We start from the raw sequence: 129,659 nt of genomic DNA, 5'->3' as shown, positions 1-129,659 counted from the left end.
AGCAGAACACACTCACCTCTGCCACATTAACATAGCAGAACACACTCACCTCTGTTACATTAGCATAGCAGAACACACTCACCTCTGCCACATTAACATAGCAGAACACACTCACCTCCGCTACATTAACATAGCAGAACACACTCACCTCTGCCACATTAACATAGCAGAACACACTCACCTCTGTTACATTAACATAGCAGAACACACTCACCTCTGCTACATTAACATAGCAGAACACACTCACCTCTGTTACATTAACATAGCAGAACACACTCACCTCTGTTACATTAACATAGCAGAACACACTCACCTCTGATACATTAACATAGCAGAACACACTCACCTCTGCTACATTAACGTAGCAGAACACACTCACCTCTGCTACATTAACATAGCAGAACACACTCACCTCTGCTACTTTAACATAGCAGAACACACTCACCTCCGCTACATTAACATAGCAGAACACAATCACCTCTGTTACATTAACGTAGCAGAACACACTCACCTCTGCTACATTAACATAGCAGAACACACTCACCTCTGTTACATTAACATAGCAGAACACACTCACCTCTACTACATTGACATAGCAGAACACACTCACCTCTGCTACATTGACATAGCAGAACACACTCACCTCTGCCACATTAACATAGCAGAACACACTCACCTCTGCTACATTAACATAGCAGAACACACTCACCTCTGCTACATTGACATAGCAGAACACACTCACCTCTGCTACATTAACATAGCAGAACACACTCACCTCTGTTACATTAACATAGCAGAACACACTCACCTCTGCTACTTTAACATAGCAGAACACACTCACCTCCGCTACATTAACATAGCAGAACACAATCACCTCTGTTACATTAACGTAGCAGAACACACTCACCTCTGCTACATTAACATAGCAGAACACACTCACCTCTGTTACATTAACATAGCAGAACACACTCACCTCTACTACATTGACATAGCAGAACACACTCACCTCTGCTACATTGACATAGCAGAACACACTCAAATCTGCTACATTGACATAGCAGAACACACTCACCTCTGCTACATTGACATAGCAGAACACACTCAAATCTGCTACATTGACATAGCAGAACACACTCACCTCTGCTACATTGACATAGCAGAACACACTCACCTCCGCTACATTAACATAGCAGAACATAACATAGTGAGGGGGTTGTGTGCCACCCAGCCAATCAGGTAGTGAGGGTTGTGTGCCACCCAGCCAATCAGGTAATGGGGGTTGTGTGCCGCCCAGCCAATCAGGTAGTGAGGGTTGTGTGCCACCCAGCCAATCAGGTAATGGGGGTTGCGTGCCGCCCAGCCAATCAGGTAGTGGGGGTTGCGTGCCGCCCAGCCAATCAGGTAGTGGGGGTTGTGTGCCACCCAGCCAATCAGGTAGTGGGGGGAGTGGCTGTGCTGAATGTAAAGAAACTGCGTGAAACCCTAGTGTGAATGAGCCCTGATCTGGAATCATCCTTAGCTTTCTGGTTTATGTTGAAGTAGTTATCCAGTGTCTGTTTCTTCCAAAAACAGCGCCACTCTGGTCCTTAGTTTGTATGCGGTATTGCAGCTCGGTTCCATTAAAGTTACTGGAGCTGAGTTGTAATACCACACACAACCTGAGGACAGGGGTGGCGCTGTTTCTAGAGGAAATTCATATATAATAGACCCTTTAAATCCCAAACGGCTGGACATTTGTGAGGTTCATCCTGCCCATTGTTCCTGTTCCGTTGTCACCTGTTAAAAAAGTGTTTCCCAACCAGGGTGCCTCCAGCTGTTGCAAAGCTACAACTCCCAGCATGCCCGGACAGCCGAAGGCTGTCCGGGCATGCTGGGAGTTGTAGTTTTGCCACAGCTGGAGGTACCCTGGATGGGAAACACTGATATGCAGTATTGGCTGCTATTTCGGGTAAACGATAACATCGTCCCTAATGAGATCGCTCGCTCGGTGCGCACATCCAGGCTGCAGTCATGTTCGTGTGTTGTGCCTGGTTTTCTAATGAGCGGCCGCTTGCATCACTGTTTCCATGGCGACACATCTTTGATGTTTTTTTTTTTCCCCTTTCCTCAAGCGAGCAATCCGTTTTTCATTTCCTGCGCAATGCATGTTCCTTTGGAAATCGATGTATCATCCGCCTCATCCCGTGAACGTAAAGGAGATGGGTCACCAGAAAGTGACCTATTGTTCCCATCTAGTTTTTACGCAAAAAAACATATTTTGAAAGAACGCAATTGCGGATCCGCAACTTCTCATACGGTTTCACCACCTTTTAGGTTTATCTTTCTTTAATCTATGTTGTAAAGTTCATTTAAAGGGGCACTCCGCCCCTAGACATCGTTCCCAGTGGCAACCCCTCCCCCGTGCGCGATCAGACGTCTTATCCCCATACAATGTCTAGGGGCGGAGTACCCCTAAATTTAATTGATGTAGTGTTGGTAAGTGACCTCCGTCTGTCCTCTCAGCCGAACGGGCGCGGTGGTCCCAAATGGCCCCGTGAGCTAACCGGCATTCATTTTTGCCACATTTAGATGCCGCGATCAACATTGATCGCGGCATCTAAAGGTTCAATGCCGGACATCGGGCCGATCGGCCGATGTAGGTCAGGGGTCAAGTCCTGGGAAAAAAAATCTTTGGGAACTCAAGGGCTGGTCCTGCTAATAAGAACGATGGGGGGGGGGGGGGGGGGGGGGAGATTTATCAAAACCTGTGCAGAGAAAAAGGCCGTCCGGTTGCCCGTAGCAACCAATCAGATCGCTTCTTTTATTTTTAACCAGACCTCTGCAAAATGAAAGAAGCCATCTGATTGGTTGCTATGGGCAACTGGGCAAATTTTCCTCTGCACAAGTTTTGATAAATCTTCCCCCCGATGTTCCTGCTATGGAAAAAGTGCAGGAACCCAGTTCCTATGCGCTCCTGCAGGACTTGAGCCCTGCTGTAGGTCCTGGCTTCAGATAGCGAGCTTCATACAGCCGGTACCTTTTTTTAAGGGGTTAAAGTGAGGTGAAGATCCTGATGGCCGCACACACATACCCTGGACCTTCAGGAGGGACATCCTAAAAGGGCACTACGGGCGCTCAATACCTGGTAGCAAAGTGCATGATGGGAAGTCCCAGGACTATAACTGACCATGGATCTTCTAGTCATAGGATTAACCCTTTAATTTCTTAGACTCCATGTATATCCCTACATTCAGTGAAGGACTGAACTCAGCCATCTTCACCATAGATCAGTGTTTCCCAACCAGGGTGCCTCCAGCTGTTTAAAGGGGTACTCCCATGGAAAAGTTTTTTTGTTTTTTTTTAAATCAACTGGTGCCAGAAAGTTAAACAGATTTGTAAATCACTTCTATTAAAAAATCTTAATCCTTCCAGTACTTTTTAGGGGCTGTATACTAAAGAGAAATCCAAAAAAGAAATGCATTTCCTCTGATGTCATGACCACAGTGCTCTCTGCTGACCTCTGCTGTCCATTTTAGGAACTGTCCAGAGCAGCATATGTTTGCTATGGGGATTTTCTCCTACTCTGGACAGTTCTTAAAATGGACAGCAGAGGTCAGCAGAGAGCACTGTGGTCATGACATCAGAGGAAATGCATTTCTTTTTTGGATTTCTCTTTAGTATACAGCCCCTAAAAAGTACTGGAAGGATTAAGTTTTTTTTTTTTATAGAAGTGATTTACAAATCTGTTTAACTTTCTGGCATCAGTTTATAAAAAAAAAAAAAAAAAGTTTTCCACGGGAGTACCCCTTTAAGAACTACAACTCCCAGCATGCCCGGACAGCCTCCGGCTGTCCGGGCATGCTGGGAGTTGTAGTTTTCCAACGTCTGAAGGCACCCTGGTTGGGAAACACTGCCATAGATTGTCATTAAACCCCTTTACCATACAACACAGGGACACAGTAGTTTCACGTGTTTATTGTTGACCATGCAGAAGTTCTTCACAATGACACACAAGGAGAGAAAAACGAAACAGATAAGACATAACCCACATGCACGCGTCTCCGCTCCTCCTTACCTCCCCTCTTATGGCTTTACATTCCGGAGAACCATAAAGACAAAAATCCCAACACGACATCAACGTTTTTCTTTAGTTTAATGTCCATATTGAAGTGCTGTAAAGTGTGATTTACTGTAAAAAAAAAATTGACCACTCACAAAGCTTAAAGGGGTACTCCACTGGATAACTTATTTCTTGTTTTTTTTATTTATTTTTTATAAATCAACTGGTGCCAGAAAGTTAAACAGATTTGTAAATGACTTCTATTAAAAAATCTTAATCATTCCATTACTTATCAGCTGCTATATGTTCCACAGGAAGTTGTTTCCTTTTTGAATTTCCTTTCTGTCTGCCCACAGTGCTCTCTGCTGACACCTCTGTCCATGTCAGGAACTGTCCAGAGTAGGAGCAAATCCCCATAGAAAACCTATCCTGCTCGGGACAGTTCCTGACATGGACAGAGGTGTCAGCAGAGAGCACTGTGGTAAGACAGAAAGGAAATTCAAAAAGAAAAGAACTTCCTGTGGAGCATACAGCAGCTGTTAAGTACTGGAAGGATTAAGATTTTTAAATAGAAGTAATTTACAAATCGTTTTAACTTTCTGGCATCAGTTGAAAGTTAAAAATAAATAAATAAATAAAGTTATCCAGTGGAGTACCACTTTAAAGGGCATCTCCGCCTTTTGGAACCCTGATTTCTCTAAGAGCCAACTTTATGGGCCGAGCAATATTCCTATGTATCTTTAAAGTGGCTGGAGTTAAAGGGGTTATCCAGGGACAAACTTTTTTTTTATATATAAACTGGCTCCAGAAAGTTAAACAGATTTGTAAATTACTTCTATTAAAAAATCTTAATCCTTTCAGTACTTATGAGCTGCTGAAGTTGAGTTATTCTTTTCTGTCTAAGTGCTCTCTGATGACACGTGTCTCGGGAACCGCCCAGTTTAGAAGCAAATCCCCATAGCAAACCTCTTCTACTCTGTGCAGTTCGCGAGACAAGCAGAGGTGTCAGCAGAGAGCACTGTTGCCAGACAGAAAAGAACAACTCAACTTCAGCAGCTGATAATCATTGAAAGGATTAAGATTTTTTAATAGAAGTCATTTACAAATCTGTTTAACTTTCTGGAGCCAGTTGATATTACAAAAAAAAGTTTTTTCCTGGAACAACCCTTTAAATTTTCCTGTTACAGAGCTCCGAGTCCTCTGCATTAATATTTATGAAATTATTAATGACTTCAGCCACCACTAGGTGGAGCTTACTGTATGCTCAGTTATTATGTACGCGTTAGGGGCCTAAGCTCTGCCAAGATGATAGGAAGTGATTACATGCTAGATGACACCTCCTACAATGGCGAGGATCAGAAATAACTTAGATCCTAGCCATTTGACCTATTAGATGCCACAGTCAATAGTGATAAGCTATAAGACAGAAGGGTTTACTGAGTTACATTACAACTGGAGCCTACTGGAGACCTGTCTGGAGGCTCTTATTGCACTCTATCAGAGAGGTAAAAAAAAAAGTGTGGAAAAGTGCAAAAAGTGCAAATTATTAAAATTTTACATTAAAAAAATAATAATAATTTTATATACACTGCTCAAAAAAATATGGGAACACTAAGATAACACATCCTTGATCTGAATGAATGAACTAATCGTATGAAATACTTTCGTCTTTACATAGTTGAATGCGCTGACAACAAAATCCCACAAAAATTATCAAATGTATCAACCCATGGAGGTCGGGATATGGAGTCACACTCAAAATCAAAGTGGAAAACCCCACTACAGGCTGATCCAACTTTATGTAATGTCCTTAATACAAGTCACAATGAGGCTCAGTAGTGTATGTGGCCTCCACGTGCCCGTATGACCTCCCTACAACGCCTGGGCATGCTCCTGATGAGGTGGAGGATGGTCTCCTGAGGGATGTCCTCCCAGACCTGGACTAAAGCATCCGCCAACTCCTGGACAGTCTGTGTTGGATGGAGCGAGATGTCCCAGATGTGCTCAATCGGTTTCAGGTCTGGGGAACGGGCGGTCAGTCCATAGCCTTCCTTCCTCTTGCAGGAACTGCTGACACACTCCAGCCAAATGAGGTCTAGCATTGTCTTGCATTAGTAACCCAGGGCCAACCGCACCAGCATATGGTCTCACAAGGGGTCTGAGGATCTCATCTCGGTACCTAATGGTAACCATTACTGACCCAAACCGGTCATGCTGGAGGATGTTGCAGGCAGCAGATCGTTCTCCACGGCGTCTCCAGACTCAGTCACGTCTGTCACATGTGCTCAGTGTGTTTTTTGATTTTCCATTCTATTCTCCTTAAAATGTTTCTAAAATTTTTCAGTACATTACATAATAGGACAATGAGACATACAATTTGTCCTGCAAAAAAAGCCTGCATCTAGCTATGTCGATGAAAAAAAAAAAAAAGGATTAAAAGCATATAAGCTTCCCACCCCCCAAAAAAGGCAGTCAGAAATTGCTAAATTTTTTAAGAGAAGTGTCTTCAAAATGCAGTTAGTGTAGGTAGAATAGGAGGTGAAAAATGCCCATTGTGCAGAATGCAAGACAAGTTGGGGGGTGGATTTGTAGGTTAGACAAGTTGGGGGGGGGGGGGTGGAATTGTAGGTTAGACAAGTTGGGGGGTGGAGTTGTAGGTTAGACAAGTTGGGGGGTGGAGTTGTAGGTTAGACAAGTTGGGGGGTGGAGTTGTAGGTTAGACAAGTTGGGGGTGGAGTTGTAGGTTAGACAAGTTGGGGGGGAGTTGTAGGTTAGACAAGTTGGGGGGTGGAGTTGTAGGTTAGACAAGTTATGGGGTAGAGTTGTAGGTTAGACAAGTTGGGGGGTGGAGTTTTAGGTTAGACAAGTTGGGGGGTGGAGTTGTAGGTTAGACAAGTTGGGGGTGGAGTTGTAGGTTAGACAAGTTGGGGGTGGAGTTGTAGGTTAGACAAGTTATGGGGTGTAGTTGTAGATTAGACAAGTTATGGGGTGTAGTTGTAGATTAGACAAGTTATGGGGTGTAGTTGTAGGTTAGACAAGTTATGGGGTGGAGTTGGGAGGGTGGAGTTTTAGGTTAGACAAGTTGGGGGTGGAGTTGTAGGTTAGACAAGTTTGGGGTGGAGCTGTAGGTTAGACAAGTTGGGGGGTGGAGCTGTAAACTGCTAGGTGAGTTTATGGATTATTGTCCTGTCAGTCATCAGCTCTCTTCTAATCAAATCGCTGGTAGAACTGCTCAGCAATCCTGATTGAGGAAAAGTTGCTGATTCAGTTCAGAAGCCCCTCCCATGAGGAGCCTGCCTTTCTGCTCTGCAAAGGTTGGACTACTTTAGGTATCTTATTGAAGCCCAAATGCTACTGTATCATGACTGAGGTGTGTTCCAGTATTTTCGATCAGATGAATGGACATTTTGGGAAAAAAATTTGTTTGACTGTATTTAACAATATTTTGTTGGTTTTTGACTTTCGACCCCATGTCTGAAGGAAAGTGGAGACTATGGTGCTGGTGGAACAAGATTGTGCTCAACGTCTCAGCTTATAATAACTGTAACATATTCTGCATCTCATTCTTAGGTTTAAAGTCGTCTTTTATGCAACAACTCATGGGGCAAAAATATAAACTCTTATTTTATTTTTATACCTAATTTCTTCAATTGACCATTTGGTGAAAAAATAAAGTCTTCTTGAATTTACATGCAATTTTGTCAACATAATAATAATTTAAAAAAAATTAAAAATCTAAACATTTTAAAATAATCTCTTGAAGTTCAGGGATAACATTTTGTGATTTGTTTTTGTTTATTTATTTACGTATTTTAAGATGATGTTGATACAATTTTTAAATATTGGAAATGTATCCAAATGTAAATGGTTCTGGTTGGAGGATATAAATTCAGAACCCCCATCATGTATTCACCTGGTATAGAGAGTGCCCACAATAAGACCAAGAATAGACCTGTAATGTAATCCTATGGCTCCTCCCACAAGGAGCAGTTATAATGTTTAGCTATGGGGTCAGCATAAAAATTAGGACTAGTGTCCGCACTCATTAGGCATAATAAACATGCTCTACCCTTGTTAAAGGGGTATTCCAGGAAAAAAACTTTTTTTTTCTTTATATCAACTGGCTCCAGAAAGTTAAACAGATTTGTAAATTACTTCTATTAAAAAATCTTAATCCTTTCAATAATTATCAGCTGCTGAAGTTGAGTTGTTGTTTTCTGTCTGGCAACAGTGCTCTCTGCTGACATCTCTGCTTGTCTCGGGAACTGCACAGAGTAGAAGAGGTTTGCTATGGGGATTTGCTTCTAAACTGGGCGTTTCCCGAGACTGGTGTCATCAGAGAGCACTTAGACAGAAAAGAACAACTCAACTTCAGCAGCTCATAAGTACTGAAAGGATTAAGATTTTTTAATAGAAGTAATTTACAAATCTGTTTAACTTTCTGGAGCCAGTTGATATATATAAAAAAAGTTTTCCCCTGGATAACCCCTTTAAGTCACAACAGGAGGCTTACTATGGGTCTGTTGCCCACTGACCTTAGGCAGGGCCGGCGCTTCCATAAGGCAGCTTAAGCAGCTGCTTTAGGGCGCCAAGCTGGTAGGGGGTGGAAAAATCAGAATTCTCAACCACTCACTGGTAGGAGAATTGGACACTTTACTTTGGACGGGCATTGGGACTCTATTGCCGTCGTGCTTAGGGGAGAGGCAAGTGATTGTGGTGGGGTCTGTTGGGGGCACCGAATTGCTTCTTTGCCTGTGTAGTCAATATTCCTTTCACCAACCCTGACCTCAGGAGCCGAGGCTGCTAAAAATGATACATTATTATATTTTAAACAACAGAAACCGCTCTGATGACTCTGTTCTTCGCTTTTGGCATCATATACTACAAGTCCATGAATTTCTCCATATACATAAACAGTGATGGGACTTAAAGGGGTACTCCCCTGGAAAGCTTTTTTTATTTATTTATTTTTTTTTTTTTTAAATCAACTGGTGCCAGAATGTTAAACAGATTTGTAAATTACTTCTAATAAAAAATCTTAATCCTTCTAGTACTTATCAGCTTCTATTTGCTCCACAGGAAGTTATTTATTTTTTTTTTTGAATTTCCTTTTCTGTCTGACCACAGGGCTCTCTGCTGACACCTCTGTCCATTTTAGGAACTGTCTGGAGACAGGAGAAGTTTGCTATGGGGATTTGCTCCTACTCTGGACAGTTCCTAAAATGAACAGAAATGTAGGCAGAGAGCGCTGTGGTCAGACAGAAAGGAAATTGAAAAGGAAAAGAACTTCCTGTGGATCATACAGCTGCTGATTAGTACTGGAAGGATTAAGATTTTTAAATAGAAGTAATTTACAAATCTGTTTAACTCTCTGGCACCAGTTGATTGAATTTTTTTTTTTTTTCCAGGGGAGTACTCCTTTAAAGGGGTAATCCGGCACAAAGACATCTTATCCCCTATCCAAAGGATAGGGGATAAGATGCCTGATTGCGGGGGTCTCGCCGCTGGAGACCCCCGTGATCTTCCACGCTGCACCCCATTAGAATCAGCCCCCGGAGCGTGCTCGCTCCGGGTCCGATTACTGGCGATCACGGGGACGGAGCATTGTGACGTCACGGCTCCGCCCCCGCAATGCAAGCCTATGGGAGGGGGGCGTGATTCTAATGGGGTGCGGCGTGGAAGATAACGGGGGTCCCCAGCGGCGGGACCCCCACGATCAGGCATCTTATCCCCTATCCTTTGGATAGGGGATAAGATGTCTTAGCGCCGGAGTACCCCTTTAAAGGGGTACTGCACTGCCCCAGTGTTCGGAACATTTCGTGGGTGGTCTTGACATAATGGCCCTGCCACACCCCCTCAATGCAAGTCTATGTGAGGGGGCGTGACGTCAGTCACGCCCCCTCCCATAGGCTTGCGTTGAGGGGGTGCGACATGACATCACAAGGGGCATGGCCGTGACTTGACGACCCCTGCAGCCTGCACTCAGAGTTCGGAACTAAGGGGAGTACCCCTTTAAGAAAGTGCTTTGAGGGTCCAGGAATGACCAGATGAGATGACACCATGACAGGACCTGGTCCACTTATGATCTGGTGTTGGTTGAGGATGGTTCTCACGGGAGCAAACGGTGCCACATTGCTATTTGTCTCCTGGGATTACTTATCATTTCTTGCCAGTGATTCTTTCCTGCGCCAGTCCGATCTGACCCCAGATAACAGGAGCCCAGGGTACCACTAGGTCCTCCGGAAGGTTCTTGACTGAGCATCTCCATCTCTACTCTGACCTCTCCCAGGATTTCGGGAGGAACCTCAAACATGATCATCTCATTCCAGACAGGGTTGATTTTGTGTTTCGCCCTTTTGCTTTGCTTCCTCTTGAGCTTCTGCATCTGGTGCAGCAGAGTGACCTTCACGTACAGATCTAACAAAGAGACACAGGTAAGTATGGGGACTTAAAGGGGTTATCCAGGAAAAAAAATGTTTTTATATATATCAACTGGCTCCAGAAAGTGAAACCGATTTGTAAATTACTTCTATTAAAAAATCTTAATCCTTTCAGTACTTATCAGCTGCTGAAGTTGAGTTGTTCTCTGTCTAAGTGCTCTCTGATGACACCTGTCTCGGGAACCGCCCAGTTTAGAAGCAAATGCCCAATAGCAAACCTCTTCTACTCTGTGCAGTTCCCGAGACAGACAGAGGTGTCAGCAGAGAGCACTGTTGCCAGACAGAAAAGATCAACTCAACTTCAGCAGCTGATAATTATTGAAAGGATTAAGATTTTTTAATAGAAGTAATTGTGTAGTTCTTTCCAGTCTGACCACAGTGCTCTCTGCTGACACTTCCGTCGATGTCAGGAATAGTGATGAGCGGCAGGGGCCATATTTTTTTTTTTTTATTTTTGCGATATTTGAAATATTTGCGATATTTCGTGAATATATTGACGATTCTTCGTCCCATGTTCGCGAAATTCGCATATTTGCTATGTTCGTTCACTTTTTTTTTTTGCATAAAATTACCATTAAAATTTGCATGTGAAAAAAACACAAAAAAACTAATATTCGTCATTACGGATATATAGCACTATATTCTAAATATTCGCGAAATTGCGTATAAAATAAAAATTCGCATTATGAATATTCGTGCTCAAAACTGGTCAGGAACTGTCCAGAGCAGGAGAGCTTGGCTATGGGAATTTGATCCTGCTCTGGACAGTTCCTGACACAGACAGAGGTGTCAGCAGAGAGCACTGTGGTCAGGCTGGAAAGAACTACACAATTTACTCTGGAGTATACAGCAGCTGATAAGTACTGGAAGGATTAAGATTTTTCAATAGAAGTAATTTACAAATCTGTTTAACTTTCTGGAGCCAGTTGGTATGAAAACATTTTTTTCCACTGGGGTACCCCTTTGAAGGGGTACTCTGGAGAAAAAGAAACAATTTTTCGAATCAATTGGTCACAGAAAGTTATACAGATTTGTCAATTAAAAAATGTTAATCCTTCCAGTACTTATCACCTGCTGTACACTACAGAGGAAGTCATGTAGTCTTTTCAGTCAGACACAATGAACTCTGCTGCCACCTCTGTCCATGTCAGGAAATGTCCAGAGCAGGAGAAAATCCCCATAGCCAAGCTCTCCTGCTCTGGACAGTTCCTAAGACGGACAGAGGTGGCAGCAGAGAGCACTGTGTCTGACTGAAAAGACTACATGACTTCCTCTAAGGCATACAGCAGCTGATAAGTATTGGAAGGATGGCACCAGTTGATTTGAAATGTTTTCCCCCTCTGGAGTAACCCTTTAATATCCCATATGTATAACATTATCTGCAAAGTCCCTGAATCTATTTGTCCTTATATCTGGAGACTACTTTTACAGATGTGCCCCAAAAGCTTAGCTCTATCTATGCAGCCTTCACCTGAGCTCCCACAATGCACTGCACCAAAATACAGTGTATTCAAAGCTGGGAATTGATGAGCTAGGGTAGTGTTTCCCAAGCACGGTGCCTCCAGCTGTTACAAAACTACAACTCCCAGCATGCCCGGACAGCCAAAGGCTGTCCGGGCATGCTGGGAGTTGTGGTTTTGCAACAGCTGGAGGCACCTTGGTCGGGAAACACTGATTTAAGGTATGTCCAGGCATACTGTGTATTTTATGCCATGTTCAGCTTGCACTATATTAACTTCGATAGCAGAAAATCTGCAGCATGTAGAGTAGGTGTGAACATACCCTTATAAGTAGGAACCCCTGTTATTGACTCCAATACTACACTAAAAACTCTATTACTAACACTGGCACTTATTTGGCACTGCTATATGCTTGCAGTAGAATTTGGGTATATTTAGCTCCACCTAGTGGTGACTGCATGCAGCAAGAATTATATATATATGTTTTTTTTTTTCAATTATTAAAGGGGTTGTCCAGTGAAAAATATCTTATCCCCTCTCTAAAGGATAACTGATCGCAGGGGGGGGGGGGGGGGGGGGGGGGGTGTAGTTTGTCCTACCACTTGGACCCCTATGATCTCCAGAAGGGGGCCCCGGCTCTCGGAGAGAGCGCATGCTGTATGGGAGCGCCGAAGACACTTGAGCGCTGTAGTCAGGTAGCTTCAGCACTCCCATAGAAGTAAATGGAACACAGCACGTACTATCTCTGAGTGATGGGGTCCCAATTTAGAGATCCTAGGGGGGGGGGGGGGGGGGGAGGGTTCGGGTCCCAGACACCCCCCTCCCCAGACACTTATCCCTTATCTTGTGGTAAGACCATGAATTTTCTATTTACGCTGGACAACCCCTTTACGTAGAACAGGACCTATTTTTTTTTTTTGGGGTGAAACAGCGCCACTGTTGTTCACAGGCTTTGTCTGGTATTGCAGCCACTTCCTAAACATAGTTCCCCCCCCCCCCCCCTTTTGAACATCCCCAACTTAAAAGTATCATAGTATGGCCCGATATTGTGTACAGCTCACATACCTTTGCCCATGAGGTCGTTGTTTGGATCCGAATGTATATTTCGGGCTTTTATCAGCACCACAATGAGGCGATTGGCAGCCGGGAGATAACTCATAGACAGGAGGACTTCACCGTACGAGTCTGCATCCTGAGGACGACAACATACGCTATAACCACTTTACTGTATTGATGACATAGCTACAAATATTCTAAATAAATAAATAAATAAAATAATAAATAAATAAAATAATAATAAATAATAATAATAAAAAATAAATAAAATAATAATAATAAAAACAATAATAATTATTATTAATAATAATAATAAAAACAATAATAATTATTATTATTAATAATAATAAATAAATAAATAAATAAAATTATAATAATAATAAAAAATATATATAATAATAATAAAATAATAATAATTATAATAATAAATAAAATAATAATAATAATTAATAATAATAATAATAAATAAATAAAATAATAATAATAAAAATAATAATAATTAATAATAATAATAATAATTAAATAAATAAATAAATAAAATCTGTCCCTCACATCTAGGTCTGCATTCGAAATTCGGCCATAAAAAGCTGATAAAACGCATAGAAAGGTTAGGGGTCAAAAATGACGCCATCTCTACTCTATATCTTAGGCCCCTTTCCCACTACATAATTACTCCGTTTTCGAAGTTCCGTCAGAAAATCGGCAGTAAAACGGCAGTTACAAAATCCTATACGGCCGTTAGAAAATCCCATTATAGTCTATGGGATTTTTCTAATAACCGGTTTAACCCATTATAGCCCATTATTAATAACGGCCGTTATTTCGTGAGGGAAGATAGTAACGGGAGAAATGGTTCATGAACTATACAGGATTTTGTAGCTGCCATTTTACTGCCGATTTTCTGAAGGAACTTCGAAAACGGAGTAATTGTGTAGTGTGAAAGGGGCCTTATGTACCAAGGTGCGCCTCCAGCTGTTGCAAAACTACAACTCCCAGCATGCCGGGACAGCCGTTGGCTGTCCCGGCATGCTGGGAGTTGTAGTTTTGCAACAGCTGAAGGCACCCTGGTTGGGAAACACTGGTATATAGCAGTGAACTCGCAATTTTCTACATGTCCTACTGAAGAGGGCGCTATAGAACCATATGACCCCAAATATGACTCCAAAACTCCAATAAACTGTATAAAGGCTCTATATGGATTGTATTATTTGTATAATGCTTGGTTGCCTTACTTGGGCACTATATGATTGTATTATATTGGCTCTGTATGATTGTATTATTGGTACACTGGATGGCGGCATTATTTGAGTACTGTGTGACTGCATTTTTTTTTTTTTTTTTAGCACTATAAGACTAAATTGGCAGTGTATGGTTGTATTATTATGGCAGGGTATAGTTGTATTATCTTGCCACTGCTTGAATTGTTTGTACACTGTATGACGGTACTATATTTGTATTATTTATTTACTGTAATTGTTTTTTTTAGCAATATATGATTGTATTATTTATTTACAATATATGATTGTATTATTTATTTACTGTAATTGTTATTTTAGCAATATATGATTGTATTATTTATTTACAATATATGATTGTATGACTGTATTATTTATTTACAATATATGATTGTATTATTTATTTGCAATATATGATTGTATTATTTATTTACAATATATGATTGTACTATTTATTTGCAATATATGATTGTATTATTTATTTGCAATATATGATTGTATTATTTATTTACAATATATGATTGTATTATTTATTTACAATATATGATTTTATTATTTATTTGCAATATATGATTGTATTATTTATTTACAATATATGATTGTACTATTTATTTGCAATATATGATTGTATTATTTATTTGCAATATATGATTATATTATTTATTTAAAATATATGATTGTATTATTTATTTGCAATATATGATTGTATTATTTATTTACAATATATGATTGAACTATTTATTTGCAATATATGATTGTATTATTTATTTGCAATATATGATTGTATTATTTATTTACAACATATGATTGTATTATTTATTTACAATATATGATTGTATTATTTATTAAATATATAACTGTTAAGTGAGCATTGTATGGTTGTATTATTTGGGCACTGTATGTTGGCATTATCTTAGTTCTTCATGCTTGTATTATTTATACACTTTGTGGCTCTGTTGTTTAAAGGGGTACTCCGATGAAAAACTTTTTTTTTTTTTTTAATCAACTGGTGCCAGAACGTTAAACAGATTTGTAAATTACTTCTATTAAAAAAAATCTTAATACTTCCAGTGCTTATTAGCTGCTGAATACTACAGAGGAAATGGTTTTCTTTTTGGAACACAGTGCTCTCTGCTGACACCTCTATCCATTTTAGGAACTGTCCAGAGCAGCATATGTTTGCTATCGGGATTTTCTTCTACTCTGGACAGTTCTTAAAATGGACAGAGGTGTCAGCAGAGAGCTCTGTGTTCCAAAAAGAAAACAATTTCTTCTGTAGTATTCAGCAGCTAATAAGCACTGGAAGGATTACGATTTTTTAATAGAAGTAATTTACAAATCTGTTTAACTTTCTGGCACCAGTTGATTTAAAAAAAAAGTTTTCCACGGGAGTACCCCTTTAAATGAACTGGTGCCAGAAAGTTAAACAGATTTGTAAATGACTTCCAAAAAAAAAAAAAAATCTCTATCCTTCCAGTACTTATTAGCAGCTGTATGCTACAGAGGAAATTCTTTGCTTTTTTAATTTCTTTTTTGTCTTGTGCACAGTGCTCTCTGCTGACACCTCGTGTCAGGAACTGTCCAGAGCAGCGTAGGTTTTTTTTTATGAGGATTTTCTCCTGCTCTGGACAGTTCCGGATACGGGCATCAGGTGTCAGCAGAGAGCACTGTGGACAAGACAAAAAAGAAATTTGAAAAGCAAATATTTTCCTCTGTAACATACAGCTGCTAAAAAGTGCTGGAAGGATAAAGATTTTTAAATAGAAGTCATATACATATCTGTTTAACTTTCTGGCACCAGTTGATTAAAAAAAAAATAATGTTTTCCACCGGAGTACCCCTTTAAGCACTGTGTGATTGTATTATTTGGATATTTATGATTGCATTATCTTGGCAAAGCATGTTGGTATTATTTGGGCACCACATGATTGCATTATTTGGACACTATACAATCGTGTTATCTTGGCACTGTTTCTTTGTATTATTTGGACATTGCACTTCACCACCGTATGACTGTATTATTTGGGCACTATATGGTTGCATTGTTTGGGCACTGTTTGATTGTATTATTTACTCACTGTATGATTTGGACCCTGTATGGTATTATTACCTGAGCACTGTTTGATTGTATTATTTATTTACTGTATAATCGTATTGTTTGGGCACTGTTTGATTGTATTATTTATTCACCGTATGACAATTACTACTATTTGAGCACTGTATGATTACATTATTTGGACATTGTAATACTTGGGCACTGTACATTGTATTATCTTGGCACTGTATAATTGTATTATTTAGGCACTGTATGGTTGTATTATGGGTCCTGTTTCATTGTAATATTTGGCATTGTATGACTGTTATTTGGACACGGTACAATCGCGTTATCTTGACCTATTTGATAATATTATTTGGACATTGCATGACTATATTATTTCGCCACTGTATGAACATTTTATTTTGGCACTGCATTGTTGAGTTATGGGCACTGTATGACCGTATTATTTAGGCATTGCATGGTTGAGTTATGGGCACTGTATGACCGTATTATTTGTGCACTGTCTGGTTCAGTTATGGGCAGTGTATGACCGTATTATTTGCGCACTATATGGTTGTGCTATGGGCTCTGTATGACCATATTATTTGGGCACTGTATGACCATATTATTTGGGCACTGTACTGTTCAGTTATGGGCACTGTATGAACATATTATTTAGGCACTGTATGGTTGAGTTATGGGCACTGTATGACCATATTATTTGGGCACTGTATGACCGTATTATTTGTGCACTGTATGGTTCAGTTATGGGCACTGTATGACCATATTATTTGGGCACTATACGGTTCAGTTATGGGCACTGTATGAACATATTATTTTGGCACTGTATGGTTGAGTTATGGGCACTTTATGACCATATTATTTGGGCACTGTATGGTTGTGCTATGGGCACTGTATGACCGTATTATTTGTACACTGTATGGTTCAGTTATGGGCAATGTATAAACATATTATTTGGGCACTGTATGGTTATGCTATGGGCATTGTATGACTGTATTATTTGGGCACTGTATGACTGTATTATTTGTACACTGTATGGTTCAGTTATGGGCACTGTATAAACATATTATTTGGGCACTGTATGGTTATACTATGGGCACTGTATGACTATTATTTGGGCACTGTATGGTTGTGCTATGGGCACTGTATGACTGTATTATTTGGGCACTGTATGACCGTATTATTTGTACACTGTATGGTTCAGTTATGGGCACTGTATAAACATATTATTTGGGCACTGTATGGTTGTGCAATGGGCACTGTATGACCGTATTATTTGTGCACTGTATGGTTATACTATTTATTCACTGTATGGTTTTAGCAGTGTATGGTAGTATTACCTGGGCACTGTTAGATTGCATTATTTATTCACTTATTTGACATTGTACGACTGTTATTTGAGCACTGTATGACTGTATTATATGTGCACTGTATGGTTATACTATTTATTCACTGTATGGTTTTAGCAGTGTATGGTAGTATTACCTGGGCACTGTTAGATTGCATTATTTATTCACTTATTTGACATTGTACGACTGTTATTTGAGCACTGTATGACTGTATTATATGTGCACTGTATGATTAAATTATGTGGACATTGTTATATTTGGGCACTGTACGTTTTTATTATCTTGGCATTGTATAATTGTATTTCCGTATTTGGGCAGTGTTTGACTATATCATTTATTCACTGTATAACTGTATTATTCGGGCACCGTATGGTTGTATTATGGGCACAATCATAATGACTATAATTTGGGCGCTGTATAACTATCAATTGAACACTGTAGGACTATTATTTGGGCACTGTATGACTATTGTTTATACACTGTGGGGGAGATTTATGAAAACCCGTCCAGAGGAAAAGTTGCTGAGTTGCCCATAGCGACCAATCAGATCACTTCTTTCATTTTTCACAGGCCTAAAGTTGCCCATAGCAACCAATCAGATCGATTCTTTCATTTTTCAGAGGCCTAAAGGCCTCTGAAAAATGAAAGAAGCGATCTGATTGGTTGCTATGGGCAACTCAGCAACTTTTCCTCTGGACAGGTTTCGATAAATCTCCCCCTGTATGACTATTATATATACTGTACATTGTATAACTATTGTTTGTACATTGTATGACTATTATTTGTATGCTATATCATATGACTATTATTTTGGCACCGTGGGGGAGATGTATCAAAACCTGTCAAGAGGAAAAGTTGCCCAGTTGCTGAGTTGCCCATAGCAACCAATCAGATTGCTTCTTTCATTTTTAACAAGGCCTCTGCAAAATGAAAGTAGCGATCTGATTGGTTGCTATGGGCAAATGGGCAACTTTTCCTTTGCACAGGTTTTCATAAATCTCCCCCATATGACTATAATTTTTACCCTATACCCTATGGGGGGAGATTTATCAAAACCCGTCCAGAGAAAAAGTTGCTGAGTTGCCCATAGCAACCAATCAGACAGCTACTTTCATTTTGCAGAGGCCTTTTGAAAACTGAAAGAAGCGATCTGATTGGTTGCTATGGGCAACTCGGCAACTTTTCCTCTGGACGGGTTTTGATAAGGGTATGTTCACACTACGGAGTGTGAAGGGAATCTCCGCTCGCAGAATTCAGCGAGCGGAGATTCAGCCTGGCAGCCGGCGGCGGTGGTAGGACCGCGCGGCACTACGCCGTCACCATTAACGGACTTCCGCGCCACGAATGAACATGTTCTTTCTTTGCGCGAAACAATTTCAGCAGTGTGAACGGGTCTCGCGGAAGACCCATTCACAGAGATGCTACCGTTCACTGTGCGGACTTTTACTCGCGGGATTCCGCGGGGATTCCGCAGTGTGAACATACCCTAAATCTCCCCCTCGTATGACTATTATATGGGCACTCTATGATTGTATTGTATTATTTTACGGACTGCATCAATCCATATTGCAAACAACCCGACACAACCTAAGGCTGACCTTGAGTGTCCTCTAGTAAAAATCAAAAATTAGGAACTCAATTATTTTAACGTAAGTATCACTACAACCCCTCCCCCCCAAAAAAAAGACCCCCAAAATGTCCATATAGATGGAAATAAGCGTATATAAGTATCTCCTCTCATCTCGGTGCACAAAACCCATCTGGAAATTTCTCTCCAGTCTCGGTGAATTCCCTGACACCAGGAGGATATTAAGGTGGTGGGGAACATATGAGCAATGCTAAATATAGAAAGTCTTCATCCCCCCTCCTCCCTGCACTAGTGATTCAGTAATGATCTGCGCTGAAGGACTTCTCCAGGAGATCTCACGTGACGCCGGCGGCTGTAAACTAGGACATGCACTCAGGAGCCGCCGCAGATCGCATGCAGGATGATGTGACTCATAATTTGCTTATTATTTATTTTTAAAGGGGTATTCCAGAAACGAAAAAACTTTATATATATATATATATATATATATATATATATATATATATATATATATATCTCAACTGGCTCCAGAATGTTAAACAGATTTGTAAATTACTTCTATAAAAAAAAAAAAATAATCTTAATCCTTTCAGTACTTATCAGCTGCAGAAGTTGAGTTGTTCTTTTCTGTCTACGTGCTCTCTGATGACACCTGCCTCGGGAGCTGTCCAGAGTAGGAAGTCAATCCCCATAGCACACCTCTTCTATTCTGTGCAGTTCCCGAGACAAGCAGAGGTGTCAGCAGAGAGCACTGTTGGCAGACAGAAAAGAACAACTCAACTTCAGCAGCTGATAACTATTGGAAGGATTAAGATATTTTTTTTAATAGAAGTAATTTACAAATTTGTATAACTTTCCGGAGCCAGTTGATCTTAAAAATAAATAGTTTTTTTTCTTGAAATACCCCCTTTTTTTTTAATGTCTTTTATTTCGTTTTTTCGCTTTATTGCCTGGGAGATGATCTGTTGGAGTCATGCAAACTATTTTTCTGATATGTGTTATTGTTATTATTAATTATCATTAGTATTATTGTTGTTATTAATTTTAATATACACAGATGTAGCAGAGCTGGGTTTTGCGATCTGGCAGATCTCGTAGCTAGGAGGACAGATTTCCAGAATAAAACACTGCTATGAGGCTATAATGCAGCGTATCCCAACCAGTGTACCTCCAGCTGTTGCAAAACTACAACTCCCAGCATGCCGAAGGCTGTCCGGGCATGCTGGGAGTTGTAGTTTTGCAACAGCTGGAGGCACCCTGGTTAGTAAACGCTGCTATAGTGGGCCAGTTTAGTGGAACTTTCCATCCTATCTTTACAGCAGTACATTACAGTCAAGTCAATCGAATTTGATGGTAAAAGCGAACAGTGATGTTGTCATTATCCCTCCAGCCCACGCTATGACATCACCATACAGGACCTCCTCAAATAACCCCAGTACTCCTCAGGTAAACTCAACCTTAATTCTGTCACATGACCAGTCTTTTATCAGATAACCATGGCCTCCCTCTGTGACATCATACTTAGATAGCCCCACCCTCTCATTTGGTGACCTCAACAGTCCCACTCTGTGACATCACTAGTCCTTAGGTAAACCAAGTCCTGAGATCACCAGCCTTTCTTAAATATTTTTTTACCCATCATTCTGACATTACCTCTCCTGCTAAGATAAACCTCCCCTAACTCTAAAATCCCACCCCTTATTCTATGACATAACACACCTTTCTCAGATAACCACGCCCTCACTGTGACATCACTAGCCCCCCTTACTCTGTGGGGTCACCAGTCCTCAGATAACCCCACCCCTCATTTTATGACATAATAAGTCTTTATCAGATAACCACGCCCTCACTGTGACATCACCAGCCCCCCTTACTCTGTTGTGTCACCAGTCCTCAGATAACCCCACCCCTCATTTTATGACATAACAAGTCTTTATCAGATAACCACGCCGTCACTGTGACATCACCAGCCCCCCTTACTCTGTGGGGTCACCAGTCCTCAGATAACCCCACCCCTCATTTTATGACATAACAAGTCTTTATCAGATAACCACGCCCTCACTGTGACATCACCATCACAAGTCTTTCTCAGATAACCACGCCCTCACTGTGACATCACCAGTCCTTCTTAGATAACATCACCCTCACACTTTGTGGTATTACCAGTTCCACGTATGTAGTGTCACCAGTCCGCAGATAATCCCACCCCTCATTTTATGACATAACAAGTCTTTATGAGATAACCCCGCCCTTACTGTGACATCATCAGTCCTCCTTACTTTGTGGTATCACCAGTCCTCAGATAACCCCACCCTCATTCTATGACATAACAAGTCTTTATCAGATAACCACGCCCTCATTGTGACATCACTAGTCCTCCTTATACATCCCCCTCTCTCTGTCACATCAGTAGTCATCCTTAGATAACCCAACCTTCTGTGACATCACTAGTCCTCCTTATATAACCTCCTCTCTCTGTGACATCACTAGTCCTCCTTATATAACCTCCTCTCTCTGTCACATCACTAGTCCTCCTTATATAACCCAACCTTCTGTGACATAACTAGTCCTCCTTATATAACCCAACCTTCTGTGACATCACTAGTCCTCCTCATATAACCTCCTCTCCCTGTGACATCACTAGTCCTTCTCATATAACCTCCTCTCCCTGTGACATCACTAGTCCTCCTTATATAACCTTCTCTCTCTGTGACCTCACTAGTCCTCCTTATATAACCTTCTCTCTCTGTGACATCACTAGTCCTCCTTATATAACCTCCTCTCTCTGTGACATCACTAGTTCTCCTTATATAACCCCCCTCTCTGTGACATCACTAGTCCTCCTTAGATAACCCAACCTTCTGTGACATCACTAGTCCTCCTTATATAACCTCCTCTCTCTGTGACATCACTAGTCCTCCTTATATAACCTCCTCTCTCTGTGACATCACTAGTCCTCCTTATCTAACCTTCTCTCTCTGTGACATCACTAGTTCTCCTTATATAACCTCCTCTCCCTGTGACATCACTAGTTCTCCTTATATAACCTCCTCTCTCTGTGACATCACTAGTTCTCCTTATATAAACTCCTCTCTCTGTGACATCACTAGTCCTCCTTATATAACCTCCTCTCCCTGTGACATCACTAGTCCTCCTTATATAACCTCCTCTCTCTGTGACATCACTAGTTCTCCTTATATAACCCCCTCTCTGTGACATCACTAGTCCTCCTTAGATAACCCAACCTTCTGTGACATCACTAGTCCTCCTTATATAACCTCCTCTCTCTGTGACATCACTAGTCCTCCTTATATAACCTCCTCTCTCTGTGACATCACTAGTCCTCCTTATCTAACCTTCTCTCTCTGTGACATCACTAGTTCTCCTTATATAACCTCCTCTCCCTGTGACATCACTAGTTCTCCTTATATAACCTCCTCTCTCTGTGACATCACTAGTTCTCCTTATATAAACTCCTCTCTCTGTGACATCACTAGTCCTCCTTATATAACCTCCTCTCTCTGTGACATCACTAGTTCTCCTCATAAAACCTCCTCTCTCTGTGACATCACTAGTTCTCCTTATCTAACCTCCTCTCTCTGTGACATCACTAGTTCTCCTTGTATAACCTCCTCTCTCTGTGACATCACTAGTTCTCCTTATATAACCCAACCTTCTGTGACATCACTAGTCCTCCTTATATAACCTCCTCTTTCTGTGACATCACTAGTCCTTCTTATATAACCTCCTCTCTCTGTGACATCACTAGTTCTCCTTATATAACCTCCTCTCTCTGTGACATCACTAGTTCTCCTTATATAACCCTCTCTCCCTGTGACATCACTAGTTCTCCTTATATAACCTCCTCTTTCTCTGTGACATCACTGGTCCTCCTTATATAACCTCCTCTCTCTGTGACATCACTAGTTCTCCTTCTATAACTTCCTCTCTCTGTGACATCACTAGTTCTCCTTATGTAACCTCCTCTCTCTGTGACATCACTAGTTCTCCTTATATAACCGCCTCTCTCTGTGACATCACTAGTTCTCCTTATATAACCTCCTCTCTCTGTGACATCACTAGTTCTCCTTATATAACCTTCTCTCTCTGTGACATCACTAGTTCTCCTTATATAACCTCCTCTCTCTGTGACATCACTAGTTCTCCTTATGTAACCTCCTCTTTCTGTGACATCACTAGTTCTCCTTATCTAACCTCCTCTCTGTGACATCACTAGTTCTCCTTATTTAACCCCTTCTCTCTCTGTGACATCACTAGTCTTCCTTATATAACCTCCTCTCTCTGTGACATCACTAGTCCTCCTTATATAACCTCCTCTCTCTATGTCATCACTAGTCCTCCTTATATAACCCCCTCTCTGTGACATCACTAGTCCTCCTTATATAAACTCCTCTCCCTGTGACATCACTAATTCTCCTTATATAACCTCCTCTCTCTGTGACATCACTAGTTCTCCTTATATAACCTCCTCTCTCTGTGACATCACTAGTTCCACTTATATAACCTCCTCTCTCTGTGACATCACTAGTCCTCCTTATATAACCTCCTCTCTCTGTGACATCACTAGTTCTCCTTATATAAACTCCTCTCCCTGTGACATCACTAGTTCTTCTTATATAACCTCCTCTCTCTGTGACATCACTAGTTCTCCTTATATAACCTCCTCTCTCTGTGACATCACTAGTCCTCCTTATATAACCTCCTCTCTCTGTGACATCACTTTTTCTCCTTATATAACCTCCTCTATCTGTGACATCACTAGTTCTCCTTATATAACATCCTCTCTCTGTGACATCACTAGTTCTCCTTATATAACCTCCTCTCTCTGTGACATCACTAGTTCTCCTTATATAACCTTCTCTCTCTGTGACATCACTAGTTCTCCTTATATAACCTCCTCTCTCTGTGACATCACTAGTCCTCCTTATATAACCCCCTCTCTCTGTGACATCACTAGTCCTCCTTATATAACCTCCTCTCTCTGTGACATCACTAGTTCTCCTTTTATAACCTCTTCTCTCTATGACATCACTAGTTCTCCTTATATAACCTCCTCTCTCTGTGACATCACTAGTTCTCCTTATATAACCTCCTCTCTCTGTGACATCACTAGTTCTCCTTATATAACCCCCTCTCTCTGTGACATCACTAGTTCTCCTTATATAACCTCCTCTCTGTGACATCACTAGTTCTCCTTATATAATCTCTTATATAGTCCTCCTTATATAACCTCCTCTCTCTGTGACATCACTAGTTCTCCTTATATAACCTTCTCTCTCTGTGACATCACTAGTTCTCCTTATATAACCTCCTCTCTCTGTGACATCTCTAGTCCTCCTTATATAACCTCCTCTCTCTGTGACATCACTAGTTCTCCTTATATAACCTCCTCTCTCTGTGACATCACTAGTTCTCCTTATATAACCTCCTCTCTCTGTGACATCACTAGTTCTCCTTATATAACCTCCTCTCTCTCTGTGACATCACTAGTCCTCCTTATATAACCTCCTCTCTCTGTGACATCACTAGTTCTCCTTATATAACCTTCTCTCTCTGTGACATCACTTGTTCTCCTTATATATCCCAACCTTCTGTGACATCACTAGTTCTCCTTATATAACCTCCTCTCTCTCTGTGACATCACTAGTCCTCCTTATATAACCCCCTCTCTGTGACATCACTAGTCCTCCTTATATAACCTCTTCTCTGTGACATCACTAGTTCTCCTTATATAACCTCTTCTCTCTGTGACATCACTAGTCCTACTTATATAACCCCCTCTCTCTGTGACATCACTAGTTCTCCTTATATAACCTCCTCTCTCTGTGACATCACTAGTTCTCCTTATATAACCTCCTCTCTCTGTGACATCACTAGTTCTCCTTATATAACCCCTTCTCTCTGTGACATCACTAGTTCTCCTTATATAACCCCTTCTCTCTGTGATATCACTAGTCCTCCTTATTTAACCCCTTCTCTCTGTGACATCACTAGTTCTCCTTATATTAGCCTCTCTCTCTGTGACATCACTAGTCCTCCTTATATAACCTCCTCTCTCTGTGACATCACTAGTCCTCCTTATATAACCCCCTCTCTCTGTGACATAACTAGTCCTCCTTATATAACCTCCTCTCTCTGTGACATCACTAGTCCTCCTTATATAACCTCCTCTCTCTGTGACATCACTAGTCCTCCTTATATAACCTCCTCTCTCTGTGACATCACTAGTCCTCCTTATATAACCCAACCTTCTGTGACATCACTAGTTCTCCTTATATTAGCCTCTCTCTCTGTGACATCACTAGTCCTCCTTATATAACCTCCTCTCTCTGTGACATCACTAGTTCTCCTTATATAACCTCCTCTCTCTGTGACATCACTAGTTCTCCTTATATAACCTCCTCTCTCTGTGACATCACTAGTTCTCCTTATATAACCCAACCTTCTGTGACATCACTAGTTCTCCTTATATAACCTCCTCTCTCTGTGACATCACTAGTTCTCCTTAAATAACCCCCTCTCTCTGTGACATCACTAGTTCTCCTTATATAACCTCCTCTCTCTGTGACATCACTAGTTCTCCTTATATAACCTCCTCTCTCTGTGACATCACTAGTTCTCCTTATATAACCTCCTCTCTCTGTGACATCACTAGTTCTCCTTATGTAACCTCCTCTCTCTGTGACATCACTAGTTCTCCTTATATAACCTCCTCTTCCTGTGACATCACTAGTTCTCCTTATATAACCTCCTCTCTCTATGACATCACTAGTTCTCCTTATATAACCTCCTCTCCCTGTGACATCACTAGTTCTCCTTATATAACCTCCTCTCCCTGTGACATCACTAGTTCTCCTTATATAACCTCCTCTCCCTGTGACATCACTAGTTCTCCTTATATAACCTCCTCTCCCTGTGACATCACTAGTTCTCCTTATATAACCCCCTCTCTCTGTGACATCACTAGTTCTCCTTATATAACCTCCTCTCCCTGTGACATCACTAGTTCTCCTTATATAACCTCCTCTCCCTGTGACATCACTAGTTCTCCTTATATAACCTCCTCTCCCTGTGACATCACTAGTTCTCCTTATATAACCTCCTCTCCCTGTGATATCACTAGTTCTCCTTATATAACCTCCTCTCCCTGTGACATCACTAGTTCTTCTTATATAACCTCCTCTCCCTGTGACATCACTAGTTCTCCTTATATAACCTCCTCTCCCTGTGACATCACTAGTTCTCCTTATATAACCTCCTCTCCCTGTGATATCACTAGTTCTCCTTATATAACCTCCTCTCCCTGTGACATCACTAGTTCTCCTTATATAACCTCCTCTCCCTGTGACATCACTAGTTCTCCTTATATAACCTCCTCTCTCTGTGACATCACTAGTTCTCCTTATATAACCTCCTCTCTCTGTGACATCACTAGTTCTCCTTATATAACCTCCTCTCTCTGTGACATCACTAGTTCTCCTTATATAACCCAACCTTCTGTGACATCACTATTGTCAGCCATCGTGATTATCGCGATATTTCACAGAAACAAACATCTGAAGCTTTCTCCACCTTTTCGGGGGCCCTGAGGTCCACCCATCGTGCTGTGCCAAATGGAATGCCAATGTTAGCCAGGCTCAGGGTGATTTCTCCAGCCAATAGATGGCGCGAGAAGCGATCGCAGTTTCTCAGGGTGAGTGTGAGTGTGGCCTCGGCTCTGTCCTCCTCCTTCAAAGGAAACAGTAAGGCCTCTTCCCACACCGTGTGAGCTTTTCTTTTCACCAGTGCTGTCTGCGCCTCCGTCTGGCCATGATGAGTATTTAGAGAACCCAGGACATAGCAGTGACTTCCGCCATCCTCCTCTCCTGACACGCCCACAGCTACAATATATATATATAAGAAAATGTTACAATATTAAAAAAAAAAAAATGTAAAGTAAGGAAGTGATCAGCAAAACATTTGATATGATTGGCTTGTGAGTGTGAGAAGCTTCTGGTGATTGGCTTGTGAGTATGAGTAGTGTCTGGTGATTGGCTCGTGAGTATGAGTAGTGTCTGGTGATTGGCTTATGAGTATGAGTAGTGTCTGGTGATTGGCTTATGAGTGTGAGAAGCTTCTGGTGATTGGCTTGTGAGTGTGAGTAGTGTCTTTTGATTGGCTTGTGAGTGTGAGTAGTGTCTTTTGATTGGCTTGTGAGTATGAGTAGTGTCTGGTGATTGGCTTGTGAGTATGAGTAGTGTCTGGTGATTGGCTTGTGAGTATGAGTAGTGTCTGGTGATTGGCTTGTGAGTGTGAGTAGTGTCTCGTGATTGGCTTGTGAGTATGAGTAGTGTCTGGTGAATGACTTATGAGTGTGAGAAGCTTCTGGTGATTGGCTTGTGAGTATGAGTAGTGTCTGGTGATTGGCTTGTGAGTGTGAGTAGTGTCTGGTGATTGGCTTGTGAGTATGAGTAGTGTCTGGTGATTGGCTTATGAGTGTGAGAAGCTTCTGGTGATTGGCTTGTGAGTATGAGTAGTGTCTGGTGATTGGCTTGTGAGTATGAGTAGTGTCTGGTGATTGGCTTGTGAGTGTGAGTAGTGTCTTTTGATTGGCTTGTGAGTGTGAGTAGTGTCTTTTGATTGGCTTGTGAGTGTGAGTAGTGTCTTTTGATTGGCTTGTGAGTGTGAGTAGTGTCTTTTGATTGGCTTGTGAGTATGAGTAGTGTCTGGTGATTGGCTTGTGAGTATGAGTAGTGTCTGGTGATTGGCTTGTGAGTATGAGTAGTGTCTGGTGATTGGCTTGTGAGTGTGAGTAGTGTCTTTTGATTGGCTTGTGAGTGTGAGTAGTGTCTGGTGATTGGCTCGTGAGTGTGAGTAGTGTCTGGTGATTGGCTTGTGAGTGTGAGTAGTGTCTGGTGATTGGCTTGTGAGTGTGAGTAGTGTCTGGTGATTGGCTCGTGAGTGTGAGTAGTGTCTGGTGATTGGTTTGTGAATATGAGTAGTGTCTGGTGATTGGCTCGTGATTGTAAGATGTTTCTTGTGATTGGCTTGTGAGTGTGAGTAGTGTCTGGTGATTGGCTTGTGAGTGTGAGTAGTGTCTGGTGATTGGCTTGTGAGTATGAGTAGTGTCTGGTGATTGGCTTATGAGTGTGAGAAGCTTCTGGTGATTGGCTTGTGAGTATGAGTAGTGTCTGGTGATTGGCTTGTGAGTGTGAGTAGCGTCTGGTGATTGGCTTGTGAGTATGAGTAGTGTCTGGTGATTGGCTTATGAGTGTGAGAAGCTTCTGGTGATTGGCTTGTGAGTATGAGTAGTGTCTGGTGATTGGCTTGTGAGTATGAGTAGTGTCTGGTGATTGGCTTGTGAGTGTGAGTAGTGTCTTTTGATTGGCTTGTGAGTGTGAGTAGTGTCTGGTGATTGGCTCGTGAGTGTGAGTAGTGTCTGGTGATTGGCTTGTGAGTGTGAGTAGTGTCTGGTGATTGGCTTGTGAGTGTGAGTAGTGTCTGGTGATTGGCTCGTGAGTGTGAGTAGTGTCTGGTGATTGGTTTGTGAATATGAGTAGTGTCTGTTGATTGGCTCGTGATTGTGAGATGTTTCTTGTGATTGGCTTGTGAGTGTGAGTAGTGTCTGCTGATTGGCTTGTGAGTATGAGTAGTGTCTGGTGATTGGCTTGTGAGTGTGAGTAGTGTCTGGTAATTGGCTTATGAGTGTGAGAAGCTTCTGGTGATTGGCTTGTGAGTATGAGTAGTGTCTGGTGATGGGCTTGTGAGTGTGAGTAGTGTCTGGTGATTGGCTTGTGAGTATGAGTAGTGTCTGGTGATTGGCTTATGAGTGTGAGAAGCTTCTGGTGATTGACTTGTGAGTATGAGTAGTGTCTGGTGATTGGCTTGTGAGTATGAGTAGTGTCTGGTGATTGGCTTGTGAGTGTGAGTAGTGTCTTTTGATTGGCTTGTGAGTGGGAGTAGTGTCTGGTGATTGGCTCGTGAGTGTGAGTAGTGTCTGGTGATTGGCTTGTGAGTATGAGTAGTGTCTGGTGATTGGCTTGTGAGTGGGAGTAGTGTCTGGTGATTGGCTTGTGAGTGTGAGTAGTGTCTGGTGATTGGCTCGTGAGTGTGAGTAGTGTCTGGTGATTGGCTCGTGAGTGTGAGTAGTGTCTGGTGATTGGCTCGTGAGTGTGAGTAGTGTCTGGTGATTGGCTTGTGAGTATGAGTAGTGTCTGGTGATTGGCTTGTGAGTGGGAGTAGTGTCTGGTGATTGGCTTGTGAGTGTGAGTAGTGTCTGGTGATTGGCTCGTGAGTGTGAGTAGTGTCTGGTGATTGGTTTGTGAATATGAGTAGTGTCTGGTGATTGGCTCGTGATTGTGAGATGTCTCTTGTGATTGGCTTGTGAGTGTGAGTAGTGTCTGGTGATTGGCTTGTGAGTATGAGTAGTGTCTGGTGATTGGCTTGTGAGTTTGAGTAGTGTCTTGTGATTGGCTTGTGAGTGTGAGACGCCTCTTGTGATTGGCTCGTGAGTATGAGTAGTGTCTGGTGATTGGCTTGTGAGTGTGAGTAGTGTCTGGTGATTGGCTTGTGAGTGTGAGACGCCTCTTGTGATTGGCTTGTGAGTTTGAGTAGTGTCTGGTGATTGGCTTGTGAGTTTGAGTAGTGTCTGGTGATTGGCTTGTGAGTGTGAATAGTGTCTGGTGATTGGCTCGTGAGTGTGAGTAGTGTCTGGTGATTGGCTCGTGAGTGTGAGACGCCTCTTGTGATTGGCTTGTGAGTGTGAGTAGTGTCTGGTGATTGGCTTGTGAGTGTGAGTAGTGTCTGGTGATTGGCTTGTGAGTGTGAGTAGTGTCTGGTCATTGGCTCGTGAGTGTGAGTAGTGTCTGGTGATTGGCTTGTGAGTATGAGTAGTGTCTGGTGATTGGCTTGTGAGTGTGAGTAGTGTCTGGTGATTGGCTTGTGAGTGTGAGTAGTGTCTGGTGATTGGCTCGTGAGTGTGAAACGCCTCTTGTGATTGGCTCGTGAGTGTGAGACGCCTCTTGTGATTGGCTTGTGAGTGTGAGTAGTGTCTGGTGATTGGCTTGTGAGTATGAGTAGTGTCTGGTGATTGGCTCGTGAGTGTGAGAAGCTTCTGGTGATTGGCTTGTGAGTATGAGTAGTGTCTGGTGATTAGCTTGTGAGTGTGAGTAGTGTCTGGTGATTGGCTTGTGAGTGTGAGTAGTGTCTGGTGATTGGCTTGTGAGTGTGAGTAGTGTCTGGTGATTGGCTTGTGAGTGTGAGACGCCTCTTGTGATTGGCTTGTGAGTGTGAGACGCCTCTTGTGATTGGCTTGTGAGTGTGAGACGCCTCTTGTGATTGGCTTGTGAGTGTGAGACGCCTCTTGTGATTGGCTTGTGAGTGTGAGACGCCTCTTGTGATTGGCTTGTGAGTGTGAGACACCTCTTGTGATTGGCTTGTGAGTGTGAGACGCCTCTTGTGATTGGCTTGTGAGTGTGAGACGCCTCTTGTGATTGGCTTGTGAGTGTGAGACGCCTCTTGTGATTGGCTTGTGAGTGTGCGACGCCTCTTGTGATTGGCTTGTGAGTGTGAGACGCCTCTTGTGATTGGCTTGTGAGTGTGAGATGCCTCTTGTGAGTGTGAGTAGTGTCTTTTGATTGGCTTGTGAGTATGAGTAGTGTCTGGTGATTGGCTTGTGAGTATGAGTAGTGTCTGGTGATTGGCTTGTGAGTATGAGTAGTGTCTGGTGATTGGCTTGTGAGTGTGAGTAGTGTCTCGTGATTGGCTTGTGAGTATGAGTAGTGTCTGGTGATTGGCTTATGAGTGTGAGAAGCTTCTGGTGATTGGCTTGTGAGTATGAGTAGTGTCTGGTGATTGGCTTGTGAGTGTGAGTAGTGTCTGGTGATTGGCTTGTGAGTATGAGTAGTGTCTGGTGATTGGCTTATAAGTGTGAGTAGTGTCTGGTGATTGGCTTGTGAGTGTGAGTAGTGTCTGGTGATTGGCTCGTGAGTGTGAGACGCCTCTTGTGATTGGCTCGTGAGTGTGAGACGCCTCTTGTGATTGGCTTGTGAGTGTGAGTAGTGTCTGGTGATTGGCTTGTGAGTATGAGTAGTGTCTGGTGATTGGCTCGTGAGTGTGAGAAGCTTCTGGTGATTGGCTTGTGAGTATGAGTAGTGTCTGGTGATTGGCGTGTGAGTAGTGTCTGGTGATTGGCTTGTGAGTGTGAGTAGTGTCTGGTGATTGGCTTGTGAGTGTGAGTAGTGTCTGGTGATTGGCTTGTGAGTGTGAGTAGTGTCTGGTGATTGGCTTGTGAGTGTGAGACGCCTCTTGTGATTGGCTTGTGAGTGTGAGACGCCTCTTGTGATTGGCTTGTGAGTGTGAGACGCCTCTTGTGATTGGCTTGTGAGTGTGAGACGCCTCTTGTGATTGGCTTGTGAGTGTGAGACACCTCTTGTGATTGGCTTGTGAGTGTGAGACACCTCTTGTGATTGGCTTGTGAGTGTGAGACGCCTCTTGTGATTGGCTTGTGAGTGTGAGACGCCTCTTGTGATTGGCTTGTGAGTGTGAGACGCCTCTTGTGATTGGCTTGTGAGTGTGCGACGCCTCTTGTGATTGGCTTGTGAGTGTGAGACGCCTCTTGTGATTGGCTTGTGAGTGTGAGATGCCTCTTGTGATTGGCTTGTGAGTGTGAGACGCCTCTTGTGATTGGCTTGTGAGTGTGAGTAGTGTCTGGTGATTGGCTTGTGAGTGTGAGACGCCTCTTGTGATTGGCTTGTGAGTGTGAGACGCCTCTTGTGATTGGCTTGTGAGTGTGAGACGCCTCTTGTGATTGGCTTGTGAGTGTGAGACGCCTCTTGTGATTGGCTTGTGAGTGTGAGACGCCTCTTGTGATTGGCTTGTGAGTGTGAGACGCCTCTTGTGATTGGCTTGTGAGTGTGAGACGCCTCTTGTGATTGGCTTGAGAGTGTGAGACGCCTCTTGTGATTGGCTTGAGAGTGTGAGACGCCTCTTGTGATTGGCTTGAGAGTGTGAGATGCCTCTTGTGATTGGCTGGCAGTTTTGTTGATGTGAGAATCAGTCTAACATGAAATAATCTAGGTGATGGACAGGATGTAAAAAAACTAAAAACTAAAAACAAGACATATTTTTCTAATCCTTTACAAACCTTTAAACCCCCTGTTTGTGCCACATCTGCTGTAAACCTGCAGCTCCCTGTATTATAGACGCATCTCTGTATATACCGCATATCTGTATATACCACATTTCTGTATATACCTCATCTCTGTATATACCACATCTCTGTATATACCACATCTCTGTATATACCGCATCTCTGTATATACCTCATCTCTGTATATACCGCATTTCTGTATATACCTCATCTCTGTATATACCACATCTCTGTATATACCGCATCTCTGTATATACCGCATCTCTGTATATACCTCATCTCTGTATATACCGCATCTCTGTATATACTGTACCACATCTCTGTATATACCGCATATCTGTATATACCTCATCTCTGTATATACCGCATCTCTGTATATACCGCATCTCTGTATATACCGCATTTCTGTATATACCTCATCTCTGTATATACCACATCTCTGTATATACCGCATCTCTGTATATACCGCATCTCTGTATATACCGCATTTCTGTATATACCTCATCTCTGTATATACCGCATCTCTGTATATACTGTACCACATCTCTGTATATACCGCATATCTGTATATACCTCATCTCTGTATATACCGCATCTCTGTATATACCACATCTCTGTATATACCTCATCTCTGTATATACCGCATATCTGTATATACCTCATATCAGTATATACACCACATCTCTGTATCTCTGTATATACCGAATCTCTGTATATACCTCATCTCTGTATATACCTCATCTCTGTATACACCACATCTCTGTATCTCTGTATATACTGCATATATGCATATACCTTATCTCAGTATATACACCACATCTCTATATCTCTGTATATACCTCATCTCTGTATATACCTCATCTCTGTATATACCTCATCTCTGTATATACCACATCTCTGTATATACCTCATCTCAGTATATACACCACATCTCTGTATCTCTGTATATACCGTATCTCTGTATATACCTCATCTCTGTATATACCTCATCTCTGTATCTCTGTATATACCTCATCTCTGTATATACCTCATCTCTGCATATACCGCATCTCTGTATATACCTCATCTCTGTATATACCTCATCTCTGTATCTCTGTATATACCTCATCTCTGTATATACCTCATCTCTGTATCTCTGTATATACCATATCTCTGTATAAACCTCATCTCTGTATAAACCTCATCTCTGTATATACCACATCTCTGTATATACCTCATCTCTGTATCTCTGTATATACCTCATCTCTGTATATACCTCATCTCTGTATAAACCTCATCTCTGTATATACCTCATCTCTGTATATACCTCATCTCTGTATCTCTGTATATACCTCATCTCTGTATATACCTCATCTCTGTATATACCTCATCTCTGTATAAACCTCATCTCTGTATATACCTCATCTCTGTATAAACCTCATCTCTGTATATACCTCATCTCTGTATATACCTCATCTCTGTATCTCTGTATATACCTCATCTCTGTATATACCTCATCTCTGTATAAACCTCATCTCTGTATATACCTCATCTCTGTATAAACCTCATCTCTGTATATACCTCATCTCTGTATATACCTCATCTCTGTATAAACCTCATCTCTGTATATACCTCATCTCTGTATAAACCTCATCTCTGTATATACCTCATCTCTGTATATACCTCATCTCTGTATCTCTGTATATACCTCATCTCTGTATATACCTCATCTCTGTATAAACCTCATCTCTGTATATACCTCATCTCTGTATAAACCTCATCTCTGTATATACCTCATCTCTGTATATACCTCATCTCTGTATCTCTGTATATACCTCATCTCTGTATAAACCTCATCTCTGTATATACCTCATCTCTGTATATACCTCATCTCTGTATATACCTCATCTCTGTATATACCTCATCTCTGTATCTCTGTATATACCTCATCTCTGTATATACCTCATCTCTGTATATACCTCATCTCTGTATAAACCTCATCTCTGTATATACCTCATCTCTGTATAAACCTCATCTCTGTATATACCTCATCTCTGTATATACCTCATCTCTGTATCTCTGTATATACTGCTGTGAAGATAAATAACTACTAGACCTGTATTGATTATGTGACGTCTGCTCTTTATGTCAGGTATCCTCATGTACATATCACCAATAACCATATAGCTAGAATTTATCATAAACCATGAATAGAAATATTTACCCTCCAGAAAAGACACACACAACTCTGATGTCTGGCGGTCGTACCCCAGAGAATAGCGCAGTTTTGGCGTATGATGTACGGGGCTCAGCTTCTCAACACCCTCCTGATCCGGAGACGTATTAGGAATCTGGTCTGGGGAAAAAAGGTATATAAGTGTAAAGAATAGATATAAGATAGATAGATAGATATGAGATAGATAGATATGAGATAGATATGAGATAGATAGATAAGAGATAGATAGATAGAGAGATAGATATGAGATAGATAGATATGAGATAGATAGATAGATAGATAGATAGATATGAGATAGATAGATAGATATGAGATAGATAGATATGAGATAGATAGATAGATATGAGATAGATAGATAGATAGATATGAGATAGACAGATAGATAGAGAGAGAGAGATAGATATGAGATAGATGGATATGAGATAGATAGATAGATATGAGATAGATAGATATGAGATAGATATGAGATAGATAGATATGAGATAGATAGAGAGATAGAGAGATAGATAGATAGATAGATAGATAGATATGAAATAGATAGATATGAGATAGATAGATATGAGATAGATAGATAAGAGATAGATAGATAGATATGAGATAGATAGATGGATATGAGATAGATGGATATGAGATAGATGGATATGAGATAGATAGATAGATATGAGATAGATAGATAGATATGAGATAGATAGATAGATATGAGATAGATAGATAGATAGATAGATAGATAGATAGATAGATATTAGATAGATAGATATGAGATAGATAGATAGATAGATAGATATGAGATAGATAGATATGAGATAGATAGATATTAGATAGATAGATATGAGATAGATAGATATTAGATAGATAGATAGATATGAGATAGATATGAGATAGATAGAGAGATAGATAGATAGATAGATATGAGATAGATAGATAGATAGATATGAGATAGATAGATATTAGATAGATAGATATGAGATAGATAGATAGATATGAGATATATAGATAGATAGATATTAGATAGATAGATATTAGATAGATAGATAGATAGATATGAGATAGATAGATAGATAGATATGAGATAGATAGATAGATATGAGATAGATAGATAGATAGATAGATATTAGATAGATAGATATGAGATAGATAGATAGATATGAGATAGATAGATATGAGATAGATAGATATTAGATAGATAGATATGAGATAGATAGATAGATATTAGATAGATAGATAGATATGAGATAGATATGAGATAGATATGAGAGATAGATATTAGATAGATAGATAGATATGAGATAGATAGATAGATATGAGATAGATAGATATTAGATAGATAGATGTGAGATAGATAGATAGATATGAGATAAATAGATAGATAGATATTAGATAGATAGATATGAGATAGATAGATAGATATGAGATAGATAGATAGATAGATATGAGATAGATAGAGAGATAGATATGAGATAGATAGATAGATAGATATGAGATAGATATTAGAGAGATATGAGAGAGATATGAGATATGAGATAGATAGATAGATAGATAGATATGAGATAGATATGAGATAGATAGATAGATGGATGGATAGATAGATATGAGATAGATAAATGGATAGATAGATATGAGATAGATAGATAGATGGATAGATATGAGATGCTGGGAGTTGTAGTTTTGCAATATCTAGAGGAATCCTGTTAGGAAAATATAATTCTAGATATAATGTCTTCCTTCCTTCCTTTTCTCTATGCTCTGGCTCCATATCTCGGTTGTGATGAGATCTCGCCATGATTTGCATACAGATAACCTCTGTTCTCCACAGAGCCACTTGTCATCCTGTATTAGGTGAGAGCGCCCCCTCTGTCTCACACGTCACATTGTATATAGGATGAGTCACTAATGCTCAGGAGGCCACAACACTCGGATCCACGGTCTTCACATTACCCCAACCTAATAAGACAAGATACTCCCCGGGAATATCCATCATAGAGACCTGACAGACAGCGGGGACAAGACATGGCCGCCGAGTGAGGAGAAGAATAACAGAGAATGAAGAAACCTCTAGAAGAAGAGATAAATCTATGTGTGGACAGGAAATCCCATTTTACATAGGAGCCGGTCTGATCACTAGTCCACAACTCTAGGTCAGTAGATGCCTTCTCATGAACTCGAAGCCTCCTCCAACACCAACCTTCTAAAGCCAGAATAGGGACATATAAGCTCCACCCCTGAGGAACTCAGGAGTGCCCAAAATGCCCACTTTGAGCAGGGTTTCGCCCCTTTCCTTGCCCAGTTGGCGTGATTGTCCCAACAAACTCTCAACTTTTGACACTCATAATCCAACCAAACACCAGGTGGTCCTTGGGGGTCTTCTGCATTTTGCTCCACTCTAACTTTTGGCACAGAGATCACCATGAGGCACCTCCATGGGGACAAAATTATCAGCAGCACTTGGGCCTTTGGACTTGGAGGCCCCTCTATAACATAATGAACACCAGTACTATAACCAGCACGTGGATGGTTGGTGGCCCTTTTACAGGTCTCTCATTGGGGGCCAGAAGCTTCATGTTACGTCAAGTCCCATTTAACTCCATAGTTTTCTCTTCAACGTTACTTCAGATATCTCAATATCCAGATAGGAAAAGTAAGAGGCTTCTGTTCCCCAATGCACCCCCTTTTCCTGGCCCTGTTGATGGTCCTACCTCATGGACCCTCAAAATTTATATCTATGGTACATCAGGTCACTCCAATGCTAAACCCAGAGGTGGACTCACACAGCTGTCTTAAAGGGGTACTCTGCTGGAAACATTTTTTTTTTTTATCATCTGGTGCCAGAAAGTTAAACAGATTTGTAAATGACTTCTATTTACAAATCTTAATCCTTCCAGTACATATCAGCTGCTGTATGCTCCATAGGAAGTTCTTTTCTTTTTGAATTTCCTTTCTGCCTGACCACAGTGCTCTCTGCTGACACCTCTGTCCATTTTAGGAACTGTCCAGAGTAAGAAAAAAATCTCCATAGCAAACCTATCCTGCTCGGACAGTTCCTAAAATGGACAGAGGTGTCAGCAGAGAGCACTGTGGTCAGACAGAAAGGAAATTCAAAAAAGAAAACAACTTCCTGTGGAGCATACAGCAGCTGATAAGTACTGGAAGGATTAAGATTTTTAAATAGAAGTAATTTACGAATCTGCTTAACTTTCCGGTACCAGGTGATTTAAAAAAAATAAAAAAATTATAATATTGTTTTCCAGGGGAGTACCCCTTTAATATAGAGATTGTAATATAGGAAAACATAGAGGCTTCTGTTTACCAATGCACCCCCATTTCCTGGCCCTGATGGCACCCCGAAATTTTTTATCTATGGTTCATCAGGTCACACCAATGGTAGACTCACACAGCTGTCTTAATAAAGACATTGTAATCGCTCTCTGTCCGAAAAATGTTATCCCTTTTCTTGGTACATTAAATGGCCCACGCACGATTTCCCTAGAAAAGCCCCTATTTGCATAAGCCCCACCCCTGAGGTTCATTGTGCAGGACAATTTGAGCTATGAGCTCAGTGCTGCCCTCTGCTTTCTCAGTAAGACATATCAGAGTTTTCGGTGGGGTCCATGAGCCTCAACTAATTACCCCCCCCCCCTTTTTTTTTATTTTTTATTATTAATCCCTCTTTTTTTTTTTTTTTTGTACTTTTCCAATTTTCGGAGATCCCTTTTTATTAGACAGTTTATACAATCAAGTGGAGTTGCCCTTTAAGGACGTGCTATTGTAATAGAGAGGCTCTGAAACAGTCTTTCCCAACCAGGGTGCATCCAGCTGTTGCAAAACTACAACTCCCAGCATGCCCGGACAGCCAAAGGCTGTCCAGGCATGTTGGGAGTTGTAGTTCTGCAACAGCTAAAGACCTCCTGGTTGGGAAACCGTGCTCTGGAAGCTAAATTATCACCACTTACATAGTAGCAACAAGGGCTATTGATCTCATGAGGGCTCTAGAGTTCAAGCGCGCAACAATACTGTCATATAGACTCACGTGAAAACCATATATATGCCCCACAAGCCGGCACGTAGAACATATCCTTTGGCGCTTGACTGGAATCCGGAATATCTAACTCCAGGTTTTGCCTTTTTCCACCCAACACCCTCTATGGGCAGTATTTTTGTTTTGGCTGATTTTGCACTTTTTAGAAAGAAAGAAAAACACATATAGTGTTGCCCGGTCTTCCTACCTAAACCTTGTTTCAGAGTAAACAATGACCCTTTTGTTCTTATACCCCGTCCTCATATTCCGTGTGATATCTTGTTCTCATATCCCGACCTCATATATGACCTTAAATCCCCGCCACATATCCTGTCCTTATATCCCGACCTCATATATGACCTTAAATCCCCGCCACATATCCTGTCCTTATATCCCGACCTCATATCTTATCCTCATATCCTGACCTCATATCCCATCCTCATATCCCGTCCTCATATCCTATCCTCATATCCCGTCCTTATATCCTGACCTCATATCCCATCCTCATATCCCGTCCTCATATCCCATTCTCATATCATGACCTCATATCCCATCCACATATCATGACCTCATATCCCATCCTCATATCCCGTCCTCATATCCCGACCTCATATCATGACCTCATATCATGACCTCATATCCCGTCCTCATATCCCAACCTCATATCATGACCTCATATCCCATCCTCATATCCCGTCCTCATATCCCGACCTCATATCATGACCTCATATCCCGTTCTCATATCAGAACCTCATATCCCGACCTCATATCATGACCTCATATCCCGTCCTCATATCCCAACCTCATATCATGACCTCATATCCCATCCTCATATCCCGTCCTCATATCCCGACCTCATATCATGACCTCATATCCCGTCCTCATATCAGAACCTCATATCCCATCCTCATATCCCGTCCTCATATCCCGACCTCATATCCCAAACTCATATCCCAAACTCATATCATGACCTCATATCCCATCCTCATATCCCGTCCTTATATCCCGACCTCACATCCCATCCTCATATCGCATCCTCATATCCTGTCCTCATATCCTGTCCTTATATACCGACCTCATATCCCGACCTCATATCCCGACCTCACATCCCATCCTCATATCCCATCCTCATATCCCGTCCTCATATCCCGACCTCATATCCCAAACTCATATCATGACCTCATATCCCATCCTCATATCCCGTCATCATAACCCGACCTTATATCCCATCCTCATATCATGATATCATATCCCATCCTCATATCACATCCTCATATCCCGACCTCATATCCTGTCCTCATATCCTGTCCTCATATCCTGTCCTTATATCCCTACCTCATATCCCGACCTTATATCCCATCCCAAAATATAAGACCTACGGTTTAGCTCCTTCCTGACATTTGCTGTGTGTACATTAAACCATTGGACAGTGAGTATAAGTCTGTATTACGGCTGACCCCCATCCGCAATGGTTGGGTTTGGAGATCCTCCTAGATGCCACGGGCAATAGCATCTATAGTATCTAGATGGTTAGACCAGGATGCACTGGGGGAGCTGTCACAGAAGTATTACAGTGTAAAAATGTAAGCAATTGCTTCTTCCAATCCCCTAGGGTGTACAAAAAAACATGAAAAACAAAAGGGGCTGTATGTGCATGAAAATTACATAACTTGTTTTACAACAGATTTTCCCCAGCACAGAACGTGTTAATCCTGTTCTGTTTCATCGGGAATATGTTTTTACAGTTTATTCTGAAGACGTCTCACATCTCCTAGGGGCACAGTCTGGTGACAAGTCTCAATATTTGGAATAGGTGACACAATGATATTTATCTTACTGATGTGACTGCTACTTTCTAGGGTCTCGGGTGCTGCTGTTACCTTCCTGGGGTCTCGGGTGTGACTGCTGCCTTCCTGGGGTCTCGGGTGTGACTGCTCCCTTCCTGGGGTCTCAGGTGTGACTGCTGCCTTCCTGGGGTCTCGGGTGCTGCTGTTCCCTTCCTGGGGTCTCGGGTGTGACTGCTGCCTTCCTGGGGTCTCGGGTGTGACTGCTGCCTTCCTGGGGTCTCGGGTGTGACTGCTCCTTTCCTGGGGTCTCGGGTGTGACTGCTCCCTTCCTGGGGTCTCGGGTGTGACTGCTCCCTTCTTGGGGTCTCGGGTGTGACTGCTCCCTTCCTGGGGTCTTGGGTGTGACTGCTCCCTTCCTGGGGTCTCAGGTGTGATTGCTGCCTTCCCTGGGTCTTGGATGTGACTGCTCCCTTCCCGGGGTCTCAGGTGTGACTGCTCCCTTCCTGGGGTCTCGGGTGTGACTGCTCCCTTCCCGGGGTCTCAGGTGTGACTGCTGCCTTTCTGGGGTCTCGGATGTGACTGTTCCCTTCCTGGGGTCTCAGGTGTGACTGCTCCTTTCCTGGGGTCTCGGATGTGACTGTTCCCTTCTTGGGGTCTCGGATGTGACTGCTCCCTTCCTTGGGTCTAAGGTGTGACTGCTCCTTTCCTGGGGTCTCGGATGTGGCTGCTCCCTTCCCGGGGTCTCAGGTGTGACTGTTCCTTCCTGGGGTCTCGGATGTGACTGCTGCCTTCCTGGGGTCTCGGGTGTGACTGCTCCCTTCCTGGGGTCTCGGGTGTGACTTCTCCCTTCCTGGGGTCTCAGGTGTGACTGCTCCCTTCCCAGGGTCTCAGGTGTGACTGCTCCTTTCCTGGGGTCTCGGGTGTGACTGCTCCTTTCCTGGGGTCTCGGATATGAATGCTCCCTTCCCGGGGTCTCAGGTGTGACTGCTGCATTCCTGGGGTCTCAGGTGTGACTGCTGCCTTCCTGGGGTCTCGGGTGTGACTTCTCCCTTCCCGGGGTCTCAGGTGTGACTGCTGCATTCCTGGGGTCTCAGGTGTGACTGCTGCCTTCCTGGGGTCTCAGGTGTGACTGCTGCATTCCTGGGGTCTCAGGTGTGACTGCTGCATTCCTGGGGTCTCAGGTGTGACTGCTGCCTTCCTGGGGTCTCAGGTGTGACTGCTGCATTCTTGGGGTCTCAGGTGTGACTGCTGCCTTCCTGGGGTCTCAGGTGGGACTGCTGCCTTCCTGGGGTCTCAGGTGTGACTGCTGCATTCCTGGGGTCTCAGGTGTGACTGCTGCCTTCCTGGGGTCTCAGGTGTGACTGCTGCATTCCTGGGGTCTCAGGTGTGACTGCTGCCTTCCTGGGGTCTCAGGTGTGACTGCTGCATTCCTGGGGTCTCAGGTGTGACTGCTGCATTCCTGGGGTCTCAGGTGTGACTGCTCCCTTCCTGGGGTCTCAGGTGTGACTGCTCCTTTCCTAGGGTCTCGGGTGTGACTGCTCCCTTCCTGGGGTCTCGGGTGCTGCTGTTACCTTCCTGGGGTCTCGGGTGCTGCTGTTACCTTCCTGGGGTCTGAAAGGCTGTCCGGGCATGCTGGAAGTTGGGGTTTTGCAACAGCTGAAGGCACCCTGGTTGGAAAACACTGGGCAAAACCTTTTCCTCCAATTCAGTTTTTTAATCTTCCCCCCACATTTAAAGGCTTTGGCTTCTACGTTTTTGCCTAGCTTTATTATATACTGCAGATATGAACATATTATACTCTCATACTTAACCCCTTAAGGACACAGACCATTTTTAATGTTTGTGTTTCCGTTCTTTTTCTCCTCACCTTTTGAAATACATATTTTTTTCCACCCACAGACCCATATGAGGGTTTCCCATCCCAGCTCTATCTGTATACTGCTGCTATCTCTTTGGGATCAGGATATATAGTTGTTATACGCCTCCCCTCCAGCTTTATCTGTATACTGCTGCTATCTCTATTGATTAAGATATGTCATAGAGATACTCCTTTCCTCCAGCTCTATCTGTATACTGCTGCTATCTCTTTGGGGTCAGGATATATAGTAGTTATACGCCTCCCCTCCAGCTCTATCTGTATACTGCTGCTATCTCTATTGATTAGGATATGTCATAGAGATACTCCTCTCCTCCAGCTCTATCTGTATACTGCTGCTATCTTTATGGAATCAGGATATAAAGTAGTTATAAACCTCCCCTCCAGCTCTATCTGTATACTGCTGATGGTATCTCATTGGGGTCAGGATATATAGTAGTTATACTCCTCCCCTCCAGCTCTATCTGTATACTGCTGCTGCTATCTCATTGGGGTCAGGAAATACAGTAGTTATACCCCTCCCCTCCAGCTCTATCTGTATACTGCTGCTGCTATCTCTAGGGGATCAGGATATATAGTAGTTATAAACCTCCCCTCCAGCTCTATCTGTATACTGCTGATGCTATCTCATTGGGGTCAGGATATATGGTAGTTATACCCCTCCCCTCCAGCTCTATCTGTATACTGCTGCTATCTCTAGGGGATCAGGATATATAGTATCTAATCACTTCATCTGAAGCTGTGTCCACATATTTAAGTTTTTTTCTACTCTTGTTCTGTTTTCCCTTCTGTTTCCCCCCCCCCCAAATCATACCAAAAACACAGTAAAAACATCTCAATTTAACATAGTATACAAAAAAATAAAAATAAAATAAAAAAGGTTGCAGCAGCAGTTTTGGTCAAAAAATGTAGGCTCTTAGCGCACTTTTTAATCAAAACGTGTCCCCATCCACCACGCGGAGGGGGCCTCACTTCGAATGGGACCCTAATACTCATTTCACTCACCTCTGCTGGGCATAGAGCGTCTGACATTCTGGATCCACTATGAATTAAAAAAAAAACACCTGTGTAACAGATAGGGGTGCACAGCTAGAGAGGGTGTCACTCCCCCTAAATTGCACAGCAAAAACAAAAACAAAAATAGCCAACACAACTACCTAATACACGGGTGCACGCTGCAGTGGCAAATACACAGTATACAAAAAAGAAGGTTGCAGCAGCACACATTGGTCAAAATGCGGTGACCCAGTACGGGATGGTGTTTCCCCGTACCTTCCCTGTCCTGTCAGGCAGTTTCCCTCAGTGTCCCCAGGGCCCCCTGAAGTTGTATACCCCATGTAAATAGGTTATGTATTATATTGTGTTTTGTACCTTTAATAACTGTACCATGTGATTGTTACCCAGGAGGTACTAGTGACCAGCTGACCTCAAAGGTGACCAATGGGCTCCCACATAAGTCCTGGGAGGAGCTAGCTTCTCTCTCTTTGCCAAGTCTTTGATGATGTCAGTCGTTCCTATAGTGCAGTTTAAAAACTACAACTCCCAGCATGCTCGGACAGCCGTTGGCTGTCCGGGCATGCTGAGAGTTGTAGTTTTGCAACATCTGGAGGTCCACAGGTTGAAGACCACTGCTATAGTGTGTGTCCAGAGCAGTGTAGGCCTCAAGTCAAGTCCTGCAGCCACCAGTCAAGTGCAAGTGATCTGAAGTCACTGTCCTGTCAGTCAAGTCTTGTGTCTACTCAGCGTGGCCTGCACTAAATTCTCCTGTCTACTACAAGTCCCAGCAAACCTGCAAGGTCTCTGAGTCACTGGTCACCTCCGTGGGCCCTGGCTGAACTGTATAGACTTTACCATCTGTCTACCCTCAGTAAAGCTGCCGTTGTCCGTAACTTGGTGTTGGTGTCTTCATTGTCCCCATTTCTGGCCCAGGATCCAGCGGTATACCTTCGGGTGGTTAAGGCTAAACCACGCCCTGGCGTCATGAACACAAGGGGTTAATACCATCTGCCCCTAGGGTAACAACATTGCCCTGCACCTCACACCCCACTGCCATACCACAACTTTTGGCGTCACGAACAGGATACGGGTGTGTGCCTTATGCCACAAGTCCTCCCCCTAGTCTGAACTGTGTCCAGTATTGTCTGCAAGAATCGCATGCCGATGCCAATAAAGTTTGCGCCAGAAAGTGTACGGGACTTTGTCAGTGGAAAAGTGTTTTACCCGAAGCGCTCGTGAAATAGAGGGGGAGGTGAAGAAAGACTGTTGTTTGCTACTGTGGTGTATAAAGAGTCGGTACCTGAAAGGGTTCATTTGGTCTGATGCTTCCCGTGTGCGCGAGCGGTCGCAGCTCCGCCCCATCAGTCCCCAGAAGTGACACCTCTTCAGCACAGCGAGGAGGAACCAAAGAACCGCCCTGTGTTGCACAGGGAAAGACTTTGCCGACCGGACCAAAACAGGAAGTTCCCTGGGCGCAGCCATATTGGAGGTTCCGGCGGCTGCACCCGGCTCCGCTGTCTTCGGTCAAGTACCCGCTGTAGTGCAGACTCTGCCAACACCAACAATTATCAGCAGCAAGTCTCCGGTGCCGGTAGCTTTCAGCAATAACCCACTAGTGTCCATAAGTCTAGCCGCAAGATGAATTACTACCGGGTGCCTGTAAAATAGAGGGGGGCATCATTACAGTACCCCCGCTAGCCAAGTCAGAGCCGCTGCAGCACTTCAGCAATTCTCTTCAAAGGGACAGCACCTTATTCTTTTTAAAGCGACAGCGCACTCAAAATCCAACCAGATGTCATAACGCATCTCTCCAGATCAACAAGGGTGACAGTGCCCCTCTATCTCCAGCAGTGGGATCATCACCTGCCCCAGCAGCCGGAATGTTGCCAGTCCTGCCTGCAGTCCACATCAACAGTCCTGGTGTTCTAGCGTATATGCACCGGTATTCATAGGGAACCCTGTCCTCCCTACCTACAATGGAGACCCCCTTCACCCTGAGGGATTTCAAAGACTGGATCCAGAGTTGGTTTGTCTTTTACTCTTTCCCTCCTAATCAACAGGTGCAACTGCTAACAGGACAACTCCAGGGACCAGCGTTAGAGGAAGTCCGCACCTGGCCAGCATCTGAGAAGGTGACTGTAGAGCAGATCTTTGAAGGGCTGTTCCAGGTATTTGAGTCACATTCTCCATTATTATGAATTAGGTAGTTGTGCTGGCTATTTTCCTTTTTTGTGTTTTTGCTATGCAAGTTAGGGGGAGTGGCACCCGCTGTAGCCGTGCACCCCCCCCCCCCTTGCTTCACAGGAGGTTTTTTAAATTGATAGTGGATCCAGCATGTCACCCAGTCAGAGGTCATATGCGTGAGTGAAACGTGAGTGAAATGAGTGTTAGGGTCCCATCCGAAATGAAACCACCTCAACGTGGTGAATGGGGGACATGTTTTGATTAAAAAGTGCGCTAACAGCCTCCATTTTTATACCGAGTGCTGCTGCAACCTTCTTAATTTAACATAATTTTGGAAAATTGTACAAAACACACAACCACAAGGCTGCAAAAATGTGTGAAATATTCAGTTCAAAATTCAACAGGTGAACACTGCCTAAAAACCTCAGATGTCATTATAGCTCAAATCACTTGCACCTCTCTACATAAGAGAAATTATTTCGTTACAGAAGAAAGTGCATCAAAACTGCACATAATGTGAACTGACCTCAACCCACTTTTGAGTCTAATCAGGTCACCTGAGTGACCTCCAGCACCAGCAGCCTAATTAGATGACCAGGTGCAGTGATCAGACACCACATCCTCTTGCTGCAAAGACAAAACATTCATGGAAAATGTAGACAGCGTTAGGAACTCATTTCAGTGATGGAATTGCAATCAATATGGCTGAAAACCCAATCCCTGCCACATGAACTAAAACAGGTAAGAACAAGATGCACAAGAACCTCTCCATTATTCTTCAATAATAGCCTATGCTGCACTCGTTCACTTTGACGTGACAGTAAAACGGCCTACATTGGGGTTAGTGTTCCTTTAAGGCATCCCGTGTCTCTGATCTGGTACCTGAGACCAATCCTCCTGAGATGGTTTCCACCGGTTTGTTCTCTTCCTTCGCGTCTTCGTTCCCCGCAATGTTCAAAGTTTGGTCCTTGCAATTAACAATCTCTGGGGACGTTTGCTTGGTGGAGATGATGTGAGGAAAGCGGAGCATAGCCTGCGGCTGAACTGGCTCGGTGCATCTGTAGACGTTCATCTAACGGAAGAGATGGAGGGAAAGGAGATAAAAGGGTAAAGCTGAAAAAGGGTTACATCCAAAAAAGTCTGGCTGTTGCAAAACTACAACTCCCAGCATGCCCGGACAGCCGGAGGCTAGTTTTGCAAAAGCGGAAGAGCCATAGATTGTGGGGGAAACCACTCTAGACAAATGTCAGTTTGCATACAGCTTTTGCAAAACTACAACTCCCAGCATTCCCAGACAGCCAAAGTATCTGGGAATAGAAGAGTTAAGTAGCGCTGCACAGCAGCACTACTTAAAGAGCGTCGCCACCACCACCTGGGGAGGCCCCTGCACTCAGCCTTCTGGTTATTATCACCTGGGGAGACCCCCACACTCAGCCCCATAGGTACCATTACCTGGAGAGACCCCTGCACTCGATATCACTCTCTGAATACATTTACACATTTGGCGCTGGCATCTTTCTCCCGTCCTCGCTGGATATGTTGCTTGGTAACTGTTCGGCCTCGGTAGAATTCCTGAAAGGTCTAAATCTGTGCAGCATTTTACAGTAACAATCAGCAGCGTGACGCGTCCTCTTCGGGTCCACGGAGCGAAGTTGCCAGAAGACTTTTTTGTGTGAATTTTTTCAAGCGTGTGAGGGCGCTGTATAATTCATAATGGTTTATACCAGGAGAAGCTGCAGAACTGTATCTATTATTAACAACCGTATGTCAAGACTCACACTGCTAAAGGGCTGTATTATTGGAAAATAAACCCGACATTGTATCTATTCTCTATCTATTATTTATTGTTCAGTAACAAAACAAATACAGCCTTCACTTTCAGGCATAAATACAAAAATAAATCCTTGTCTAACTATACAGATATTGTTCCTTTCTATACAGGTGACTTACTACCAGTCACCCAACACAACATTCAGCAAATGTCTTACTTGCAAACTTCCAGATTCAAGTGGTGCAGGTTAATCACAGCTTCACCTGCAGACTGACTCCCCTCTAGCAATAAAGCCCAGTGATAAGTTGTCTTCAGCACCTGTGCTGATCTGGGCTAGACTAAAAACATGGAGTAGCACATGAAGGGGATAAATGACCCCACTACATATTCTGCCTTTCATCCTTTTAAAGAGTACCTGTCATAAAATGTGTGTGTGTGTATATATATACATATATATGTATATATGTACGCTGGCTGAGCACGTGATCAGCTCAGTGCAGCTCCCTGCTTGTCAATCAGACAGGCAGGAGCGCTGTGCTAACTCACATATGCGGCAGGGCTCTGTACACTGAGGACAAGCAGGGCTCTGTACACTGAGGACAAGCAGGGCTCTGTACACTGAGGACAAGCAGGGCTCTGTACACTGAGGACAAGCAGGGCTCTGTACACTGAGGACAAGCAGGGCTCTGTATACTGAGGACAAGCAGGGCTCTGTACACTGAGGACAAGCAGGGCTCTGTACACTGAGGACAAGCGGGGCTCTGTACACCGAGGACAAGCGGGGCTCTGTACACCGAGGACAAGCGGGGCTCTGTACACTGAGGACAAGCAGGGCTCTGTACACTGAGGACAAGCGGGGCTCTGTACACTGAGGACAAGCAGGGCTCTGTACACTGAGGACAAGCAGTGCTCTGTATAGTGAGGACAAGCGGGGCTCTGTACACTGAGGACAAGCCAGGCTCTGTACACTGAGGACAAGCGGGGCTCTGTAGACTGAGGACAAGCGGGGCTCTGTACACGGAGGACAAGCAGGGCTCTGTACACTGAGGACAAGCAGTGCTCTGTATAGTGAGGACAAGCGGGGCTCTGTACACCGAGGACAAACGGGGCTCTGTACACCGAGGACAAGCAGGGCTCTGTATACTGAGGACAGGCAGGACTCTGTACACTGAGGACAAGCCGGGCTCTGTACACTGAAGACAAGCAGGGCTCTGTACACCGAGGACAAGCAGGGCTCTGTACACTGAAGACAAGCAGGGCTCTGCAAATATGGACTCACCCCCCCCTCCTGAATTGAGGGTGGAAGCAGTCCCCCAGCAGGCTTCAGTAAGGTAGCGCCTGCTGGGGTACGCCCATATCCTCCTGCAGCAGGTCACACTATGTGAGCAAGAAGAGAGGTAAGACACAGAGCTTTTTAAAGCCCTTAAAAATTTAAAGTTTTAATTTAGAAAACTTTTAGTGACAGGTACTCTTTAAAATTCAAGCCTGATAACAGGAGACTAAGTCTCACCAGATATTTTACCTATTTCATGGCTTTCCTATATCACACCCATATATACTTTTTCTGAAACTATCTATCCATCAATCTATTTCATGTCTGCCTATCTGTCTATCTATCTCATATCTATCTATCTATCTATCTCATATCTATCCATCTCATATCTATCTATCTATCTAGCTATGTATCTTTACATCTGTCTCCCGTCCTCATTGCCCCCTCTCCCCCCTGCTCCAGCTCCTGTCTCATTTATTTAATAACATTGTTGAGTTGTGGCGGATTATTACTATACATAGACTTCTAGGAAAACGTCTCAAAAATGTCTGAACGGATTAATCTGAATTCTGCTGAGAATCTTTGGATACAAGAAATCATATTCTATCTATCTATCTATCTATCTATCTATCTATCGATCTATTTATCTATCTATCTATCTCATATCTATCTATCTATCTATCTATCTATCTATCTCATATCTATCTATCTAACTATCTATCTCATATCTATCTATCTCATATCTATCTTCTATCTATCTATCTATCTATCTATCTCATATCTATCTATCTAACTATCTATCTCATATCTATCTATCTCATATCTATCTTCTATCTATCTATCTAGCTATCTCATATCTATCTATCTATCTCATATCTATCTATCTATCTCATATCTATCTCATATCTATCTATCTCATATCTATCTATCTATCTCATATCTATCTATCTCATATCTATCTTCTATCTATCTATCTATCTATCTATCTATCTATCTCATACCTATCTATCTATCTATCTATCTCATATCTATCTATCTATCTCATATCTATCTTCTATCTATCTATCTAGCTATCTCATATCTATCTATCTATCTCATATCTATCTATCTATCTATCTATCTCATATCTATCTATCTCATATCTATCTATCTATCTATCTATCATATCTATCTATCTATCTCATATCTATCTATCTATCTCATATCTATCTATCTATCTATCTATCTATCTATCTATCTCATATCTATCTATCTATCTCATATCTATCTATCTATCTATCTATCTATCTATCGGTTAGACCCCGTCCCCAGATCCTGTATTGCTATATACTGTATATATGGTGTGACTGTCATTTCCTTGCACTGGGGGGTCCCATCACCCCCCCCCCTCCAGTCACCACATTGAATCTTATCCTTGCATTGTGGTGGTATCAGAAGGAACATAAATGCCCCCCACACATCCCACTGTGGGTACCCCCCCCCCCAAGTATCTTGCCATGTGGGCTCGCACCTTACTGGTGAGTCCTGTGCCACAATGTAACTTACCACTTGCCCAGGCTGGAGCACGCTGGCCATGGTGACAGGGGTGCCATCCCCGCTGCCATGGGGCATCTTCTTTTTATGAAAACACTTGCACAGGCACATAAGTCCGCAGAGGGCGAGGAAGCCGGTGGCGGTGCCCAGGGTGGCCCCCATGGCTATTATAGGGCCGGCTATCATGATGTGGCTTCTCGGTTGCCCAGGGCAGCAGGTGGCATTGATAGTCAGCGGGGCCGCGGGCGGCAGCTGTATCTCCAGTTCTTGGATTGCTGAGGCTGATGTGTGATCAGCGACGACTTCTCTGAATGAGCGGGGATGGGGGGGCTCTCCAGGGAAGGGGGAGGTCTCGCCTCCTGTACGTCACGCTGGAAGGTGCGCGCTCTATCCTCCTCTCCAGATCAGCCCTCGGGCTCCCAACTTCCAGCTCGGCAAGAAATACAGAAAACAGAGGCGGCTTCCAAAGTCACCGCAAGGGGCATTAAAACTGGGCAGGATCTACGGAGAACAATAAAGACATCAATAAGACGGAGAACGGAGGATAAAAGGGCAGCACAGAATCATGGGCATCCTACATAGTACGGGTGAAAGGAAGGCACACGTCCATCGATAAAGGAGCACTCCGGGATTTATTGATTTATTTTTCTTATATAGTGCAGCATAGGCTATTATTAGAGAATAATGTAAAGGTTCTTGTGTATGTCTTGTGCTTACCTGTGCTAGCGGATGTGGCAGGCACACAGGTTTTTAGCCATACTAATTGCCATTCCATTACTGAAATGGTTACCTAATGCTGACTACATTTCCCATTAAAGGGTTACTCTGCTCCACAGCGTCCGGAACATTGAGTTCGGAACGCTGTCTGCAGGCTTCCGTGTTCACTCCCGCTCACACGTGACGTCACGGACGTCCCCCCTCAATGAAAGTCTATGGGAAGGGGGCGAGACGGTCGTCTCGCCCCCTTCCCATAGACTTTCATTGAGGGGACGGGACGTCACATGACGGTGTGTGATGTCATGAGGGGGCGGGCGTGATCAAGAGAAGTCCAGAAAATTAAAGGGTTACTCCGCTCCCCAGCGTCCGGAACATTGAGTTTGGCACACAGCGTTTGGAACTCAATATTCCGGACGCTGGGTAGCGGAGTAACCCTTTATTCTCTGGACTGCTCAGAGAGAGGGTGTGGAGTCTTATCACTGCACCTGGTCATCTAATCTGGCTGCTGGTGCTGGAGTTAGGCTATTATTAGAGAATAATGTAGAGGTTCTTGTGTATGTCTTGTGCTTACCTGTGCTAGCGGATGTGGCAGGCACAGGTTTTTAGCCATACTAATTGCCATTCCATTACTGAAATGGTTACCTAATGCTGACTACATTTCCCATTGAAGGGTTACTCCGCTCCCCAGCATCCGGAACATTGAGTTCGGAACGCTGTGTGCGGGCTTCCGTGTTCACTCCCGCCCCCTCGTGACGTCACGGCCGCCCCCCCTCAATGAAAGTCTATAGGAAGGGGGCGAGACGGTCCTCTCGCTCCCTCCCATAGACTTGCATTGAGGGGACGGGACGTCTCATGAATGTGCGTGATGTCATGAGGGGGCGGGCGTGAACAAGAGAAGTCCATAAAATTAAAGGGTTACTCCGCTACCCAGCGTCCGGAACATTGAGTTCGGCACACAGCATTCGGAACTCAATATTCCGGACGCTGAGTAGCGGAGTAACCCTTTAATTCTCTGGACTTCTCAGAGAGAGGGTGTGGTGTCTTATCACTGCACCTGGTCATCTAATCAGGCTGCTGGTTCTAGAGGTCACCCTGGTGAATATGAGTCAGAAAAAAACATAATGGAAAGATTTAGCTGTCTTCTGCTTATATAGTGCAGCATAGGCTATTATTAGAGAATAATGTAGAGGTTCTTGTGTACACCTTGTGCTTACCTGTGCTAGCGGATGTGGCAGGCACAGGTTTTTATCCCTACTAATTGCCATTCCATTACTGAAATGGTTACCTAATGCTTACTACATTTCCCATTAATTGTCTGGACTTCTCAGAGAGAGGATGTGGAGTCTTCCTCTAGCTCTGGGTGTGGTGTCTGAGCACTGCACCTGATCATCTAATTAGGCTGCTGGTGTCAGTTTACACCAGTGTTTCCCAACCAGGATTTCTCCAGCTGTTGCAAAACTACAACTCCTAGTATGCCCGGACAGCCGAAGGCTGTCCGGGCATGCTGGGACTTGTAGTTTTGCAACAGTTAGAGGCACCCTTGGTTGTCCGGGTATGCTGGGAGTTGTAGTTTTGCAACAGCTGGATGCACCCTGGTTGGGAAACACTGGTTTACACTGTGCATTTTTTTTTTTAGAGAAATATTGTCAAGACGTAAAAGTGTTTTGACCTATAGTCACAATTGAGGTGTTTAATGAAGATTTGAAAACTTTAGGCTTTGTTCACACGTTGAATGTGTTTTCCAAGATTGTGGTAAAATGACCCATTTTTACTGTATTTTGCACAATTCTGATATATTATTTCCATTTTTGCTGTGATTTTGAAAAAACCCAAAACAAAATCAGAAAAAAGGGGAGGTGTATAACTACTATATATCCTGATCCCATAGAGATAGCAGCAGCAGTATACAGATAAAGCTTGAGGGGAGGTGTATAACTACTATATACCCTGATACCATAGAGATAGCAGCAGCAGTATACAGATAGAGCTGGAGGGAAGGTGTATAACTACTATATATCCTGATGATCCCATAGAGATAGCAGCAGCAGTGTAAAGATAGAGCTGGAGGGGAGGTGTATGACTACTATATATCCTGATCCCATAGAGATAGCAGCAGTATACAGATAGAGCTGGAGGGGAGGTGTATGACTACTATATATCCTGATCCCATAGAGATAGCAGCAGTATACAGATAGAGCTGGAGGGGAGGTGTATAACTACTATATATCCTGATCCCATAGAGATAGCAGCAGTATACAGATAGACCTTGAGGAGAGCTGTATAAGTACTATATATCCTGATCCCATAGAGATAGCAGCAGTATACAGATAGAGCTGGAGGGGAGGTGTATAACTACTATATATCCTGATCCCCTAGAGATAGCAGCAGTATACCAATAGAGGCGGAGGGGAGGTATATAACTACTATATATCCTGATTCCATTCCTTTGGCTGTCCGGACATGCTAGGAGTTGTAGTTTTGCAACAGCTGGAGGCACCCTGTTTGGGAAACACTGACATAGACAGTGATTTACAGCTCCCAGCAGATCTTTCTTACTTTTATATGTAAGGATTTGCTTTATCTATATTAGTTTTCCTCTTATTCCTACTTATTTATCTTTAATTCTCACTTTTTCCTATTTTTTGGATGACATTTTGGTGCCTTTAGAACCAATTTACCAGGTTTCCATAGAGTTCTGGTCTCAACATACAATGGTCTCAACATACAATGGTCGTCTTGGAACCAATTAATATTGTAACTTGAGGGACCACTGTAATGTGTATTGTCCTCAATGTGACTGTAGTGGAATGTAACTAACATGAGCAGCAACAAAATACATTGGCCCTCATTTACTATTGCAAACCAGTCATGTTATGTCGGGCTTTGCCCCAGATTCTGTCTGCGCCAGAATTTGCGCCAGAATTGAAAAAAAAAAACCCTGACTAGCTCTCCATTTCACCGAGAGAACCCAAAAAGGGGCGTGGTCGGTGGGAAAGGGGCGTGGTCATCGAAAAGGGGCGTGTTCCCATCATTTTCACAAAAAAACTACATATTTACTAAGGTTTCCACGGAAAATATGGTGGATTTGAGCTGAGGAAAACCCTATAGATCCCTAAAATTAAAAAAATTAAAAAATGTAGGGAAACCTTAGTAAATACCATGGGGGAAAAAATTATAGGGAATTAAAACCCACAAAGAAACCTACACAACACTCTTAGTAAATCAGGGTCATTATGTACATTATGTGGAGCGGGTTCAAACAGTAAAGGTTTCCTCTTGGTGCTGGGATAATACTGCCACCTAGTGATACATTTTTGGTATTGCAAGTGCATTGTTTTCTTGACTAAAAAGAATCTAATTTCTTTCTCTCTCTCTCTCTAGGGAGAGTAACAAGAGTCCTGAGTGTTCTCAGGTTAGACAATCTATCCAACCGTGGACATCCAGGCTTGATAGTTGCTTACATCAAGGCGCGGTTCATGCTAAGCAATCTTTCCTGAGAGGAAACGTGTCAGTACCCAGGCTTTGTATCCCTGTAATCCCTCCACTTTAATCTCTCAATGTGCCGAATAAAAGACATGGACAGTATGAGTGTGTGTAACATTATGTTTGTCAATAACTGTGACCTGAGAACAATATGGCGGAATATTATTAGTAATCAAAGCAGGAATCCCGGTAATTATGAGGGTTCACTTACTTTTTCTTTCAGTCTATCCACTATATCTGACTTTTACTCTCCATCTCTCTATTATTTCCAACCTTCGCTTCCTCCTTCTCCTTCCTCATACACTGCAAGGACCTGTTTATATTGGTCACTGCCTCATTCCTTCCTCCCTGCCTCATTCTTTCCTTACTCTCTCCCTTCCTTTCCTTTTTCTACCTTCATTACCTTTTACTTTCCCTTCCTTCTTTCTTTCTTCCTCTCTCTACCCTTCCTTGTTTCCTTTCCCCCACTTCCCTTCTTTCTACCTTCCTTTCTTACCTCCCCCTCCCTTCCTCTCTCTCCTTTCCTTCAATGCTTCCATTCCTCATTCTTTTTCCCCTTCCTTCTTTGCCTCTTTCCTTCCCTTCTTCACTCTTTCCCTTCTTCCGTCCTTCCCTTCCTTCCTTGCTTTCTTTCTTTCTTACTTTTCTTTCTTTCTTCCTTCTTTTCCTTCTCTCCTCATTTTTTCCTTCCTTTCTTCCTTCTTTCATCTTTCATTCTTCCATCCCTTCATCTCTCTTCATTCTCTTCTTTCTACCTTTCTTCTCTCTATTTCGTCCTCTTTCTTTGTTGCTTCTTCATTGTTCCCTCTTCTCTCCCATTTTCTTCCTCCCTTCCTTCCTTGCTTTCTTTCTTTCTTACTTTTCTTTCTTTCTTCCTTCCTTCCTTTTTTTCCTTCTCTCCACATTTTTTTCCTTCCTTTTTTCCTACCTTCATCTTTCTTTCTTCCATCCCTTCATCTCTCTTCATTCTCTTCTTTCTTACCTTTCTTCTCTCTATTTATTCCTCTTTCTTTGTTGCTTATTCATTGTTCCTCTTCTCTCCCATTTCCTTCCTTCCTTCCTCTTTCTTTCTTTCTTTTTCTTAATTTTCTTTCTTTCTTCCTTCTTTCTTCCATCTTTTCCTTCTCACCCCATTTTTTTCCTTCCTTCCTTCCTTTCTTTCTCTTTCTTTCTTACTTTTCTTTCTTTCTTCCTTCTTTTCCTTCTCTCCCCATTTTTCCATCCTTCCTTCCTTCCCTCATCTTTCTTTCTTCCATCCCTTCATCTCTCTTCATTCTTTTCTTTCTACCTTTCTTCTCTCTATTTCGTCCTCTTTCTTTGTTGCTTCTTCATTGTTTCTCTTCTCTCCCATTTTCTTCCTTCCTTCCTTCCTTTCTTTTCTTTCTTCCTTCCTTCCTTCTTTCTTCCTTCTTTTCCTTCTCTCCCCATTTTTTCCATCCTTTCTTCCTTCCTTCATCTTTCTTTCTTCCATCCCTTCATCTCTCTTCATTCTCTTCTTTCTACCTTTCTTCTCTCTATTTCGTCCTCTTTCTTTGTTGCTTCTTCATTGTTCCCCCTTCTCTCTCATTTTCTTCTTTTCTTCCTCTTCTCCTTCCTTTCTTTTTTCCTCCCCTCTTCCTTATCTTCCTAGCTCTCTAAATGTAATGACATATTTGACCTGGACAATGCCCACAGACTGTACAAAATGTTTATCAAGAGTGTGTCATACAGACCGTTTCTTTTAACAGCCGGTGGCGCTATTGACCGGCGTCCACACAAAATGTTTGGCCCTCACAGCAGCTGAGTAGTCAGTGGGAATAACATTAGAATAAAGAATCAGCCAGACAGATCTAAAGTTAACATACGGTATATTTTTTAATCAGCAAAGACAGATCTACAGCATAAACTATAACAAAATGTTCATTAATTGTAACACTGTCCCTTTAAATAAATCAGTAATAATAATAATAATAATAGTAATAATCATAATAATGATGCTGATCAGGATATCAGTTTCTATACAGTCCTCGTCTTCTAATACTTTTCTCATCCGTTCATTATGCTGGAACTGGGGGAAAACATTCTGGTTAGTACCTCATGGTAAAACACTTTTTTTATTCCCTGTGAGTGTCCGCTATTAGGAGATTCTACTGAATATACTACTATATAGTCCAACATGCTGGGAGTTGTAGTTTTGCAACAGCTGGAGGCACCCTGGTTGGGAAACACTGACCTATACTATATACTACTATATAGTCCAACATGCTGGGAGTTGTAGTTTTGCAACAGCTGGAGGCACCCCTGGTTGGGAAACACTGACCTATACTATATACTACTATACAGTCCAACATGCTGGGAGTTGTAGTTTTCGTTTGGAACAGCTGCTGAGCCAAAGGCTGTATCAGGGCATGCTGGGAGTTGTAGTTAGCAACTAACTGCAGTTCCCGAATTTACTTTAAAAAAAAGCGATCAAAAAGTCACATCAAAACAAAAATGGTCCTGTTAAAAACTACAGATCAGGGCGCAAAAAATTACCCTCATACAGGCCCCGTATAAGGAGAAATAAAAATGTTATAGGGGTCAAAATAGGACAAAATCCTGTGATGTTACGCATATATAATTAATTATACAAATTAGTTTTTTGTTTTTTTTTTGCAAGAAAGGTGGCAACCCAAATCATGGCTCCTGGTGCCTAAATGGGCCCCTATAGCGACTTACCAAAGGAGTATTTCACCAGGAATCCAGCGCTCTGGACATAGTCGTCACTTATGAAATGCAGGAGTATGGCGTTCTGGGTGGACACAACAGGCGGGATGGCGCTAGTGCCACAGTGGGTATTGCCCATAAGGGGTGAAGTGGACAACATCCCATCTCTGATCTCCAGAAAATCGTAGGCGCACGTGGGACTGGGCTCCAAGCCAAACGTGGAAAAAGCCACATTTACCTGGAATAGAAGAAGTGAGGGGATAAAAACAACTACGTATAAACATCACAATATAGATTGTAATAACGTATTATCCCCCAGAATTAGGGTCGCCACCCGGTCAGTATGTTACCGACACAGACGGTATTTTGGCCACCCTGATGGTATTTTTGTATTAAAAATGGCCGGTATTTATCCAACCAATTTTACAATGTTGCACCAAATACTATAGTAGTGTTTCCCAACCAGAGCACCTCCAGCTGTTGCAAAACTACAACTCCCAGCATGCCCGGACAGCCAACGGCTGTCCGGGCATTCTGAGAGTTGTAGTTTTGCAACAGCTGGAGGCACCCCTGGTTGGGAAACACTGACCTATACTATCTACTACTAAGTAGTCCAACTTGCTGGGAGTTGTAGTTTTGCAACAGCTGGAGGCACCCCTGGTTGGAAAACACTGACCTTTACTATATACTACTATATAGTCCAACTTGCTGGGAGTTGTAGTTTTGCAACAGCTGGAGGCACCCCTGGTTGGGAAACACTGACCTATACTATATACTACTATACAGTCCAACATGCTGGGAGTTGTAGTTTTGCAACAGCTGGAGGCACCTTTGGTTGGAAAACACTGACCTATACTATATACTACTATATAGTCCAACTTGCTGGGAGTTGTAGTTCTGAAACAGCTGGAGGCACCCCTGGTTGGGAAATACTCACCTATTCTATATACTATTGTACTATATAGTCCAAAATGCTGGGAGTTGTAGTTAGTTTTGCAACAGCTGGAGACACCCCTGGTTGGGAAAGACTGACCTATACTATATACTACTATATAGTCCAACATGCTGGGAGTTGTAGTTGTGCAACAGCTGGAGGCACCCCTGGTTGGAAAACACTGACCTATACTATATACTACTATATAGTCCAACATGCTGGGAGTTGTAGTTTTGCAACAGCTGGAGGCATGATTTTTCATGCAAATTTTTCATGCAAATTTTTGCATGAAAAAAAAAGAATGAACATAGCGAATATGCGAATTTCGTGAACATAGGACGAATAATCGTCAATATATTCACAAAATATCGCAAATTCGAATATGGCCCCTGCCGCTCATCACTACTAGTGATGAGCGGCATTGGCCATATTCGAATTTGCGATATTTCGCGAATATATAGATGAATATTCGTCCTATATTCGCGAATTTCGCGTATTCGTTATATTCGCATATGTGAATTTTCGTGTATTCGAGGAAGAAAACAGCGAGGGGGTGGGGGTTGGGGGGGGGGCAACTTTACTATTGGTTGCTAGGGATGTTGTTGATAACCTCTGACAAGTGTATTTGCGTCATTCTAATTCCCACAAGGGAAAAGAAGGAATATACGAATATGCGAAAAAACGAATATTCGTAATTTGGAGTATATAGCGAATATATTCGGGAATTGAACTTACTTTGTAACCCGTTGGGGCCAGGATTGTCCAGGTGCAGTCACTGAATGGGGGGTACAAGCTGCCTGGACCGTACCCAGGAGTAGTGAAGGTCCCGGTGGGTGTAGTATATGTTCCTCCACATGTCACTAAGATTGGACACATTTTCCAGAGAGGTCACAGAACACAATATAAGACGTTTAGGCTACATTCAACTCTGAATTGATTTTCCTATTCATTTGCCTATTTCCCCCCTATATGACCCTAGGTTCTCCTGCAGTATACGCTCAGGGTATTTATTTATATCCGCTTAGCTGACTAAAGAAACGTGAAACACTGCCTCCCCCAACATGTTTCACCACAAAACCTCAGGATGCCGCATTATACGGTGAAACACGTTAGGAGGGCACTGTTTTACATTTTCATCAATACACTGTGTGCTTAGGTACACGATACCTATTTTTACTGGATATGACCTAAGGGCACCTGCAGTATACACTCAGGATATGAGTTTACTGGAGCTTTGCTGAGAAACAGTGCTTCAACATGTTTTACTACATAATAAGGCGTGCTCAGGGACATTGGGGCAATGAATGGGCAACCTATTTTCACCCTACATGTCCTAAAGACAATGAAGAGGTAACTGGGTATAAAAACTTAAAACAGTGCCCAACCCCCCCAAGAAAAATGTCTCACCACATAAGGTGGCGTCCTCAGGGGCAATAAAAAATTGCCCATTCAGTGCCCAATTTCCCCTGAGGATGTCCTATTGTGTGGTGAAACATGTCGAAGCACTGCTTTGCATTATTATTATTACCTAAACTATCATTTAATACCCTGATTGCATACATATGCATTTAGGTTCTATAGGGTAAAAATAGGTAGTGTGCACCTAAGGGCAATGAAGATGTAGTTAGCACTGCCCTCTTAGGCACACAGAGGTACAGTACGGACCCCTAGATTTCTTAGGGTACCGTGCTACATTTTCATAAAACAATATGGCTGTGTGCATGGGTCCTAAACTCGGAGGCTGACATAATGTAAAAAAAAAAAAAAAATGCATCAAAAACTGCATGCATGATTCCAGCCTATAGGTGGCAGTGCTCCCCGATGGTCAATGCTGCCACTTTACGTGGTGCCATAAGGACAGATTTCTGATACCTTTGCTGAAAGATGCCTTGAAGCCGGTTGCTGTGACAGAACTGTCAGTGACAAAATCCACCAGCATGACCGTGCCAGAGGCCACCAGGGAGGGCATCTTCCCCGATCCACATGTCCTGTCCAGCAACAGAGGCGAGGACCGGCTGGGGCCATCGTAGACCCTAATATAATCCGAAGAGCAGTTCGCAGAAGATTGAACATCAAACGCCTTAAACTCCAGAAAAACCTAGAAAAAGGGATTACACAAAGGCAATGGAAGCATTATAAGAGGAAGGGCTGATATCATTGACGCCTATGTATAGTTCTTGGGAGGCGACCACCACTGGAGATACGTGACATAAAGGGATCGGGGGGTGAGCAGAAAATCTTCGTCTTTCCATTAGTGCCCTCTACATTCTATTGGTATCACAGAACAAGAGAGGTTGAACTCAACTGCATATAGAACATGGAGAGACTTTAAAGGGGTTCTCCACTTTTGACTCCTTTTACAATAAGCTCATGCTAGGACCTCCAGTGATCAGCTATAATTTTTCAGTAAAGGTTTCATTTCCCTGCAGCGCCACCACAAAGGGAATATGAAGCATTTCACAGTGTCCATTCAAGCCAATGGGGTTTTCTATAAACAGTCTGGAGGTCGATGAAGAAGAGGACTAATGCCCCTCTACTTCCCCACCTCCCCATATGTTTGGCCCCGTGACCTGCCCCTCCCTACCCCCCATAGATCCCCCACCCCTCCCTGATCACAGACTGTAATGTTTTCTTGTTCGATTTTGTATCTTTTATAAAGAATGATGGAGCGGAATGTAAGCGTAGCATGTGGTATAGTGTTATAGCTGAAGAAACCTTTGCTGTATATTGTACTACCGTGCTTTGTGCATAATACCGAGCCCCCTATGTTTTGTTATATAGCACGGCAATTTAGGCACTTTTACAGTATGTAGGCACTGTATGGCTGAATATAGACACTGTCTGTAAGATACCGCTATAAGGCTACGTTAACCACTATTTAACAGCATGAATGTTCTCGTCTACATAATCCACATGTAAATACCTGACTATTTGGGGTCCGAATGAGCCAGGAGCAGTTGTAGTTATTTGGGTAATTCGAAGGGTAAGATGGGGAGACGAGTTCACCCGAATCACCGGGGATTACGGAGGAGCAAACATCTGGACGGGAAGAAGAACGCAAAATGTCATAACTGACGCCAAGGAAATTGTATTCTTATGCGACTGAGGTAATGTAACATAAGGAATAAAACAATTTGGAGCTAATATTTAATATATACAGTATATATATATATATATATATATATATATATATATATATATATATACACATACATATATATATATATATATATATATATATATATATATATGTATTTATAAATGATTGGGCTAGAAACATGTGTCTCATATATATATATATATATATATATATATATATATATATATATTTACCTACTGTATTTTTTTTATTATATATATATATATATGCACTTCTTAATGCCCAGGTACCATAGGCAATAATAGATTTGCCTCGCAACACTTTACACCAGTGTTTCCCAACTAGGGCGCGTACAGCTGTTGCAAAACTACAACTCCCAGCATGCCCGGACAGCCGTTGGCTGTCCGGCCATGCTGGAAGTTGTAGTTTTGCAACAACTGGAGGCGCACTTTACACTGACCGATGTCAACCTTTTTGTTGGCACCACAACAGTGGTGTATGTAGACAAAAGAGGGCCCATAGCAAATATATCAATATGGGCCTCCTATAATGGTGTCTGATTTTGCCCCCCCCCCCCCAGGAGAGAAAGGTCTTTTCTGTTTATTGCCCTTTGCTTTCAATACTCCCCTCCATTTATTTCTTACAATGCAGCTCCCCGGAGAGGGGAAATTTGCATAGTTTCCTGCAATATAAAAAGGAATAAGACAACTCAGGACAAAGACCCTTCTCCCCAAGGGCCCCATAGCAGCTGCACGGTCTGCCACTATGGTACATACGCCCTTGCACCACAACAAAAACATCCAGTGCCTACAATGATACAATCGTAGACACTAGTGACCTGAAATAATAGGAAGCCTAGGGAGGACATAGGTTTTGGGGCTGCTGTGGTAGCAGTTGTAACAAGGCCCCAAAACCTGGATGAAAAAGCTCTTCTGCTACATAAGTAGACGCCAGCATTACAGGTGCCATGGGCCTGTTAGCAAATGTTGCATTGAAGCCCATGAGTTCCCAAGTTCTGTGATCCTCGGTGAGGACATCCTATAGGTCGTCTACTTACTGCAGTTGTAAAGTTTCTTAATTTTTGCCACATCCAGGTTGCTCAGTCCGAGTCTCTGTCCGATAACCACTTTGCTGTCGGGAATGGTCTGTATGGTCGGTTGGTAATAGCTTTTGGCAAAGGCAAAACTGTGAGAAGAGGAAAACGTACACGTCAAATTTAATCTCACGCCCGCTTGTCTACACACACACACAAAAAATTCTGCCGCTGCAAACATAATTCATTCAGCAGGCATCCCGGCACATCGCCGAGGGGGGGTCCTGAGACACCCCCCCCATGTCGGCGATCGCAGAAAATCGCATGTCAATTCAGACATGCGATTTTCTGCTATTCCGGGCTCATCGAGTCTCTGGTGACCTGATCGCCTGGAAAATAGGGATAATCGGAGCTGTCAGTGACAGCCCCGATCATCCTGAGGGATAGGATCGAGGTTGCAGTGCTTCAATGTCCTCCTATCCCCTGCCATTGGTCAGAAATGAATTCTGACGAATGGCAGCGCAGGACAGTGGGTTGCCATGGAAACCCCCCGCTCTGCCCACCCCTGGATGTCGGGCAGAACGGGAGGAGAAGATGGCGGCCTGTGCCTGGAGGAGAAGATGCGTGGGGACCGCTGATCATCTGTGGAGACTGCGGCAATCACAGCGCAGGTAGGGAGGCGATGGATTGGGAGAAAGGGGGCAGTAAAGCGATCTTTACTGCTGCCCTTCTAGTGGTTGCCAAACTGCAACTCTCAGTATGCCCAGACAGCCAAAGGCTGTCTGGGCATGCTGGGAGTTGTAGTTCTGCAACATCTAGAGGGTCACAGTTTGGAGACCACTATTACAGTGGTGCCCAAATGGTGGCCCTCCAGATGTTGCCAAACTGCAACTCTCAGCATGCCTACACTGCCCAGGCATGCTGGGAGTTGTAGTTCTGTAACATCTGTCCCTTCAGATTTTGCAATTTTGCAATGAAAATTGCTGCTCTACTTTGAAGCCCTCTAATTTTTTCAAAAAGTAAAAATATGTCCATTTTATGATGCCAACATAAAGTGGACATATTGTATTTGTGAATCAATATCAAACTTTTTTGGAATATCAATTTTCCTTACAAGCAGAAAGCTTCAAAGTTAGAAAAATGCAACATTTTCAAAATTTTCATGAAATTTTGGGATTTTTCACCAAGACAGGATGCAAGTAACGCCGAAAATTTACCACCAAAATAAAGAAGAATATGTCACGAAAAAACCGTCTCAGAATCAGAATAATCGGTAAAAGCATCTTAGAGTTATTAATGCTTAAAGTGACGGCGGTCAGAATTGCGAAAAAGGGCTCAGTCCTTAAGGGGTTAAAGAATCTGCATGACCTAGTGTGTAATATATAGAGACATTATTTTTTTTTTGGGTATGGGGATGAGTTGAAGTCACTTACTTATCATAATGCATCACAGACTTGTAGTCGTATTCCAGACCCAGATTGTTGGTGTCCACTTTAGCAAAGCTGTCACTGTATCCTGCGAAAAGAGAAAAAAAACTAAACAATTTGACAGATCGCCGGAAACCATAAACAGCAATCTGCACTCTGCTGACAGCCTTAGGCACCCTATGCACCAGTGTTTCCCAACCATGGTGCCTCCAGCTGTTGCAAAACTACAATTCCGGGCATACTGGGAGTTGTAGTTTTGCAACAGCTGGAGGCACGCTGGCTGGGAAACACTGCCATACACATTAGACTGCTGTTGGTCAAACATGTTTAGACTACTGCTATCTCTCCCAATCCTGGCAGTCATATGTTCTGCATTGGGACTAAGCTACCGTCAGATTCCTCTATCTTTCCTGAAAAGAAAAGGATCAGGCATATTGAAATCCAACTGTCTGATCCTTCTCTCCCCTAGTGACAACCGGGAGACCCCCATACACATTAGATGATTGGCTTGTACAATACCAATAGCTGTAACATTTCTACTATCCGTGGTTATGGAGCGGGACCCCAGTCCACGTTTTGCCATAGGGCCCTATAGTAACGTGCAATAGATCTTACATTAATATTGTCTGATGAGAGTTCCTTCAATTAAAGGGGTACTCCGGTGGAAAACATTTTTTTTTTAGATCTTTATAAGTCAACAGATTTGTAAATGACTTCTATAAAAAAATCTTTACCCTTCCAGTACTTTTTAGCAGCTGTATGCTACAGAGGAAGTTCTTTTCTTTTTGAATTTCTTTTTTGTCTTGTCCACAGTGCTGATGCCCGTATCAGGAACTGTCCAGAACAGGAGAAAATCCCCATAGCAAACCTACGCTGCTCTGGACACTTCCTGACACGGACAGAGGTGTCAGCAGAGAGCACTGTGGGCAAGACAAAAGAGAAATTCAAAAAGAACAGAATTTCCTCGGTAGCATACAGCTGCTAAAAAGTACTGGAAGGGTAAAGATTTTTTTTTAAATAGAAGTCATTTACAAATCTGTTTAACTTTCTGGCAGCAGTTGACTTATAAAGACCTAAAAAAAAAATGTTTTCCACCGGAGTACTCCTTTAAAGAGGATATTCAGAATCAGAAGAACAGCGCCACCCGTCTTCAGGTTATGTGTGGTATTGCAGCTCAATTCTATTGAAGTGAATGGAGCCGAGTTGTAATACAGCACATAGCCTGAGGCCAAGTATGGTGTTTTATTTTTTATTATTATTATTTATTTATTATTATTAATAATAATAATTTATTATTATTATTATTATTAATAATTATGTATTTATTATTATTATTTTTATTTTTTTTACCCCTTTAATGTCATATACATGGCCGTCTGATATACCATCAGTATCCATTCTATAGGTCTTACCGGTAACTATATTTTGCCACAGGATCTTGACGTAATTGTCGCGGTCGCTCCTGCTGTGCTCGTGTACGAAGCCGATGGCGTGGTTGAGTTCGTGCTGTATGACGCCACGTATCAGGCATTGGGACCTGTCCAGAGACACTTCCTGGAGTCCTCCTGAGCGGCCCAAATATGACCAACATCTGGAAGAAACCAAGATGGAAGCTAAATAGGGGGAAGATTTCACGATGGAACCTCAGGGACCAAGATTAAAGGGGTACTCCGCTGGAAAACATTTCTTTTTTTTTTTTTTTTATCAACTGGTGCCAGAAAGTTAAACAGATTTGTAAATTACTTCTATATAAAAATATGAATCCTTCCAGTACTTATCTGCTGCTGCATACTCCAGAGGAAGTTATTTTCTTTTTGAATTCCTTTTCTATCTGACCACAGTGCTCTCTGCTGACACCTCTGTCCAGAGTACAAGCAAATCCCCCTAGAAAACCTCTCCTGCTCTGGACATTTCCTGACATGGACAGAGGTGTCAGCAGAGACAGAGAGCACTGTGGTCAGATAGAAAAACAAAATTCAAAAAGAAAAGAACTTCCTGTGGAGCATACAGCAGCTGATAAGTACTGGAAGGGTTAAGATTTTTTTTTTAAATAGAAGTAATTTTCAAATCTGTTTATCTTTCTGGTACCAGTTGATTTAAAAAAAAAAAAAAAAAAAATAATGTTTTCCAGCGGAGTACCCAGGCTTCCAATTGGTTGCTATGGTAATAGGAAGACTATATTATGGTATTGATGTCTGTAGGATCTGTATAATTTCCATATCACTCAGTTTTTGAGGGTGTTTATCAGTATCATTGTGGGCTATGGACAAGTCATCATGAATGGGGGCCACATATCTAGTCACTCATCGGGGGATCTAGAAAGGGCCTTACCACAGAAGGACATCCCTCCATAACTGCCCCATTCTGGCTCCCAATGTCCTTGCAGGATGATTATCTCAATTACCTGACCCTAAACCCAGGAGGACAGTCGCGAGACCCAAAAAGAAGACGCCGCTCAAGTCTCCACCCACCCCCACCTGAACATCATGAACTGTGACTACTACTTTCCTATTCTCTGATCCAGAGGCGGAGCTTGTAGCCTCTGGGCGCCGATGCAAAATCTTCAACAGGGCCCCATATGCCAATTAAAATACTGGTCTCTTATGGGGCAAAAGTGTTTTGGGGCCCCCTTAGGCATCAGGGCCCCGGTGCGACTGCTACCTCTATAGCTACGCCCCTGCTCTGATCTACCAAGCAACTAGTCTCCCTCAACCCTCCCAACTACTTTGGGGTCACCATAAACCGATTGAGGAGGACTTTGGGAGAGATTTATCAAAACCTGTCCAGAGAAAAAGTTGCCCCGTTGCCCATAGCAACCAATCAGATCGCTTCTTTCTTTTTTAACAAGGCCTCTGCAAAATGAAAGAAGCGATCTGATTGGTTGCTATGGGCAACTGGGTAATTTTCCTCTGCACAGGTTTTGATAAAGCTCCCCCTTTGTTCCTATTATGGAATTTGGAGAACTTCGCTCCCCGTGTACTCACCCTAAGCCAACATCGGCGATAATATTCAGGTAATTGGCTTCGGCAGTACGTGGCACAAAGCGGACGCAGGTCAATGAAGAGAATTCCAACATGGACTGTAAGATGAGTTGTTTTTCATTGCTCGCTATGTGAAAAAAAATTGAAGGAACATTTTTAGGTAAATTTACTTTTTCAAGATGTACAAGCAGATTGAGAGTGGACGTCCATACGGTGGACACTTTTTATGGTGATATGTCATAAGATCATAAGACATCACTCGGTCAAGCTCATTGACCCATAGTTCTCCGCACCCATGGATAGAAGAGATATGACTCTACAGAGTATAGAAGACGTAATATAATGTTGCCCGTCCTCATGAGATGGCTTATACCGCTATCCCCTGACCTTGCCCCAATACACATTGAACAAGTCTGTGGGTTTGATGAGCCTCAATGTCATTGGTTTGACCAAGTTTACTAAAGTTTGGTGGTATTTATGCCAATATATTTGCATCTATGGCTTCACAGTAAGAAGAGTAACAGAGCACTCACCTGGTCAGCTGACTGCAACGGAGCTTCTCAGATCACGGTAAGTCGGTGGTCAAGCAGGGAGGCGGTAGGTGGAAAAGGGGGCCCCCCCTGGGGCCCCTCTTTTCCACCTACCACCTCCCTGCTTGACCACCGACTTGCCGTGATCTGTAGAGCCATACTCTACAGCCATTAGGTGCTTCGTCAGGCCCCCTGCCTGACGAAGCACCTAACGGTGCAATACGGTCCATGGCCCAATGTCTGAACTCCCCCTTTTTCCACCTACCACCTCCTGCTTGACCACCGACTTGCCGTGATCTGTAGAGCCATACTCTACAGCCATTAGGTGCTTCGTCAGGCCCCCTGCCTGACGAAGCACCTAACGGTGCAATACGGTCCATGGCCCAATGTCTGAACTCCCCCTTTTTCCACCTCCTGCTTGACCACCGACTTGCCGTGATCTGAGAAGCTCCGTTGCAGTCAGCTGACCGGGTGAGTGCTCCGCTAGGCTGCATTCACACCACGTTTTGTACATACGGGAGAGGCAGGGGGAGGGGCAAACCGGGCGCTCCCGTACCCCAGCCGGATCAGCTCGTGACTCCATTTACTTTAATGATCCGACCGGAGTCAAACGGTGACTCCGGTCAACTCAGTTTTGACTCGTATGCGGTTTTGGAGCGGACCTAAAACCGTAGTATACTAAATGGAGTCATAAGCTGATCCGGCTGGGGTACGGCAGCGCCCGGTTTGCCCCTCCCCCCGCCGGATCCGGCACCCATATGTACAAAACGTGGTGTGAATGCAGCCTTACTCTTCTTACTGTTAAGCCATTATCTGTCTTATATTCTATACGTGCAGCACCGCCAGCAGCCATCTTTTGCACTCCTCCACACCTTATGTATCCTTGGCTAGGAAAGGGATTGCGCTATACACAGTGACAGTGCCAAACCATGTGCTCTATTGAATATATATTTACATCTATTGTGCCAACTAGGTTTCCTAATATATATATATTTTTTGATTAAATGTTATCCCCATTCACAGGATAGGTGATACTTAGTTGATCTGTTTGGATCTGACTGCTGGGTCTGACACCATTCACGACAATGGATATCTCTTGTTCTCGGGTGAATGGAGAGGGTTTGCTCTAAGTCTCTATGGGACCTCAGAAGATAAATGAGTGGAGAACCCAATTCATTTTTGGGGGGGGGGGGGTCCAGTAATTAAGTAATTAGCAGAGGCCCTGAGGGGACCCTTACTGATGAACTAGTTATCAGAAAAATCAAGAAATCATCCTTTTTGACTCATATTTTTTTGGCTTATTTGTCTTTTTTAATGACCGCTGCCCTTCAAAACTAGTTTAAAGGGTATTTACCAGCCCAGTGATGCACATTTCGAGGTACTATTTAGTGGGCAGGTTAGCACCAGTTAGTCTATTATTATTAGGTCAAATGAATTATGATGGAGGTCTCTTACTATACTGAGAATCCAGTGTGTAGGGTATTGAGACCCAACCGTCTTTCGCTTTAGGCCACAAACAGTCCCCGGTGGTGCAATCAATGGCGCTGCGTCCGTCCTTCACTGCAATGTCACCAAAGCGCAGGGTCACATTGCTTGCTAGATAAGGAAAGAAAACATGAACATGGTTGGTTCTCATAGTCATTTGTAGTCTCTCTCACTGCTATGGGTATGGTGGAAAAGAACTTGTAAGGGTGGTTTCACACCACGTTTTGTACTTACGTTTCCCGTATACGGCAGGGAGGAGGGGGGGGCGGGGCTTAATCACTGCGCCTGCACTCAGCCGTATAGGGGAACCGTATTTAATGCATGTCTATGAGCCGACCAAAGTGAACCGCAGCCTCCGGTCGGCTGCGTTTTCGGCCGAATGTGGTTTCCCGACCGCAGGCAAAAACATGGTCGACCGCGTTTTTGCCTGTGGTCGGGAAACCCCATACGGCCGAAAACGCAGCAGACCGGAAGCTGCGGTTCACTTTGGTCGGCTCATAGACATGCATTAAATACGGTTCCCTTATACAGCTGAGTGCAGGCGCAGTGATTAAGCCCCGCCCCCCTCCTCTCAGCCGTATATGGGAAATGTAAGTACAAAACGTGGTGTGAAACCACCCTTACTCAAGCTGGCTCCATTATTCCTAAATATGGACCTAAATTAAATAAGCTATCAACCTTAAAGACCACTCAATAACGGACCATATGTAAAAATAGGTAATCTTTATTATGAAATGATACAAAAAATAGGTTAAAAACAAGCGGCATGGACACAGAATAGGTTGGGACTAGGGAAAGGAGGGGTGCAGAGTCAAATATGATAATGGCTCTAATAAGAAGTCATGGGCAGCTATCCCAAACAAAAACAATAATACCGTAGTCCCACACAGATGTATATGACAGGACTAGGTAGAAATAAAGATAAGTGCAATTGTGCCAAAAATGCAAGAGAAGTGCACTGTGATAAATAAATACATATGAGTGCATAGGAATGGTCTCCCAAACCAGTGTCAAGCACAATGAGGGACAGCAAATAGCTGGGAGCCAGAAAAAGCGGTCCCAGACCAGCTAGTAAACAGATATACAAAGGGAGAGGGAGGGGGAGGGGGAGGGGGAGGGGGGTCTCTGTATATCTGTTTACTAGCTAGTCTGGGACCGCTTTTTCTGGCTCCCCGCTATTTGCTGTCCCTCATTGTGCTTGACATTGGCTTTGGAGACCATTCCTATGCACTCATATGTATTTCCCTAGTCCCCACCCTTTTCTGTTTCCATGCCTCTTGTTTTTAACCTATTTTTTGTATTATTTTCATAATAAAGATTACCTATTTTTATATGGTCCGTTTTTGAGTGGTCTTTAAGGTTGATAGGTTATTTAATTAAGCACCACAGGACCTCATCATTTGGTTTACATTGGATGTATCCCTTCTTTATGTTGGTGGTAACTAAATAGGGACCTGTTTAGGGTCTTCCATCTCTACACACCTCAACATCATCATACATGAGCGGAACAGTCAACTCCACAGCCACACTCTACAGCCACACTCTACAGCCACACTCTACAGCCACACTCTACAGCCAACTCTACAGCCACACTCTACAGCCACACTCTACAGCCACACTCTACAGCCACACTCTACAGCCACACTCTACAGCCACACTCTACAGCCACACCCTATAGCCACACTCTACAGCCACACTCTACAACCTACTCTACAGCCACACTCTACAGCCACACTCTACAGCCACACTCTACAGCCACACTCTACAGCCACACTCTACAGCCACACTCTACAGCCACACTCTACAGCCAACTATACAGCCACACTCTACAGCCACACTCTACAGCCACACTCTACAGCCACACTCTACAGCCACACTCTACAGCCACACTCTACAGCCAACTATACAGCCACACTCTACAGCCACACTCTACAGCCACACTCTACAGCCACACTCTACAGCCTACTCCACAGCCACACTCTACAGCCACACTCTACAGCCACACTCTACAGCCACACTCTACAGCCTACTCCACAGCCACACTCTACAGCCACACTCTACAGCCTACTCCACAGCCACACTCTACAGCCACACTCTACAGCCACACTCTACAGCCACACTCTACAGCCAACTATACAGCCACACTCTACAGCCACACTCTACAGCCACACTCTACAGCCACACTCTACAGCCTACTCTACAGCCACACTCTACAGCCACACCCTATAGCCACACTCTACAGCCACACTCTACAGCCACACTCTACAGCCACACTCTACAACCTACTCTACAGCCACACTCTACAGCCACACTCTACAGCCACACTCTACAACCTACTCTACAGCCACACTCTACAGCCACACTCTACAGCCTACTCTACAGCCATACTCTACAACCTACTCTACAGCCACACTCTACAGCCACACTCTACAGCCACACTCTACAGCCACACTCTACAGCCACACCCTACAGCCACACCCTACAGCCACACCCTACAGCCACACTCTACAGCCACACCCTACATCCACACTCTACAGCCACACCCTACATCCACACCCTACAGCCACACCCTACAGCCACACCCTACAGCCACACTCTACAGCCACACCCTACATCCACACTCTACAGCCACACTCTACAGCCACACCCTACAGCCACACCCTACAGCCACACCCTACAGCCACACTCTACAGCCACACCCTACATCCACACTCTACAGCCACACCCTACACCCACACTCTACAGCCACACCCTACACCCACACCCTACACCCACACCCTACACCCACCCTCTACAGCCACACTCTACAGCCACACCCTACACCCACACCCTACACCCACACCCTACACCCACACTCTACAGCCACACCCTACACCCACACTCTACACCCACACCCACACCCTACAGCCACACCCTACACCCACACCCTACCGCCACACTCTACACCCACACTCTACACCCACACTCTACACCCACACCCTACACCCACACCCTACACCCACACCCTACACCCACACCCTACAGCCACACCCTACAGCCACACCCTACAGCCACACTCTATAACCCGCTCTACAGCCATACCCTACAACCTACTCTACAGCCATACCCTACAGCCACACCCTACACCCACACCCTACAGCCACACCCTACAGCCACACCCTATAGCCACACCCTACACCCACACCCTACAGCCACACTCTATAACCCGCTCTACAGCCACACCCTACAACCTACTCTACAGCCATACCCTACAACCATACCCTATAACCCACTCTACAGGCATCATTAAACCAATATGTACTAGAAATAATGAAAAAAGGAAGAACTGTGCAAGTTCTAAATTCAGTTTGAGGATTAGCACAAACTAGTCACAGGAGGAGACAACATTTTATTGTTCCCATGGATGTCACAAACATTTGGGGTTAATAAGCCCTTCGATCAGTTACCTTTATTCATTCTTTCTTTGGTGCTGAAAACAACTTCTGGAGGAGGACCAGATTTAGGAGGTGGACCTAAATATTGAGGAAAGAAACATAAGGCTTAGTTAGAAGACTATTAATGATTTGATGGCCAACACCTATTTCTCCTAAACCCCAAGATGAATGGTTGGCTCAAAAAAGTGGAGTCAGACTCCTCGAAGAAGAAGCAAAGGACGAGGTAATGATTGATTGATAAGTTAGTCACCCAGTCATGCTTAAATCGGCATGTTTGCCCACTTTTTTACAAATGTATTATGGAGGTATCAGACATGTCAAAAGTTTTCCTAAATAAGAGGCCTCTACTCAACACGGCAATGCAAAAAGGGGCAAGAACCAGCCAGATGGTCAGGCATAGGCCTCAAATTGTGAAGGAACGCATGGGAACTGAGTTCCCGCACTTTTTCCACAGCAGTATCACGATCCCATTAGCAGGAATTCTACAGAACCAGCCCTTGAGTGGAAATTTTGGGTGAGTTCCCACACTTTTTCCCCAGAACTTGACCCCCAGTAAGGCTGTTCTTCTCTCCACCAAGAAATGGGAAAGGGGATAGGAGCAAACAAACTGAAGAAACTTTCTGCCCAAAATGGGGGTTGTAGGGTAGATTTGTTAAGCAGCAGCTATGGGGTGTCTCTAGTGTCTCCACTTCAGATTCTATGCCTTAAAGGGCTTGTCCAGAATTAGAAAAACATAGTTGCTTTATTCCGGAAACAGCGCCACCCTTTTCCTTCGTTTTTGTGAGGTATTGCAGCTTACTTCCTTTCAAGTGAGTAGAGCTGAGGGGTACTCCGCTGCCATTTTTATTTTTTTTTTAAAACAACTGGTGTCAGAAAGTTAAACAGATTTGTAAATTACTTCTATCTTAATCCTTCCAGTACGTAACAGCTGCTGTATATTACAGAGGAAGTTCTTTTTTTTTAATTTTCTTTCTGCCTGACCACAGTCCTCTCTGCTGACACTTCTGTCCATTTTAGGAACTGTCCAGAGCAGGAGCAAATCCCCATAGCAAACCTCTCTTGCTCTGGACAGTTCATGACATAGACAGAGGTGTCAGCAGAGAGCACTGTGGTCAGACAGAAATTCAAAAAGAAAAGAACTTCCTCTGTAGTATACAGCAGCTGATAAGTACTGGAAGGATTACGATTTTTTAATAAGAGTAATTTACAAATCTGTTTAACTTTCTGGCACCAGTTGATTTAAAAGAAAATCTTTTCCAGTGGAGTGCCCCTTTAATACCACATAAAACCAAAGGATAGGCGTGGCCCTGTTTTTTATTTTTATTTTTTTAACAAAGCAAAAAAAAAAAAGCTTTTCTAAGTCTAGGTAACCCTTTATATTTTCGACAAGTTTTAAACTAAGTACATAATATGAAGGGACTCTGGACATAGAGGTTTACAGTAGTTAGTAAATCAGGTATAGCATAACATTTTGTGTAAGATCCTATTAAATTACCAAGAGAAAGAGAGAGAATGGAAGAAAGAAAGAAAGAAAAGAAAAGAAAGAAATAAAGAAAAAAAAGAAAGAAAGAAAGAAAGGAAAGAAAGAGAGATAATAGGGGAGGAGCCAGCAGAGACTATGTTATACCATGAAGCCTTGGTGACTCTGTGACCATATGCTGACAGTGGATAATACTGCTACTCTATTGGTTTTCCTCTTTTAAGACATAATGAAACTTGACCATAGAAACAAAGCATGCTAATACATCTTGGCTTCCTCACCTTGTATATTGAAGCCCTTTGGAGCCGACAGCTGCGAATACAGAAGATGATTTATTATTAACATTGTTCACTAAATAGTAACACAACAAGTCAATATACGCTGCACGGTTTAGGATGCATTCAAGTCTCCCACTATAGGGCCCAATCCTTGACTATGTGGCCCAATCCTTGACTATATGGCCCAATCCTTGACTATGTGGCCCAATCCTTGACTATGTGGTCCAATCCTTGACTATGTGGCCCAAACCTTGACTATGTGGCCCAATCCTTGACTATGTGGCCCAATCCTTGACTATGTGGCCCAATCCTTGACTATGTGGCCCAATCCTTGACTATGTGACCCAATCCTTGTCTATGTGGCCCAATCCTTGACTATGTGGCCCAATCCTTGACTATGTGGCCCAATCCTTGACTATGTGGCCCAATCCTTGACTATGTGGCCCAATCCTTGACTATATGGTCCAATCCTTGACTATATGGCCCAATTCTTGACTATGTGGCACAATCCTTGACTATACGGCCTAATCCTTTACTATGTGGCCCAATCCTTCACTATGTGGCCCAATCCTTGACTATATGGCCCAATCCTTGACTCAGATCAGGCTACAGGGTAGGACCATGAATAGTCAGAAATGCCAACTTTGCCCTACACATTTTTTCCAAGAGGCCCAATGTAAGACCGTACCACCACGGTGGAACAACCATTGAACCCTACTGGCTTGGGAGAATCATTTAAAGGGGTATTCCGCTGCTCAGCGTTTTGAACAAACTGTTCCGAACGCTGGAGCCGGGAGCTCGTGACATCATAACCCCGCCCCTCATGACATCATGTCCCGCCCCCTCAATGCAAGTCTATGGGAGGGGGGCGTGACGGCCCATAGACTTGCATTGAGGGGACAGGGTGTGACATCATGAGGGGGCGGGGCTATGACATCACGAGCTCCCGGCGCCGGCTCCAGCGTTTGTTCCAAACGCTGAGCAGCGGAGTACCCCTTTAAGCCGAGACCCTGGGAATACTTCAAACCTCCCATGATAATCCCAATTTTGGCCAAGATTGGCATCCTACTATCGGGATTCTCCCTATTTGGGGTTCCAAGCACTAAAGTTGTCATTCGGCTCCTACATTGGCATTACAATTGATCACCTGTTTGCGGATTTTCTTATAATAAAAGAAAATGTGCCAAATTTTTTGTGCAAAATTTTTAGAGTTTCAAAAATTTTAATTTGCTCTGATAAGATAAGAACTTTCCATGAACGGACTGAAGGAATAGTAGAGGTGACGGTCTTACCTGCAGTGGCGCGCTGTGGACCTGGATGACCACGTTACACAGAAGGACGAGGAACCAACTTCTCCCCATTGTCTCCACCATTGTCTTGCAGAGGACTCTGTTGCCGGGACCTCTCAGCAGTCGCCTTATATACAACTTTTCAGGTGGATGTTAAAGGATTTTTGGCAGGGTCCTCCCTGGAACTAATTCCATTTTGTACACTTCTTAGACAAAGATGAGCCCTGGGGGATGTATAAAGGGATTAAGTCTTTTTTTGGGTGGGATACAGATCTGAACCGTGGTTGTGCCCTTTTTCTATACCATTCATTATGCACAACCTGCGGGACCACAAGGGGCACTGCCTGGCACATTACTGACCTCTTCTAGGGTGTAGGGACTCAGTTACATACATTTTTATTTTTATTTTTTAAAATCAACTGGTGCCGGAAAGTTAAACAGATTTGTACATGACTTCTATTAAAAAATCTTACTCCTTCCAGTACTTATCAGCTGCTATATTCTCCACAGGAAGTTCTTTTCTTTTTGAATTTCCTCTCTGCGTGACCACAGTGCTCTCTACTGACACCTCTTTCCATTTTAGGAACTGTACATAGTAGGAGAAAATACCCATAGCAAACCTATCCTGCTCTGGACAGTTCCTAAAATGGACAGAGGTGTCAGCAGAGAGCAATGTGGTCAGAAAGAAAGGAAATTCAAAAAGAAAAGAACTTCCTCTGGAGCATATAGCAGCTGCTAAGTACTGGAAGGATTAAGATTTTTTTTAATAGAAGTCATTTACAGATCTGTTTAACTTTCTGGCACCAGTTGATTTTAAACAAAAAAGTTTTCCAGTGGAGTTCCCCTTTAAAGGGGTTATCCAGGAAAAAACTTTTTTTTTATATATCAACTGGCTCCAGAAAGTTAAACTGATTTGTAGATTACTTCTATTAAAAAAAATCTTAATTCTTTCAGTACTTATGAGCTTCTGAAGTTAAGGTTGTTCTTTTCTGTCTAATTGCTCTCTGATGACACGTGTCTCGGGAAACGCCCAGTTTAGAAGAGGTTTGCTATGGGGATTTGCTTCTAAACTGGGCGGTTCCTGAGACAGGTGTCATCAGAGAGCACTTAGACAGAAAAGAACAACCTTAACTTCAGAAGCTCATAAGTACTGAAAGGATTAAGATTTTTTAATAGAAGTAATTTACAAATCTGTTTTACTTTCTGGAGCCAGTTGATATGTAAAAAAAAGTTTTTTTCCTGGATAACCCCTTTAAGTTTATTACAGGATTTATGGGTGTTATAGTTCCATATGCTGTGTATGTACCATACTGAACACCGATTAACAAAACACTATCTTACTATTAGTAAGTAAGTGTGCACTGTAGATATACAACACCAACAAAAGGAACTAATACTGCACACACCAAAATGAAATTATACAAACAATCAATCTTTATTGAAACATACAATGTACATAAAAACATGAAATAGACTGAATAGGATCTAAAAAGGCACCAGAATACCAAACAGACAGGTAGCTTAAAGGACTGGACACACTATGAAGGAATATGACAAAAGGACTAAATCAAATAATAAGTCAAATGTACCAATACCTGCACAGGCAGAGACAATGGATAACAAAGGGTGCCGGACCTGACCTACCTAACCCCTGGGGTCTGGCATATCTGTACTATGCCAAAGGAATGAGGGGTATACACATGTACTATGTAGGTATTATTTAGGAGGAATGAGGGGTATACACATGTACTATGTAGGTATTATTTAGGAGGAATGAGGGGTATACACATGTACTATGCAGGTATTTAGGAGGAATGAGGGTATACACATGTACTATGCAGGTATTTAGGAGGAATGAGGGTATACACATGTACTATGCAGGTATTATTTAGGAGGAATGAGGGGTATACACATGTACTATGCAGGTATTTAGGAGGAATGAGGGTATACACATGTACTATGCAGGTATTATTTAGGAGGAATGAGGGGTATACACATGTAGTATGTAGGTATTATTTAGGAGGAATGAGGGTATACACATGTACTATGCAGGTATTTAGGAGGAATGAGGGTATACACATGTACTATGCAGGTATTTAGGAGGAATGAGGGGTATACACATGTACTATGTAGGTATTATTTAGGAGGAATGAGGGTATACACATGTACTATGCAGGTATTTAGGAGGAATGAGGGTATACACATGTACTATGTAGGTATTATTTAGGAGGAATGAGGGGTATACACATGTACTATGCAGGTATTTAGGAGGAATGAGGGTATACACATGTACTATGCAGGTATTTAGGAGGAATGAGGGGTATACACATGTACTATGTAGGTATTATTTAGGAGGAATGAGGGTATACACATGTACTATGCAGGTATTTAGGAGGAATGAGGGTATACACATGTACTATGTAGGTATTATTTAGGAGGAATGAGGGGTATACACATGTACTATGCAGGTATTTAGGAGTAGTGTTGCTCACGAATATTCGCAATTCGAATATTATTCGCGAATATCGCATATTCGCGAATTCGCGAATTTCGCGAATATAGCGCTATATATTCGTAATTACGAATATTCTTTTTTTTTTTTTTCACAGTACACATCACAGTGATCATCCCTCTCTGCTTCCAGCTTGTGTGGTGTAAAGAAAGCTGTAATACTACTGTGTGAGACTGGCGTGCGAAAATTCGCATATACGAAAATTCGCATATACAAATTTTCGCATATGCTAATATTCGCATATACGAATTTTGTATATGCTAATATTCGCATGTTAATTTTCGCATATGTGAAGTTTCGCATATGCGAAAATAAAACGATATAACGAATATGCGAATATTCGCGAGTATATGACGAATATTCGTCCATATATTCGCGAATATTCGCGAATTCGAATATGGCCTATGCCGCTCAACACTATTTAGGAGGAATGAGGGGTATACACATGTACTATGCAGGTATTATTTAGGAGGAATGAGGGGTATACACATGTACTATGTAGGTATTATTTAGGAGGAATGAGGGGTATACACATGTACTATGCAGGTATTAGGAGGAATGAGGGGTATATACATGTACTATGCAGGTATTATTTAGGAGGAATGAGGGGTATACACATGTACTATGCAGGTATTATTTAGGAGGAATTAGGGGTATATACATGTACTATGCAGGTATTATTTAGGAGGAATGAGGGGTATATACATGTACTATGCAGGTATTTAGGAGGAATGAGGGGTATACACATGTACTATGCAGGTATTATTTAGGAGGAATGAGGGGTATACACATGTACTATGCAGGTATTATTTAGGAGGAATGAGGGGTATACACATGTACTATGCAGGTATTATTTAGGAGGAATGAGGGGTATACACATGTACTATGCAGGTATTATTTAGGAGGAATGAGGGTATACACATGTACTATGCAGGTATTATTTAGGAGGAATGAGGGGTATACACATGTACTATGCAGGTATTATTTAGGAGGAATGAGGGGTATACACATGTACTATGCAGGTATTATTTAGGAGGAATGAGGGTATACACATGTACTATGCAGGTATTTAGGAGGAATGAGGGGTATACACATGTACTATGCAGGTATTTAGGAGGAATGAGGGGTATATACATGTACTATGCAGGTATTTAGGAGGAATGAGGGTATACACATGTACTATGCAGGTATTATTTAGGAGAAATGAGGGTATACACAGGTACTATGCAAGTATTTAGGAGGAATGAGGGGTATACACATGTACTATGTAGGTATTATTTAGGAGAAATGAGGGTATACACAGGTACTATGCAAGTATTTAGGAGGAATGAGGGGTATACACATGTACTATGCAGGTATTTAGGAGGAATGAGGGGTATACACATGTACTATGCAGGTATTATTTATTAGGAATGAGGGGTATACACATGTACTATGCAGGTATTATTTAGGAGGAATGAGGGGTATACACATGTACTATGCAGGTATTATTTAGGAGGAATGAGGGGTATACACATGTACTATGCAGGTATTATTTATTAGGAATGAGGAGTATACACATGTACTATGCAGGTATTATTTAGGAGGAATGAGGGGTATACACATGTACTATGCAGGTATTTAGGAGGAATGAGGGGTATACACATGTACTATGCAGGTATTATTTAGGAGGAATGAGGGGTATACACATGTACTATGCAGGTATTATTTAGGAGGAATGAGAGGTATACACATGTACTATGTAGGTATTATTTAGGAGGAATGAGAGGTATACACATGTACTATGCAGGTATTATTTAGGAGGAATGAGAGGTATACACATGTACTATGCAGGTATTATTTAGGAGGAATGAGGGGTATACACATGTACTATGTAGGTATTATTTAGGAGGAATGAGGGGTATATACATGTACTATGCAGGTATTATTTAGGAGGAATGAGGGTATACACATGTACTATGCAGGTATTATTTAGGAGGAATGAGGGTATACACATGTACTATGCAGGTATTATTTAGGAGGAATGAGGGGTATACACATGTACTATGCAGGTATTTAGGAGGAATGAGGGGTATACACATGTACTATAGTGTTGAGCGGCATAGGCCATATTCGAATTCGCGAATATTCGCGAATATATGGACGAATATTCGCGAATATTCGCATATTCATAATAATCTCAATTTATTTTCGCATATTCGAATATTCACGTGTGCGAAAATTAACGCATGCGAAAATTTGCATATACAAAATTAACATAGGAGAATATTCGCATATGTGAAAATTAGCATATACTAATTTTCGCATATGTTAATTTTCGCATATGCGAAACTTCGCACACCAGTCTCACACAGTAGTATTAGAGCCTTCTTACATCACATAAGCTGGAAGCAGAGAGGGATGATCACCGTGATGTGTACTGTGAAAAAAAAACAAAAAATAAAAAAAAAACGAATATTCGTAATTATGAATATATAGCGCTATATTCGCGAATATTCGCAAATATGCGATATTCGCGTATAAAATTCGAATTGCGAATATTCGCGAGCAACACTAATGTACTATGCAGGTATTTAGGAGGAATGAGGGGTATATACATGTACTATGCAGGTATTTAGGAGGAATGAGGGGTATACACATGTACTAGGCAGGTATTATTTAGTGTTGAGCGGCATAGGCCATATTCGAATTCGCGAATATTCGCGAATACATGGACGAATATTCATCATATATTCGCGAATATTCGCATAGTCGTTATATTCTCGCTTTATTTTCGCATATGCGAACATTCGCGTATGCGAAAATTAGCATATGTGAAAATGAGCATATACAAAATTAACATATGCGAAGATTCGCATATACGAAAATTAGCATATGCGAATTTTCGCACGCCAGTCTCACACAGTAGTATTAGAGCCTTCTTTACACCACACAAGCTGGAAGCAGAGAGGGGTGATCACTGTGATGTGTACTGTGAAGAAAAAAAAACAAACAAAAAAAACGAATATTCGTAATTACGAATATATAGCGCTATATTCGTGAAATTCGCGAATTCGCGAATATGCGATATTCGCGAATAATATTCGAATTGCGAATATTCGCGAGCAACACTAGTATTATTTAGGAGGAATGAGGGGTATATACATGTACTATGCAGGTATTATTTAGGAGGAATGAGGGGTATACACTTGTACTATGCAGGTATTTAGGAGGAATGAGGGGTATACACATGTACTATGCAGGTATTTAGGAGGAATGAGGGGTATATACATGTACTATGCAGGTATTATTTATTAGGAATGAGGGGTATACACATGTACTATGCAGGTATTATTTAGGAGGAATGAGGGGTATACACATGCACTATGCAGGTATTATTTAGGAGGAATGAGGGGTATACACATGTACTATGCAGGTATTATTTAGGAGGAATGAGGGGTATACACATGTACTATGCATGTATTATTTAGGAGGAATGAGGGGTATACACATGTACTATGTAGGTATTATTTAGGAGGAATGAGGGGTATACACATGTACTATGTAGGTATTATTTAGGAGGAATGAGGGGTATACACATGTACTATGCAGGTATTATTTAGGAGGAATGAGGGGTATACACATGTACTATGCAGGTATTTAGGAGGAATGAGGGTTATACACATGTACTATGCAGGTATTTAGGAGGAATGAGGGGTATATACATGTACTATGCAGGTACTGTGTAGGTGCTATATCAAGGATTAAGGGTTTATACATTTGCTATACAGATACTGTGTGGGTGCTATATGAAACAAAACAAGGGGCGCTCACATGTACTACACAGATACTGTATGGGAGCCGTATGGCGGAATAAGGGGTGCACATATGTATTATACAAGTACTGCATGTGTCTTATATAAAAGAATAAGAGGTATATGTAGGAATGAGAGGTGGTGAAAGGCTGCATGTGTTCTATACAGGTACTAAGTGATGAGGGGTGCACATATGTACTATACAGATACTGTGTGGATGCTCCATAGAAGAGTGAGGGTATACATATGTACTATACAGATACTGTGTGGATGCTCTATAGAAGAGTGAGGGTATACATATGTACTATACAGATACTGTGTGGATGCTCCATAGAAGAGTGAGGGTATACATATGTACTATACAGATACTGTGTGGATGCTCTATAGAAGAGTGAGGGTATACATATGTACTATACAGATACTGTGTGGATGCTCTATAGAACAGTGAGGGGTATACATATGTACTATACAGATACTGTGTGGATGCTCTATAGAAGAGTGAGGGGTATACATATGTACTATACAGATACTGTGTGGATGCTCTATAGAAGAGTGAGGGGTGCACATATGTATTATACAGATACTGTGTGGATGCTCTATAGAAGAGTGAGGGGTGCACATATGTATTATACAGATACTGTGTGGATTCTCTATAGAAGAGTGAGGGGTATACATATGTACTATACAGATACTGTGTGGATGATCTATAGAAGAGTGAGTGGTATACACATGTACTATACAGATACTGTGTGGATACTTTATAGAAGAGTGAGGGGTATACATATGTACTATACAGATACTGTGTGGATGCTCTATAGAAGAGTGAGGGGTATACATATGTACTATACAGATACTGTGTGGATGCTCCATAGAAGAGTGAGGGTATACATATGTACTATACAGATACTGTGTGGATGCTCTATAGAAGAGTGAGGGTATACATATGTACTATACAGATACTGTGTGGATGCTCTATAGAACAGTGAGGGGTATACATATGTACTATACAGATACTGTGTGGATGCTCTATAGAAGAGTGAGGGGTATACATATGTACTATACAGATACTGTGTGGATGCTCTATAGAAGAGTGAGGGGTGCACATATGTATTATACAGATACTGTGTGGATGCTCTATAGAAGAGTGAGGGGTGCACATATGTATTATACAGATACTGTGTGGATTCTCTATAGAAGAGTGAGGGGTATACATATGTACTATACAGATACTGTGTGGATGATCTATAGAAGAGTGAGTGGTATACACATGTACTATACAGATACTGTGTGGATGCTTTATAGAAGAGTGAGGGGTATACATATGTACTATACAGATACTGTGTGGATGATCTATAGAAGAGTGAGGGGTATACATATGTACTATACAGATACTGTGTGGATGATCTATAGAAGAGTGAGGGGTATACACATGTACTATACAGATACTGTGTGGATGCTTTATAGAAGAGTGAGGGGTATACATATGTACTATACAGATACTGTGTGGATGCTCCATAGAAGAGTGAGGGGTATACATATGTACTATACAGATACTGTGTGGATGCTCCATAGAAGAGTGAGGGGTATACATATGTACTATACAGATACTGTGTGGATGATCTATAGAAGAGTGAGTGGTATACACATGTACTATACAGATACTGTGTGGATGCTTTATAGAAGAGTGAGGGGTATACATATGTACTATACAGATACTGTGTGGATGCTCCATAGAAGAGTGAAGGGTATACATATGTACTATACAGATACTGTGTGGATGCTCTATAGAAGAGTGAGGGGTATACATATGTACTATACAGATACTGTGTGGATGCTTTATAGAAGAGTGAGGGGTATACATATGTATTATACAGATACTGTGTGGATGCTCTATAGAAGAGTGAGGGGTGCACATATGTATTATACAGATACTGTGTGGATTCTCTATAGAAGAGTGAGGGGTATACATATGTACTATATAGATACTGTGTGGATGCTCTATAGAAGAGTGAGGGGTATACATATGTATTATACAGATACTGTGTGGATGCTTTATAGAAGAGTGAGGTGTATACATATATTCTATACAGATACTGTGTGGATGCTCTATGGAAGAGTGAGGGGTATACATATGTACTATACAGATACTGTGTGGATGCTCTATGGAAGAGTGAGGGGTATACATATGTTCTATACAGATACTGTGTGGATTCTTTGTGGAAGAGTGAGGGGTATACATATGTACTATACAGATACTCTGTGGATGCTCTATGGAAGAGCGAGGCGTATACATATGTACTATACAGGTACTGTGAGGATGCTGTACGGAGGAATAAGGGTATGTTCACACTGCGGAATCCATCAGGTGACCGCCGGCGAAAATTATTCGGCGGTAGGACCGCGGGACACTGCACCATCACCATTGAAAGCTATGCAGTACTTGCGGAATCCCGTGCAAAGAATGAACATGTTCTTTCTTTGCGTGGAATTGTCCGCCGTTGAAATCCGGCAGTGTAAACAGGTCTCGTGGAAGACCCATTCACACTGATGGTACTGTTCACTGCACAGAATTCCACTATACAGATGAACACTACACAGGTAAGCACTATATAGGAGAGCACTATACAGGAGAGCACTATACAGGTGAGCACTATACAGGTAAGCACTATACAGGAGAGCACTATACAGGTGAGCACTATACAGGACAGCACTATACAGGTGAGCACTATACAGGACAGCACTATACAGGTGAGCACTATACAGGACAGCACTATACAGGTGAGCACTATACAGGTAAGCACTATACAGATGAACACTACACAGGTAAGCATTATATAGGAGAGCACTATACAGGAGAGCACTATACAGGTGAGCACTATACAGGTAAGCACTATACAGGAGAGCACTATACAGGTGAGCACTACACAGGAGAACACTATACAGATGAGCACTATACAGGTGAACACTATACAGGAGAGCACTATACAGGAGAGTACTATACAGCAAAACACTATATAAGTGAGCACTATACAGGTGAGCACTATACAGGTGAGCACTATACAGGTGAGCACTATATAGGAGAGCACTATACAGGTGAGCACTATACAGGAGAGCACTATACAGGTGAGCACTATACAGGAGAGCACTATACAGGAGAACACTATACAGGTGAGCACTATACAGGACAGCACTATACAGGTGAGCACTATACAGGACAGCACTATACAGGTGAGCACTATACAGGACAGCACTATACAGGTGAGCACTATACAGGTAAGCACTATACAGGAGAGCACTATACAGGTGAGCACTACACACGAGAACACTATACAGATGAGCACTATACAGGTGAGCACTATACAGGAGAGCACTATACAGGAGAGCACTATACAGGAGAGCACTATACAGGTGAGCACTATACAGCAAAACACTATATAAGTGAGCACTATACAGGTGAGCACTATCCAGGTGAGCACTATACAGGTGAGCACTATATAGGAGAGCACTATACAGGTGAGCACTATACAGGAGATCACTATACAGGTGAGCACTATACAGGAGAGCACTATACAGGAGAACACTATACAGGTGAGCACTATACAGGACAGCACTATACAGGTGAGCACTATACAGGACAGTACTATACAGGTGAGCACTATACAGGTGACCACTAAACAGGTGAGCACTATACAGGTGACCACTAAACAGGTGAGCTCTATACAGGTGAGCTCTATACAGGTGAGCACTATACAGGTGAGCACTATACAGGTGAGCACTATACAGGAGAGCACTATACAGGTGAGCACTATACAGGAGAGCACTATACAGGTGAGCATTATACAGGTGAGTACTATACAGGACAGCACTATACAGGTGAGCACTATACAGGTGAGCACTATACAGGTGAGCACTATACAGGTGAACACTATACAGGTGAGCACTATACAGGAGAGCACTATACAGGTGAGCACTATACAGGTGAGTACTATACAGGTGAGCACTATACAGGTGAGCACTATACAGGTGAGTACTATACAGGTGAGCACTATACAGGTGAGTACTATACAGGTGAGCACTATACAGGTGAGCACTATACAGGAGAGCACTATACAGGAGAGCACTATACAGGTGAGTACTATACAGGTGAGCACTATACAGGTGAACACTATACAGGTGAGCACTATACAGGAGAGCACTATACAGGTGAGCACTATACAGGTGAGCACTATACAGGTGAGCACTATACAGATGAGTACTATACAGGTGAGCACTATACAGGTGAGTTCAGGTAGTATGTTTGGCTCCATTGACATCCGGTCACTTCAGGGCATTCTGTAATTATATGTTAATGTGAAGAGAATGGAGCGCTCCTCCCTGACATAAGAGGATTGTTCTGCATGGGGCGGAATAGAACTACAATGTGTAACTGTAAGGACAGGTGTACAGGTAACATGACAATGAACGGGAACAGGTGCACTATACAAATGTAATGGAATGAGATAGACAGATAGATAGATAGATGGATAAATATATATATATAGATAGATAGATAGATATGAGATAAATACAGTAGATGATTGATAGAACTTTTTGTGTTTAATTCTTTATGAAATCCGTTATTGGTTTCTATGCACGTAGAATGAGTGTGATTTTCTTGGGAGGACAGAAAAATAGAAAATCATTAATCCAAATTTCTCTAATATATTTACTTTTAATCACATTTAAATTTTTATCTTTTTTTATTTTCTGAATAGTATTGAGACATAAATCAGACATGGTAGATGGCAGTACCTGCAGGGTATAGTAGGGATGTGAGACCTCTGCACTGTCCCTGCGGCTGCTACGAGGATTCTACCACAATGACCAAATGTCACAGCTCTAAAGGAACCGTCTCTGCCGCAGTAACTCAGTTTTGCCATGTGGTGGCGACAAAGCACCAATAACTCAAAGTAAATCACAGTCATTTTGTTGGGCTGGGGTTGGCAGGGGAATAATTTAATGTGTGTCAGCTGTTGCAAAACTACAACTCCCAGCATGCCCGGACAGCCTTTGGCTGTCCTGGCATGCTGGGAGTTGTAGTTTTGCAACAGCTGGAGGCACACTGTTTGGAAAACACTGCACTACTTCATAGAAGAACACACTCTTTCATCCAGTTTAACCCAGTCTAGGTTAACCCCTTGAGGATGCAGCAATTTTATTTTATTTTATTTATTTATTTATTTATTTTTTTTTTTGCGTTTAATGACATCGCTCATTTTACCACATAATCTACGGCAAAGCTGTAATGAAAAAAAAAATTGTTGGGTGAAATTGAAAAAAACTCAACAAAAATAACAACGCAATTTAGCAAATTTTGGGGTGCACTTTACGGTTAAAATGACAAAGCTACTTTCGTTCCATATACGGGGATGAATGTGGGTCATTTACTATTAACAGTATAATTTTTGTTCTGATGGCACATATTATATTATATCTATAAATTAATACATTAATAAATAAATAAATTATTTGGTATATGAAGCGACCAAAAATCTGCATTTCTCAACTTTTTTATTTTATGCTTTCATTAAAGGGGTACACCAGTGCAGGACATCTTATCCCCTATCCATGTATCTCTACTTCTCCCATACAGATACATAGAGGGGTGTGTGGGGCACCGGTCCATGGAGAGAGCGAGGGCACCGGTAGGAAATTGCAGGGGGTGCCAGCAGTCGAACCCCCCCACGATCAGACACTACATCCTCTATTCTGTGATTAAGGGATAAAATGTCTTGCACTGGAGCTCCCCTTTAACATTATTTTTTAATAGTTTGGACATTTCCGCATGCAGCGATCTTATTGTTTACATTTTTTAATTGGAATAGGGGGGTGATCTAAACTTTTATTAGGGAAGGGGCTTATTCACATTTACTTTTATTAAAAAATGTTTCCACCATTTTTTAGTCCCCATAGGAGACTATTATGTGTAATCTTTCGATTGCATTTGCATTGCATTTATTTAGTGGTATTGACCCTCTGCTCATCTGACCACATGGGTACCAGGGTACTAACGGTATTAATGGGGTATTCCAGGAATGTTTTTTATTTGACTATGCTACAGGGGGCTGTAAAGTTAGTGTAGTCCATAATATAGTGTCTGTACCTGTGTGTGTGACGGTTTTCTCACAATTCTTCTGTGATTTTCACTCCAATATAAATTTTTACCAGCATACAAAATGACTGTTGTCTCAGATTTTTCCCAGGTTGCAATGCGGCCGAGACCTGACATCACTAGTCAGCTGATGACAGGGAGCCTGTCTGCTTCAAAGGGTGGAGGGATCGCTTGGTGGGAGAGAGATCAATCTGCAACTAATGGAACAGCTGTAGGCACCCTGATTGAAAATCACTGGTCTTTTGAATGGATGCAGCTCATTCATGTGTCCATGGGTGGGGTAGGCAAAGGAGAAAACTCAAACAGGAAATTCCAGTTCACAAAAAGCTAGCCACAGTATTATGGTAATCTCACAACATAGCCATTTAGCCCCAAGACAAGCGCAGATCCTTCCTAAGCATGTCCATTACTGTCTGCCAGATACTTACTAAAATCACCTTATGGTGGAGAACCCCTTTAAAGTGGAACTCCAGAACATTACATCTTATATCCTATCCGCAGGATTGGGGATAAGAGTCTGATCGCAGGGGGTCCAACTGCTGGCTCCCCCCTCCCCCGCGCAAGTTCCTGCCTAGTATGCACGGAGTAACCTCTGTTCCTTGCCGGATTTTTGTCAACCACCACACGAAGCATGGACAATACGCCCCCTCCATGGATCTCTGTGTGAAAGCCAAAGATACACGAGCGCTGTAACTCAGGCTCTCCCATAGAGATGCATGAAAGTGGCGTACTGACCATGGCCCCTTGACTCCACCCATTGGCTTGCCCTTTCACACGCCCCACCTTACTACTGGAGTGACACACTGTAACAAACCTCCTCCTCATGTAATTACCGTATTACTGGGGTGACACACTGTAACAAACCTCCTCCTCATGTAATTACCGTATTACTGGGGTGACACACTGTAACAAACCTCCTCCTCACGTAATTACCGTGTTACTGGGGTGACACACTGTAACAAACCTCCTCCTCATGTAATTACCGTGTTACTGGGGTGACACACTGTAACAAACCTCCTCCTCATGTAATTACCGTGTTACTGGGGTGACACACTGTAACAAACCTCCTCCTCATGTAATTACCGTATTACTGGGGTGACACACTGTAACAAACCTCCTCCTCAGCTTTGCCTTAAAGGGGTGGAAAACTTTTTTTTTTTTTTTGGTGCCAGAAAATTAAACAGATTTGTAAATCACTTCTATTTAAAAAATCTTAATCCTTTCAGTACTTATTAGCAGGTGTATGCTACAGAGGAAATTCTTTTCTATTTGAATTTCTTTTTTCATCTTGACCACAGTGCTCTCTGCTGACACCTCTGTCCGTGTCAGGAACTGTCCAGAGCAGGAGAGGTTTGCAATGGGGATTTTCTCCTGCTCTGGACAGTTCCTGATACGGGCATCAGGTGTCAGCAGAGAGCACTGTGGACAAGACAAAAAAGAAATGTAAAAGGAAAAGAATTTGCTTTGTAGGATTCAGCTGCTAATAAGTACTGTAAGGGTAAAGATTTTTAATAGAAGTAATTTACAAATCTGTTTAACTTTCTGGCACCAAAACAAATGTTTTCCACCGGAGTACCCCTTTTAGTGTTAAAATAAACACAATGAGATTCCTTTACCTGTAATAATATCCTATTTATCCTCGTATGTCACTACCCAGCATGCTTGTGGGCAGCTAATATGGGACGTGTGACTGTGTGTTGGCGGTTTTCGCCTCCCCGTGTTTGGTAAACTGCTTGTCGGCTGCTCACTTCTGGGAGATAATGGCGGCTGGCGGCTTACGTGTGGGTAACATATGCTACAACATAAGCCCCGACCGAAAAAGAGAATGGAGCCGTGACGCACGTTACATCTGGTGACAGTCTGTTCTGAGAGACCATGTGACATTTACAGGGGAACAACTAGAAGCCCCCAAATATTCCCAGACCCCAACAGCATCTAGATGTGACATCACACACTATGATTTGTAGTCATGTGATCGTGTGACCGTATGTGACCGCACAGCGTATACATTAGACTATAGTCTATTTATCTTATTTTAATAAATTGTTTATATTATTATTATTGAAGCACGATCCAGACAATTATTTATTTAAATTTCTTTATCTAATACCTATACTATTACTTACTCACTTAGAAGGTCCGGGCAATTTTTTACTATTAATTTACAAATATGTTTAACTTTCTGCCACCAGTTGATTTAAAGGAAAAAAGGTTTTCACCGGAGTACTCCTTTAAAGGGGTACCCCACTGGAAAACATATTTTTTTAAATCAACTGGTGCCAAAAAGAGATTTGTAAATGACTTCTATTTAAAAATATTAACGCTTCCAGTACTTATCAGCTGCTGTATGTTCCAGAGGAAGTTCTTTTCTTTCTTAATTTCCTTTCTGCCTGACCACAGTGCTCTCTGCTGACACCTCTGTCCATTTTAGGAACTGTACGGAGCAGGAGAGGTTTGCTATGGGGATTTGCTCCTACTCTGGACAGTTCCTGAAATGGACAGAGGTGTCAGCAGAGAGCACTGTGGTCAGACAGAAAGGAAATTCAAAAAGAAAAGAACTTCCTCTGGAACATACAGCAGCTGATAAGTACTGGAAGGATTAATATTTTTAATTAGAAGTAATTTACAAATCTGTTTAACTTTCTGGCACCAGTTGATTTATATAAAAAAAAATATATTTCCGGTGGAGTACCCCTTTAAGCATACTTATTTTGTCAAAAAAAGTTTTGACAACAGGTGACCACTAGGGGCAGTAAATGTTGCTCATATTTGCTCTTACCAATGCCCAAAGTCTAAGGAAAACTCTGCAGAGTTAAGAAATAACACAGGCGTGAGTCTTCATGTATTTTGGGGATGAAAGACACTATAATCAGGCCAAGTACATTGAGATTCACCTCCGTAAAAAGCGAACACTGGTATGTTAGTCGGTAACAAGCCCAGGAGCGGCATTTGCATACACATTACAAAGCTGTCATAAATGATACGTCAAGCCTCGGCTTTATGAATATTTAATGATCGCTCTCCTCGGGAAAGGTTTTACCGTATATCGCTAAACGCGCGTGTTTATTCACATTAAGAGATTCCTGAGTAAATAGAAAGAAAAGTCCATGAGTTCAAGGGCTGCTCCAAACAGTCGGGCGACTCCGACGTCTCCAATTACAAAGTCATCATCCTTCGTTGATGGGTTAACCCCTTAAAGAAGAAGATATCCAGTACATGGGCTTATGATGACTTATAAATAAAAAATAAGGGATACTCACCTGCCCCATACCCCAGCACTGCTGGTCCCCGGTGATCAGCACTTCCTGGTTGACATTTCAAGACACAGGAAATGCCCCCTCAGTCCAGCACCGGTTGAGGCGGGTAACTGCTGTGTCCACTGATTGGCCGAGTTGGCATTTCCTGTGTGTTGAGTTGTCACCAGAAAGACAAGACACCTTAAGAACAGCAGTGGTGGGGATCGGGAAGGCAAGTATTGCTTATTTTTAAATGGGCACTGTCACCAACTTTATTTTTTGATATGGATGTTGTAGTAGTTATGTACTACAACATATCTCTAATATACTTTTATTTTTATTTTTTTCATTAAAAAGGTTTAATTTACATTTAAAAACCGGCTACTGAAAAAGGACTGATTTTGGAGTGGCAATCAGTCCTTTTTCAGTTAGGCTGCACTCGCTCCCTGCCTGTCAATCAGACAGGCGGGAGTGAGCGCATTGGCTCCGCGGCCACTGGCTGGGAGGCCACTCCTCCCGCACATCGCCGCCGACACCTCGTTGCCGCCGCTGTCCCTGCACGCCCGCTGCCGGACTCTGCAGTAACTGCAAGTGTAATGAGGGAACGGGGTATGCGGGTGGGGGGGGGGGGGGGTGGGGGGGTCGGGGGAGGAGGGAACGGGCTAGTGCCGTAGTGGGGGGGGGGGGGGGGGGGTTTGGCGGGGAAACGGGCTAGCAAAAAAAATAAAATTGTATGGTGGGAGCTACCCTTTAAGTGACTTTTAAGTGACCCTGTTCCCTCAAATGATCCCTTAAATTTTATTCTCTAGTTCCAGCTAACACGTTTAAATGGGAACCTGTCAGATCCTAAAATGTTTTATATGTTGTACATCTTGGCAAAACTTATACTCCATAAAACATTTTTATCTACTTTTTTTTTTTTTTTTATAGAAATCATGGCTTATAAAAATAAAATAAACAAAAAGACCACTAGGGGTCCCCATACCATCCAGAACATAATCCTGTCCGGCTGCAGCATCATCTTTGTCCCAGCTGAAGCACAGGCTGGGATAACGTCCAGTAAGTGAGGGCGGGACTAGCACTCCTCTGTGCTCACTCCTGTCCTATCAGACTGATGCATGAAAACAGAGAGGAGGGGGTTACAGAGCAGCCTGCAGTGATTGAATGAAGAGACCCAGCACAGCAGACTCAGGGAGGACGTGAATGCATGGTGAGGGAGGGAGGGCTCAGTACTTGCCTCGGACACAACCCTTCCTGAGCAGTAAATGTCACAATAAGTGAGCAGCAGAACAGAGGGATTTGTGAGCCAAATACAGATGCTAGACATGTAAAAAAGACATGTAAAACATCTGCATGACCCAGTGAGTAACATATATTATTTTTATATGTGATATGACAGGAACACTTTGAAGGGGTACTCCGCCCCTAGACATCGTTTCCCCTGGGAACTCCCGCAATCCCTCCTGAAGCCCACCCAGTCATCTGCTGCACAGAATCCTTTGGATAGGGGATAGGATGTCTAAGGGTGGAGTTCCCCTTTAATGCTGGAGGGTCGATCCCAGCCTTTCCTCCAGCAGGTAGTTGCGCAGGCAAAGCCCTTTGTAAGTTCACACTCTATGTATACAGTAAATATATATTTTGACATGGTAAGGGGTTAATTTAAAAAACAAAATGTGTAACAATTTGCACTTATTCATTTTTTATTTATTTATTTATTTATTTATTTATTTTAATCCTTGAGAGTCATTTTAGTAAATCCGTAGCCGAGGGCATTGTTAGTTAGAAATAATATTTGGTCTTTGAACACCGTGACCTAATTCTGTAGCAAATCTGTTGCAAGGAAAAAAAAATCTCCCGGTATTTCTGCAACTCACGGCCTCCGAGAGTCTCATATAGTTGCCCCCGTCTGCTGAGGTCAGGGGTTGTCGTCAGGTTTGAGGTTTTTTGGGTTCTTGTTAGTGTTGCTCGCGAATATTCGCAATTCGAATTTTATTCGCGAATATCGCATATTCGCGAATCCGCGAAAATTCGCGAATATAGCGCTATATATTCGTAATTACGAATATTCGTTTTTTTTCCCAGTACACATCACAGTGATCATCCCTCTCTGCTTCGAGCTTATGTGGTGTAAAGAAGGCTGTAATACTACTGTGTGAGACTGGTGTGCGAATTTTCGCATATGCGAACATTTGTATATGTAATGTTCGCATATGTTAATTTTTCGCTTACGATAATTTTTGCAGATGTAAATTTTCGTATATGTTTATTTTCGCATATGCGAACATTTGCATATACGAAAATAAAACGAGACTATTACGAATATGACGAATATTCCTCCATATATTCGCGAATATTCGCAAATTCGAATATGTCCAATGCCGCTCAACACTAGTTCTTGTGTGTAAATCTGCCTAAACAACTCCATTTGCCAATGTGGATGAGATTAGATCGGGACGAGTGTCTTTATTGCTACGCCTTAAAAGGATGGCCTCAGCGGTAGGCTGGACTGATCGTATGGGCTCCACCCTACACGTGGTACAACCCTACACGTGGCACAACCCTACACGAGACACAACCCTACACGTGGCACAACCCTACACATGGGACAACCCTACACGTGACACAATCCTACATGTGACACAACCCTACACGAGACACAACCCTACACGTGGCACAACCCTACACATGGGACAACCCTACACATAGCACAATCCTACACATGGTACAACCCTACACGTGGCACAACCCTACATGTGGCACAACCCTACACATGGCACAACCCTACACATGGTACAACCCTACACATGGCACAACCCTACACATGGTACAACCCTACACGTGGCACAACCCTGCATGTGGCACAACCCTACACATGGCACAACCCTACACATGGCACAACCCTACAGTGCACTCCTGAAATCAGGGTCAAGGATCTTCTCAATTGTTCCTGACATGTTCAGATGGTGCCAAGATGACTGCAGGATATGCACCTGTCCTATGGTACCACTATGGGTCGTCAACTACCTACTGTCTGCCCCAATCGGCCCTGTCACACACACACACTTTCGTGACCGTAATACCGCAACGCCGGCCCGGGACCTTTGGATTGCAGATAACATGTATAGGGGCGGAGTACCCCTTCAAAGTCCCGATGACTAATAGGCTTTCACTAACTGATTAAATTTCTTGTCGGAAGAGTAAAACTCTTTGTAGTCAATGGACGGGTACTGCAATAGGGAATCTGGGCGGAATTCCTTATCAAAACTCGGTAGTGTAAACGAGCACTAATGCTGGAGATGCTGCTGGGGATCCTGAGGGTGGCGCTAGGACCTTATTGCCATCCCCATAGACGACAATGCATTTTTGAGCGGATCTGTTGCAAGGATGTTCAAGTACACACATTCTTTCACAGATCCGCTCGAAAACGCATTGCGGTCTATAGGGGTGGCAATGCAGTCCGCGCCGTCCTATCGCCCCCCTGGGGATCTCAGGCAGGAATTCTGAAAGGAGATTCCGTGCTGTAAACCCCACCTGAAGCTGTGTTCACATGGTGGAATTTTTGTCGGACTGTCCACGGCGGACATTTCGCTATTAGCTGGCGCTGGCAAAAACATGCTGGTACTAGGAATACATTTCGAAGTGGTTTCCGCAGAAAAATATGATATGTAAATTCATTTGGCGCGGGCCAGGATGGGGGAAACACTTACAGCGGAAATTCCGTTGTGTGCACGGTGCAGCCGAATCCCATTGAAAAAACGGGACTCTGCTGCAACGGAATTTCCAAGCTGAATTTTTCTGCCGGATTCCGCTTGCCAATTCCGTCACGTGACCATGGCCTTAGGGTACGTATGCACGTGCTATAAATGCTGCGGATTCTCTGCTGATAAGCCAATGATAAAATCTACTGCATTTAAAGGGGTACTCCGCCCCTATACATCTTATCCCCTATCCAAAGGTGAGAACCCCCCGAAATCTCTGAGCAGCACCTGGCAGACAGTGGGGGGAGATTAAGCAAAACCTGTGCAAAGGAAACGTTGCCCAGTTGCCCATAGCAACCAATCAGATCGCTACTTTCATTTTGCAGAGGCCTTGTTAAAAATGAAAGAAGCGATCTGATTGGTTGCTATGGGCAACTGGGCACAAATTGCCTCTGCACAGGTTTTCATAAATCTTACCCAGTAGGTTTAAAACGCTGGGTTCCCACGGCGGGAGATGTGATGTCACACCACGCCCCCTCCATTCATGTCTAAGGGAGGGGGCGTGACAGCCACCACGCCCCCTCCCATAGACATGAATGGAGGGGGCGTGGCGTGACGTTTCCTGCTGCGGGAACCCAACTTTCTAAACATACTGTTAAGAAGGCTGGGCACTGCACAGAGGTCGTGGGGGTCCCAGCAGTGGGATCCCCAGGATCAAGAGATTTTTTAAATCAACTGGTGCCAGAAAGTTAAACAGATTTGTAAATGACTTCTATTAAAAAAATCTTAATTCTTCCAGTACTTATTAGCTGCTGAATACTACAGAGGAAATGGTTTTCTTTTTGGAACACGGAGCTCTCTGCTGACATCATGACCACAGTGCTCTCTGCTGACATCTCTGTCCATTTTAAGAACTGTCCAGAGTAGGAGAAAATCCCCATAGAAAACATATGCTGCTCTGGACAGTTTCTAAAATGGACAGAGATGTCAGCAGAGAGCACTGTGGTCATGATGTCAGCAGGGAGCTCTGCGTTCCAAAAAGAAAACCATTTCCTGTGTAGTATACAGACCCAAAAAAGTACTGGAAAGATTAAGATTTTTTAATAGAAGTAATTTACACATCTGTTTAACTTTCTGGCACCAGTTGATTTAAAAAAAAAATAAAATAAATTAAAGTTTTCCACAGGAGTACCCCTTTAAAGGGGTACTTCACCCCTAGACATCTTATCCCCTATCTTAAGAATAGAGGATAAGATGTCTGATCAGAGGGGTCCCGCCGCTGGGACCCCCGTGATCTCTGTGCAGCACCCAGCTTCCATTTAGAACGCTGGGTGTGGGCGGCTGGGGTCGTGACGTCACGGCCACGCCCCCTCGTGACGTCACACCCCACCCCTTCAATGCAAGTCTATGGGAGGGGGCGTGGCGGCTGCCACGCCCCCTCCCATAGACTTGCATTGAGGGGGTGTTGTGTGACGTCACGATGGGCATGGCCGCGACGTCACGAACCCCCGCCACCTGCTCCAAGCATTCGAAACAAAATGTTCCGAACGCTGGGGCAGCGGAGTAGCCCTTTAATCTGCAGCAAATAAACAATGGCGGAGATTCCTCAAAACCTGTTGTCAGGGAAGAGCAGTTCAGCTGCCCATAGCAACCAATCAGATTTCTTCTTTCAGTTTCAAAAAGGCCTCTGAAAAATGAAAGAAGCGATCTGATTGGTTGCTATGGGCCACTTCACCTCTCTTCCTTGACAACAGGTTTTGATCAATTTTCCCCCACAGTGCGAACATATGCTTTTAACAACCAAAGTCAGACTGTCACATCAGTCCTTGCTTGTAAACTAAAGGGTTAATGTTGTGGAGTAACCCCGGGGACAATAAACCACCAGAATAGCAGGACAATTATTCCGCGGTTGCGTTTTGGTGACATTTGAATTATAGTACACAAACGCTGAACATGAAAAAGCGGCCGCATTATACACGTTGTCTGCGGCGCGAGATCCTGGTTTAAGGCTCATTAATCCCCCAGAATAGGGTCATTAGCGGCGTATCCGGACCGCTCCTGTCCCCCTCCTAATTCCGCTGCGATTACCAGGATAGATGAGGTCGCCCCATTTTTTTTGCTTTTCTTACAATTTTTCTCCTTGAATGCGTCGTCATGGAATATTAATGTCTGGCGGCTCGGGTGAATTGCGGAACCTTTACAAGCTGGCGGCGAACTATTACCGCGGGGGGCAGAGATATATTGGTTCAGCACCTTGTTTGGAGTTTAGCGCCTTGTGTGTACAAACCGCGCCGAGAGCGAAACCCCCGAGGTGGAGTGACCTGAGACCGCAACATCTCCGTACAGACAGATATCAAGAAGACAACACAAAGACCTGAACTATGGGAGTTATATTCTTGTATATAGGGGCAGTATTATAGTGGTTATATTCTTGTATATAGGGGCAGTATTATAGTAGTTATATTCTTGTATATAGGAGCAGTATTATAGTAGTTATATTCTTGTATATAGGAGGCAGTATTATAGTAGTTATATTCTTGTATATAGGGGGCAGTATTATAGTAGTTATATTCTTATATATAGGAGCAGTATTATAGTAGTTATATTCTTGTATATAGGAGGCAGTATTATAGTAGTTATATTCTTGTATATAGGAGCAGTATTATAGTAGTTATATTCTTGTATATAGGAGGCAGTATTATAGTAGTTATATTCTTGTATATAGGAGCAGTATTATAGTAGGTATATTCTTGTATATAGGAGCAGTATTATAGTAGTTATATTGTTGTATATAGGAGTCAGTATTATAGTAGTTATATTCTTGTATATAGGGAGTAGTATTATAGTAGTTATATTCTTGTATATAGGAGCAGTATTATAGTAGTTATATTCTTGTATATAGGAGCAGTATTATAGTAGTTATATTCTTGTATATAGGAGCAGTATTATAGTAGTTATATTCTTGTACATAGGAGCAGTATTATAGTAGTTATATTCTTGTATATAGAGGCTGTATTATAGTAGTTATATTCTTGTATATAAGAGGCAGTATTATAGTAGTTATATTCTTGTATATAGGAGCAGTATTATAGTAGTTATATTCTTGTATATAGGAGCAGTATTATAGTAGTTATATTCTTGTATATAGGAGCAGTATTATAGTAGTTATATTCTTGTACATAGGAGCAGTATTATAGTAGTTATATTCTTGTATATAGGAGCAGTATTATAGTAGTTATATTCTTTTATATAGGAGCAGTATTATAGTAGTTATATTCTTGTATATAGGAGCAGTATTATAGTAGTTATATTCTTGTATATAGGAGGCAGTATTATAGTAGTTATATTCTTGTATATAGGAGCAGTATTATAGTAGATATATTCTTGTATATAGGAGCAGTATTATAGTAGTTATATTCTTGTATATAGGAGCAGTATTATAGTAGATATATTCTTGTATATAGGAGCAGTATTATAGAAGTTATATTCTTGTATATAGGAGGCAGTATTATAGTAGTTATATTCTTGTATATAGGAGCAGTATTATAGTAGTTATATTCTTATATATAGGAGCAGTATTATAGTAGTTATATTCTTGTATATAGGAGCAGTATTATAGTAGTTATATTCTTGTATATAGGAGCAGTATTATAGTAGTTATATTCTTATATATAGGAGCAGTATTATAGTAGTTATATTCTTGTATACAGGAGCAGTATTATAGTAGTTATATTCTTGTATATAGGAGCAGTATTATAGTAGTTATATTCTTGTATATAGGGGGCAGTATTATAGTAGTTATATTCTTGTATATAGGAGGCAGTATTATAGTTGTTATATTCTTGCATATAGGAGGCAGTATTATAGTAGTTATATTCTTGTATATAGGAGCAGTATTATAGTAGTTATATTCTTGTATATAGGAGCAGTATTATTGTAGTTATATTCTTGTATATAGGGGCAGTATTATAGTAGTTATATTCTTGTATATAGGATCAGTATTATAGTAGTTATATTCTTGTATATAGGGAGCAGTATTATAGTAGATATATTCTTGTATATAGGAACAGTATTATAGTAGTTATATTCTTGTATATAGGAGCAGTATTATAGTAGTTATATTCTTGTGTATATATATATATATATATATATATAGTTATAGTTTTGTACCTACACAAAAAAAATTTCAAGGTCGTCTAACTGAACAGAATGATCACTCGTATCTTTGTAAACCGACCTATGAATAATTATACTCACAATCTTGTGTTACAATATTAAGTCGATCCCATACATTACACAATCAGCTGTGATATCTCATATAAACCTTTTGTCCATCTTTTTCCGTGCACTAAGGCCGCATATCCGGAGAGCTGGGATCCACTTGTATGGGGGGGCGGGGGTCACCATCCTAGTGAGTAGTGATGAGCGGCATTGGCCATATTCGAATTGGCGATATTTCGCAAATATATAGACCAACATTTGTCCTTTATTCGCGAATTTCGCGTATTCGTTATATTCGCACATTCACGTATTCGAGGAAGAAAACAGTGAGGGGGTGGGCAACTTTACTATTGGTTGCTAGGGATGTTGTTGATAACCTCTGACCAGTGTATTTGCATTATTCTAATTGGCCCACAAGTGAAAAGAAGGAATGTGCGCATATTCGCAATTTTGAGTATATAGCGAATATATTAGCAATAGTCGCGAATTTGCGATATTCCCAATAAAAATTCAAAATGCGAAAATTCGTGCCCAACACTAATAGTGAGCAGTCGCTGGTACATGGTAATGAGAGGAGCGCGTCTCCCATGGCGGAGCCCCACCGAGGGCCTGAGCGTCCTCCTTACAATGACTGATCACCGCAGTCCGACCGCATCTAAAACTGTAATCATATAAATAATAAGAATCTAAAAACTGCTTATCAAAGGGAAAAAAAGCAAATGGCGACAATAGATGAGCGAGCGCTGGCGCAAAAGGGAATTAGTCCCATTAAACAAATGGTGGCCGTACCCGGTAGAGTCAGTGGGGCGCCGATATCCCGCAGAGGCGGATGAGATGTCTGGATCCACAATACAAATGAGCGTAATGAAGGCGAAACAGGACGGGACAGCAGGGGCTTCTCCACGTGCCCGATCATTGCAGATAAAACATGTCCCACATTCAGATGAAGCAGAGCTGGGGTTGACAGGTGACGTAGTATTGGAATATGTGGGTTTTACAGAGCTGAGTTTGCCAGTAGTGTTGTTGAGCGCAAATATTCGCAATTCAAATATTTATTGCAAATTTTGCATATTCGCAAATATGGCGAATATAGCGTTATATATTCGCAATTACGAATATTCGTAATTTCCCCCCCCCCCCCCCCCCCCACAGATCTCAACCCTCCTATAAGAAGGCTCCTAGACTATTTATTAGACTGGAGAGCGAATGTTCGCGGATATGAGAATAAGCGAATATTCGCGAATATCGTCACTAAAGAATATTAGGAGATAGATGGAGAGATAGATGATGTAGATCAGTGGTCTCCAACCTGCGGACCTCCAGATGTTGCAAAACTACAACTCCCAGCATGCCCGGACAGCCGTTGGCTGTCCGGGCATGCTGGGAGTTGTAGTTTTGCAACATCTGGAGGTCCGCAGGTTGAAGACCACTGATATAGATGGATAGATAAGATGGATAGATAGGTAGATAGTTATCCGCATGCGAAAATAACCACGAATATATCGAATATGCGAATTTCACGACTATAGGAGGAATATTCGTCCATATATTTGCGAAATATCGCAAATTCGAATATATGGCCTTGGCCGCTCATCACTATTTGCCAGGTGTATAGCGTTGAGACTTGTGGTGCTGTAGAGAGATTGCCGGGTGTAGTAGTATTGAAGCACGTGGTGCTGCAGAGCTGAATGTGTCAGGTGTGATCATATTGTAACTTGTGGTGGTGCAGAGCTGAGTTTGCCAGTTGTATTAGTATTGAAATTTGTGGTGTTGCAGAGCTGAGTGTGTCAGGTGTAGTAGCATTTCGTTAATGTGCTGTTGTAGAGCTGAGTTTGTCAGGTGTAGTAGAATTTAATTAACGTGGTGTTGCAGAGCTGAATTTTTCAGGTGTAGTAGGATTGAAACTTGTGGTGTTGCAGAGCTGAGTTTGTCAGTTGTAGATTTAGTGAAACGTGTAGTGTGCTGTAGAGCGGAGTTTGTCGGGTGTAGTAGAGCTGAGTTTGTCGGGTGTAGTAGAGCGGAGTTTGTCGGGTGTAGTAGAGCTGAGTTTGTCGGGTGTAGTAGAGCTGAGTTTGTCGGGTGTAGCAGAGCTGAGTTTGTCGGGTGTAGTAGAGCTGAGTTTGTCGGGTGTAGTAGAGCTGAGTTTGTCGGGTGTAGTAGAGCTGAGTTTGTTGGGTGTGGCAGAGCTGAGTTTGTCGGGTGTGGCAGAGCTGAGTTTGTCGGGTGTGGTAGAGCTGAGTTTGTCAGGTGTAGCAGAGCTGAGTTTGTCAGGTGTAGCAGAGCTGAGTTTGTCAGGTGTAGCAGAGCTGAGTTTGTCAGGTGTAGCAGAGCTGAGTTTGTCAGGTGTAGTAGAGCTGAGTTTGTCAGGTGTAGTAGAGCTGAGTTTTTACACACTTCATTGTGTTATTTCTATATGTTTATTGTTGATTTTCTCTTGTTAACAAACAAACAAAGAGGGGGGCTGACCCAAGGTTCCCACTTCCTCTACAATTCCCTAGATAGAAGAAAGGGGGTGCTATAGTAAATGGCTATATGGGTTCCCATTGTAGTGCCAGCTGGGGCCCCACACAGTTGACTTCCTCTGGGGACTGAGTACTTGCCACTCAGTTGCAAAGTGGATACAACCAGGACTGGGCCCCTTCTCCCTCCAATGGGCCACATATCAGCCCCATGGTCCCCCTCACTGGTGAGCCAATAGTGACTGATAATCATGGGGTATGCACTAGTATTGTTATATAGTGCATTTATTCCACCAGTCTTTTTGTGTGTCAGTCTTCACTGCTGGTTTGGCATTCTGTTCATCTAGCAACAGGGCAGTGTTTTCCAAACAGTGTGTCTCCAGCTGTTGCAAAACTACAACACCCAGCATGCCCGGACAGCCTTTGGCTGTCCGGACATGCTGGGAGTTGTAGTTTTGCAACAGCTTGAGACACACTGTTTAAAGGATACCTTTCATTAAAAAAAAACTTTTGATATATTATAGATTAATGTATGCAAAATAACTTTACAATTTCATATTATAAAAAAATGTGCTTCTTTCTATTTAATTTTCCACTTTGAATAATTGACCACTAGGGGTCTCCCTACCAGTCCTGGCCGCAAGCCTTTTATTTTTATTTATTTATTTATTTTTTATAGATTTCATGCTGGAGTCCGAAATCTCAGACTGCAGCCGGGACACAGACAAGCTCAGCACTGCTCCCTGCCTGTCAATCAGACAGGCAGGAGCCAGCACTGTGCTCATAGCACAGCAGGGCGTATTCCTGACTCTTCCTTAGTGCATGCCCTCATTCATTTTACTATCTGAGCTCCGATCTTTCTTCTCTCTGCACATGCAGTTGCAAACAGAGAGGAGAAGATTCAGAACTGCCGGCTGCTGTGTTCACAGCCTCTATGCTGGGCCACGCCCCCTTCCTCCCTCACACTAGGACGGCTGAGTGAGCAGCCAAGAAGACAATAAATCAGGTAGAAAGAGAGGATTTTGAATGAAAAGAAACACAGGGATAGTGTCAGTGAGAGTCAGGGACAGATGGGAGGGGGGGGGGGAATTAGGGATAGTTTAGATCATAATAGGTACTCTTTAAAAAAAAACAAAAAAAAAAACACTGCAACAATGTCATACAAAATAAAAAACTGAACTACAGGCCTGTCCATATAAGGAAGGATATTACATTAATATGATGGCACTAATTGTATAAGACTAATGCCAATGCCTTGTGACAGTTACGAATATATATTGGTGTGGGGCGCTGCCCCCCCAAATAAGATGGTTGTTCACACAGCGCAAGGAGTTCAGAGCAGATTTCACTATAATCCTGTGAGGAAGCTGCAATTGACACATTCAGCCACTAGATGGAGCTCATTCTCCATCAGAACAGAGACTTGTCTCTAAACACCCACTGCAGAGGCACAATCCATGAATCACCTGCACAATGTGACTGCCAGGAGGAGAAGCACAAGAACAATTTTACTACTTGGTTTTTTATGGTTAATATTAGGTATCTGTCTCATAAAATTTGTTGTTTCAATGCAAAAATCCTTATTTCATGGTCTGTCCATCTCTGTTCTGTATATTTTGTTTAAATCCTAAAGTGGTTTGCGGCTTATAGAAGCTTCTATATTGTGCCCTCACATCAGATCTGTATGCTGTAGTTTTTATTTGAGTATTAAATACTATCTATCTATCAATCTTGCAACAGAAGAATGCAGCAGCACACTGCCAGCACAAAGATATAGGTGAAACATGAATATGCAGTTAAAGGGGTACTCCGGTGAAAACCTTTTTTCCTTTAAATCAACTGGTGGCAGAAAGTTAAACATATTTGTAAATTACTTCTATTAAAAAATCTTAATCCTTCCAGTACTTATTAGCTGCTGAATGCTACAGAGGAAATTCCTTTCTTTTTGGAACACTGATTACATCACGAGCACAGTGCTTTCTGCTGACATCTCTGTTCATTTAGCAACCATGCATAGCAGATGCATAACAGATGTATGCCAAGGGCAGCATGGCGGCTCAGTGGTTAGCACTACTGCCTTGCAGTGCTGGGGACTTGGGTTCAAATCCCACTAAGGACAACAATAAATAAAGTGTTATTATTATTATTATTATTATTATTATTATTATAATAACGTCAGCAGAGAGAACTGTGCTCGTGATGTCATCAGAGAGCATTCCAAAAAGAAAAGAATTTCCTCTGTAGTATTCAGCAGCTAATAAGTACAGGAAGGATTAAGATTTTTTAATAGAAGTAATTTACAAATATATTTAACTTTCTGCCACCAGTTGATTTAAAAGAAAAAAGGTTTTCACCGGAGTACCCCTTTAAAACATGGAGAGCTATACAGCTATGGTGTATGTTTCATCTATATCCTTGTGCTGGCAGTGTGCTGCTGTATTCTTCTGTTGCTGTATATCTAGCCTAGTAGCGTGAACCTGTAGGCCAGGTTCATATAATAGTTTGGTATCAACTAAAGTGCTGGCTGACTTATTCTTTGTCTGTATCTATCTATCTATCTATCTATCTATCTCATATCTATCTATCTCCTATCTATCTCCTATCTATCTCCTATCTATCTCATATCTATCTCATATCTATCTGTCTATCTCTCTATCTATCTATCTCATATCTATCTATCTATCTATCTATCTCTCTCTCTCATATCTATCTATCTATCTCATATTTATCTATCTATCTATCTCTCTCATATCTATCTATCTATCTTTCTATCTATCTATCTCTCTTCTATCTATCTATCTCCTATCTATCTATCTATCTATCTATCTATCTCCTATCTATCTATCTCATATCTATCTATCTCATATCTATCTATCTCTCTCATATCTATCTATCTATCTATCTCTCTTCTATCTATCTATCTATCTATCTATCTATCTATCTATCTAGAGAAATAGGGAAGCAGCACAATCCAAAATGAAGTAGAAAAAGTGGTGCATGCAGAACCGGACCTTGGTCAGGGATCCATATGGTATACAAAAAACTTTCATAAATCCGCAGCACTCAGGAATCCATAAATAAGTGTAGTTTATTCCATAAACAGAAGTGTCACAGCAACGTTTCTGAAAGCTCACCTGGCCTTTCTTTTAATCTGTCTATCTCACTCCATTACATTTGTATAGTGCACTTGTTCCCGTTCATTGTCATGTTACCTGTACACCTGTCCTTATGGTTACACTTTATAGTTCTATTCCGCCCCATGCAGAACAATCCTCTTATGTCAGGGAGGAGCGCTCCATTCTCTTCACATTAACATATAATTACAGAATGCCCTGAAGTGGCCGGATGTGAATGGAGCCGAACGTAATACCTGAGCTCACCTGTATAGTGCTCACCTGTATAGTGCTCACCTGTATAGTGCTCACCTGTATATTATTCACCTGTATAGTGCTCACCTGTATAGTGCTCTCCTGTATAGTGCTCTCCTGTACAGTGCTCTCCTGTATAGTGCTCTCCTGTATAGTGCTCGCCTGTATAGTGCTCATCTGTAGAGTGCTCACATGTATATTATTCACCTGTATAGTGCTCACCTGTATAGTGCTCACCTGTATAGTGCTCACCTGTATAGTGTTCACCTGTATAGTGTTATCCTGTATAGTGCTCTCCTGTATAGTGCTCTCCTGTATAGTGCTCACCTGTATTATGTTCTCCTGTATAGTACTCACCTGTTAAGTGCTCTCCTGTATAGTGCTCACCTGTTTAGTGCTCTCCTGTATATTGCACACCTGTATAACGCTCTCCTGCATGGAGATCACCTGTATAGTGCTCTCCTGTATATTATTTACCTGTTTACTGCTCTCCTGTATAATAATCACCTGTATAGTGTTCACCTGTATATAGTGTTCACCTGTATAGTTCTCACCTGTATATTGCTCTCCTGTATATTATTCACCTGTATAGTGCTCTCCTGTATAGTGCTCTCCTGTATAGTGCTCTTCTGTATAGTGCTCACCTGTATAGTGCTCTCCTGTATAGTGCTCACCGGTATAGTGCTCACCTGTATATAGTGTTCACCTGTATAGTTCTCACCTGTATATTGCTCTCCTGTATATTATTCACCTGTATAGTGCTCTCCTGTATAGTGCTCTCCTGTATAGTGCTCTCCTGTATAGTGCTCACCGGTATAGTGCTCACCGGTATAGTGCTCCCCTGTATAGTGCTCACCTGTAAAACGCTCTCCTGTATAGAGCTCACCTGTATAGTGCTCACCTGTATAGTGCTCTCCTGTATATAATTCAACTGCATACTGCTCACCTGTATAGTGCTCACCTGCAAATAGTGCTCACCTGCATATAGTGCTCACCTGTATACTGCTCTCCTGTATAGTGCTCTCCTGTATAGTGCTCTCCTGTATAGTGCTCTCCTGTTTAGTGCTCTCCTGTATAGTGCTCTCCTGTATAGTGCTCACCTGTATAATGCTTTTCTGTACAGAGCTCACCTGTATAGTGCTCACCTGTAACACTCTCCTGTATAGTGCTCACCTGTATACTGCTCTCCTGTATATTATTCACCTGTATAGTGCTCTCCTTTATAGTATTCACCTGTATACTGCTCTCCTGTATAGTGCTCACCTGTATACTGCTCTCCTGTCTATTATTCCCCTGTATACTGCTCACCTGTATAGTGCTCACCTGTATATTATTCACCTGTATACTGCTCACCTGTATAGTGTTTTCCTGTATATTATTCACCTGTATACTGCTCACCTGTATACTGCTCTCCTGTATATTATTCACCTGTATACTGCTCACCTGTATAGTGTTTTCCTGTATATTTTTCACCTGTATAGTACTCATCTGTATAGTGCTCACCTGTATACTGCCCTCCTGTATAGTGCTCACCTGTATACTGCTCTCCTGGATATTATTCACCTGTATAGTGTTTTCCTGTATACTGCTCTCCTGGATATTATTCACCTGTATAGTGCTCACCTGTATGTACTGTTTACCTGTATATTATTCACCTGTATACTGCTCACCTGTATACTGCTCTCCTGGATATTATTCACCTGTATAGTGCTCACCTGTATATACTGTTCACCTGTATATTATTCACCTGTATACTGCTTTGAATTATTTTCCATATGATTTTTTTGATACCAATGATGGAGGCTCAAGTGCATTGTTCCTGGGTTCCCCCTAGTGGTCCCTGCAGGACAGCACAATCATTTCCACAGACTCCTGTCCTATCCTGTATCCCATCTGTCAATCACACATACATCAATGCTCCCCAGCCTGTGGCTTTCCTACTGCACCAAAACTACAACTCCCAACATGCCCTGACAGCCGAAGGCCGGGGTACACTGGTGACCCTATTCCCCCAATCATGTCCTATCCATTCCCCATAGGGGTTCAGTTCACATAACCATCCCCATTGCCGTCCCCTCCCTGCGCTGCCGCTTAGGATCTGTATTCAGCAGTGAAGCCATATTTGTGTCTTCATTTCATGCAATATATTGCTGTCAGGCCCAGATTGGAGCGATATTACCTGCCGGCGCAGATCATTTCCTTTTTAATAAAAATCGCAAAAACACGTTTTCATTTTATGCAATGTCTCCTCACATGAATAGCAGAGAGGACAGCGGCATTGTATATCTGTGTGTTACAATGTATCCTGTGAGTCGTGTCCTGGATCTGACATATCAGATGATTCTATCGTTTATACATCACAAATATGATACAAATGTGTTACGGAGAATGTGAGGACATGATGCATCACACTATTACATATACATGTCTATCTATCTATCTATCTATCTATCTCATATCTATCTATCTATCTCATATCTATTTATCTATCTCATATCTATCTATCTATCTCATATCTATCTATCTCACATCTATCTATCTATCTCATATCTATCTATCTATCTATCTATCTATCAATCAATCAATCTATCTATATCTATCTATCTCATATCTATCCATCTATCTCATATCTATCTATCTATCTATCTATCTATCTATCTATCTATCTATCTATCTCATATCCATCTATCTCATATCTATCTATCTATCTATCTATCTCATATATTTATCTATCTCATATCTATCTATCTCATATCTATCTATCTATCTCATATCTATCTATCTCATATCTATCTATCTATCTCATATCTATCTATCTATCTATCTCATATCTATCTATCTATCTATCTATCTCATATCTATCTATCTCATATCTATCTATCTCATATCTATCTATCTATCTATCTATCTATCTCATATCTATCTATCTCATATCTATCTATCTATCTATCTATCTATCTCATATCTATCTATCTCATATCTATCTATCTATATCATATCTATCTATGTATCTATCTCATATCTATCTATCTATCTATCTATCTATCTATCTATCTATCTCATATCTATCTATCTCATATCTATCTATCTATCTATCTATCTATCTATCTATCTCATATCTATCTATCTATCTCATATCTATCTATCTATCTCATATCTATCTATCTATCTATCTATCTCATATCTATCTATCTATCTCATATTTATCTATCTATCTATCTATCTATCTATCTCATATCTACCTATCTATTATCTATCTATCTATTATCTATCTATCTATCTCATATCTATCTATCTCATATCTACCTATCTATTATCTATCTATCTATTATCTATCTATCTATCTATCTCATATCTATCTATTTAAATAAAACAGAATAAATATAACAGAAAAAACTCAGAATGGGCCCCACTCCCATAGGGAACGCCACCACATTTATATATGTAAGGACACATCAAAATGCCTTAAATTGGTTCCAGAGAAGAACTGAAATGTTGCTGTGACATGAGCCAATAAATTTACCTCTATTTTGGGGGTTTTGGAGTGCTGGGCTATTGTTTTTCTATTATGAATGATCTGATGGGTGATGGGGTCTGGGACACTGGCACCACCATCTACACTGTGACTGGTTTAGTAGTGCTGCATTTTATTTTATATATACATATATATATATATATATATATATATATATATATATATATACAGTCCACATATATAGATAGACAGTCCAAAGCTACAGGACAGCTATTGGTGCTGGGATACCACATTTCTATGTACTGTATGTGAATAGGTACTGTGTGAATGTATGAATGTTTGTAATATATATATATATATATATATATATATATATATATATATATTCCATTTGTATGTACTGTTTCCCAGTTTGTACTCTGTGTATGTATGTATGTGTGTGTGTGTGTGTGTGTGTGTACTGTATGTGTGTACGTATGTGTGTACTACAGTGAAATCTCCCTTAGTGGACACCTCCCAATAGGGGACAGTTTTTAATTCCCCGGCAGAGTCCCATAAGACTAAATGTATTTGCAGCCTCCAAATAGGGGACATTGCTAATAGTGGATGCGGACACACCCAATAGGGGACAAAACACTCCCAATAGGGGACAACCAGGCTTATGTGCCGGCCCTACCTTGTACACAAAGCTGCCATCAGGGGGCCCCAATGCACCTCCCTGCAGAAGCCCCAGCACAGAAGCAGAAGAGCGTTGTTTAAACTGTGGTCTTGTGCTTCTGTACGTCCACCGGCCACATCATTCACTCCTTCCCTGATCCCCCCCCGTGCCACTTTATTTCCCCTGTGCCAAATATCATCCCCCACCCCTTTTTTACCCCCTGTTACACAGAGGGTAATAATGGGGGAATTAAATGGCACATAGGGATCAAGGGAAACAGGTTATAAAGGGTGTTATAAAATAATGGAGGGGGGGGGGGTGATTTTAAGACAAGACAAGATACTCCTATTATACTTTTTAACTTCTTTTACTGAACTCAGCAGCAAATAAGTAATGTAGATATCAAAGAAAAAACTTGACATATATGGTGCTACCAAACATGCTGCACCAATACAGTAACCAATCACAGTATAGCATAGGTTATATAGGTAACTGTCACCAAGGTAACTTTCTTCTTCTTTGCTGCTCAGCAGTGTATTCAGATAAGTGTTTTGTGCTCTCTTATATTTATAATATATTTATTCTAATATATATTTGTGTATATATTTTCACCATACATATATTTATATCTCTATTTTATCCTATATGTAATAATTTTTCCCATATATATTTTAATAACACTTCTCATTTCTCCATCCATATATTCCTCTTCCCATTTATTTTCCCCTTTCTTTTTTGAAATTTTATAGAATTTTCCTCCATTTTCTTTTCTTTGCCCTTTGGTGTGTATATATATATATATATTTGACCAATTATATAATTTTTTTCCAATATTACCTCTTTCCCTCCCTCTTTTATACTTACCTAATTGATCCCCACATCTTCCGATTACCTCCGACACCTTATTTCGACGATTGAGCTGCTCCGCTTCCCCGCGACTATCTTCTTATTTTGCTGCATCACAGCTGCCATCTTCTTCCTCTGAGCGTTCAGTTGTTTGCGCTTGCGAGATTTCGCCAACAGTGAGGTGATCTCCTGTCAGGCGTTGGCGGGCTCCTGTCATTCGCCTCAGAGTGACGGAGCCTGCCTGATGTGTATTTCACCTGCTGTATCCTTATGTTTATACAAAGTATTAATACATTATATACAATTTATTCTCTTATATATCATTTTTAAGACTCTGCTGCCACCCTGTGGCTTTTTTCTACTACAACTAATAAATTTAGTTTTTTGCATTTTATTCTATTAAATATTATGTATTGATTATTAATTTTAATATTGTCCAATTATTAGATTTACATCTGATTATGTATATTTATATATATTTATGTATAGTTATATAGTTATTTATTTACATATATTTATTTTATTCTTATATTCCCTAATTTTATCCACAGTATATGCATATATTAATTTATATTATATTCTATCCATTTACATATCTCTAACATGTCTGAGGAAAACAGAGGGGTTATTAAAGAATCCTTTACTCAAGACCACCTCCAATCTATGGTAGATGATTCTGTCTCTAGGTCCGTCCACTCCGCAGTGCAATCTGTCCTTCAAGAATCTATTTCTAAGTTGGTCAGTATGGCACTGAACCGTCCTACCCCTCAGGATGTGGTGGCTTTACCCCCTTCCACTCCATCAGACCTGTATTGGTCCCCTGAGAAATCTATTTCTAATCTTGCCAAAGGCATTAAAGGTCCAGGCAAATCTAAATCCAAGAAACACCATGTGTCTGACGGCCCACACTCCTCTAAATTAACAAAACCCCACAAAGGAGTTTGCCAAGATTCCTCTCAATCCTTACAGATTGAGATTGATCTGACTAGTGGGACTAACCCGCCAGACCCTTTACCCTCAGCCCGTGAGGAAGAATGAACTATTAGTGCTCAGAAACCCGCTCATAGAGCGAAACCGGACTCCTTCAGAGAATCCTTCCCTGGCGAATCTGTTGATTCAGATACTGCAGATGTTGAGGATATTGAATATGTCTTTGAGGAAAGCGGCGATGACCATGATGACTCTGATATTCAGGAAGACATGATTATGGGAGACTCAGGTGATCCCTTCTTTGATCCCTCATTGATTTGCCACCCCCACTCTGGTGAATGGTTACCTGATCCTCAGGTGGCTAAATATTTATCCATTTGGGACAAGAAGGATTTAGATAGGGCTTCTGCCCTCAACCCTACTCTCCCTCATAATTCTTCTGCTACACCAGAGCTTGCTCCTATCCTTACTAAGTACTTACTTAAGACAGGTAAAAATCCCAAGAAAGGAGTGGATAGAAGTTTCTAGGCTTGTCAAGACAAGCTAATGGACCTCCTTGGACCCCTCACCAAAATACTTGATATGGCTGAGGAGGCTACCAGCACAGGCAAACCTGTTGACACTGCAACCCTTAGTGGGTGGGCTCAACGAGCAGTGTGCTTTTTTGGCAACACCAATTCGGCAATTTCTGCTGAGCGAAAATGCTTTATATTAATGAAAATTGATCCTCAACTCACTAACCTTGCCTCTAATAAACCACCCAATCCAACTCAAGGGATGTTGTTCGGGGACGATTTCATCAGAGGGATGAATAAATACGTTTACCTTTTCTCTTCCTTGAGTAAGGCGCAAACATTAATGAAAAAAGGTATTTTCCCAAAGAGTTTTTGGGAAGGCCAGAAGAGGACGGAGCCGCTTTTCCGGCCAAGCCGCTCAATATAGAGTGCAATTCAGAGGCTCCTATCCTCCATCTCAACTCCAATTTGCAGGACACTCCTCTGTCCCTCCACCCTTTTTCCCGTACAGATGCAGGCCGTAACGTGCAAGGAACCAAAGAGGATTTCCACAATCCAGACCACCTTTAGGTAAGTCTCACCTTGTCTTCTTCCCTGAACATTCCATTGGGTGGAAAACGCATACATTTTTCCCAAACTTTAGTTACGATTACTTCCGACTCATGGATATTAAATACTGTTCTGGGATACCAGATAGAATTTGTCACTCCTGTGCAATTCTCTCTCCCTCATCCTATACAGTTTTCCCTATCAGACAAAAAGCTCATAGACCTAGAAGTCAAAGACCTTATTACAAAAAATGCAATTATTCCTGTTCCTATTTATTCCCCAAGATTTCTGAGCAACCTTTTCTTAGTCAAACAGAAAGATGGAGGTCACAGACCTGTAATCAACCTCAGAATCCTCAACAATTTAGTGGTTTACCACCACTTCAAAATGGAAGGAATACAACTTCTAAGAGATATTCTATTAAAAGACGATTGGTTAACCAAAATAGATTTAAAAGATGCTAACTTATCGGTCCCGATTCATCCCTCATCTCAAAGTTTTCTCCAATTTATTTGGAAAAACCAAAAATGGCAGTTCACTTGCCTCCCATTCGGCCTCTTTTTGGCCCCATGGTGCTTCACAAAACTTCTGAAGCCGGTAGTTGCCTCCCTTCAAATTCGCGGGGTTCGTCTTATAATTTACCCCGACGACATTCTTCTTATGGCAGACTGAAAAGATTTACTTTTGCTTCACATGAACTTGACCTTGTCCCTTCTGACTCACCTAGGTTTTCTCATCAATTTAAAAAAATCAGTTCTTGTTCCGTCCCAAGAACTAGAATTTTTGGGCTTTATGATCAATGCTCAATTGACCACTCTGAGTCTTTCCCCCCAGGAAGTTGAAAACTATTCGGAAGGAAATTCGACAAGTCCTCCGCAAGGATCTGATTTCTCTGAGGACCATAACTCGAATTGTGGGTCTTCAATTTGGGCCATTTTCCCTGCCCTGCTTCACTACAGAGCTCTCCAACGTTTGACGATTTGCCACTTAAGAGAAGGTTTGGGTTATTCCGACAAGATTCACCTTTCATCTGAAGCCAAAGAAGAACTCCTTTGGTGGCTTTCTCTCATAGAAACCTGGAACTGGAAGGCGATATTTGATCCAAACCCAGATATCAATATAAAATCCGACACGAGTCTCATAGGTTGGGGCGCTCATTGCGGTTCTCTTTCCACTGGAGGGAAATGGTGTCCCTCAGAATCCCTTCTTCCCATCAATTGTTTGGAACTATTGGTGAGATTCTTCTCTTTAAAAAGCTTTGCAAAAAATTCCTCCCATTGTTGCATTCTTCTTTGCATGGACAACATATCTGCTTTCAAATACATCAATCACTTGGAAGGTACAACTTCGAAACTTCTTGCCGATTTTGTCAAAGATTTTTGGCATTCTGTCCTGACAAGAACATTGTTCTGAAGGCGGAATACCTTCCAGGAATTTCCAACTCTGTAGCGGATTGGTACTCCTGTTGCTTTACAGATGCCAGCATTTGGAAGCTTCATCCACTGATCTTTAAAATGATCACTCTATTATGGGGCCCTCTACATCTGGACTTATTTTCATCCCATCTCAACAGTCAACTTCCTCTGTTCTTTAGTTGGTGTCCGGATTCAGAAGCATTAGGTGTAGACAACTTTCTTCAATTTTGGCCTCAGAAGACACTTCACGCTTCTCCCCCGTTCAGTCTCATTCCACGAGTTCTTCTCCAAACTTCAATATGGAAATCTACAATTGGTTCCCTCAAATCCTACCCCTTCTCATAGACTTTCCACGTATTCTTCCATCCATTCCGAATATTCTTCTAGACCCTCAAGGGAACTTTCATCCTGTGCTACTCTCCGACCAATTACCTCTGGTCGCTTGATTGATCTTGGTTCGACAAGATCTGACCTACAATTTTCTCAGTCAACTAGAGACATCCTCTCAGACGCCCGGGCTCCAGGTACCAGATCAGCTTACAGATCGTCCTGGAGACTTTGGGTTCATTGGTGCAATCAACGGTTTTTGGATCCCTTATGAGCACCTCTCTCTCATATCCTGAATTTCCTTTCGGCATCTTATGACGCTGGTAAAGCCTATAGGACTATTAATCTTTATCGTTCGGCAATTTCTTCCAGACATTTTCCTATTGATTCCATTCCTATTGGCAAACATCCTTTAATTTGCCAATTACTAAGAGGCATTCGTTTCCGTCGACCCCCTTTTACCTAAATACAGTTTTACTTATTCTTATTAATAATCTTGACATGTCCATTTCTTGGGATGATAACAATTCACTATCTTTAAAATGTCTCTCCTTTAAAGATACAACATTCTTATATACATAACATAGGGCATAATATACAATTACAGTAGAACAGATACAGGGGGTCCCAGGGGACACTGCAGTGAGGCTGCCTGACAGGGCAGCAAGGGTACGGGGTAACAACTCCCATACTGGGCCACCCCAGAAACTCCCCAATGGACATAAGAAACTCCCATAGAGATATAAGGAAGGGGCATGTTGGCCTCACTTCATGTGAGGGTCAACATGCCCCTCTCCCGAAGAGAGCCCGGGCAAGGATTTTTGTAACCCGAGGCAAATGCTAATTTTGCCATCACCTTGACTCCACCCATTGGCCCGCCCTTTGACACGCGCCGCCTTACTTCTGGGGTGACACACTGTAACAAACCTCCTCCTCATGTAATCACCTTACTTCTGGGGTGACACACTGTAACAAACCTCCTCCTCATGTAATCTCCTTACTTCTGGGGTGACACACTGTAACAAACCTCCTCCTCATGTAATCACCTTACTTCTGGGGTGACACACTGTAACAAACCTCCTCCTCATGTAATCACCTTACTACTGGGGTGACACACTGTAACAAACCCCCTCCTCATGTAATCTCCTTACTACTGGGGTGACACACTGTCACAAACCTCCACTTCATGTAATCTCCTTACTACTGGGGTGACACACTGTAACAAACCTCCTCCCCATGTAATTTGTTTACTACTGGGGTGACACACTGCAAAAAACCTCCTCCTCATTAAATCTCCTTACTTCTGGGGTGACACACTGTAACAAACCCCCTCCTTATGTAATCTCCTTACTACTGGGGTGACACACTGTAACAAACCCCCTCCTCATGTAATCTCCTTACTACTGGGGTGACACACTGTAACAAACCCCCTCCTCATGTAATCTCCTTACTACTGGGGTGACACACTGTAACAAACCTCCTCCTCATGTAATCTCCTTGCTACTGGGGTGACACACTGTAACAAGCCCCCTCCTCATATAATCACCTTAATTCTGGGATGACACACTGTAACAAACCTCCTCCTCATGTAATCTCCTTACTACTGGGGGGGGGGGGGGGGCACACTGTAACAAACCTCCTCCTCATGTAATCTCCTTACTACTGGGGTGACACACTGTAACAAAACTCCTCCTCATGCTGCTGGCTGAGCGAGTGGTTTGGATACTGGTTGTCTAACTTTCTTGCAGCAGGCAGAGCGGCGTCCTCCCGATCAAGAGGGTGCTCTAGGCAGCTGCCTGTTTTGCCTACCCCGGGACCCTGCACAGGAGATCACGGGCCCCCCTGCAAATAGAAGATACGTTTTAGATCGAGGGGGTCCGACCGCTGGGACCCTCTGCGATCTCCTACACTGGGCCCTCGCTCTCTCCGGCAACGGGTCGCGTCAACCCACGCACGACATGGCGGTTGACATGCCCCCTTCATATATCTCTATATATCTCTATCCGTTCGGCTATCTTCGGCTTTCCCATATGGAGGGGGTGTCACGTTTTTACATTTTTCTACGTGATACTTCTCCTTTAATAAGCCCCCCCCCCCCCCCCCCCCCGGTCTGCTCTATCCTGGTCCTCTGTTCTACACAATATGGCTGCCAAGTGGCACTGTAACCCCAGGAAAGCTCCCAGCGCGCCGTTCCAGCAGAAATAAATGGTTTAAGCTCTTGAATGTTAACCATGCTTGCATTATCTCCTGCCATGGCTCCTTACTCGCCCAGACTCTGATCAATGGCGCGGATGTATGTGCGCCCTGTCAGCCGTGACACTTATCTCGGTGGTACAGCAGTTCCTCTCGCCGTCCCCCCCCCCCCCCCCGTTAGAGACTCTTTTCGGTTCTGTTGACTCCCCGGGGAATTGTCCGTATTAATTAGCAACAAAATCCCTAAGTTCTCCGGTGTCTCCACTTGATAACAATTAACAGGGCCCGGGGGGCCCCTTTCTCGTGTCGTGGAGAAGTGTCAGGTTCTTACTGCGGTTTTCGGGGAGGAGGACGCCACATCTCTCAGCTTGTCACCTCCGGAGGAGAAGAACATTCACAGTCCGCTTGATGTGTTGGGGACACAAACATTTCTCACAGCTATGTGAACTAAAGGACCGGCAGCGCCAATCGGGAACATTAGTTACATTTGCGCATTCTTTAAGTCAGTGGTTTTAAACTGCGGGCCTCCAGATGTTGCGAAACTTCAACTCCCAGCATGCCCGGACAGCCGTTGGCTGTCCGGGCATGCTGGGAGTTGAAGTTTTGCAACATCTGGAGGGCCACAGTTTGAGACCACTGCACAAAGGGATGAGATTAGAAGGAAGCCTTAACTTACCTTTCAGGGACAGTGTAGATCCTCTGGAGGAGGCAGAAAGGTGTTTGGCTGTCTGGGTATATGGGGAGATGTAGTTTTGCAACATCTGGAAATGCCACAGTTTGAGACCACTGCAAAAAAGGGATGAGATGAGAGGGAAGCCTTAATTTACCTTTCAGGGACAGAGTGGATCCTCTGGAGGAGGCAGAAAGACCTTTGGCTTTCTGGGCATGCAGGGAGTTGTAGTTTTTCAACATCTGGAATGCCACAGTTTGAGACCACTGCAGAAAGGGATGAGATGAGAGGGAAGCCTTAATTTAGCTTTCAGGGACAGTGTGGATCCTCTGGAGGAAGCAGAAATGCCTGTGGCTGTCTTAGCATGCGGGGAGTTGTGATTTTGCAACATCTGGAATGCCACAGTTTAAGACCACTCCACAAAGGGATGAGATGAGTGGGGAGCCTTAATTTACATTTTTTTAGGGACAGTGTGGATCCTCTGGAGGAGGCAGAAAGGTCTTTGGCTTTATGGGCATACGGGGAGTTGTAGTTTTGCAACATCTGGAATGCCACAGTTTGAGACCACTGCAGAAAGGGATGAGATGAGAAAGAAGCCTTAATTTAGCTTTCAGGGACAGTGTGGATCCTCTGGCGGAAGCAGAAAGGCCTGTGGCTGTCTTAGCATGCGGGGAGTTGTGATTTTGCAACATCTGGAATGCCACAGTTTAAGACCACTGCACAAAGGGATGAGATGAGTGGGAAGCCTTAATTTAGCTTTCAGGGACAGTGTGGATCCTCTGGAGGAGGCCGAAAGGCCTATTGGCGGTCTGGGCATGCGTGGAGTTGTAGTTTTGCAATATCTAGAGGGCCAAAGTTTAAGACCACTGCACAAAGGGATGAGACGAGAGGGAAGCCTTAATTTACATTTTTTTTAGGGACAGTGTGGATCCTCTGCAGGAGGCAGAAAGGCCTTTGGCTTTCTGGGCATGCAGGGAGTTGAAGTTTTGCAACATCTGGAGGGCCACAGTTTAAGACCACTGCACAAAGGGATGAGATGAGAGGGAAGCCTTAATTTACCTTTCAGGGACAGTGTGGATCCTCTGAAGGAGGCAGAAAGGCCTTTGGCTGTCTGGGCCTGTTGGAGTTGTAGTTTTGCAAAATCTGGAGTGCCACAGTTTGAGACCAATGCACAAAGGGATCAAATGAGAGGGAAGCCTTAATTTACATTTCAGGGACAGTGTGGATCCTTTGGAGGAGGCAGAAAGGCCTTTGGCTGTCTTAGCATGCAGGTAGTTGTAGCTTTGCAACATCTGGAGGGCCACAGTTTGAGACCACTGACTTACGTGATCGTGAGTGACATCATTGCACTCGAGCCAAAGCTGCGGCCAAAGCTGCGGCCAAATCGTTGGAGTCTTATGGATGATCGGAGCGGACGGAGTGGTCATCTTGGATACTACCAGTGGACTATGTTAGATTGACAAATAGAAATGATGCTACTTATCTGGTTTGACACTGTCATTGGGTCCAGTTTGCACGTTATACGGTTGTATACAGTGAACAGGGGGATTCTATTCTCCTAGAGAAGGTGAAGATCATACGTAACCATGGACAATGTCAGCCCTGGTGGAGAATCATAGACGTGTACAGCTCGTGTCTCCCATACACAATGCAGAGGTTGTCTCTAGTAGCACCATGGATACAGGGCTCTCCTGCACCTAGCACATTCAGCAGTGCACAGTCTCTAGTATAAGGGATCATGGCATACATTGTCTAGCACCATCAGCAGTGCACAGTCTCTAGTATCATGTCATACATTGTCTAGCACCATCAGCAGTGCACAGTCTTTATTATCATGTCATACACTGTCTAGCACCATCAGCAGTGCACAGTCTCTAGTATCATGTCACACATTGTCTAGCACTATCAGCAGTGCACAGTCTCTAGTGTCATGTAATACATTGTCTAGCGCCATCAGCAGTGCACAGTCTCTAGTATCATGTAATACATTGTCTAGCACCATCAGCAGTGCACAGTCTTTATTATCATGTCATACACTGTCTAGCACCATCAGCAGTGCACAGTCTCTAGTATCATGTCATACATTGTCTAGCACCATCAGCAGTGCACAGTCTCTAGTATCATGTAATACATTGTTTAGCACTATCAGCAGTGCACAGTCTCTAGTATCATGTAATACATTGTCTAGCACCATCAGCAGTGCACAGTCTCTAGTATCATGTAATACATTGTCTAGCACCATCAGCAGTGCACAGTCTCTAGTATCATGTCATACATTGTCTAGCACCATCAGCAGTGCACAGTCTCTAGTATAAGGGATCATGGCATACATTGTCTAGCACCATCAGCAGTGCACAGTCTCTAATATCATGTCATACATTGTCTAGCACCATCAGCAGTGCACAGTCTCTAATATCATGTAATTCATTGTCTAGCACCATCAGCAGTGCACAGTCTCTAGTATCATGACACACATTGTCTAGCACTATCAGCAGTGCACAGTCTCTAATATCATGTCACACATTGTCTAGCACCATCAGCAGTGCACAGTCTCTAATATCATGTCACACATTGTCTAGCACCATCAGCAGTGCACAGTCTCTAATATCATGTCACACATTGTCTAGCACCATCAGCAGTGCACAGTCTCTAATATCATGTCATACATTGTCTAGCACCATCAGCAGTGCACAGTCTCTAGTATCATGTCATACATTGTCTAGCACCATCAGCAGTGTACAGTCTCTAGTATCATGTAATACATTGTCTAGCACCATCAGCAGTGCACAGTCTCTAATATCATGTCACACATTGTCTAGCACCATCAGCAGTGCACAGTCTCTAGTATCATGTCATACATTGTCTAGCACCATCAGCAGTGCACAGTCTCTCTAGTATCATAGATATATATATATATATATATATATATATATATATATATATATACATATATACACACACACATGCCTCGCTCTCCCATCTCTTTCTGCCTGTTCAGCTTGTCATGCAGCCTGGTGATAGATGTCGCAGTGACAAGACTTTAGCATTTGGCGTCGCAGTCAGGCGCAATGCTCCATGAAGCTTCCAGTCTAATTAGAGGTAATTATGGAGCTGTTAACACATATAGGCCGCGTGCTACAGGACGGCGTGCAGCGCCAAAGTACAGCCTGCTATCAATAAGGCTTCTGCTGCATCGCTTCCAGGTAACATATTAGGGAACCTACAATACAGCAATGCAGCAACTTCCCTGACTTGAAATGCAGAAATATAACATGAAGCTACAATTGGAGACAAAATCCAAAAAATAGGGCATTATATATATATATATATATATATATATATATATATATATATATATGCATTATAATGGACCAACAAGAACTAGATGTAAAGCATTCCAGATGATACATTGTAACAAACACCATTAGAAGTGCACAAGGCTAAGTCAGGGTTCCAACCGCAAGACCAGTGCTTCCCAACCAGGGTGCCTACAGCTGTTGCAAAACTACAATTTCCAGCATGCCTGGACAGCCAAAGGCTGTCCAGGCATGCTGGGAGTTGTAGTTTTGCAACAGCTGGAGGCACCCTGGTGGAAAAACATTGCTCTAGACAAAGGATTTTGCTGCTGCAAGTGTTTATCACACATAGCAGATATCTTTAAAAGTGAGGACCTTTTATTTTACAATAATAAGGATCTATTTACAAAAATATACAGGAAACATTATAGATCAGTGTCACTATTGAAAGTTGGAGTATAATACAGGATATAACTCAGGATCAGTACAGGATAAGTAATGTAATGTATGTACACAGTGACCTCACCAGCAGAATAGTGAGTACAGATCTGGGGTATAATACAGGATATAACTCAGGATCAGTACAGGATAAGTAATGTAATGTATGTACACAGTGACCTCACCAGCAGAATAGTGAGTACAGATCTGGGGTATAATACAGGATATAACTCAGGATCAGTACAGGATAAGTAATGTATGTACACAGTGACCTCACCAGCAGAATAGTGAGTACAGCTCTGGGGTATAATACAGGATATAACTCAGGATCAGTACAGGATAAGTAATATAATGTATGTACACAGTGACCTCACCAGCAGAATAGTGAGTGCAGCTCTGGAGTATAATACAGGATATAACTCAGGATCAGTACAGGATAAGTAATGTAATGTATGTACACAGTGACCTCACCAGCAGAATAGTGAGTACAGCTCTAGAGTATAATACAGGATATAACTCAGGATCAGTACAGGATAAGTAATGTAATGTATGTACACAGTGACCTCACCAGCAGAATAGTGAGTACAGATCTGGGGTATAATACAGGATATAACTCAGGATCAGTACAGGATAAGTAATGTAATGTATGTACACAGTGACCTCACCAGCAGAATAGTGAGTACAGATCTGGGGTATAATACAGGATATAACTCAGGATCAGTACAGGATAAGTAATGTAATGTATGAACACAGTGACCTCACCAGCAGAATAGTGAGTACAGCTCTAGAGTATAATACAGGATATAACTCAGGATCAGTACAGGGTAAGTAATGTATGTACACAGTGACATCACCAGCAGAATAGTGAGTGCAGCTCTGGAGTATAATACAGGATATAACTCAGGATCAGTACAGGATAAGTAATGTAATGTATGTACACAGTGACCTCACCAGCAGAATAGTGAGTGCAGCTCTGGAGTATAATACAGGATATAACTCAGGATCAGTACAGGATAAGTAATGTAATGTATGTACACAGTGACCTCACCAGCAGAATAGTGAGTGCAGCTCTGAGTTATAATACAGGATATAGGATCAGTAAATGATAAGTAATGGAATGTAAAGTGGTTTTGATGGGACTTGTATATTCTATCAGCTTTGATATTAATGTAGAATTTAGGTTGGGAGCCCCAATGTGGACATGAAATGATGACAATCCCCATACATCGCTATGGAACATGTTGGTGCTATATAAATCAATACGATGTGATACAGCTCTCACAGTACGGTAGCATCCATTATACAGCTCAGTGTGACCATGTTTAATTACCCAGAATCCCACGAGGAGCGGATTAGAGGAACAGATGAAATCATATGGTCCCAGGTGTAAGATTAGCACAACTCCTCGGTAGTATCTTTAGTTCAGGTAAGTGAAGGGAATAAGTGAAGCCGTACACTGAGACGCCCACGACGGCCCTTAATGATATTCACTTTGTAAACAATGTGTTTTTGTTTCTTCTAAACAACCATTTCCAATTACCGAATCCACCAGGAGTTGTGAGGGTCCGCTGGGCCTCCCCTCGATCTGTCCGTGCGTCTATCCTGCGAGCCATCAAAGAGCATTAAGGATGCAATTACTTCCTAACCTTTACCGGATAATTATGTGCCAACGCTTTTGCCACGTTCGCGGGCACGTCTATGCTAATCATTTCAGAAGCCTCCCAAAAAATAGATTGTTTTGTTAACCCCCAAAATACTGCACCTACAGAGTGAGCGAGACTGGATTCATCTATGGAAAATATTGTGAAATATTCTCTATTTGTCTACTTTCTTTATTTTGGGTCTTCTCTTCTGAGTTAAAGGGTACCTCTCATCAAAAAAACTTTTGATATATTATAGATTAATGTATGCAGAATAACTTTACAATTGCATGTTACTTCTTTCTATTTAATTTTCCACTTTGAAGAAATGACCACTAGGGGTCTCCCTACCAGTCCTGGCAGCAAGCATTTCAGACTCATGCTGGAGTCCTAAACACTACGAGCTGCCAGTCTGCTTTATTCACAAAGGAGAACACTCAGAGCTGCCAGCCTGCTTTGTTCACAGCCTGTTTGGCTGTGAACAAAGCAGGCTGGCAGCTCTGAGTGTTTAGGACTCCAGCTTGAGTCAGAAATGCTTGCTGACAGGACTGATCGGAAAAAATACAATAGAAAGAAGCATATTTTTCATTAACATGCTATTGGAAAGTTATTCGACATTCATTAATCTAAAATATATCAAAAGTTTATTTGATGAGAAGTCCCCTTTAAGGTACACTGGGCACTGGGAAAGGAAATCTAATAATACTTAAAAAACCCTTAAAGTGGTACTCCGGTGGAAAACTTTTATTTTTTATCAACTGGTTCCAGAAAGTTAAACAGATTTGTAAATTACTTCTATTAAAAGAATCTTAATCCTTCCAGTACTTATTAGCTGCTGAATACTGCAGAGGACATTCTTTTCTTTTTGGAACACGGAGCTCTCTGCTGACATCATGACCACAGTGCTCTTTGCTGACACCTCTGTCCATTTTAAGAACTGTCCAGAGTAGGAGAAAATCCCCATAGAAAACATATGCTGCTCTGGACAGTTCCTAAAATGGACAGAGGTGTCAGCGGAGAGCACTGTGCTCATGATGTCAGCAGAGAGCACTGTGTTCCAAAAAGAAAATAATTTCCTCTGTAGTATTCAGCGGCTAATAAGTACTGGAAGGATTAAGATTTTTTTAAATAGAAGTAATTCAAAATCGGTTTAACTTTCTGGCACCAGTTGATTTAAAAAAAAAAAAAAAAAAAAAGTTTTCCATCAGAGTACCCCTTTAAACTCCGGACAGCCAACGACATGCTGGGAGTTGTAGTTTTGCAAGAGCCTGAGGTCCATAGTTTGGAGTCCACTGCTTTAGATTAAATATTGCAGCTCTCTCCCCCCTCTCTTAGCATGAAGTCTCAGCACTGTATTCGACTCCACCAGAAAGGCTATAACACTCAGGTAAGTAGACAAAGTCTAAAGAGCCATTTACAATGCAGAGCATCTACATATTGGATTGGACTGGATTTTTGGCCGTCCTCCATATGGAACCATTTTTTATTTACAATAACTTTAACTTTTTTTTTTAATATACTTTCTTAAATCCAATAATCTGGAAAGTTTGACACCTGTCAGACCCAAGATAGTTCTGCTGGACACCGCAGCCGGCTGATGTCCCTTAGCGTATTCTACGCGAGGCGAGAACAAGGAGAGATTATCGTGCGCCGTATTATTTAAGTGTCACTGATATCCTGAAGCAGAAATACTATAAATTTTCATTCGCCCATTTTCCAGAATTTCATTCTTTTTCCCCGTCCATAGTCGGAAAGTCGCCGCCGCAGTAAATTGTGCTTTATATGTGCATAACATTTACTATGCAAATATAACCTATAACACTCTGTCAAAAGCCGGAAACTTTCCGTTCTCTGGTCCAAGTTTAATTATAACTGTTGGAACTGAGATCGCCTTAAAGGGGCACACCGGAAGAAAAAAACAATGGCGGAAAATGATACAGATTTGTAAATTACTTCTATTTAATCATCTTAATCCTTCCAGTACTTATCAGCTGCTGTATGCTCCAGAGGAAGTTGTGTAGTTCTTTCCAGTCTGACCACGGTGCTCTCTGGGGACACCTCTGTCCTTGTCACATTTTGTGATTAAATAGAGGTAATTTACAAATCTATATAATTTTCTGCCATTTTTTTTCTTCCAATGTGCCCCTTTAAGGCGATCTGAGTTGGAACTCAGCGCCTTAAAGGGGCACATTGGAAGAAAAAAAAATGGCAGAAAATGATACAGATTTGTAAATTACTTCTATTTAATCATCTTAACCCTTCCAGTACTTATCAGCTTCTGTGTGCTCCAGAGGAAGTTGTGTAGTTCTTTCCAGTCTGACCACGGCGCTCTCTGCGGACACCTCTGTACTTGTCACATTTTGGGCATATGAACAATTCATTTGTCGTAATGTCTTGTATTAGTGTGTCTGGAAAACATTGTCCTCTGTAAATGTTGCGGATGTCTCACTCTCCCCTTCTTCTCTCACATGGTTCAGCTGCCACTGCTGAGTTCAATGAGGCCAGGAGTGAACAGAGCAGGGAGAAAACTCCCTCCCCCTGTCAAGGGTTAAAAAGGGGGTTTAACAATTACAAAAGTGGGTCCTACCAAAAGACAAACTGCCTATATTAGGGTACCTACCAAGAAAGGGAAAGCTACATTAGGGCAGCAAACAACCTACAGGGGGTAAACTACATACAGGGGAGAGATTCTATACAGTAGGAAACATAATACTGGAGAATATATGATACTGGAGGATACGTAAAAGAGAAACTACTACCCAATGGAGGGGACTAACCCCCCCCCCTATAACCGACCTACCTATCCCCCCAACCTACTTACCTTTCTACTCTACTATGCATGCTACCCAATGGCAGAACTTCAATTAGATGGGGAAAAGAAAAGGAGGGTGCTGGAAAAGTACGTAGCCTAAGGCCATGTTCACACAGAATAATTTGTGCGGGATGTCCGCACGGAAAACAAGTGCACACATTCTGCGCATTTTGAGAATCCGGCGAGTGTTGGGACTGCTTGGAAATCAGGATTTCCACAGCAGAAACATCTTCGGGTATGTAGATTACATACCTGAAGATGTTTATCTGGCAGGTTGCAGTTGTGGTTTGAAGAAATCAGCATGGCGGTCTGGGCCAGATGGAGAAGAAAAGGGAAAGTGAACGACTCAGAGAAGACGTCACCTGTGAGTCACTGAATAGAACAGCACTGTAATCTACATAGCTAATAGAGGTCTATAGCTATTGTCCATGGATTCTCTTTAGCCATTTTTTTTTGTCTTTTGTAGAAAATTATTTGGTAGGGGTGCTCATAAAAGGTTGGGAAACACTGGCCCAAGGACTAGCAACTTCACAGAATCAAAACTGCATTGCCCTGTAAACCTTTTTTCCTTATTTATTGCCTCTGCCGGAACCCTACAAGCAACTTTTCCCTGCACCATGAGCTGAGGCTATATACCGGGACCGATAGTGGTTATTCTGGGTGGTCAGAAGGAAATAAAGTGATTTATGGCCACAGTTAGGATTGCCAGCGGGGTGCTTAGGCTGCGAGGTGAGGAATTATTAGTGGTAAGAGAGATGATGTTGTGGTGACAATTTGTAGATCACCTGTGAGATCTCTCCTGGAGAACTGTGCTCATTTCTGGGAACCATATATCTGAGCAGACAGAAAGGAGAGATGTGCGCGGGGAGGGCATCTCCACCGGTGAAAGGTGTCGGGAATAAATCTTACCAGAGAGAAGTTTAAAATACTACAGCCCTTTAGAAAGAGAGATTGGAAGGAAGGGGGGGGGGGGGGGGTGTTTTTTGTTGCTGTTCTGTATTTGCTACTTTTTCTGAACATTCTGTAAAAGGAGTTTGAGTGATGTTTTAGATGCTGGAAAACGACAAATAAAAAGCAACTACAAAGTAGCAAAATGTTGTTGTATTGTTACTGATACTGATACAATGTTGCAAATCCTGGAAACACACAGACAATGACTGAATGTTTTCCTAGATATTACCTATTAGGCTCTGTGCACTCTAGTAGTATTTTGAGGTGCGTTTCGACACCCAAATGGCACGCAGCATTAAACAGGTGCAGGGAGCGGGGTCCCGGTACACTATGATCGACTCTTGGGTGTTTTGGAGGAATCATAGTTTAAAAAAGTAGTCATTGGGGTGGTACACAGAAGCCGCTTTATGTCCCGCCGGCCCTGAGTGACGCATCTTTCCCTATTTGTATACAGGGAGAGAAGTGTCACTCAGGGCTGGCGGGACCCCCCCCCCCCCATGACTACTTAAAGGGGTACTCCACTGCCCCAGTGTTTGGAACATTTTGTTCCGAATGCTGAGCTCAGGCTGCGGGGGTCGTGATGTTACGGCCATTCCCCTCATAACGTCACACCATGTCCCCTCAATGCAAGTCTATGGAAGGGGGCGTGGCAGCCACCACACCCCCTCCCATAAACTTGCATTGAGGGGGTGTGGCGTGACGTCACAAGGTACTTGGCCGTAATCTCACGAATCCACAACCTGCACCCAGCGTTCGGAACAAAATGTTCCAAACAGTGGGGCAGTGGAGTACCCCTTTAACCCCTTAAGGACTCAGCCCATTTTGGCCTTAAGGACTCAGACAATTTAATTTTAACGTTTTCATTTTTTCCTCCTCGCCTTCTAAAAATCATAACTCTTTTATATTTTCCTCCACAGACTAGTATGAGGGCTTGTTTTTTGCATGACCAGTTGTACTTTGTAATGACATCACTCATTATATCATAAAATGTATGGCGCAACCAAAAAACACAATTTTTGTGGGGAAATTAAAAAGAAAAACGCAATTTTGCTAATTTTGGAAGGTTTTGTTTTCACACCGTACAATTTATGGTAAAAATGACGTGTGTTCTTTATTCTGAGGGTCAATACGATTAAAATGATACCCATTATTATATACTTTTCTATTATTGTTGTGCTTAAAAAAAATCACAAACTTTTTAACCAAATTAGTACGTTTATAATCCCTTTATTTTGATGACCTATAACTTTTTTATTTTTCCGTATAAGTGGAGGTATGAGGGCTCATTTATTGCGCCATGATCTGTACTTTTTTTTGATACCACATTTGCATATAAAAAACTTTTAATAAATTTTTTATAATTTTTTTTTAATAAAATGTATTAAAAAAGTAGCAATTTTGGACTTTTTTTTTACGTTCATGCCGTTCACCGTACGGGATCATTAACATTTTATTTTAATATTTCGGACATTTACGCATGCGGCGATACCAAATATGTCTATTAAATTTATTTTTTACGCTTTTTGGAGGTAAAATAGGAAAAAACGGACGTTTTACTTTTTTATTGGGGGAGGGGATTTTTCACTTTTTTTTTACTTTTACTTTTACATTTTTTTTTTACACTTGAATAGTCCCCATAGGGGACTATTCATATCAATACCATGATTGCTAATACTGATCTGTTCTATCGGTCATCTCCTGCTCTGGTCTGCTCGATCCCAGACCAGAGCAGGAGACGCCGGGAGCCGGACGGAGGAAGGCGAGGGGACCTCCGTGCGGCGTTCTGAATGATCGGATCCTCGCAGCAGCGCTGCGGGCGATCCGATCATTCATTGAAATCGCGCACTGCCGCAGATGCCGGGATCTGTATTGATCCCGGCACCTGAGGGGTTAATGGCGGACGCCCGCGAGATCGCGGGCGTCGGCCATTGCCGGCGGGTCCCTGGCTGCGATCAGCAGCCGGGATCAGCCTTGCATGACACGGGCATCGCTCCAATGCCCGCGGTTATGCACAGGACATAAATGTACTTCCTGGTGCGTTAAGTACCACCTCACCAGGACGTACATTTACGTCCTGTGTCCTTAAGGGGTTAAGCAGGTACCGGGGAAATTTTTAAATCGCATTTTTGAGTAAATTATAGAGTTCCAGGCCCCGCTCCCTGCACCTGTTTCATGCTGCCCATGGTTTTGGCAGCATTAAAAAAAGGTGAAAAGTTGCCTTTAAAAGCTCTTTGAGAAGACCACCCAAAATTGCATTAAAAAGTAGTTTTCTGTTAGGGCGGTCTTTTAAAAGAAAATAAATAAATAAAATAAAATAAAGAACCACAATTTTTAAAGTTTGGAGGCCTCAAAAACCGCAAAACTAAATCTGGACACGTGATTATCCAAAAGGATTAATCCAGCAGTGATTCGTTTCAGTAAAACATCTGCTTCATTTAGACATCTGTAAAAGCATGTACATCCACGTAGACAAGAAGAACAAAAACTGACGCGTTTCAGTCAATACATGACCTTAAAGGGGTGCTCCGCCCCTAGACATCTCCAAAGGATAGGGGACAAGATGTCTGATGTCTGGGACCCCCGCAATCTCTGTGCAGCACCTGGCATTTGTTTAAAACGCTTGGAGCAGGCGGTGGGGGTCGTGACGGCATGGCCACGCCCCTCGTGATGTTACACCACACCCACTCAATGCAAGTCTATGGGAGGGGGTGTGTCATGGCCACACCCCCTCCCATAGACTTGCATTGAGGGGGCGTGGCGTGACATCACGAGGGGTGTGGCCATGACATCAAGACCCGTGCCGTCTGCTCCAAGCGTTCGGAACAAAATTTTCCAAGAGCTGGGGCAGCGGAGTACCCCTTTAATCATGGGCTGCTAACATCTAAAAACCACAAATGAAAAGAGTTTTATATAGAGAATGCTGCACAGTTCCCATATATTGCATTATACTCTTCATAAATTATGTTGCATGATTTAATTTAAAATTTAAAGGGGTATTCCAGGAAAAAACTTTTTTATATATATCAACTGGCTCCAGAAAGTTAAACAGATTTGTAAATTACTTCTATTAAAAAAATCTTAATCCTTTCAGTACTTATGAGTTGCTGAAGTTGAGTTGTTCTTTTCTGTCTAAGTGCTCTCTGATGACACGTGTCTCGGGAACCGCCCAGTTTAGAAGCAAATTCCCATAGCAAACCTCTTCTAAACTGGGCGTTTCCCGAGACACGTGTCATCAGAGATTACTTAGACAGAAAAGAACAACCTAAACTTCAGAAGCTCATAAGTACTAAAAGGATTAAGATTTTTTAATAGAAGTCATTTACAAATCTGTTTAACTTTCTGGAGCCAGTTGATATATAAAAAAAAGTTTTTTCCTGGATAACCCCTTTAATGTGCATCAAACAATGTGATATTTGAAAGCAAAGGCCTGATCTGCATAAAAGGCACCAAAAAATCCCCCACAAAAAAATTCTCCGTAAAACAAGATTGAAGAAAACGCTCAAAAAAAAAAAAAAATAAATAAATAAAATTGCTTGCCGATGTATATGGAGGCACAAAATAAAAAAAGCTCAAACATTGTATAATGAAAAGTTCTGCAACTTTCTAAAATACTTCGGAGGAATTTACTGACCCATTTACATCAGTTGCCTAATTTTTAAGCTCATTAAGCTGCAGGTGAGGGGGGGGGGGGTATACAAAATCCAATGACCTATAAATTAAATAGATACAGTAGGTCTGTTTTAACCATGTGACTCCCTATCTAGTGCAACGTCCTGTTTATGTCTCCCAGCTGCTAAAAAGTAAAGTTGTCGGGTAGGTGAGTAGTTAAATAGGGACTCCGCTGCTAGACATCTTACCCCTTATCCAACAGCGGGACCCCTGTGATCTCCCACAGGACTCAGCATTCTAAACAAACACTGGGTTCCTGCGGCAGTGGTCATGACATTACTACCACGCCCCTTGTGACATCATGACACGCCCCCTCCATTCATGTCTATCGGTCGGCGGACACACATGTAGGAGGTAGGTAGCCCTCCTATTAGTTTAGTAGTTTGTCCCCATATTAGCTACGCAGGAACATAGTAGATAGTCCCTCACATTAGGTGTAAGCAGCAGAGTTCCCCCACAGTAGGTGTAGGCAGCAGAGTTCCCTCACATTAGGTGTAGGCAGAAGTGTTCCCCCATAGTAGGTGTAGGCAGCAGAGTCCCCTCATAGTGGGTGTAGGCAGAAGAGTTCCCCCATAGTGGTTGTAGGCAGCAGAGTTCCTCCACAGTAGGTGTAGGCAGTAGAGTTCCCTCACATTAGGTGTAGGCAGAAGAGTTCCCCCATAGTAGGTGTAGACAGCAGAGTTAGAGTCCCGTCCCCCCCCAGGTGGTGTAGACAGCAGAGTTAGGGTTCCCCCCCAGGTGGTGTAGACAGCAGAGTTAGGGTGTCCCCCCCCCAGTAGGTGCAGGCAGCAGAGATTTCCCCCCACCCCCCGTTGGAAAAATAAATTATGCTCACCTGATGTCCCACGCAGCGATCTTCTATCCCGGAGCGCAGCAGGGGCCCGCGTCTTCCTTCCTCCACAGTGCAGGAGCCAATGTGACAATGTGTGATCGGACCGGCCGGTCAGTCCGCCGCCT

At 42.5% G+C, this 129,659-nt stretch overlaps 2 protein-coding genes across 2 annotated transcripts; both read right to left on the bottom strand.

Moving 5' to 3' along the window:
- Window positions 1-9,795: 9,795 nt before the first annotated feature.
- LOC130277328 (synaptotagmin-13-like) lies at window positions 9,796-50,417 on the bottom strand. Its single transcript, XM_056527920.1, has 6 exons — window positions 50,036-50,417; window positions 46,329-46,518; window positions 34,580-34,711; window positions 26,820-27,127; window positions 13,005-13,131; window positions 9,796-10,456 (listed from the first exon to the last, which is right to left on the bottom strand). Exons 1-6 carry the CDS (start codon window positions 50,207-50,209, stop codon window positions 10,149-10,151), a joined length of 1,239 nt encoding a protein of 412 aa, XP_056383895.1. The 5' UTR covers window positions 50,210-50,417; the 3' UTR covers window positions 9,796-10,148.
- A 5,680-nt stretch (window positions 50,418-56,097) lies between these two features.
- LOC130277526 (embryonic protein UVS.2-like) lies at window positions 56,098-74,705 on the bottom strand. The gene is made up of 12 exons (XM_056528203.1): window positions 74,618-74,705; window positions 71,845-71,910; window positions 68,369-68,509; window positions 66,387-66,510; window positions 64,815-64,993; window positions 63,409-63,490; window positions 62,000-62,127; window positions 60,766-60,881; window positions 59,715-59,940; window positions 58,578-58,702; window positions 56,921-57,146; window positions 56,098-56,270 (listed from the first exon to the last, which is right to left on the bottom strand). The coding sequence occupies exons 1-12, from the start codon at window positions 74,703-74,705 to the stop codon at window positions 56,260-56,262; spliced, it is 1,512 nt and encodes a 503-aa protein (XP_056384178.1). The 3' UTR covers window positions 56,098-56,259.
- Window positions 74,706-129,659: the final 54,954 nt, after the last annotated feature.

This window comes from Hyla sarda, chromosome 6, assembly GCF_029499605.1.
Source record: "Hyla sarda isolate aHylSar1 chromosome 6, aHylSar1.hap1, whole genome shotgun sequence".
NCBI classification, from domain to species: Eukaryota; Metazoa; Chordata; class Amphibia; order Anura; family Hylidae; genus Hyla; species Hyla sarda.
The sequence above is the reverse complement of the archived record's forward strand: the minus strand, read 5'-3'. Positions and strand labels throughout refer to the sequence as shown.

Coding starts and splice junctions, on each gene's coding strand:
- LOC130277328 (XM_056527920.1), bottom strand. CDS start 50,209: ATGATAGCCGGCCCTATAATAGCCATGGGGGCCACCCTGGGCACCGCC. Junction 13,132..26,819: donor ACCTCAGGGCCCCCGAAAAG/GTGGAGAAAGCT, acceptor TGTCGTCCTCAG/GATGCAGACTCGTACGGTGA. Junction 10,457..13,004: donor CAACGACCTCATGGGCAAAG/GTATGTGAGCTG, acceptor TCTCTTTGTTAG/ATCTGTACGTGAAGGTCACT.
- LOC130277526 (XM_056528203.1), bottom strand. CDS start 74,705: ATGACAACTTTAGTGCTTGGAACCCCAAATAGGGAGAATCCCGATAGT. Junction 63,491..64,814: donor GTGGCAAAATATAGTTACCG/GTAAGACCTATA, acceptor CTCTTTTCGCAG/GATACAGTGACAGCTTTGCT. Junction 60,882..61,999: donor TAAGAAACTTTACAACTGCA/GTAAGTAGACGA, acceptor CTTCCCGTCCAG/ATGTTTGCTCCTCCGTAATC.